General features: G+C 34.8%; 7 protein-coding genes and 1 long non-coding RNA gene across 10 annotated transcripts in view; 2 read left to right on the forward strand and 6 right to left on the reverse strand.

The window, feature by feature from the left end:
* Positions 1-9,934: 9,934 nt before the first annotated feature.
* Positions 9,935-11,143, reverse strand: LOC133206347 (uncharacterized). Its single transcript, XM_061342299.1, has 2 exons — positions 10,460-11,143; positions 9,935-9,959 (listed from the first exon to the last, which is right to left on the reverse strand). Exons 1-2 carry the CDS (start codon positions 11,015-11,017, stop codon positions 9,945-9,947), a joined length of 573 nt encoding a protein of 190 aa, XP_061198283.1. The 5' UTR covers positions 11,018-11,143; the 3' UTR covers positions 9,935-9,944.
* Positions 11,144-19,196: 8,053 nt separating this feature from the next.
* On the forward strand, positions 19,197-50,295 carry LOC133204570 (protein naked cuticle homolog 2-like). Of its 3 annotated transcripts, XM_061340321.1 has the most exons (8): positions 19,197-19,396; positions 19,958-19,984; positions 20,850-20,962; positions 41,177-41,225; positions 41,611-41,699; positions 44,556-44,657; positions 45,882-46,342; positions 48,914-50,295. In XM_061340321.1, exons 1-8 carry the CDS (start codon positions 19,372-19,374, stop codon positions 49,611-49,613), a joined length of 1,566 nt encoding a protein of 521 aa, XP_061196305.1. In that variant the 5' UTR covers positions 19,197-19,371; the 3' UTR covers positions 49,614-50,295. The 3 variants fall into 3 exon arrangements, with proteins under 3 accessions (XP_061196305.1, XP_061196306.1, XP_061196307.1); XM_061340322.1 differs by lacking the exon at positions 19,958-19,984 and having other exon boundaries at positions 19,198-19,396; XM_061340323.1 differs by lacking the exons at positions 19,197-19,396; positions 19,958-19,984; positions 20,850-20,962 and adding an exon at positions 39,925-39,963.
* A 20,807-nt stretch (positions 50,296-71,102) lies between these two features.
* Positions 71,103-77,446, reverse strand: LOC133204843 (complement C1q subcomponent subunit B-like). The gene is made up of 2 exons (XM_061340587.1): positions 77,401-77,446; positions 71,103-71,539 (listed from the first exon to the last, which is right to left on the reverse strand). Exons 1-2 carry the CDS (start codon positions 77,444-77,446, stop codon positions 71,103-71,105), a joined length of 483 nt encoding a protein of 160 aa, XP_061196571.1.
* A 2,691-nt stretch (positions 77,447-80,137) lies between these two features.
* Positions 80,138-83,355, reverse strand: LOC133206012 (uncharacterized). The gene is made up of 7 exons (XM_061341918.1): positions 83,314-83,355; positions 81,736-82,011; positions 81,328-81,633; positions 81,139-81,243; positions 80,804-81,034; positions 80,609-80,704; positions 80,138-80,391 (listed from the first exon to the last, which is right to left on the reverse strand). The coding sequence occupies exons 3-7, from the start codon at positions 81,436-81,438 to the stop codon at positions 80,230-80,232; spliced, it is 705 nt and encodes a 234-aa protein (XP_061197902.1). The 5' UTR covers positions 81,439-81,633; positions 81,736-82,011; positions 83,314-83,355; the 3' UTR covers positions 80,138-80,229.
* Positions 83,356-83,377: 22 nt separating this feature from the next.
* Positions 83,378-86,154, reverse strand: LOC133206014 (uncharacterized). The gene is made up of 4 exons (XR_009723689.1): positions 86,014-86,154; positions 85,695-85,793; positions 85,376-85,540; positions 83,378-83,580 (listed from the first exon to the last, which is right to left on the reverse strand). It is a non-coding gene; the product is annotated as an uncharacterized LOC133206014 (long non-coding RNA).
* An 8,879-nt stretch (positions 86,155-95,033) lies between these two features.
* On the forward strand, positions 95,034-109,913 carry LOC133204844 (uncharacterized). Its single transcript, XM_061340589.1, has 24 exons — positions 95,034-95,055; positions 99,671-99,747; positions 99,848-99,953; positions 100,181-100,247; positions 100,734-100,800; positions 101,284-101,350; positions 101,839-101,905; positions 102,407-102,473; positions 102,962-103,028; positions 103,519-103,585; positions 104,085-104,151; positions 104,625-104,691; positions 105,185-105,251; positions 105,741-105,807; positions 106,287-106,353; positions 106,838-106,904; positions 107,394-107,460; positions 107,940-108,006; positions 108,478-108,558; positions 109,041-109,121; positions 109,275-109,370; positions 109,477-109,596; positions 109,686-109,766; positions 109,897-109,913. The coding sequence occupies exons 1-24, from the start codon at positions 95,034-95,036 to the stop codon at positions 109,911-109,913; spliced, it is 1,686 nt and encodes a 561-aa protein (XP_061196573.1).
* Positions 109,914-125,906: 15,993 nt separating this feature from the next.
* Positions 125,907-130,735, reverse strand: LOC133204845 (uncharacterized). Its single transcript, XM_061340590.1, has 9 exons — positions 130,641-130,735; positions 130,102-130,162; positions 129,463-129,729; positions 127,663-127,923; positions 127,252-127,554; positions 127,064-127,168; positions 126,729-126,959; positions 126,531-126,626; positions 125,907-126,333 (listed from the first exon to the last, which is right to left on the reverse strand). Exons 1-9 carry the CDS (start codon positions 130,733-130,735, stop codon positions 126,172-126,174), a joined length of 1,581 nt encoding a protein of 526 aa, XP_061196574.1. The 3' UTR covers positions 125,907-126,171.
* Positions 130,736-139,814: 9,079 nt separating this feature from the next.
* LOC133205242 (peptidyl-prolyl cis-trans isomerase B-like) overlaps positions 139,815-144,179 on the reverse strand; it is an 8,640-nt gene continuing 4,275 nt past the window's right edge. Inside the window, exons 2-4 of the mRNA XM_061341008.1 lie at positions 143,100-143,364; positions 142,716-142,838; positions 139,815-141,978 (exon numbers count right to left, since the gene is read on the reverse strand). Coding sequence (XP_061196992.1) covers positions 141,740-141,978; positions 142,716-142,838; positions 143,100-143,364 — 627 coding nt within the window. The 3' untranslated portion in view covers positions 139,815-141,739. The remainder of the gene's footprint in view (positions 141,979-142,715; positions 142,839-143,099; positions 143,365-144,179) is intronic.

A 144,179-nucleotide genomic window follows, 5' to 3' on the forward strand; every position in this document is an offset into this window, starting at 1 on the left:
ATACATAGTTCCGAATTTAACAATCATATTTTTTTCTTCTTTAATTAAACATGGCTTTTAAGAACAGATAAATATGGAAATACGCACATCAATTACTGCTGTAAAAAGCTAATGAACCACAAGTCACATAAAACTCACTTGCAAGAGTAGGATTTCCATATAATCATATCACAAAGTGCAAAATTAGAAGAATAAAACCAATTGATTTAGAAAACACACATCTTTTTTGGACATTTAATGAAATACGATTTGTAACAATATCAGTTCATTTATCACAAATTATAGAGGCTCGACCTGTTGCATTTGTAATTAAAAGTCTTTCCACTGTAGATTATATATAGTAGACCTAATATGATTTTAATTTACAATTTATCAGAAAATAAACATAAACCACAATTTTAGTTATTTACATGAAGTAAATTTGAATCTCTTCAAAAGGATGTCGCACACATCTACCTAACTGTGCATCTACACTATAACACCTGCGTATCCTCACCAAACCCATTTCTTATATAAATGTACCATTGCTCCTTATCTAACAAATAATCAGAATCAAAGTTATAAAAATGAAAGGAAATTCAGAAAAGGGAAAAACATAAAGCAAGAATTGTTTCATTAAAAAAAGAAATGTAGGACTCACAGATACTCAACAGTAATAACGTACCTTCGAGAGTGTACAAACCAAGGACAGAGTCAATATATTACTGAAAAAGTAATAAATGGCAAAATCCTCTTATATTTGTACATTTTTATCAAACACACAAATCAAGAACAGAGTCAAGATATTGATGAAATTAAAAGTAAAAAATGGCAAAATTCTTTCACATTTTTATCAAAAACACAAATTCACTTTTTCATTAACTAGTTTTAACATAAAGTTTATTTCAAATCATAGCTCAAGAACCTGAAAAAGTCCATAGGTTTAATTCAACTCTTCCTGCAAGTGAACAAAGATCAAGTTTCCAATAAGTTCAAAGTGGAGAACGATAATGGTAATTACAGCCTAGCTAGCTCAGTGGTTAGAGCACCTGACAAGAAATGGGTATGATTCCAGGTTCAGCCAGAAATTTTTTCCCATTCTGTTAAATATATGTAATGGTCCACGTTTCTGGCTGATATCTCTGAAAGTACTTTTATTATTAGTCCCCTACCGGTGAAACCGGAGGGGATTATAGGTTTCCTCTGAGTCTGTCCGTCCGTCTGTCTAGCTGTCCGTCTGTCTGTCTGTCAGTCTGTCCCACTTGGTTTTCCGCACTTTTCTTCTAAACTCTTGCAGATATTGAGCTGATTTTTGGTATGTAAGTGTATCTTGATGAGTTACAGATCAAGTTTGCATTTCGTTCCGCTTCATTGATTTTTGACGGAATTACGGCCTTTTAAATTTCTAAGGGTTTTCCGCAATTTTCTTCTAAACGCTTTCAGATATTGAGCTGATTTTTGGTATGTGACTTTACCTTGATTAGTTATAGATCAAGTTTGCATTTCGTCCCGCTTCATTGATTTTTGACGGAATTATGGCATTTTCCAATTTTTAACGGGAACCAGATTACACTTGCCGGTAGGGGACTAGTATTGCTAATGCAATACTCTCAGAATGCTTGTTAACTTTTGCAATGATTTGACTTCATGTCATACTTTCTCGGGCTTATCGAATTTGCCATTTTGTACTACACAACTACTGCGTGGGAAAACGGTGAATTTGTCGTCTGAAAATATGCACGCATACGACCATCGCGATGTTAAAGCATTGATTCGCTTTCGTCGCTGAACTAGTCTTCATTGTCCAGTTGCTAAGGCAACCGTCTTGCACCATCTGACCGAGTCCATTCTGTCTTCTTAAAAGACGAGAAAATGTCCTCCTATTGACATTATAAAGTCAACTACACATTGCGACTCCTTGACTTCAAGAATTCTATAGCAAGCAATATCGCGCGAAACAACTTCAGATTACATCTAATCAAGGTTTAGCAAGCTAGCAAGTGAACGTTTTCAAATCTGCGATCACAACTTGGGCGTTTTCGCGCATACTGAACAAACATTTCTTTTTTACTACACTTGCTTCAAGCAATTTTTTTATTTGATATATTTCAAAAATTAAACCATGAGTTGCGTTTCTTTCTTCTTTTTTTCTTTTTTGAGTATTTTGTCAGTAGCCAGCCTCGGTTTTACAATTGTTCGGAACATCCCCTTGCGCGCCGAATTAACACCATATGCAGGTGATAGTGGAATGTAATATACTACATCTGTACACAAGAAAGGGAAGTTCATGATGGAAAAGCTGAAATCACCCAGTTTGGAATATAGTTTAGTTGTTAGTTTTCCAAATATGTACATATATGTATATATTTGTATTCAAATGCCGGAACGGTCCTTCGGATAAGATCGTAGAAACCGAGCTCACGTGTCGCAGTAGGTGTTGATACGAAAAAGTTCCCTCACTGCTGAGTGGCAATATGCACGGGCCTAAATTTGCAGCCTCACGCCTGCACTTGATGCTTTGTGATGGTGCGTATTGTCGTTTTGTACATATTGTCGTCGGTGACAATATGCATCTATCCTCACTGTATGTATTGTCGTCCATCGACACATATTGTCACCGACTGAAAAATTATACATGTACATATTGTCGCTGGCGACATTATGTGCCTACCCTCACTGCACATATTGTCGCCTCACAGTTAAGGTTGCTGGAGGATTCTCTTTGTAGTTTTGTGAATTTACTTGGTTAATTGTGAATGTACATATTTATCGCCCTGTACATATTGTGGCCGGCGACAAAGTGCACCTACCCTCACTGCAAATTTTGTCGTCCATCGATACATATTGTCGCAGGTTGAACATTTAAACATGTACGTACTGTCGCTGGCAACAATATGTCCCTACCCTCGTGCACATATTGTTGCCCCTCTGTTAGATTTGATGATAATGTTGACAAATGTGGTAATGATGATGATATCAAACATTTTACATTCAATTTTCATGAGATCGACTATTTGTCATTTTTCATCTCCAGTGGTCGCCTGCGTGGCGCAGTGGTTAGCTCGAGCGTCTGCTCTAGAGTTGCGGAGTAAGGAGTTGATCCTTATGTCGCGGTTTCGAATCCACTGCGGTACGTGGAGACCGGTCCTTTGGATGAGACCGTATAGACCGAGGTCACGTGTCGCGGTAGGTATTGGCAAGAAAAAGATCCCTCACTGCTCAATGGCCCTAAGTGCCGAGAATAGGTATAAATTTGCAGCCTTCCACCGGCAAGTGATGGCGTCTCGATATGAGTGAAAAATTCACGAGAGGGACGTTAAACAACAATCAAACAAAAAAATTATCTCCAGTGAATCAGATGCATATGGTGTGAATGTACATAAGTACAAGTATTCACTATGATTAGGAGAATAGTGCAAATACTAGTAACATGATTAATATGTATTTGTAAAAGACCAGGGAAAATCTCTCTCTCTCTCCGAAAACTCAATCAAACATCCGCAATCTGTTAAAAAAAAAGAACTCGATGATATCTATATTGCGCTAAAAGTTTTAATCAATTTCACAATATGACCGAAGAAGCACTTAAGTATATACATAAGTTCTATAGAAGCAAATTCAATGAGAAAATTTGAAAAATATTGACCCCCAACAATTAATATTTAATCTCCAAACATATAAATATCAAGAAAAAAAAGAATATGCTGATTTGTCAGATATATAAATTCTGAATAAATTCAGAATTCCGGTGGTATTTTTGGCATATCGTACTCGTGTTCACTCTGGACTCAATTTTCTGACCAAAAGTTTTCACTCTATAGTTTTTTTGTTTGTTTACAAATCTACCTACCATGGGCTCTGTCTCTCTGTCTTTCTCTTCTTTCCAAAGAATAAAATGTTTATTTAAAGGTTGGTTTCCCTTCTCCCCACTTTTTCTTGCAATGTTGTCAAATCAGGGCAATGTTGTGATGTATGATTAAAATGTGGTTGTAAAAGAAGTTTTTAGTATAATCTTTTTTGAAAAAAAAAAATGAAGCGAAGACCAATGCACTCATTTGGAAAAATTGTGTTTTATTATGAAGAATTGATCATTTTTGCGCTGTTGGTAGTCTATTTCATAGACGAATAATTTCAATCTTTGTGAGATTGTTGCGATTTGTGGAGATTTTACGTAAAATTTACGTTAATGTTTTAAATGAAATATGAAAAAAAAAAATGTTGTCATACCGGTAATTGAGATTTAATTTTTCACTCTGAATTGTCGCACAATAGGCATTTTGATCGCCTTGTTCGCCCATTTTCTTTTTTCCAAGCTGTCTCCCTCCTCCCGACTCCTTTCTCCTTTTTCAAATAAATAAATAAATAAATAAATAAAAAAAATAAAGCAAAACGAACAAAAAAAGAACACAGTACTACTTGTCTGTACACTTCACATACATGTAGCATTCCTTGGGTTTATTAGGACTTGGCTGATACGCTATGCAACATCATAACAAACGTGCAAAAACATGAAAAAGGATGTAACGTTTCCAAAATGGCATTTATTATATTTTAATGTCTTGAAACTATTTAAAATTAAGTGTGACAGAATATTAAGTGTCAGTGAGCAGTGCTTAAGGATTAAATCTAACCATGTGGACAAAATATTGGGTAGTTTTTTTGTTGTTTTTTATTTTACAATTGGTGATGATTTTGACACAAAACAAAACAAGCTAATTCAAAGAATCTACCAGTATATCGTAAGGAAAGAAATAATCCAGAATAAATGAAAGTCAGAAACTCAACGGTCAAAATTAAAAACTTTTATATTGTTATATTTTTCCCCTAATAACATCTCAAACATAAGGGATCTTGAGTCAACTCATTGCCGTTGAACCCCTGACTTTATTCGGTTTTATCTGGGCTTGCTTCTCTCATTGAGATACATCAATCAAATTGAAAGTAGACAGACAATGTAAACAGAAAGGAATCAGCTGACATGCACCTAAAATGCACGTGTTACGCATTGTTTATCAACGAAAGGCTTAATGTGATTGGTTGAGAAATAAGAAAAACAATCAAAATTTGTAATTTTCCAGAAAGATGTCGCTACAGTCAGCCCGCAAGATATAGAATGAACGTTGTGAGGATGCAAACTTCTGGCCCAATCTAATTAAAATCAGACTTCATAGATCCGCGTATTAAGAGTTATTATGTCGTGACAAAATTTAATTCTTCATTAAAAATCATTCTGACTTGCACACAAGTACTCTAAAGTTTATATTGATTGTTTGTTGTTTTACGTCCCGTTCGAGAATTTTTCACTCATATAGAGACGTCACCATATACCGGTGAAGGGCTTCAAATTTAGACCCTTATTCGGCACTCAGGGCCATTGAGCAGTGAGGGTTCTTTATCGTTCCAATGCCTACCGTGACACGAGGCCTCGGTTTTTAAGGTCTCATCCGAAGGATCCGCAACTTTCAGGCGAAGGAACAGTTGCTACCTGTTTTATCGACTTAGGACAATCGCGGCCGTGATTCGAACACACGACCTTCCGATCACGGAGCGGAAGTTTATATTAAAACTATACTGGAGTAAAATGTGAAAGAAAAGAAAGAAAACGAAAATAAACAAAAGGCACATAGACCATATCGCTCACCTGAAAAAAAAGTGCAAGAAAATAAACAAAACACAAAAATGATTTTTTTTTTCTAGTAAAGAATAAACATTAGGGCACGATGGACATGTGTGCTTATGTAATTAAAGTATTGCCCCGTTGAAAATAGTTTCGACAGACGAGATTGGTGTATATTAAAATACAGATTTTCTGAAAACTTTATTTCATTTGTTTTATGTTTTAAACGCGAATTAAGATAATAAGTTGAGAGTCTAGAGATAGATAAGACCTACAGTGGCGAGATTGTTTGTAAATGTAGGGAAAAAAAACAAACACAAAAATTAAGGTCAAGTTCATAATTTAGCATTCCCAGGCCCGTAGGAAGCAATTTCAGTTGGGGGGGGGGGAAGGCACAGCTGAACATTTTCAGTTGGGGGGGGGGCACTATCAACTACAAAAAATCCTTGACAAGCAAAAAAAAAAAAAAAAAATCAGACGTTTTTATTGAGGGGGCACAAGCATATAGTAGCTATGTTTTCTATAGTTATCTATATGTCGGCAAAACTATTGGGGGGGGGGGCACGCCCCCCCCCGTGCCCCCCCCCCCCCGATTCTTAAGGCCATGATTCCAGACTAAATAACCTGCAAAGAGATAGAGATAGGGCACCAGTCAAGCTACTAGCACTATTAGAAGCGTTACGTCAATACTTCCGTAGCGCTATTAAAGCGTAACGTAAAATGTCACCAACATCAAGTAACGTCTCAAGATTCAGAATCTTTATCTCAGTTCACAGCCTAGAAAGTAAAGAGGATATTAAAATAAAAGACATTGAACTCATAGCCTTGGCCTTAAGAACTCAATCAAGCTTAATGATGACGAGATGAGTAAATTTATCAAACGAACATCTATTCTGAACGTTTGGATTAGCACATTATGAACATATAATTAATTTTGTAATCGATAAAAAAAAAAATAGAATTTTATCCCTCGAAATATAGTCGGATCTTATCTTTGCACATCATTTTAGACCCTGGATATTTTTGTTGAATTTGTAATCCATCTATTCACTAAAATGAAATATGGAGATAACGAACAATATTCAAGCTCAAAGTCCATTAAAACAATACAAATCGGGAGCAGAACAAACACGGACCTCCTAAAACATCAGAGGTGGAATCAAGTGCCATGGAAGAGTGAGCATCCACTGCCGACCGGTCACACCCGCCGTGTGTTCCTTGTCATGATCGGGAAATAACGGAAATATCCGTCGACAATTGAGTGTGTAAACAATGGCCTAACAATTAGTATGAAAAAACGTCGGTCAGCATGACTTAATGATAGATTGTATTTGATGACAAGGTCATTGTATCGACCATAGAACTTAAGAAATGATGACTTTAAACGAGACTGTTGATATTCTTGTTTCACCAACTTGTTTGTCAATAGGTTATCTCGTTTTAGAAATTGTTCCACTTCTGATTAAAATCAGCTGTTCTGATACGCTACCGCTTACGATTTCTTACGTAGAGCATGCTCTTGCGTATCGAAGAGAGATATACACCACAAATGCAGGTGATAAAGGTATATTGCTGCATAAGTAAGGGAAGTTGACGATAGAAAAGTTGAAGTCATCAGGTTTATCATCAAGTTATGTTGTTAGATTACCATTAACGTCTTTTTCTAGTAAAATATCCTAATATGAAACAGATGTATCAGACTCTGTGGTATCTTTTATTTCAAACTCACTTGGATATATCGTGTCGACATATGAATAGAAATAATTTGCTAATTCATAACACGTCGTCGATATATCTAAATGTCGAGTTGAAAGCCACAGCAAGAGATTTCTTTTCCTCTGTATAAGATTTTGAATAAATTCTGCGTCATGTGAATACAAAAATAGGCCTGCTAACAACGGGGCACAATTGGTAATCATGGAAATTCGAACAGATTGTTGGAAGACCTGGTCTCCAAAAACCACATAGATATTGTCAATCAGAAACCCAAGCATCTTTTTAATATCAACTCCAGAAAAGTTGTGTGTACAATCTGAATGTTTTTTTTTAACAAAATAATTTTGTAAATGACCAATGACAAGGTAAGTAAATTAACGAGTTTAAAAAAAAAAAAAAAAAAAAGCAGCTGTCATAGAACATGTTCAAATCATGCAGACTGATATCAATCTTAATGAAATATTTCAAATCTATAAGAAAAGTACATTATTTTGATATTTGTTTTTACTTATAGTTTCTTGTAATTGAGTAAATTATAAATGTTTATATTCATATGCATGTTTTTAATTATTTGCGTTACAGATTCTTTTTTCCATAAAAACTATCGCTTTCTTTTTCTTGCCACCATTAAATGCAGAATTGTTAACGAATTCACAAACGACATGGATTGTTCTTGTTTTGTGAGAATCACTTTTGAATACAGTATACCAAAGAAAAATGTGCGATCCCTGCATAAGAACCTAACGCGTTACACGCTTAAAATATCTTTAATTTGCGCTGCATGTAAATTTCTATATTTTGCAAATAATCTATTTAAATGTTATTTTCTGACTGGAATCAAGAAGTTCTATTTGTAACTTATTGATTTATACCAAATTCACCCATATTACGAGTATTGTTTTTAAAATCACCCATGGGTTTTAAAGGTGTGGTATTTAAATTGTAAAATGGCACTAACATCGCGCCTTACGTTAGATTACATGTCTCTCTTGTTTTATGTATTTGTCTGAATGAATTCCATTTGATCAAATAACACTTCATTTGAGCGTTAACGTATGTAAGAATTTTTTTCAGAATAAAGATTCTCATTAGCTTAGATTAGTAATATATACATGCACTTACTGTGAAACCACTAATTTTCGTTGGGGTTTATTTTCGTTGTTTTCGAGGTATGAAAAGACCCATGAATTCATGCCCGCCAGTAAATGTAAAATTTCATATACACAACTACTCAGCAAACACTTAATCCACGAAATCTAATCCCCACGAACCCATTGTTTTTCCTCAAACCACAAAAATTTGACCCCATAAAATTTTGTGATTTTACAGTATTGGCAATCTTTTCTGGGAGATTTTACAGTATTGGTAATATTCTCTGGGAGATTTTACAGTGTTGGTAATCTTCTCTGGGAGATTTTATTTTTACAGTATTGGTAATCTTCTTTGGGAGATTTTTACAGTATTGGCAATCTTCTCTAGATTTTACCGTATTGATAATCTTTTCTTGGAGAATTTTACAGTATTAATAATCTTCTCTAGGAGATTTTACAGTATTGATAATTTTCTCTAGATTTTACAGTATTGGTAATATCTTCTCTAGATTTTACAGTATTTTTTTCCTTACAGACAGAACAGCAGATTTTGAGAAATTGTCGTGGACATCATTCATATATACATGTACTGCAGCAAAACAACTGATGGTTTCTCCACTCTAAAGTACTAGCTGATATTTATATCTCAACTCATTTAACCATATTTACTTATTTCAATTTATAGGGTTTTTAAGACCATGTGAATATGGAAATTTGCATATCAGGTATTGCTATAAAAAGCTATTAACCACAATTGCACATAAACTTCACTTGAAAGTTTGCAAGGGTGATTTCCTTGTAATCATATCACAGAGTGCAAAATTAGGAGGGAAAAAAAGATTTAGAAAACACATCTTTTAGGAGCATTTAATAAAACATAGTTTGTAACAATGAATATATGTATCAGTTCATTTATCACAAATTAGGTGTTCAATGGCATGTAAAAGTCTTCTCTCTGTAGTTTATATAAAGTACAGTAATGTACTCTGATTTTAATACAATGTTTAAGAAAATAAACATAAGACCACAATTTCAGTTATTTACATGAAGTAAAACGGAAATTCTTTAAAAGGATGTCCAGCATCTGTCTGAATCACTGCACCGAAAAAATTGCTGATGAATCTTTTACCATAGGTCCCTATATAACAAACCAACAAACAGAATCAAGATTATATTAAATGGATGTCCTGAAAGAGGGTAAAAAATGATAAACCTATTGCAAGAATGTGTTTTTATTTAAAAACAAAAAAAAGATTTTTTTTTAAATATTGGACCAAATCAGTCAATTGAAAGTAGCTTAAATTCAAGATTGCTCAAATCATGCCCTTTGGGACAAAGACAGAGTAAAAATAAATGTCCAAATGCTTTAAAAATAATAAATTGCAAAATTCTCTTACATTTCTACACATTTTTATCTGAAGCATCATTTCATTTTTTTTTCAAATTCAAGTATGTAGACTAGTCTTACCATGCATAGAGTAAAAATTCAAATTTGTTTCAAATCATTATAATAGCTAAAGGGCCTGTGAACGTCCATGGGTTTAATTCAACTCTTCCTGCAAAAGAATATTAAAGATCAAGCTTTTTCCAATATTAAATAAGTTCAAAGTAGATAACAATAATGGTCCATTTTTTACAAGTATCTTTGTAGCAACCAGGGGGTAAACCTGAGATTATGTTTTAGTGGGGTGTGGGTTGTGGGTTAGACATGAAAGGAAAACGGAGTAAAATATATCTCAAACAATTGAATTTTTAGAGCAATCTCCAGCATTTTTCTCCGGTAAATGGTTATTCCCACTGGCAGATTTAGGAGGTGCAGGCCTCCCTCCTTTTGTGACCAAATTAAGGTATACATAAGATTAATAAAAATGACTTTTTTGTTGTGGGACCCACAATAGGATATTGCATTAACCATATGTAAAATATAGTATAAATAAGTGAAAAAAAAACTGTTCCATGTAACCCCTATTACATGTACCTGAGACTCGGACAGATGATACAGATACAAGTATGTATATATTACTTCACAAATTAATTTTATTATATATTCACTCACTTTTATCTGATCAGGTGAGAACAGAGTAAAATTAACTTTGACCTCTACGACCTTTGTGCTTTTTTCTGGTTCTATTATTGTAGTGTCAGTTTGTTGCTTTGGTGCAATTTTCTTATACACTGTAGAGTGAAACTTCCTGGACTTTCTAACTCTCCTACAGTTTGAAGATTTTTCGATCACTTCTGGTTTCAGAACAGTAGGGCAAGGTTGTCCCGTCTGAACAGTTCCATAACTATTTGCAACAGACTGTAGGCTACGGAGAGTAGGACCTGACTCCTGTTGGGATCGGGATCTGAGATCGTTGATAAGGCTGAGTCTCTTTTTCTTAAGTGCATCAAGATAATGCTCGATATCGTAATCGACCTTGGCTAACTTGCTCAATCTTACAAAACAATAATCGCAAACATACTTTGATAAGCAGTCACTTGAGCTTGGAGTGTATCCTAAAACTTCGGTTAACTGACTGATTACGCCAAATGTGTTACCAAAGATGCTTCTTCGGCGTTTAGGGGATAGTAAATGGTTACATACTCGACATGGTGGACTGGCCGCCGCCATAACTATTTCTGGCAGGCGGTAAACCTAGTAGTGCTGAATCCCGACTCTCTCGGTTTTCTATTAATATTCCTCATAGAATCGCTTTATACTTGTCAGGCACGGTTTAAACATTGAAATATATTCACACATACATAAATATGTCAACAATGTTACGTAAAATGATAGATCCAAGAACTTATGATTTCCGACTCCCAATTGTTCCGGATTACACTTTTTTTTATAATATTACTAATTCTTCCTTTTACCAAAAAGAATCGCTTTCAACTTCTTGGGCAAATTTGCTACGTTAAAGTTTCACTTACATAAATATATGAAAAATGTTAGGTATGTTAATGTCATCTGTCCAAATTTGGTAAATTCTAATACTAAGAACCTAAAACGGATACCGATTCGTCTTCAACATGTATACTTAAAATAAAACAAAGCCCCCCCCCCCCCCCCCGTTTTCATAAAGATTAAGACTGACTGGCTTAGTGTTAAGGGTAAATAACACAAACTTTTTTTTTCAGAAATCAGAATAGGTTTAGTAGACTTGAGTTCAGATAGATAACTTGAATAATTTTTGCCAGAGTAAAATTAGAAATCATGTCAGATTTTCTAAAAATGTCAGAAAATGTGTGAAAATTTGTATCGAGTTATAAAGAAAATGACACACAGTCTCAATTTTGAAGACCAAAGAATTACTTAAATTTTCGCATAGTTTAGGAATTAATTATTTGTGTCAATTAATCAGATAAGCACTGGGCTCACAAAATTATATCCCCGCTCCCAACTATGATGATAAAGTCCATTTTTTGCTATGTCCGATCAAACCATAAAGTAGGAGATGCACAATGGGACTATGTAATAAAGATTCTGTGAAAGTATCATTAAATTCAGTGGTAAAGGAGGATTTGCGGATAAGAGATGGGTACTTCCAATATTATAGAAAGAATGGCAGTGTCCATGTTTTGCTATGGAAAACCTGAAACATGTGTCTAGTCAAAAAGTAAAATTAGGCTGTGCACGATGGTACTGTGTAATAAAGATTCTGTGAAAATATTTGTTGCGGATAGGAGATGTATGAGTAATGGATGGATAGACGGACGGACGGACGGACACCCCCATCAATATATACCCCCGCTTGAAAAGCGGGATGTATAATTATTAGGGATGGCAATCGAATACAGAATTGTCAAATTGAAAAAAACGTTCCGACCGATTAACCGGTTGATCGTTACAAAATATACATTTCTGGACATGTTTTTTTTTTTAATTAACACTATTCATACCCCTTCCCTCCGACATCGCAATAAATTGATATATAAATTTAAAAAAAAAAAAAGGCATTATGTTTATGCTTAATCTGTATACCTTACGTATTTTAATTCAATTTCGAAAGGAAAACCATAAAACATCTATGAGATACATGTATCAGGGACATTGGTCACTTTCTGACGACCCCGGGGCCCAGACATTACACACGGTCATTCTGCATTGTCACCATAATTAGAAACTAAGTTTACACTATTACTTAATTTACAATGTTTGCATGAAAATATAATTTGGCAAATAACTGCAAAAGATACACAATGTAATCAGTTGACAATACTCAACGGTAATTTAATTATTATCATTAAAGAAATATAGGGCAGGCTGGGTAACGATGTGGTGTTTAAACAGCAATTAACACTTCACAAATTGACCAATTATCCCAACACCTCAGTCCGAAGAGCCTTAATAAATTATATCTAAATACATGTATATGAGAAAACGTTATAACTTATCAACATTCATAGTTTTTTTTAATATTGCATATTAAATTTTAAGGAAATTTACACATTTTTTCATTTTTTCCCACTAACCGATTACAGATTTCCTAGCCCATTACCATCATTCCGACTGATTAACCGGTTAACCGGTTACAAATTGCCATCCCTGATAAATATATACCAATCCATGCCCAATTTTTTTTTTTTTTTTTTGAGTTATTTTTTCACAAGGTTGTATGTTCAACCAAAATCTCATTTAATGAATCTTTTAAAATATGGTCTCAGCATGGAAAGATTGATATTACCTCAGTCCTAATTATTTTATATGATTGATTGATTGATTGATTGATTGATTGATTGATTTATTTATTTATTTATTTATTTATTTATTTATTTATTTATTTATTTATTTATTTATTTATTCAAAGAAAATGTAAACAAAAAAAAATGTTTTATTTGCAAATAAGATGCTTCAGATTTTAAAGTTTCCTGTTATAATTAATAAATACCTAATATAAATATCTAATAAAACATGACAAGAAGAGTAAGGAGACCTTTGTATTTTTTAATGAAATATAATCTATGAATTGAAAAAATATAATTTATTAATATTTTTTAATCTATGGATGAAATCTCCGAGAAAATAGATAATTATGTAAAGAAAAGAAATGTCAGGCTATTGTATTTTTTTAAATAAATTGGAATATAATTGCGAAATTTAAGAAAAAATGTTAATTTTCAAATTTGGACAAATCCCGATCAAAATTCAACCTCGAACCAGAATTATAGAAAATTGAAATATATAACAATTTCACAAGAATACTAGTTTAATTGAAATGTGTTATGGTTCAAGGGTGGATCTAGAGGTTTGGGTTTGGGGAGGAGGTTGTGGACTTTTCAAAGTTATTATATTTCAATGTAAAAGTAACCAAAAAAAAAATGGCCTTGGACCCCTCGAAGAAACTTTAAAACGGTAAGGAGAGTCAGGTATTTCAAGACAATTGGCGTAGGAAAGTGTTTTCTCTTCCTCGACCCCTCTCCTTCCCCTTGTAAAAAATTCACGAGTCTGAACCCCCCCCCCCCCCCCGGAAAAACAAATAAAAAATCCTAAATCCGCCCCTGATGGTTTTCAAAAATAATTTAACTTAGCAATATAATGGACACCTCAGTAGAAACTGCATGAGATAGGCAGTGATTTCTAATTAGTTTATTCAGGATATAACTTTGGGCAATACAGCCCATCAGTTTACAAAAATAACATATAATAAGATATATTACAAAATTTAAGACTCTCAGTGAGCCTAAATAGGGGGGTGAAACCCCTGGTCAAGTGTTCCTCAGTCCCACAGTTCCACTCATTTATAGTATACAATAGTATATATTGAACAAATTAAGTACAATACAATAAGCAGCACAATACATAATTCAAAGTTATAATACAATGTATAGCAATGATGTTTTAATGTACAGACATCTGAAAATATAAACCTTACATAGATAGAAATTAGGTTAACCTGATTGATCTTCGTTGCGTAATATTAGAGCATAATGAATATATTTCCCTAAACCAACTAAAGTAGATATGCGGTTGGTACCCAACAATTGGATTAATTTAAAAGTACTTGGCGATTTGTAATAATATTCATTTATATATTTTTTTTCTTAAATTTAGATATCTAGGGCATTGAAGAATGAAATGGAATTCGTCTTCTATTTCACGTGTATTACAAACATCGCATAATCTATCCTCTCTACTTTTGCCTTGGTACCTTCCGCATTCTATGTTAAGATAGTGACACGATTTAGTAATTATGAATTTTGCATCGACTTTGATCGGGATATGTTTAATTTCAATCGGGGTTGGTTCAAATTTGAAAATAGCAATCTTTCTTAAGTTTCAAATTTTCATTTCAATTTCTTTTTAAAATTTGATTGGGCATTATATTTTTCCTATTTGTGACTTGTTTCTTAAAGATTATCATATATTGTTGCATCCCTGACATGAACACACGCATGCACCTTTTATGTCTTAAAGATCCATTAATTTTTTTTTGTGTAGCATTCTTCCTTGACTATAACTTTTCTTAGATGTCTTAAATATAATTTAAATGTTTTAAATGTTATTATTTTATTTACAAATTATATATTTTGTATTATCACATATTTACTCCTTTATAACATCAAAACGAACGACGTTTCTACACTTTATACAACTATTCCGCACTATAAATTTATGTCTCAGCTGCGTGATTCGATAGGCACGAGTATGCTCTACGTATGAACAATTTCTTAAACGAGGCAAGCTATTAACAAACAAGTTGATGAAACAAGAATATCAACAGTCTCGTTTGAAGTTATCATTTCGCAAGTTTGTCAGCACATACAACCTATCATTGAGTCAAATACTGACTGACGTTTTTCATACTAATTGTTAGGCCATTATTTTTATCCTGCATCTACCCCTTGGATTGACCTAGTAAAGGTATCCTAATAAACCAAAGCTTTATTCGGTCAATGCCCTAATAATTAAAGCCTCGTGCATGTATTCGGACGTTCTAAAAGCATTGTGACGTCATACACATTGCCGTGGAGTCTTAGTTTCAACTGAAAAGATGTACCTAAATCGATTAAAAATAGCTCGTTTTGGAGGTCTGATATAAAAAATATATTGCAGGATAAACAAAATACATGGATACTGTCTTGAAATATAAGCGATATTTGGGCTCGGGTCGAAAACGTGATAGAGGACTCGGCAAGCCTCGCCCTCTATCACGTTTTCTTACCCTCGCCCAAATATCGCTTATGTTTCAAGAAAGTAGCCCTGTATTTTATATATACACTGAACTTTCTACGGAATTTTCCGGGTTTTTCTTCCGATCATGACAAGGCACACGGCGGGTGTGACCAGCCGGCAGGGGATGCTCACTCTTCCATGGCACCTGATCCCACCTCTAAATTTTGAGGTCTGTGTTTGCTCTGCTTCAAATTTGTATCGTTTCATTGGAATTTCGAGATTGAATACTGTTCGTTATCTTCATACTTCATTAAAAACTAGGCTTTTTGGATATCACAGACAACTGCTTCTTCAATAAAATAGAACTCGGAAATTTTCGTATCTTGTGATTGGTCATCGACAAAATTACTTTGTTAAAAATGAAGTCTTCTGATTCTACACAAATTTACTTTGAAGTTGATATCAAAAGGATGCTGGAGTTCCTTTTTGACATTTTTGTAGTCTTCGGAGACCCGGTGGTCTTTTAACAAACTTTTGGAATTTCGATGGGCACTAATAGTGCTCTTTATTAGCTGACTTGTTTTTGTATTCTTATGAAGCCGAATTTATTTTAAGACTTCTACATGAGAAGAAGAAAACACTTACTGTGGTCTTCAACTCGATATTTAGATATATACCGACGACGTTTTATCAATTAACAATAATTTCTTCTATTTATATGTTGACTCGATCTATCCCAGTGAACTTAAAATTAAAAAAAAAACAGAAGAAGAGTCTGCCACATCTGCAGGTATTTAGACGTTTTACTGACTATAGACGATAAGGGCCAACTAAAAACAAAATTGTATGTCAAACGAGATGATTTCAGCTTTTCCATCGTCAACTTTCCTAAATTGTGTAGTAACATTCCGCTAACACCTGCATGTGGTGTTTACGTCTCCCAACTTATTCGATACTAAAGAACATGCTCCGAGTACAATTTTTAAACCGAGGCTGGCTTTCAACAACCTCGTTTAAAGTCAGCAATTCGTAATTTTCATTGTCGTTACAATGACCATGTCAACAAAATATACAGTGTAACCTTTGATTGGGTCGTATTTTGACTGACGTGTTTCATACAAATTGTTAGGCCTTTGTGTTTATACTAAATTTGACTACGGAATGTTCCGTTCACCTGATCAATACATGGAGGGTGTGACCGGTCAACAGGGGATGCTTACTCCTTCTAGGCACCTGATCCCACCTAATTTCCGGAAGTCCGCGTTTCATGGTCTAGCTGTTTATTTTGTATTGTTTATTTTTAATTTTTATTTATTTATTTTATTTATTTATTTTGAGATCGATCTCTGTTAGTTATCTTGAACTTTTTCATTATACAGTGGATATAGATCATATTGATTGTATATTGTCTCACTCGAGAATTTTTCATTCATAAGAGAACGTATACCGGTGAAGGACTTCAGATTCACACCTATATATGTTTAGGGCCATTGAGCAGTGAGGATTCTTTATCGTGCCAACTTTTTTTAACGAGATAAAAAAAAGTCATATCCAACCACAAACCATGGGAGATCCTATGTACATATGTTACATATGTACATAGGATCTCCCATGGTTTGTGGTTGGATATGACTTTTTTTATCAACGAGATAGGTGTTATTATTCCTGAACCTTGGCGAGGGGATAAATGGATAATAAAAACGCAAACCATGAGAGATTCTTTGTATCTTTTAGACGGTCTATTATCTGTGCTAATGTCATATTTATTAGAACAATTCAACTGTATCGCATGTGATACAGACATGATTTTTAATGCTACATTATTATACATATATGTATATAAAAATGATTTGGAGCTTTCATATTGGGGGGAGGGAGGTTAAGGACTGGAAGGTGTCCAGTCTTGTTTATCCACTCCCTCCCTACTCCTTTGCCCACCTCTTTTACCATATCCCTTTATACCCTGTTGACTCTCCCATTTACTCGTTATTTCATGGCATAGGTGCATGCAATATACGTGTGTAAATACGAATTATAAAAAACAAAATAGGTTATAATTTAGCACTCATAGATGAAGCTCCATCTCCTAGTAAAAGTTATCAATTGATCAATGAATGACAAATGCATAAAAATTTAATTTTGACTGTTTTGTTTTGTATATAGATATAATATAGTATAGTAAAGTATAGTATAATATAACATAGTAAAGTATAGAAAAAAGTTACTCATTTTTTTCCAAATCTCATGCGCTGATCTAGAGGGGGCAGGGGGAGGGGAGGTGAGTCCGGACCCCCTCTGGAATTTGCAGAGGTATTAAAAGTATATATACTGAAACATTGCTCATTGCTTAACAAAAATTTCAGATTATTAACAAAAAAAAACAAAAAACAAAAAAAAGAGACAAATTTACATGGTTAATGTCTAATGAAGACAAACTAATTATTAGAAAAGCTAACGTTAAGTGAATATCTTATCAAAGCTTTCAAAAAAGGCATATTGCCGTGTGTTTACAAAAATGATAATTTTGAATACTTATATATACAGACTGTATGGTATGTATTTTACTTAATTGTATGGACTGTTAACATAAAATGTTTGTATTGTGGTTTATATTGTTAATACAGGTTTATGACCACATGTCAATTGCAGTTTGATAACCCCAACTGCTGCACCTAAAGTTACTTTTATGGATTATAATATCATATATATGCATGTATATGTGTGTGTGCGTGTTTATCTGTGTGTATGTAACCTCTCATTCAGAACTTTCTATCTTTTCATTGTAAAAAGCTTGTATGCCTTCTGAGCCCAAAATTGGATAATAAAATTATCTTATCTTCTACTGGACAAATAAAAAAATGAATTTGGACACCCCCCCCCCCCCTTTAGAAAACTTGTGCCTACCATAACCACCACGAATAGGACTTTTTCATCTTTCGGAAATGGATTTTTTTTTATTTTTGCTTGTCAAGTAATTTTCTGGATAAGGAAGGGTATTTATTCTTTTGTTTTGTTTTTCGTTTTTTTTTTTTTTTTTTTTTTTTTGTCAAGAAATTATTGGGGTTGGAAATTTTTTTGACTGGGGTGGACCCCCCCCCCCCCGTGAAAAAATTCCTGGATCCGCGCCTGAATCTGCTTAATGTCACAATGTCTTTTAAAGGAAATTCCTTAATTTTTTTCTTTTCTTTTCAATCTGATGGAAAAGGTGTAAACGAGTAATATATCACAACAGTCTCTCTCTCTCTCTCTGCGGTCCAAAGCCTGTTAGATATAGATTTATTCTTTATATACTTGCCGTTAAATGTTATTCAAACTTTTATCAAAATTTCTTCTTTTCAATCTTTCAGATCAAAGACATCCAACAGCCGACCTAACACTCTGTATAATAACCATAAAGGAAAGTACGGTTATTTAAAGATCAAAGAAAACTTTTATCTCGACGATTCCATGTAGTTATTCTTTCATATGCCTCGGGATTTTTTGGAAAAATCAATATTTACCTCTCCATTTCATTTGTAAGAGGTAGTTTTCTTGTGATTTGTATCAAATATGTTAATTTAAGTTGCACTCACTGGCAACATGCACGGATAATTCATTAGACAAAAAACCGAATTAAACGAACACCAATTTCCACAACACCCTTCCCAGAAAATGAACTAAACCAACTGTCAGTCAAGCGGCATGAATTCGACCTAGCACCGCCCTCGTAACTCTGTCAAGTGTGCTTTTCGTAAATAGTTTGTGTGTTTTCTGTGTACTAGCACTAGAGTTAGTCCTTCGTCTACAGTTGGAATTTTGATCGTAAAAACTTTTGATTGTGAACTTGGGATTAAAGTGAACTACTCATATGTGTTGTTTGTGCATGGGAAATGGGGAAACAAGCGAGTAAACACGGTAAGTCTGTCTTCATGGGTCTTCGCGCCCCCGAAATGTCACGAGCGCGAGTTGTAGTGTGTAATGGACATTGTCCATATTTGGTCGGCGTGGCGACTTCGGGGGAACGATTTCCATTGTTAACTATTGGCCTAAATGATGTTGGTCCTTCTAAAACAGGACTACTACTTTCTCACTTTGAGTGTATCGATTTGTTGTAATCCGTTAATTGGAAATCATGGACGGTCTGTATGTGCCACTTAAACTACGGCTGTTTTAATTAAAATTAGTCGATCGTATCAGTTGTGTGATGGTAAATAACCTCAACTAATTGAGCATGTACCAATTTGATTAAAGAAATTGACATAAGCATGCAAAACTTGAAAGAGGTACAAAATGGTCCAACACGGGCACCTGTTTTTACGAAAAGGGTGCGACATTAATGTCTCGATCTTTGAGGAGTAGCAGTACTGTGCATGTCAAATTAGAGTAGAATATTAAAATATAAAATGCATGACAATTTAGATGTGAAAGTTGTCATAATGTATTAATATTTTCTTTTGCATGATATAAACAAACCAGCATACAGAGGAAAAGAGCCTCCTGATGGTGAGTTAGCTCTCCTCCCCCTCCCCTCCACCCCTCTAGCCGTATCTTGCTCATCTCTCCTATTTTATCAAGTGTCATGTAAGGCATGCAACCTATCTTAATTGCCAGATATGGAGCACAGATCCTAAAAGTAAATGTAGAAAATTTTCATTGCATACTAAATCATTGGAATGTCATTTCCTTAAAATTTATTTCAGAAAAGTCGATGAATGATCATAATTTTTTTTTATTAGATGATGGGGTGGGGGTGGGGTCATCATCTTATAACCCTGTGCCACTGCTGTGTTTGTAAAAGGAAGCACACACTCCACATGTATCTAAAAACTTCCTGATGTGGAGAGGTGAAGACCCAGACTGGTTCATAATTTCACAATATCTAAGCCATTCACAATACCAGCTTAGAAATCCCATATTTATCCCTTTGTTATTGTACAATAAGAGATAAGATGTTGCCCTGATAGATCCCAAATGGATCAACATTGTCTTGTATCCAAGCTACTTGTTTACAAATTGAAAGAATCCAACTTATGAGTTGTTTACAAGTTCCCAGAATATGAGGCATGTGTTGAATGGCATGTTTTGTCACCAAATGCAGACATTTAGAATTGTTTCTACACCGGGACAGTGAGATAAATGAAGAGCTGACAAAATTAAATTGATGCAGGCTTGTCAGCTTTTGGGCCTGGGGCCCATTATGATGCACTACTTACCACATATCATAATTTAACCTTTAGCTTAGCACATTGCTTCACCATTCTCATGTAATACACATAACATAATTACTTTGTTACTTCTGTGTGGTTTGTTTTATAGTAAACTTGGAAGCTTTATCTTTAAAATCTTCCTATTTTTTTCTCTTTTCCAGCAGAATGCTTTCTTATCAATGGTCAGTTAAACAAGGCTTTGGAGGAGCAGATTCTGAAGCAAACAAAGACTGGCTTTAACCTGGCCAACTACAATCTAGATACCTCTCTGTCGGTGAGTGTACTTCACGTATACCCCAGCCATTCATACCTGTATCTGGTAAATAGCCCTTCGTGTTTAATGAGCCAGTATCTCCTTCGCATTGTTATGGTGTATGCTCTTCATATACTTCTTTTTTTTTTACCCTGGATCCACATATACAAGTGGGTCTGAATCCTCAGAGGATAGACATGTATTTTATTTTTATGGTATGATTTTTAAAAGGAACAAACAATTTTTAAGAGATGTATCTAATAGGACCCGTTTTAACAAGGACCCGTTTTAACAAGGAGACAATAAAAAGTGCCCTTTGGGCAAGGCAGACTGTGTTACCGAGTGTACAGAGAGAAAGAGAAAAAAAAAGAAAGAAGCAACACCTGGCCGTGGTGTATGGCTGTGCCATTGCTCCAATTTTGTTCCAGAATCCAATCCTTTTTTCTCATTTGAAAGTAGAAAATAAAACTTCACTGGATTTCCTGTACATCTGACTTTATCCTCCGCTGAATGGTCCTTAAAATAAATACCATTTGTGTTTAGCCAGGAAAACATCCCCCCCCCCCCCTTGCCGAAAATTAATGACATTCTTGGGCAAAATGAATGTAAACAAGAACTGTTTGCAAGCAGAGAGCATCCATTTGTTGAAGAATGGTGTAAAATTAGGGTAAATGAATGAAAAATGTGGTCTGCTGTAATTTCCCCCCATCAGCTATTACACCAACAATTAGTTTATTACTTCATCAGAGAAGATCTCGGAGTGTGTGGAATTCGCTCTATATTGGTACTTACTGGTAAAGTCTGAATGCCTTAGTGTAGAGAGGTAATATAAAACAATAAATTCCTAAATTATGGCAATGACTTGTGGCAATATTCTCTTAGATATTCAATTTCCTGTTGTAAAAGGTGATTAGGGCAGCTAGACAAAGATAATTGGGGCTTTTCCTCCTCAATTATATATAAAGAAGATGGTAAATATATTCCCTGGGTATGCATTGATGCTTTGTAGTCGAATTGGATGTCCAGGCTTTTTGGATCATAGCCATTCATCTATAGGGGAAAAGAGTCTGTAAGAGCCCAAAATAGGATTTCGAAAAAAGACAAGATTTTCTGCCTCAGAGTTATGGAATTGATTAGACTTGGTGATTTTTATTTGAAAAAGCCAAGGATGAGCAAAATGACATCCATTGAAGATGAAAATTATGGTCCAGAAAGAAAAGGCCATACGCCAACATAAAAAAGCATAAAAGTTTTCTTTATAGGAGTTTGATTGTGGAGGGGTTTTTTATGATACTTTGTCATGCAAATTCAATTTTTGTGTAGTCTTACAAGACATGAAAAGAGGAAGTCACCTCTTGTAGAAGTTCATTTTGCCAAGTTTTACGAGCCTGAGAAATTTGGTGGAGACCATTTTTCATGTTAAAAAGTGGGTATGTTTTGCCAGCATACAGTGTTCTTGATCGCTGTTAAAAAGAAACCATATGGAGGGTACTGGAATTCTTGTGTTAGATCACGTCAGCGTTATCAAACGTTTTTATCTCACTTACACTTATGAATACATCATAGTTGCGTGCTTGTAGGTTATCAGGGTCCATTTATAACAAATGCATTTTTTTTTAAAATTGTTTACTAGTTATTGCTTTTATTAAAATTTTCTTCTGTGGATGACTTTTTTATTTGGTTTTTTAAATTTGAATGAGTTCTTTACGAGCATTTTAATGAAATTTATTGCATGAAAATTCATAAAAGTCATTGTGGCAAACTTGGTTTCTTAACGGTTATATAGATGGCCACAATACATCAGGGTGTAAAAAATTAGAATTTGGAGAAATACGATCTTCACACATACTTTGTATTTTTTTTGGGTGGCTTTTTTTTATTTATCTAAGAACAGGTATCAGGAATGTGACATAAGATGAGTGTCGGGTTCGCTAACGAGCCTTCACCTGTCCTTAACTTGATAAAAATGTTGAACACAGGAAGAAGCCTATAGGATGCATTGCAGTTGACATCAAATGCAGATATTACCATTAAACAATTACTGTGTGTATTGATATTAAATGATCTAAAGGGAGATAAGATCTAGAGGCAAAATTCGATACTCTTTATCTTAGAGATAGCTGTTTATATTGTTGTTGGATTTCAAAGTGGTTATTGAAGTAAAAAAAAAGTCCCAATTCCCATTACACCATACATAAGGGTTTTAAAACAAAACAAGGAATTCTTTTGATATGATTGAACTTCACAGTGGGAAGATAATGAAAAAAAAGTGCACATGGAAAAAAATGTGAAGCTGCTTTAAAAAAAAAAATCCTGAAGTATTTCTTGGTAGATCTTCAGACAGAATACTTAAAAGGTGGGATTCTTTTGTTCAAGTCGAGACGAGATGTGTAACTAGTTATTAGCGTTCAAAAAAGTATAATAAGGGGGTGTGGCGACACCAAAACATTGAAGGTCGACAAGTCCGTAACATCAAAGACAGAACAGGAGAGGGAATAATTAATGACACAAAACTTAATTGTCACCAAGTGTGCCTGTCAGTATTTGTCCAGATATTTGATACAGGCAAACTTCTGTCATTAGTAAATTCACATATTAATCAAGGAGTTATTTAACTCGTCCACCAAAGATCACATCTGATATTTTCAGAGATATCATTTCCCAATGAGGAGAGCAGAGCATGTAATAATGTCATAAATTTTCAAAGAGGGAAACTCGTTTAAGACTGTAATGGAACTGACAGTAAATTTTTTGAAGGCCATTGGTCCCTTTGAATTTTTCATCTTTCTGGATTGCATTGTTTCGTATACTGTACGGCTTTTTTGGGGATGACTTGGGGGAAAAAGAAAAAAAAAAAACTAGATGAAATTCATGAGTTAAATGAGTCGTGTGTGTCATTTATCAACTGTGTACATTTTAATGCTTTTCTTTAACTTCTGCATTGTTGTGGTTTTTAAAATCCTTAAGAAAAGGTCAATAGGGGGGTATTGTGAATGTTACAAAGATGGCCAGAAATCTCTGCCAGGCCATGCATTGTCCCTTCATTGATGGAAAAATGACCAATCCCTGGGTTCCATTGTTATTAAGGGAAGGGTCCTAGAATGGAATGTTGAATTTCAATACTCATTTTAATGTTGAGGATAGAATAACTTAACAAAATGATAGCTGTGCCTGTAAATAATGAATTTGGAAAAAACAATTTTTTTTTATACCCATTCAGATTTTGTTGAGGAGGAAGGACAAGACCGTTTAGTGGTTGAGAACATTTTTAGGTTATCCATTGAAATAGTATGGGGGTATACACCTCGTTATTTAAATTTAATAAAAATTCTCATGATCAAAATCATCATTTTCATGTCCCATGCTTTATCTGTTGTGTCTGATGGTTGACATGCCAGATTAAAATCCTTTTTGTAGGGAGGTGATAATTGAGCACAGTTGGACATTAGACAGGATTCTTAAGGATACAGCAAAATTTACATGGAAATCCTGTGGGGTAGAAATGTAATTTATATATTTTGTATATTTAGTATGTAATCATATTAGACCTCACAATTTGAAATACCGGTAACACATACGACACAATATCAAATCAAGACTGCTGCTGTTATCCTGGGTCACTTTTGTTCTGCAGGTGACCGATTTCTGTCCTTATCCCCCCAGAGCTTAATTGACCCTTTTTGGTACAGGGTCCTGTATCCATTCAGTTGGGAATTTTAAATCGAACAAGTGGCAAAATTTTGAAATATTTATGTGTAATAGGAATTTTTGCTGTGTAATAAAGAATTAGATTGAAGGTGTATACACACTTCAAATCTGTATGAGATTTTAAAATCTCAAAGTTCAACTTTTTTTAATATAAAAAGTACTGAAAAATTCAATTTGCTTGTCATTTGGGAATTTTTACCTACATTTTTGGAAAATATAGTAAATTTTCAATTGGGAGAGGGTCCTTTTACAGGACCTGGATGCAAGGGTTATTAAGCCCTGACCTCCCTTGTCATATGGCATGTGCATTGTAAAATATATGAACATTTAAGATTATTTTCTGAAACAGCTGAATTTTGGTAGTTGCATCGTTTGACAAAGCATAGGGAACAAATACTGTGAATACCATAATTATATAATATTTGATTTTTAGGAGCTAAGATAAATGCTATATCAATTTATTGGTTAAATATTATAAATGCTTTTTAGATATGGACTCTTTACATTATAGAATATATATTATGTAATTATCAGGAGCTGTTTTATTTTTACCAACATTTTAAAATGATCCTAATTGGCTTGGGATTGAAGCCCACAGTTGGGGCTTATTTGACCAAACACTGGAAATTTAGTCTATTTTTGGAATTTATAATAATTCATTGGCATCTGGCAGGCAAACTGTAAATTTATGCTGAGTGTCCTACTTAACCATTAGTCATGTTAGTAAGCATTTAGTTTATTTGTGTGTATGAATAAGCATTTTTTTGTTGTACCATCACACACTGTGACCAGGGTAGGACATTGATTTTATTAAATAAGGCTTCAACAAAAATCTATCTGGACATAGTTTTCCCCATTCATAAAGGAGTTGTGTATTGTCATTTAATTGGATCAATTCCCAGTCACCTTGTGACAAATAAAGTTGATCACTGAGGTCACTGAGTGGAAAAATATGTGAATCAAAAAAGTCCTCATTGATTGATATTTTACAAGTGCATGTAAACAATAAGGTCCTGTACTTATTATTGTTACGTTTTGTTAAAACGGACAAAGAAATTATTGTTGGAAAAACATCAAACATTTAGTATTAGTGCTCTTAAAGGATGTGTGTTGTATTTATCCAACTGTAATCATGGTCCTTTGCAGCAGTATGTGTCTTCAAAGAGATTTTGTCAACAGCGGAATTGCACCATTTTATGATCACTTGACCTGCATCTGTATTCATGGTCTTTTGATGTGTAGAGATGTATTTTTTCACATCAATTTTGGTATTCCAAATATCATAGCAACACCTCTGCTAATGTATGTAATTGTGACTGGTACTGTTTATGAAAAAAAGATGTCCAATAGAAAATCAACATTATGAAGCAAAGTTTGCAAAAATGAGCTAATTATGATATTAAACCAGCCTGAACCACTTTGCACTCTGTAGTTAAAACAGTTTAGCATACTATGGGGTTCTTTATATACATATAAATAAAACTTGAGAGAACAAATTCACAGTGAGTTGGGTTGCTAATGTAAACCCAGGTCATTCAATACACATCAGTGAGACCTTGGTTTATAGAGAAGGGTCAGAGATTATCAGGGTTCTAATCTAACAAGATGTCATACTCTTAGTGTGCAACTTCTTGTTTATGAGTAAGCTTACACTGGGAAACTTTGTGCACAATCAAAAGCACAAATGAAACTCATCATTTCTTTTATTGTAAGGTTTCTCTGGGTCTGCAGTAAACTTGTATCCCTTTATTTTCCAAAGCTTAACAGATGTTTTTAGTTTAATGGTTTGTAGCAATGAAATAAAAGTCTTGATTTTCTGTGTTCTCTGGTAGGTCTTAGACAAATATATTGGAGCAATTTATCTTCTATTTGAAGTCTTTTTTTCCAGTTTGAGCAAATTGAGAAGTGGTAAACCAGGACTTACAGAGTGTTGCCTAGCAATAGAAACTTAATACTGAGCCAACTGTAAGGCAGTTGGTCAATCATGTGGTAGGGCATATTATCCTAGCATGTTATCATAGAATTCTTTGAGAACTTTGCACACATACATAGAATAATTTATTTTTGTGACCCTTTTCACATACTGTGTCAAAATTATTTTATTTAAATAGGGTATAAAATTTCTATGATATACCACTGTACTTTGTCCCTCCTTTGGGATACAACCATTCTATAACTTCAGGGACCCTGTGTCAACTCATTGCTGCCCACAGTTACAAGTTGACATAGGACCCCTGACGTTGAGAGGATAGGATACAACCACAATGTCACATTGGAATGTTAGTGCAGTGCTAAAATAATTGTCATAACATTGTTGCATTAGGTACACTTAGTTGACAACTGCATCAAAGAGGAAAAAATGTCATAATTAATATAGAGAAAACACAGTTTGTATTTTTCATGACATAGAGGCCAATGGAGGTTGAGCGCTTATACGTAAGAGAATGAAGTTAGAGGCAATGTCTTTGGAGATAACGTATGTGTATATCGAAGACAAATCTTTTTGTGTTCTCCCTGGATCTTTCCGTCAGAAGAAAGTCCTTTGAAGACAGAGCCCATTCTTGGATAATATCTCTTTGAAATGGAATATTTTGAAATCTTACATGGCATTGGAGATAAAATTGGCCCCTTGCTTGTGCAAACAATTTCATTACAGGAGAGTTAGCCAATCAGATAAAGAAAGAGAAGGAGACACTTTCTCAATGTCAGTGTGTTTGATGTCGATTTCAGGTGTGTAACTGATCTAGAGATCTATCGAGTGATCAGTTTCATTCATATTTAGTTACACTGTTGCCCCACCATTTAAAAAATTATAAAGTATGGCTATAATTTGTGGGATATCTGATTTATCTCAGTCTTTTCCCTTTCTTGGCACTTTGTACGTCATGGCAGGATTTTTCTGCGAGAATGACTGAGCAATTCCAATTCAAGATCTTGAAGGTGTGTGCGATTAAATGTCATATTTCGTGTTAAGGCAGTATTTAATTTTCCCCTTGTGCATAGCATAAGAGAAGTAATTTTTTTAATTTACGCAACCTTCATTTCAATATTGTACTGTCATCTTCATCAATTTTGCTTAAATCACTGGATATGACAAAAGTTATAATCTAGAAATTGTCCTTCCATGCAATTGTTCCATAGATTTAGATGCATTAGTTAATTGATTTTTATTCAACATCTGCCATCTGACTATTTTGTAAAATATTTCATGTTGGAATTTTTTATCTCGTCTGTTTACTTTTTTCTCAATCCTTATCAAATTTCTGTGAAATGGGGATACTTTTTAATCATTTATATTGTTTGCGAAGAACAGGTGAAATTCAAGGCTGTTGAATTTGCAAAATGTTGTTTTCCGAGGGTTAATAAAAAATGAATAGTGATATGATGGTTTAATGAGTAGATTTCTCACGTGAGATAATTCGATCTCACAGTGTCAGGTTATCATTCTGACATTTCAGATTAATCTCAAAGAGCAATTGGCTTCTGAATTTTTCATTTTTTTTTTCTTCAGTGAAACAATTTAAATTAAAAAAAAAGGGAAGATATCCCTTGTTTTCTACAAAGCATTACAGATCATGATTGTTTTTACTGCATCAATCACTGAGAGGTGTGTGTTGATTACCCAGAAAATGAGGTCATACATCAACAAAGTTCAAAGAAGAGGGTGATCAGTTTATTTGGATTTTTTTTTTGCTAGCAGGACCAGTTTATCTTGTTTTCTGGAGTGGTGTATAGTCTGTAACAGATGAGATATGTTTTAGGGTTTGTTTGTTTTGTTGTTTGTATAAAGGTTGCATGGACTTGTTTGACGTCTTGGGAAAGTAATTTGTGATCTTTTGTTAAATTTCTTTGACAGAGAGAGAGAGAGAAAGAGAGATCTGGAAATCCAGAGAATAACTGATTATAGATCTGCAACAAATTTTACTATTTTAAAATTATATTTTTATTTAAATACAATCAGTTTTTCTATGCCCTAATGGAACAGCACCCCCCTCCCTCTGTTTCTTTTCTCTCAAGAATTTGGTGGATATCCAATGTAGCAAAGTTTGACAGGAGTGTATGTAATTATAGCATAAAAACCTGCCTGCTTTTCAGTACTATTGCCGCCAACTGTCACTTTGTGTTAGGGCTATTTTTCATCAACACTAGAAATTTCTGACACTATGTAGGGTCACTTAGGTACTATGCAGAAATACACAAATTTCAGGTTAGAGTCATAGAAGATGGGATGTTTTTTAAGTACATAAGCATGTAGGTAAATTAATAGTTTATAGTAAGCAGTAAACAACACAGACTATTTTCTCTATTCTATAGAAAGGGTCATCATTAACAAGTAGCATATTAACTTGTACTTTGTAAAGGGTTCTCTGAATATTATGAACATCATTTGAGAAAGAGATGGAAAGAGAGAGAGAGAGATTTCCTAAGAAATGGGCACTTTGATGATATATATAACTCAATTAAGACCCATATTGACAAAGAGTGCATCTTCCTCAAGAGAAGGGAAGACTTCGGACATTATGGAGAGACATATTGCCCAATTAGACTGAGAATTGACAGAATCGGAGGGAGATTTATGAAGAGATGGATTACACTTTGGCTTCCTAATGTTGTACCATTAGTGGTCCTTCTCAATCTTCTTGGGGAAAAAAGCACTGAAAATTGCCTAATATTGATGATCAAATACATGTCTGCAATGCATAAATCTTTTATCAACAGAATGACATTTAATGCGGTAATGCTTTAAATGTGCATCTCAGATGACAAGTATGAAGTATTGCCTCTTTTTTCTCTTGGTCTGTAATTATGTACATGTAAGGCTCAGATTAGTGGGGGTTTCTCATTTGTTTTGGAAAACTTGGGGTGAGCTAATTCTTCCCTGTTACTAATTGCTGTGACAATCACAGTTATCTTTTGTTCTATTGAACAGCTGCTCTGGTAATAATCCCTCCTCAGATTGATAAAAAAAAAATGTCGCTTCTGCTGAATTACAGAGTTGGGGTATTACAGAGAGGGAGATTTAATAGTCATAGATGTTTTATTAGTAAAGTAGGGAAAAAACCCACAGAGTAGATCAAAAGATGCTTGTCATATTATTGTCATCCCGTAAGTGAGGTGATTTCCAATCACAAAGTTTCAAAGGGAAGATTAAAAGGAACTATTTTCCACTGAACAACTCATCAGATAAGAAGAAAGCATTGCATCAGTATTAATCAAAATTGATGAGAGCAAGGCCATTGTTTACAGTTGACTGCAAGTTCTTTTTATATGAATTCCTTCACACAAGAAATGAGAAATTAAAAAAAAAAGGAAGAATTGCTCTAATGAAACATCAAATGGGTCTGGGTATTTTTTCCCGTTGATGTTGTTTGGTGATAGTTACAGTTATATGATTGCTTGTCAAGATTTTATGGCAATTGCACACTTTGAAATATATCTATGCATCTTGTAAAAGGGGAAGAAAATATTTGCATTATGTTTGCATTATATATGACAAATTGGTCGTTATTTGTACATCTATGTGACTGAGTCTTTATTTAGCAGGATGACAAAATCGGATTTCCCATCTGTTTCCTTTAGATGCTTGGAGGTCCTCAGCCAAAGGCAGAACTCCTTTTATTCACCATGAGGATATGCAATTTAACACCTTTGTAGTACCATGTGCTACCATTAGTTAATGAATTAACACTCCTCTATCATGCTTATTAGTTACCTTTAATTAAAAATTGTAAACATAATGTTCAAAATTTTTTGGGCAGCAGCCATGACATCAGAAAATATTTCCATATAGAATTTCAAGACTTCTAAATATTATGGCATAGTTATTCTTTACATTTTTACAAGATATATGTAAAGAAGTACATTGTTAACATGATTAAGAAAATTCAATGTTGATCTTGAGAAGAGAGCTCTGTTGTAATTCCTTGATGCATTTTTAATTTCTAGCTGTAATATAATTTGTATTCTGCTACTCATGTCAATAGCCATTAGAATGAAGAGAGCAAGAAAAACATACCAGTTTCTCTGCATTGCAGAATTTAGAAATTCAAATATCTACAAGTGACTTCATCAGATTGATGGGTTTCCCTGCGAAAAAAAAAGTAAGAGAAAGAACAAGAAGCATTGCATTCTGCATTTTTGGCCTTCTGACATTTATCAAAGATTGTAGGTAGAATGTGGATATTAGTCACAGATTTCATGTCTTACATCTCATGAGGAGCCAAGACCTCACAGAGGGAACTTGTAAGAGCTATGTCCCTTTATCAGAGTTACGGGTCTTGTCCAATTGGTAATTTATGAGAGGGGGTGTTGTTGCCGCAAAAGATCTGAGGAAATCTGTTGGCATTTATCACATGAATTCCATTTGTACTCTTATTTTATTACATTTGTAACAGATGAATGCAAACAAGAAAAAAGTAATCTTTCATTTTTGAAAAAAAAGGACTGAAGATTTTTTTTATAATTATGTTGCCAAAAGAAATGAGAATTTGAATAGAAACTGGGAGGGCCTTGAAAGTGACCGTTTTTTAACCTTTTAAATGTTCCATATATATAGATGTATATTGGACAGTTCAAAGCAATATGTAGATATTAATCTCCAATTTGTCCTTTTCAGCATTGCAAGGGTCCTCTCTTTTCGGGAAAAGATCAATGGAAACTCTATCTGGGAATATTATGATAGGACAGGCTGTGTTATTACCATGTAATAGTTAAATCTCTTTGTAATCTGAGTGTTCAAAGTAAAAACAGGCTTTATGGAATATTAATTGAGGAATATTGGGGACAATTATCTAATCCATCAGAAATTCATTACGCTATTGTCCTGTGATATAGTCAGCCCTATGGCTGTAGCCACTACTTTTGAGGCTGACTATGCAAGATATAAAAGGTCGACAGGCAGAAATCAAAATGGTGAAATCAATCGCAGATGACTGATCAAAGGAGACCAGCCTATTTATCTGACCAGTAATGGGTCAGGACTAATCCACAGCAAAGATCTGCGTAGAATTGGGATTGGGCCCTTATGAGATATGTCGCCATTGTGGAGTCCAACAATTGAGCAGGCCAGAAATGTAGACAGGATTTATATTTCTGACCCTCAGTAAAGGAACAAATATAAAATACAAGTTATTTGTAAGCTATTGCTAATGTAACAGGCTCTATAAGTTGTTTTAAATCTGCTTTAAAAAGATACTGGTCCACACAAATGTATTCATTGACAAGGTGGTACAGCTAGCTCTATCATAGAGGTATGATAATGCAGCATATGTTTTGCAGTCAGCAGATACATTTATCAAGAAAAAAAAAATAGTTTATTTCTAGGTTTGTCGTTTAAAAACACTGAGTGCAGTTCATTTACTTCTGAATGCACTGTATTTGGCAATTGTTGAAAGACTTTGATGTCATGGTGATAGTAAAGGTTTATTTCTGGTACATTAATTGACATGAAATAAAAGTTTTGTAGGCTTGTGTGACAACTTGTGTGTTAAAGATAAGGATCAAAACTCAAGCACACTTTAGATGATATCAAAATTACCAGTTATCTTAAAACTAATGTAACATTTTGAATTTTAATCACCTGTATGCTTCAATTTTGTGATAAATAAAATTACCAGTGTATCTAAATTGTATCTCTGTTCTTAAATAAGGTAAAGTAAGAATTTGCATTAAAGTTAAAGGCATAATTGCTTTATTTCTAAATGTATTGCAACAGACTAGTTTTAGTGAATTTACCAATAAATCTTGTGATGCGGTAAAAATATACTTTTCATTTTATCCCGTAACCTTATTTTATTTGTATATTAGTATATAATTGTTGATTACCAGCAGTTAGCTGCAATAATGTAGCCCTCTCCGATTTTTTTTAATCTGATATCTTCAGGAGAGGGCTACAATTCCACTGCATCTCCGTAATGGTGCAAATATATTTTTTAGATACGGGCGACTGCAGGCAAAATAAATTGTTTTTGCATTCAACTTACTTCCAATAAGACGGAATATTTATTCACTATCAACATCATAGCCCTTTATACGCGAAAACCAAGTAAAATAAATCTGCGTGTTTTCCAGTCGTTCACCTCAGCAGCCATGACAGTTCTCGCGTGATGTACTGAGACTTGCGCTTGAAATTTAGAATCACTTGATAATGTAAATGTCGGTGTTGATAAATGTTTGTGTTGTATGATATAACTAAACATCGATAAATAAAAACATTCCACGTGATATTTTTATCATAAACAGTGATATTTATGCTTATTAATAAGGGAAATCCATACAGATCCGCTCCCCTAGATCCCAAATTCTCATTGGTTGTCCCAAAATAAAATCGATCAAGGTCAGTAAACATGGCGGATAAATTCAAGTTGTAATGTTGACATACACGAAAAATAACCGATATACGGATTGTTCTGTATATTTTTGGATCAATTCATGTCCTGCATAACTACATTTTATGAGGTCAGGTAAGATATGTTAATAAAATACCCAGTTACTGATAATTTGAGCCGAAATATGTGCGGTAGTGAATCACTCCCGCACTTGCACCATTACGGAGATCCTAAGGAGTTGTAGCCCTCTCCCCAAAAAAAAAAAAAAAAAAAAAAAAAAAAAAAAAAAAAAAAAATTGGAGAGGGCTACATTATTGCAGCTAACCAGCAGTATGAAATTAAATGAGAAAAAATATTGTTATTAAATGAGAAAAAATATCAAATAGTGGAACGGAGTTAATTAAAGATGGAAAAACATAAAGTGCTGTAAGCATGATATATGGTCTTTAAAGATAAACCTGCTATTGTCAATAACACGTTCATTTATACCCAAAGTTGTCAGAATTTTTATCTATATCTAGAATGTGAGTTATTCCATATGATGTTTTTTGCGATATTGATCTCTTTAAATGGGGGCAGAAATGATTTGATGACCGGCCAGTGTTTGAAGCCATTTCTTTGATCATTTGTTTATTGTCTGGTCTCAGAGTGAAAATCTGCATACGCCTGATGTTGCCATCTACTGAAATACTGCTCAACCCAGGCTTTTTTAGAGAGATATGGGGAAGAATGTATCTGATAAATGTTTTTTATGAAATAAATAATATTTAGAGCCAGGCAGACAGCACGAGGTTGACTCCTTTGATCTTCTGCTAGGGGATTAGTGCACTGGCTACAACCCTTCTGGATTTCGGAAGTCGAAAAATTCGCAGAGGCATCTGCAGGCGATGAAGCTGTCAATAGTTTTATTTTTAAACTTGTTTTTAAGAATTTCTCACAATAGATTTGTCAGCATCTGTATGGTAGTTTTTGTCCCATTCTCCATGGATTCATTAGAGATTTCTTTGTATTTTTCATTGAATAAGGATATCAAGCTTTATTTTGAAAGAGTTGGGAATGTCTGACCTAGCTGTTATGGTATAAACTGCATAAACAGTTGAGTTAATGGTTGGAAATAAATTCTTTGTGTTTGAACAATGAGAGAGTCATTATATACATATACCCTCTGTGAATTCAATGTACTAAATATTTAGCTCTTTAGTCTTACGGGGGACATCATTGGAGATAATTTAGGAGCATGGGAAATAAGCTAAGTTAACAAGTCACTGTTATGTAATGGCCTACAATGATGTGGGATTGCGGTGACTTCTGTGTTTTGCCATGTATGTTCATTTTTATTGCACGGTTGCTATATTGCACTGATGACCAACATGATATCTGAATTCAGTCTGCAATATAATAATGATAATTGTTTTTTTATTTCTATCATGGTAGGGCTTGGCTCTTCTCAGTGTTTTTGCTTGCCATAGTCTAAGTTACGTATTAAGGGGCCCTGCATTTGTACCCTTGAAGATTGTTTGCACTTTACAGTTTTGTTGTGATACCTATTTACCCTTTTTCAGCACCTGTGCAGCTATCCTCACAGGTGTTAGGGAAACTGGCCAAATCTTTTGTAATTGTCTTTAAAGAAGATTGATTTAAAGCAAGGGGAAAATTTTGTTTGAAATACTTAAGTGTTGCCTTTGAATACGTAGATACAAAGTTTAGAAACTTGAAGGCCAATTAGTGGCTGTCTTCACTATATATTGCCATAGAAGCTTTTTGAAGCTCTAAATACTTAAAAGATTCAGAAGTTTATAGGAGGATTTTTGACAAGGCATATTTTATCCAGGACTATCTATTGATAAAAAAAAACAAATCCTTCCTTGCTAGTGCTTCAACAAGGCTTAGTATTTAAATACAAAAACAGTTTTATTATTCTTGAACGAGTAATTCCATTTTATCCATCAAAAAGACTAGTTAAGTTCAGAACCTAATGGCTGGGATTTTCTTTAATTGCATGTAGCTTTGTTCCTGTATTAATTTAAATTTTTCCTGCAACAATACAGCAAGATTTACTGCATTTAAATTCTTTGATGCTTTACTATTTGAAAGATATGTTTAAGAGTATCAGTTTGATTTGCCAGGTGTGTGCATCTTGAAATTATGCCACTTTATAATTTTTTATCATGAAGTTACATTTCATGATATTATTATGATCATCATGAAAAAAATGCTAATTCCTGATAACATTTTTTTTAAAAGAAAGAAAACCATTTTAAGACTGCAACAGATTGTGCCAGAAATCAAAGAAAAATAATTTTTCATGGTGTTTTCTCTCTGAATAGTAACATTTTCTCCTTGTATTTCAGTTATAAAACTATTGTCAGATTAATTTTAAAATACCTACACAGACAATAAATAATTTATGACATGCTCTGTGGTTTATTTGTATGAGAACATAATTGCCTTTCCACGTATGTTTTTGAGCTCTTAGAAGTGTATTTTGTCAATTCTTCCATAGCTTTTGCATCCCTGTATTTGCAGTATTACCATGCTTTCAGATGGAATAATTTATTAATTAGAATTAGAGAATCTATGCTTTATCAGATGTGCATTGAATATTGAATACAAACCACTGAATGTGTCAAGCTTTTGGAGGAAGATCAGACAGAATTGAACGGAATTGTTCTTTCTCTTTTAACATTTTTCATTGTCCTAGGAGATTGTCTGCTTATTGTTTTACACCATTGAGAGTTTGATTTGAATGATCTTAAAAGTGAATGAAAAGCTTTGATTCAAACTATCACTCTAATATGAACTTAAAGCAAGTAAATTCAGTAAAATTATCTATTTTATCATTACTGGAAATACAGAGGTCTCATAGGTGTAGAAATTTTTTTTCACTTTTGTTGTAAATGTATATTATTCTGTTTAAAGCAATTCATTTGTCAAAGTATTTAAACTTTGACTAATGATTTGTTTGTAAATCATGAAATTATTTTTGTTTCTGTTTTTTTATCTTTCAAAAATTGATGACACACAAGGTTTGAGTATTCCTGAAGTTTCTTGTATGTTTATGTCAACACATTCAGGAATCCATTAAACTTTATTGCAGGAAGTTTCCATGTATTAAAGCATATACCAAGACAGTCTCTTTTTCTTTAAAAAAAAATAACATGAGTTTTAGAATCAAAAAATTTCAAATCCCCTCAAAATAATTATCATTTACAGTTAGATTTTGAGTTTTCATCATCAACAAAACTGAGAATTAATGTGTGTAGGAAATTTGGAATCCATCCTCTGCACCACATTTGAAGTGCTAGCTATTCACTTTATGCACAAAATGACCCTGTCAATATACCGGGGTACCAATTTAAATCATTTATCAATTTCAGTTTTAGAAATTTTTGAGTATGTTAGGAAACAATTATGTGTTGTACTTGATCCAGTCAATTAAATGGAGACCAAGAGGTTTAAATGCTGGTATCAAATGGCTCTGAATATTTCCTAATATTAACTCAGATGTTTACTGTGATCTGATTTGAGAAATATCATTCTTTCAAATAAGATGTCAGTGAATGGATTTAGGTCAAGGTCAGAGTTGTGGTGGACTGACAATTAGGTTATGTCTGAACTATATCTAATCTGACATTCAAACTCATCAATAAATGGTATTCCAATCTTCACATTCCATTAAATTATAAAAGCTAGGTGCTAACTTTATTTGCGTTTTAATGAAGAAGAGAATAAAATTATGATTCTTGCAAGATGTCAATGCCGACGATAGCAATCTAAGACTTTTTTGTCAGACTTTTTAATTTGACAGTACTGGATACATTTTCCTTAATTGATTCTTTGGAAGTGGAGTGATTCTATAGATATGGATGATGGCTATATAAATGTAATGCATATATAGTTGTACTTTTGTCTTTGATAGACAGGGCTTGAAATAGTTCTTACTGACATCAAAAGGCATTTTTTTGATGTGCAACTTGATTTTTCAATTGATGTGTATCCATTTTTTTGTTGAGGAAGTGTTTTACATTAAAATATTTCCAGAGATAAGATCTGATGTGAAATAATGTAAAAGATATATTATTGCTTTTATTGCTTGATGTTTATCTAGATTTTTGTGAGTCATATGTCTTGTATACATTTAGGAACATGATTGACATTAAGATGCTTTTTAGATCACATATCCTCAGATCTCTGAAATCCACTGGTTATACTTTGATCATAATACATGTACTAATAATGTTTGTATATATTTATTTAATATATTTTTCTCCTGTTTGATAGAACAATACATTTACTTATTATGTTTGATTTGCACTTAATTCATCTATGTGTATCTGTTTTCAAGGGCTTGTGTCCATTTATATTTATTTGAAAACTTCGTTAACACACTGGGTAACTTTGATGGAAGAGTTGTGTGAATTTAAATTGTTATATTTGGGCATCTGAGACATGGAATTTGGTAAATTTGCAGAAAATATTGATGCTAGATGTGAACTTTTGGGTACATTTCTCTTGATTCTGCTGACAAAAATATCTGACAACCTTCAGAATGGTGAGCTACAAAACAGCTCCAAACCATGTCTCCTTCTGTGTTTCTTAACTCTTCTCTTGCCATTTGATCTGCTTTGATTTCTTGGGAATTGTTTACAATTTAAGAAATATTTACATGACTCCAGTGTCACAATGTTGATAATTCTCTTTGAATTTTGGCAAAGTCTTGTGGAAGCAAAGAGAGAAAAGGTTTTGTGTTCTCTTGGATGATGTATATATTAGAAGGTATAGAACAGACTGGGAATTATGATTAAAATGTTCCAAGTTCTTCATCAAAGATTGAAGTCAATTGCCTTTTATTGGGCAAACAGTGGCAGGGCTAGGTGATGACAAGGCTTTCTTTGATCCTGACAATGTGGCGGACCCTCAAATAAGAGTCACGGTGCTCATCAATAATGCATATACCAATCTGTTTGATCAGAGTAGAGGGGCACTTACGGGAAAATATGATTAGAATGATTTTGTGCCTGTAGGGAAAACATTAAATGTCAACTGGAAAAGGGGGATTTTTAACTTTGAGAATGTATGTCTGCTTATGTTTTTTGGCCATTGAGCAAGATCTGGTGATAGTTGTGGGTCTATGAGTCAATTCATGGTCAAGTTAATGGTCTTTGTGAGTAAGAGACACCGACTCTGCTATGCATGAGTCAATAAATAGTGATTTCTTTTTTTTTGTTTTAATATGTACTCAAGATATGATGTATGATTGGATGAATAGACAAGACTCGTCAGAAGCACTCAACAAATGAGTCTAGGGACCCAGGGGCAGAGATTTTCATAGGAATAATGGTACAATTAAATGATGATCAGTGCAGATTAGTGGAAGAATGAATTTTGAATGGTGACAAATGGGGTTTTGGAGATGGTTATGTGGAAGTTTTTATCTGCTTGGATTGAAATTGCCATACATCAAATTTCCCTGAAGAAATAGCTATGTCCATAGAAATGCAAATGAAGAAGAACTACCTTTTTGTTCAGATATGTTGAAGATGTAAAAAAACACATGAATTTGATATAATGAAACTTATGTTTGATGAAGGGAAAAACCAATTATTTTTGATACAATATAGCTCAAAACTGAGCTAATTTAATGAATTGAATGTAGAAATCAAAGGAAATCAAAAGGGAGGAAAACAATACACACAGCAAAAAATTGTAAATAATATGGAAAAAAAAAAGCAAAGGCAAATCAACTGAACTTGCTTAGGCATTTCCTTCAGATGTAGGGAAGAATATAAATAGAAATGTTACCATGTTATTCATTTTATCTTGCTTTCAAGCTTTTAGAATAAATTATTAATAGGCTATTAATATTTTTTTTTTGAGCTTTTAAAATAATTTATGAATTCAGGCAAAATTTTATGAAAACACTGAATTACTAAGACTTTGTGTATATAGTGTCAAAATGCCAAACTGACAGCAGAATGCAGAAGCGTATCATTATATAACCAGTTAGAATTAATCAGTATAAATTCCCTGAATTTTGACAGGCATGTTATTCACAATCAAAGAACGTGATATGTGCCATGTCACAACATCTATGAAGGTGTCCTCAGGGCTCTGTTCTGCATATTTTAACAATGAAAACAAACATGGGGAAAAAAAATTATAATGCACTGGAAGAAGTGAAGAACAGAAGGGTCTATAAATTGTTCACTATCTTGCATGTTTTATGGACATTGTACATGCATGTTGACACTTTAATTGACTAGCTTTTACAGACTGGGTTGTAAAAAAGTACACTGAAGGCCATCACTTAAAGCCCCTGACAACAGGTGTGAAAATATTGGGACTGTCCTGTAGAAAATAAGAGAAATCATTATGAGTTGGCAGAGGTTTTGTTTGTTTAGATTATCAACATCAAGCACACTTCTGTGTAATCAATTAACACCATTTTCATTCAGTATAATTATTATTTGAAAAGATTAAAACAGATGTTCACATTTCTGTGTAAATATACCCTACTCAGCTAGACTCTCTCTTGCTTCAGTGAGTAATTAGTTAGGGCTATTTTGTATTTATTGAAAACATTTTGATAACAATCAATGTACACAAACAACACAACAGCCTTTTTTACAGCAAAATGCTTTTTGCCTAGTGTGTGTGACCTTAAAGTATCAAGACTATATACATCTAGACATCAAGTCAAAGGTGATGTTTTGCGGCTAATTAACGACTTCCATCTTCCTCTGTAGGGCCCGGCCCTCTTCACGAGGAAGTAACCACCTTTGATACCTTCCCCTCAGTGTTTGACTGTCTTTGATCTTGAGACATAGGGAGGAGAGATAGTTATTGATTCCTGTTACACTGTTTATGATTGGTAGATTGTCTGTTTCTCTCTGATACTAACAAAAGCCACCATAAGGAACTCCATAGTTAAATACTTCCACTCTGGGCATTTCTTTATAAGGAATGGTTTTCTTAAATTCTTTGAAGGTAAGATTTGGAATACATTTGTTTATGTGTGTATAGTTTGTAAAGTTTTTCAGTTGTGTTGTCTTTGGATGAATTTTCTTCATAGGTTTTTGTCTTGATAGTTTTAAAGATAAGAGAGAGAGAAAATTGAAAAATATAAGGCATGACACAAATTAAGCATGCAGATTTTAAAAGTGTAAATTAACCTACCTTAATTAAGAGGTTTAATGGGAGTTTGGTTTGTTGAGGGAAAAAGACGCTAATAAGAGATTTCATCTTCTCATTAAAGAAAAAAAAACCTACCAAGCAGAATGTGTTTTTGCTTCTATAAAGACATGTGGTTATATACAGATCTTAATTACAGTTTTGGATGTGTGTGTGCTTTTGAGGTTTTTATTATCTCTGCTTGTTAAACATCTGAGCACTAAGGTGTTAACATCCCCATGCAAGCATCAAAGGCTAGGTGTCCAAAAGGTAATAATACTCCAATCAGATTATGTCATAACAGATGTCAGGTTACATAACATCTTCACTCCAGAGGAGCTTTGATCGGGGCCAGCCAGGTAGATTATCTACCCAGGTAAACATGGTGTCTCTATCTATAGGTAAACATAAGCTCGAACACTGCTGTCTAACAGATTCTTCATCAAATTGTGGAGGAATGAGGGCAAGTCCTAAACGATTATCCTGGAGGGGAGCAATTCCGAAGATTTTGGGATTCCGCAAAGTTTTGGGAGTAAGGAGAATGATTAAACACTTGCCTCCGTGGAGGCTGATTTATTTTCTCTTTGATTCTAACTAGCGCCTGGGTTTGGTATGATCGTTCCTCTATAATGTCTGAACATTTTGCCAAGCATCTCTTTTGTAAGTTCAGAGGGAGTCGAAACCAGAAGAACAAGTTTGATCAAATGACAGTTTTTCGATAATAATGTTGGCAAACTGAATGTTTTCAGGCTTTTTGAGAACTAGCAGCTGCCATTTTTGTAGGATATGGGGGCTGTGATAATCAAACTTCGGGAATGCCGAAGGATTGGCAGTGAAAATTGTTAAAATAAAAAAAAGAAAAAAAATAACAAGATAGATGGAATCTTTTTCTGACTCCAACATTTTAGATGCAGGTTTCTGAAAGTTGTCAGTTGAGATTTGTTTTAGCTGTTCTTAAGATATTACTATTGATACAGCCCTATGTTGTTGTGAACCATATGAGTCATTCTGATTTTTCCCTAATTTACAGGAACTGTCAGTCAGTCTGGATAATAAAGGAGGCAGCATTCCACTCAGAGGTATGTTAATTAAACAATAAGCTTTAATTAATCTATGAGTGTTATCGGAACTAAAATTCTATCTCTTGATTGTCTGATATACCAAAAATTTTGCATGATAGAAACACAGATAATTAATGAAGAGGAGGCAAAAGGCATCGTTATTCAATGTTATGCTTCTACTCATTAATAACATTAAGATAATGAAGTAATTTTTAATAAAAAAAAGCCAAAAATGAAAGTGGCTTTTTGCAGACACTGCTTTTCATCAGAAACATCCCATGAATTTTCGTTTTATCAGGACTATCAGACTTGATGTGAGGTGAAGGAGCTAGGTTTTTGGTGATAAATGAATCTGTCACGGTACATGAAGTGTGTATTAATCATCCAGTGATTTTTATTCCAGTGGAACTCCCTCCCCAGAAGATGGATACAGAGAATCCCAAAGTTCTGGAGCTGGAACAGGACTTGGAGAAACCTCCTCTTAATATAGAAGTAAGTGAGACAAATATTTTTCTTTTTTAAAAAATGAATTTTTTGTTGATTAATAATACATGTATATTTTGTATTATATAAGACAGCAATCCCATTCTTATCTTGCTGAAAAATATTATAGTGCTTTTTTTGTGATCGGAATAATATCTATTTGTCAAAACGCATTTACCAGATCTCGTTGGATCTGATTAAATTGTGTATTTTACTTTAATTTTAATAATATTAATACTAAATTTGATTCAGAAGCTGGTTTTGATTTATTTTTAATTTTCCAGACAAAAGTGAAGTTGTTGGAACTATATTAAAATGAATTTTTAATTTGAGAAAAAAAAAGTTGTCCTTTGAATTGAAAGTAGGTGAGGTGTGGAGATACCCTGAATGTGTAAATGAAGTGTTTTTCAATATTCATTTGTCAATTTCCATTATCAGATTCTCTTGTAAAAGTACAGAGAGTTTGGGTTTAGCGATAGTGCAAAGTAATTCTATCTTATCAAAAGGATTCTTTTTTTGGTCGTACATCGGTTAATGAAAACTTTACTTGAAATAGTGTGAAACTAAATGAGCCATACCTTAAGAGATATATCTGTCTTTGTGCACCAACCAAGCAAGTTTGTATGTAAAGAATTCATGTAGGTATATTTTATTATTGTGGCTTTGTAATATAAGACCCCTTTGAAGTTATTTGAGGGTGTTAGAGTGATAAATATCAATATTGAAAAAAAAAATTATTTGAATAAAATGTACCATTTCAAACATAATTCAGAAGAAATGAGGTATGAAAAATGACAAGTAAACAGAATTAATAATTTAAATGTTAGTGTCAAAAGGGAAATTGGGAGGGATTTCTTAGTTTTAACATATGGGTACTTTCTTACAAGAAATTGCAGAAAACTGGTAATTTTTAAGGATGAATGGTAAGAAAAGAGGTTATTCTATGAATCAAGAGGATCCTGTTGTCACAAATAAAATGGCAGGTGTCTGATCTATTCCCTCCAGTACCATTGTGTGCCAAGCTAGGAACACATTTGGTCAGTCCAACAAAGCAAAATCGTAAAAATCACTTCTAAGGAAATATGAAACAGGATGAAGCATTCTTGTATGGCATTTATGTGCTAAATTTTCAACCTAAATACAACTTCCAAAATAACAAGTAAGTATTGAGTTCCTTTGAAACATACATAAATAAGTCATAAAGACACAGCAAGAGCTGAGGAAATAAAACTGCCATCCCGAGTGGTGTCACGGTGACCAGGGAACATTGGCTTGGTCATTAGATGAAGTGAATTGTCGGCTTTTGATGTCCTTAGTACTCCAGTATTGATGACTTGCGAGAATTAATTGTTTACAATCTGCCCTGTATTTTAAAAGAGGGGTCTACCTGAGATGGCTGGATATCATAAAAGGGACAAAAATATTTAGGTCACAGCTAGTGTTTTATATGTTAATACTGCTTGAAATTTGAAAGGTTGTGAATGAAATGTTTTTTCTCTGTCATGCTTACCAAGTGAATTCGGTGTGTTATGTTGCACAGTTTCAAAGAGTACAGGTAACATTTGCTGAAACATGTATAGCCAATATGTTCAATATTCATCATTTTCCTTTAAATATTTAATGGGTTCTAGAGATGAAATTTTGAAGCCTCTTTACAAATTAATATAATGATTTTGAAATAATTAAGATATGGATAATTATTAATGGGGAAAAGAAAATTTTTCTTATAAAAAACTAATATGGTATGTACCCACATTTAATATGGTAATGAAATTAACTGCGCCCTGTAATTAATGTATTTCCTTATCTCTTCATGTTAAAATTGGTGGTCAATTACCATTTGAATCAAATGAAATATTCCTTTAAACAGCTTGCAAACCTGGAGCTTCAGACACCTAACAGCGAAATAAAGTCACTGAACCGTCTGCAGCCGTTAAACAAACTACACAGCTATTTTCGAGTTCTGTATTAATATTTTATTGCTGCAACCATTTCTTTTTTTGTTATTGAACAAATAACACCATTTAGGAAACAGTTATTGCTGTTCGACCCACTGATTTGAGTGGGGATTATAAGTGCGAGATCTTTTTCACTGATCTCATCCCCAATTTTTCTGTGCCTTAAATTTCCTTTTAGTTAATCATATTTATTATGTTGTAAATAGAACTGAAGTGTAAGTGGTATAAAAAATTAATATTGTATTCTAAAATACTAAATTCAAAATTTAACCCACGATAGATAGCTGGGTTATGCTTTTCTTTTTTGGAACTAGCATTCTAAGTGCAGAAAGGTTAATGCCATATGCATGTATAAACATACTTATTTGTGCAAATTTGATTCCACTGTCCTAAAACTGAACAAAATCCCCAAGGAAGTAATTATGTTATGGCATGGCCAAAAGCCAGATATAGTCCAATTCTTCATTAGCTGCCATAAATTGATTATCTCCATATGTCTCTTACTTGTGTGCATGCTTGTTCCAATAAGACACTAATTTGCCACTGAAGGGCTGCAGCAGAAGACGCAGACTCACACACAACACTTTTATTCATGGGTGATTAATTTACCAATTAAATATGTCCAAACATATATATCAGAATTCACATTGGCACACAACTGCAAATTGTTCAGATGTGTCCAATTTTCCATCATGATTCCTAGTAAAAAAGTAGAATGTAGCTTAATTTACTTCTATGGTCATGAAAGTACCATTATTGCACATGTTGTCACAGAATGTGAAGAATAAAAATTCAGTTTTGGAGACGCAACTTTTATTCCTTCTTTCAAGTTCATTGTCAACATTGTCAAAATGTTTGAAGTATGTTTACTGTATGTAAAACTTTTAACATATGTAACTTTTTCCAGGAGTTTGAGTGTGGTGTCCATTTTGAGGGGCTGGAGAAGAATAAGCAGGAGTGGTCTTTTACACTGTATGATTTTGATGGACACGGAAAAATCACCAGAGAGGTATAAAGTTACTTTGCCACGTATGGTTTAATACTTCTACTATTTAAAAACCTCAAAGGAAAGTCAGATAATATAGAAGAGATAAATAAGAAGATGTGTTAACACATAAAATCAAAGACCTTTAATTAGAAAATTTTTATAAAATTAAATTATGAAAAAATAAAAGATATCTATCTTAATTTGCACCAAGGTAAGATGTGCTATAAAAGAAGATTTTGAAAGGAAATATTTTAGAGAGCAATAAATACGGAAGCATTAAAAAAAAAAGGAAAATTCATGTATAAATATATTTTGCGAAAAAATAATGTGATCCCTGTTCATAATGATAAAGAAGGATACACAGAGTCAACAGGTGGAAGTCTTATCAATTTTATAGCTGTGTATAGAAAAAAAGAAACGGCAGCTGCTGGCAAGATAGGGGGACAGGTTTATATTTTTCCAATGAAGATGGCAATGTTCAGGATGATCAAAGAGCAGCCCTGAATTATATTGTTCATGTTAGATTTAGTCCTGTTGTCATTTATTCATCCAAGGTTTACTGCAAATTGAATATTATGTACACAGCTGATTAAGCCCAAAAGGATGGCAAGTCATTTTAATTGCACGTACTGTAAGATATTGGACAAGGTTTGTGATAAGCTCTGGGGGGAAAAAAACAAATATATGTGTTTGAAGTAGCAAGTGTATTGAAGGCCCTGCATTCCCGCTCAGTGCGATGGTTTCTGAGTAATCGGCATTAAGAAGATACTCTTTAACTCGAGCACTGGTGGGATTTATTCCCCATCTCTGTATTAAAGTTAGCCCTTGTCTTAGGTATGCATCAAAAGAGTACTTTGTATGCCTCAGTGCAAGCTCTGGGCAAATATCCATCTGTCATAATAGTGCATCTTGTCTGAGGGAGAAAGGTGATAGGGGGAGAATGAGAAAACAGTTGTTGTGCTGCTCTGTGTTGTGAGCAATAGATCACAGGCTGCTTTCACCTGCTGCAGTACTATCACACAGCTAGCTAAAGACAGTTGATGATTAAATAAATGTGAGGGTGAAAAAGAACTGAAGAGAAATATGTATGAAATCACAGGTGTAGGTGTCAGGAACTGTTTGATGTATGAATAAAAGATGTTTCAATGATGTCCCAGAAATTGAAAAAGTAACACCCCCCACCCCACCCCCACCCCCAAGATATTAATGTCTTAGAGTATTCACATTTATTTGCTTTAATTGCAGGATTTGTCAAGTTTATTAAAAGCCTTATATGATGCTGTGGGTTCTTCCATCAAAATCCCCTCCAATGGAACAAAAACTCTGAAACTAAGGCTCACTGTAGGGCAGGACAACACACAGCTGTCAGAAAACAAGACCCCTACCAAGGGCAAAAAGGACAAAGTCAAGGACAGTGATAAGGTGAAGGACACTCCCAAATCAAAAGAATTTGCTAAACTTAACAATAATCTTACTGCCACTCATGTTCAGCTGCCTGCAAAGCAGTGCAATAGTGACTTACAGGAAAGGGTGAAAGGACAATGTCAAAACTCCTGTCAGGTCAAAGGTCATAACCCCTGCACAGCTCATGGTCAGGATAATGTGTGTTCTGGATCCAAGAGGATTCAACTGACATCACAAGAAAGGCAACAGCTTGTGGAATTGGTTCAGGAGAACATGGAAAGAAACCATGTGAAACAGTTAAGGTAATATTACTGTAGTTCAAATTACTTGAGTTAGTAACACATCTTCTTTATTAACATTATTGTTGTTTCGGGATATACAGTGCATATGTAAAAAACCTGTTGTGTATTACTGAGAATCATTCAAACAAACAGCAGAGATGAGAATACACACAGAGAGATCTACTGAATTTTTTTTTTAAGAATGTGAGCCCAGTGGAGTGATAATTCAATGAAAATAATCATCAATTAACATGAAAATTATTAAAGTTGTTCAATACTTTATATGGGATAATTGTGTGTGATATTTTTGTAAAAATATTTCTCTTTGAAAAAAAAAAGGTTAATCTAGACCATTAGAATCCAGCCTTGATTGTCGACAATTCAAGAAAGGTTGTTACTAGAGGGAGGAGGAAAATCTGGACTTTTAATATGTTGGGCTCATTTGAGCAAACATGCCAAGTGTGTGTAAAAATCCCTTTATTCTTGTGATATTTCTACATCATTTTTTGAGATCACACAGAATAAATGAATAAAATTGCCATCTGAAAATGTTTCTGGGAGTAATTAAGCAGCAATGGAAGAAAGTTTTATTTGTGAGCCTCCGTTTGAAGTTCAAACATGTAATGCAATCAGACTGGCTACTGAGGCAGAAAAACTCTTTGAACTGATGAGGCTGGGCTAGCTGGGATGAAGCAATATTGTCTTTTTTTCCCACTGATAAAGAAACCATATTAGATCTAATGAAAGTGAGAAAATGGGATAATTTTCATTAATTCAGCATATTTTATGAAAAGGGACAAGGAAGGTAACTCTTGTTGAATTTCAAATTTTAATTAAATTTTCTTTGAAAGTTGTCTTACTTCTGAAATTGTTAAAAGATAATTAAACAGATTTTTTTACTACTTTTAATTACAAGTGGAAAAGATGTAATTGTGTAAAGTACAATCAATTTTCAGTAAAAGATGAAAAATAGAGATACATGTATTTGTAGATTTATAAAGGAAAGGAAACGCATTTAAAGAACAAACAGAATTAAACATTTTGATTGAAAACATTAAGTTAATGGGAAGAGAAAATGTGGGATATAAATTGTGCATCCTACAAAGAAAAAAAAAAGATGAATTTGTGATTGTAAAGTTACATCAAACTTATTAGGAGATTGAATAGGAAAAAAATAGATAGGGAAGCTAAAAGCAAACTCATGAATCAACAGAGAGCCATCATCAAAGTAGATCTATGGACAGAATTCTGCCGGGCTGGTCTGTGAAGTATCTCAGTACTCTTATGTTCAAAGACATCTAAATAACACTGATGACACTCTCTCTTACAAGTTATGCCTCAAGGGGGCACCAAAAACACTCTCAACTTCCCCCCTCTCTCTCTCTTGGGGGAGGAATTCTGATGTCCAGAAAAGAAAATTTCTTTTTAATCATTCTTTTTAATGTCTGAACATGAATATGAATGGAAATTCAGCTTTGTTGCTGTCAGTCGGTAGTGTTGTTATATGTGTGTCTTGACAAAAGAGGAATTTGACCCTGTCTTTCATGGTAGTGTTAATGGGTGTAATGGAGATGAAATACTTAGTTAAATTAAAAAGTTTCAAGTAAAAGTAATCAAGGGATAGGTATTTTCCTGGTATGTTTGTGATTCTTGAGATCAAAACTCGGTCTCTAAGTCCACTGTAGAACTCCCTTCAAAGGAAAGATCGGGGAGAAGAAATGAAAGAGAATAATTTTGGAGCTTCAAAGGTCTGCAAGCCTGACATGTGCTTTTATACTGCCGTTTTCATTAAGAGAAGAAAAAAAACACAAAAGTATGAAAAGTCATTTTTCACAATGACATCCTTTTAAAGGAAAGAAATTAGGAATCTTGTGTGGCTATTAATCGGCTTCAAAGATAATGTTTGGCTTTGTGTAAATTGATTATGATCCAGTGGAGATTTGTCTTATGACTTATTCAAAGACAAAAAATTGGGAGCTCAAAGAGGGATAAATTAGGAATTTCAAAGATCTTTCATAGCAGAAAAAAAAAATCCACCACAGAAAGCATCTTTGGTACTAGATCCAGCTTTATTTCAGTATATCATACTGTTTTTCTCTTTGCCTTCAAAGGATGTCTTCTGATGAAGGAATTGTCATCTATTAGAGACAACAATTTTCATATAAAAGAACTCTTTCAAGATACTGATTTCAAAGAGTAAATGATATTAAAGAGGCTGGACTCTTTTTCATTTTATGTCTGATCTTCAGAAATGTTTTTCTTTGTTCTGTCTGTCTTTATGACAATATCAGATTAATTGTATGCTTTTAAATGACTGATTATTTCCTATCTTTTATATGACTTCACTTTGACAAACATTCTTTTATTTCTAACTACTGGAGTAGTTCAATTTTCATTTTCAAAAAAGAGTCGTTTTACAAGCTTTTTTTTTTCATAATAAATACTTTAGTAGCCAGGGTAGATGAGCATTACTGCTAATATTTGATTGATCTCTAGGCAGTTTCATTTCTTTTTGATTTCTTTAAATCAGTTATGTTGAAGTCTGCTAATTCAATATTTGATTATTTCTCAAAATGAATATTTTTATTGCAGGAGACATCACAGTGATTGTCGAGGCATCACAACTCATGACCACTCTCACCACAAGCGGCGCCACAGAGGACACTGCCCCAATCAGACAACCTGTAATAATCAAACCAGCAACAACACCACTACCAATAATATACAAGAGGAACGTGCAAAGGAAAGCCAAGATAGGCGAAACTACTACCTCGACTTAGCTGGGATTGAGCATAATGCGCAAACCCAGTCCACGCAAAACCTCAACAACAGCACGGGACAATCAGCTAGGATTGGAGACAGTTTAGTTTCCCCTCGATCAAAAAGTCAGGATACAAAGAAATGTGATAACATCCAGCGAGAATCACAGAGAATCAAACAACAGCATTTAGACAGTGCTAAGACAGAACATTCAAGGTCAAGGTCATTTGATCCACAGGAAACGGAGACAAGGTCACCCAAGGGGCATCACAAAGGGTCACCGCACAAGCATGGGCGATTTCGGCCAGTAAGCTTGCCTATGCATGTTCCCGATTCAATGTCCCATTACCACAGGCGTCATCGCCATAGAGACAAAGACCATGACCTTGCCATGCAACAAGTGGCAGAGTGGATTGAACGTGAACATGCGTGTGATGTGGATGGGGACAAAATAGTGGTACAAAAGCATGAACATCATCACATACACGAACATCACCATCATCATCACTATCATCATTATTATGAAGCATGAAAGGTCAAATGTCATTGGAATCCATTAATTTGTTGAATCTTTTCTAGAGTTTAATTTAAAATTGTCAGATTTGTTGTTAATTTTTTTTTTTTTCACTATAAGGATACACATTTTTCTGTTGATTGTATAGCCCTTTCTTAATGCTCAGAGTCGGGAATACACCTGGCCTTTGAATTGTAACTATTCATTTATTTTTTTTTGTGATAAACAAATTTTCCTTGTCTTTTTTCAGTGTAAATAAATGTGTAAAAAATACTCAGTCTCTCATGTATGTTACTTAACTGTATACATTTTCCTTGTCGTGAGGAATTCATGTCTGCTTCATCATTGTATTGTATGCTCATTTTTTTCAGGTTTATTAATTATCAAACATTCATACAGTAGTATCAAAAAGCATTTGCAAATCACTCTCATTTCAGTAAATTATTTGAATGCATGTATATATTATACATGTTTGAGTTCATTAAGTATTCAATTAAAAAATGGCTAAAGGGTTTGAACTATTTGAAACCCTGTTATTTTGATTTTTTTTTTTTTTTTTTTGGAACAATCAGATCTGTTTGCCAGATAGATAGCAGTGTGTGTATCTGTGAAATGTATTGAATGTCTGGAAATAAGTGAATGATATAGAATGAGAAATAAAACTGATTTCTGATATGTATTCTCCCATAAAGTTGCTAAAATTAATCCTTTAACTATGTTCTGAGTCTGGTTGTAGATAAAAGATTCGCTGTTTAAAAAGCTGTACCTTTAATATTTTTCTGATTTTTTTTTCATTGAATATGAGGCCTGTAATGTATTTTCTGGATAGCCACTTTGAACTGTTTTCTCCCTAAAATAAAGATTTTAGTGGAAGAAATGTCATTAGGTACAATGCAAAAAATATTCAGTTTTGAATTTAGAAAAAAAAAAAAAAAACTTGGATGAAAACTTTGGTATTGATTTTTAACTTCTCAAAAAATCACAGAATTACAAAAGGCAGAAAAAAGAGTTTTGATTTATGTTGTTTTGAATGTGTATTGTTGAATGATTGCTTAAGAGCAGACAATGAGATTGAATTGTCCAAATTCTACCTCAGTTAAGGAATCGTCATATGCTTCAAATGTTTTGAATAAGAAACCCTGCATGTTTTATTTTGTTCAACTTTGTAAAGTTTTTGAATCTCGATTTTTTTTCCAACCCCATTTATTACAGGTTTGATTTTGTTTCAAAGCAATAATATGAATAGATTAATTTAAGAAACTGAATGAAAAAATGCTCTTAATTCAGATTTAATATTTTACAAAATGTACCTTTCTGTGTGAAGAAGCATGTTCTTTTATGAAAGGTTTGAAGGTTTTATTTTGTTAAGACTACAATGGTATTGTTATATATGTCCCATTTTGTGGAAATGTTGAAGTAAAAATATGAAATAAAAGTTCACAACATTTTTCACTCTTGTCATACTTCATAGAAGCTGGTATAAATGAATCGGAGAACAACATTTGTCCTGTGTTGCAAGCTAGACAATTATTCCAAGTCATGTGAGTTTTGAGAAAATCTCTGTCCAAATAGAGTGCATCTCCATATGTTTGTGAAGACCCAATAAATTCTATCACCTGATTGGTCAGAGACCAGAAGAGCTTATGCGGTAGTAAGGTGTCCATCGTCCGTCCATCTGTAAACAATTTTTCAAAACGCTACTCCTCCTACAGGTTTGGTCTACTTTCATAACTTGGCCCAAAGTAGACTACACTAAGATACATAATTCTGTGTATCGGTTTTTAGGTCACCTGAGTCACTCAGGTGACCTATTGCTATCCGTTCTCATCCGTCGGCGTGCGTCGTGTGTTAACATCTGAACATTTTTAGCTTCTTCTCTGAAACCGCTCAACCAATTTCAACCAAATTTGGCATATAGCATCTATGAGTGAAGGGGAACAAAAATTTTGAATTTCATGGTCCCTGCCCCCCTTGGGCCTGAGGGGTGGGGCTAAAACCACCAAAAATAATGCAATCTTTAAAAATCTTCTTTACTCTTGGACATCAAGCAGTCAAACTGTTGGCATCATTGTAATAAGCATTGAGCCCTCTACCAAAATTGTGAAATTCATGGCCCCAGGGTCAGGGGTTCTGGTGCTAAGGTGGGGCTATATAGATCATATAGTGAAAGTGCATTATTTCTTTGAAAATCTTCTTCTCTGCTCCTGGGTATTAAATAAAGTAACTAAGTACATAGTTATGAAGAGCAAGAGTGCCTCTTCCAAAATTGTGAAATTCATGGCCCCAGGGTCAGGGGTTCTGGTGTTAGGGCGGGGCTCTATTGATTATATATTGAAAATGCATTAATTCTTTGAAAATCTTCTTCTCTGCTCCTGGGTATTAAATAAAGTAACTAAGTACATAGTTATGATGAGCAAAAGTGCCTTTTCAAAAATTGTGAATTTCATGGCCCCAGGGTCAGGGGTTCTCGTGTTAGGGTGGGGCTCTATTGATTATATGGTGAAAATGCATTAATTTTTTGAAAATCTTCTCTGCTCCTGGATATTTAATAAAGTAACTAAGTACATACCGGTAGTTATAATGAGCAAGAGTACCTCTTCCAAAATTGTGAATTTCATGGCCCCAGGGTCAGGGGTTCTGGTGTTAGGGCGGGGCTCTATCGACTTTATAGTGAAAATGCATTATTTCTTTGAAAATCTTCTCCTCTGCTCCTGGGCATTAAGGTGATAAACTAAGTACATAGTTATGATGAGGAGGTGGGCCTCTTCCAGAATTGTGAAAGCCATGGCCCTTGGGTCAGGGGTTCTGGTGTTAGGGTGGGGCTCTATTGTTTATATATTTAAAATGCATTAATTCTTTGAAAATCTTCTTCTCTGCTCCTGGGTATTATTTAAACAAACTAAGTGCATGATTATGATGCATAAGGATGCCTTTTCGAAAATTGTGAATTTCATGGCCTCAGGGTCAGGGGTTCTGGTGTAAGGGTGGGACTCTATTGATTATATAGTGAAAATGCATTGATTCTTTGATAATCTTCTTCTCTGCTCCTGGAGATTATTTAAACAAACTAAATGCATGGTTATGATGCATAAGGATGCCTTTTCAAAAATTGTGAATTTCATGGCCCCAGGATCAGGGGTTCTGGTGTAAGGGTGGGGCTCTATTGATTATATAGTGAAAATGCATTGATTCTTTGAAAATCTTCTCTTCTACTGCAGATTATTTAAACAAACTAAGTGCATGATTATGATAGACAAGGATGCCTCTTCCAAAATTTTTAAATATATGGCCTCAGTTTTTGGGGTTCTTGGGGGGGGGGGGCTCTATGATTATATAGTGAAAAAGCATTAATTCTATTAATTAATCCTGTCTGCTCCTTAGTGTTGAGCTGATAAATAAATTGCTTAGCTATGATGAAAATTGGAGCTTCGAACAGAATTTTTAAATCTTGTGGTCCTAGGGTCAGGGGTTCTGGCATAATGAGGGGGGGGGGGGGGCTTTTGATAATATAGTGGAAAAGTGTTAATTCTTTGAAGTCCATAGTTATGATGATGAGGGTAACTCTTCCAAATTTGTAAATTTCTTGACCCTTGGTCTTCGGTTCTGGTGTTGGGGTAAGGCTTTGTTGAATCTGTAGTGAAAATGCATTGTACCTGTGAAATTCTTCTCTGCTTCTGGGCATATCAGAAGCAAACTGAGTAAAAGTTTAAATGATATAAGTAAGCATATTTCTACCAGATTTTTGAACATCTGGACCATTTGTCTAAGCATTCTGGTCCTGGGCAGGGCTCTATTAATTTGTATTCTACTGATAGAAGTTATTCCCCTTTTCCATTCACCTTTGATAATTAATCACTGTAAGTAATGTATTTGAAAGGTTAATAGAATAAGATAATTATGCAAGAATGTTTATTGTATAATTCAAAAAGTACTTTCTTAGTTTTAATAATCAGGTAGACCTGTAAGTAATAGATAAATAAAAATGAGACAAAAATAACTTATCTTATTAAAAGTTCTTCAAAGACCATAAGAGAGGTCAATGCTAGAGCTCTTAATATGGGTTTAAAAATAGTACGGAAGCACTAATAGTTTGTTAATAGTCTGCATGGTGATAGTGTTAAGTGGGGTACAGATTAGAACTTAATTTATGAGTTGATACTGAATACTAGACTAATTTTGTTGATCCTGATCTTCCTACTTCTCTTGCTTTAGGGCAACAAAGCTTCATCTATCAGTGTATTAACTTATAATTGTTGTATTATACTCAGGTGACCATTAAGGCCCTTGGGCCTCTTGTTGATTTCAATGAACAGTGTTGCCATGGTTACTAAAAATAGAAATTTCTTTGAAAAACTTTCAAAATGCTACTTCTCCTACATCTTTCATCTGATTTCAATATAACTTGGCACACAAGTAGACTACACTAAAATAAATAGTTCTACATATTGGTTTTTGATTTTGATGAATGGTATTGCCATGGTTACTAAAAATAGAAATTTCATTGAAATACTATCAAAATGCTACTCCTCCTACAGTTTTGGTCTGATTTCAGTATAACTTAGCACACATGTAGATTACCCTAAGATACATAATTCTCTTGATTTTGATGAATGGTGTTGCCATGGTTACTAAAAATAGAAATTTTCTTGAAATACTTTCAGAACGCTACTCCTTCTACAGTTTTGGTCTGATTTCAATATAACTTGGCACACAAGTAGACAACACTGAGACACATAATTGTCTTTATTAGGTCACCTGAGTCACTCAGGTGACCTATTGCTATCTGTTTTTGTCCATCGTCAGCCGTCGTGCGTTAACTTTTGAACATTTTCAACTTCTTCTCTAGAACCGCTCAACCAATTTCAACCAATTTTGGCATATAGCATCTTTGGGTGAAGGGGAACAAAAATTGTGAATTTCTTGGTCCCTGGGGCCCCAGGGCTGGGGCTAAAACCACCAAAATTGATGCAATCTTTAAAAATCTTCTTCTTTACTCCTGGACATTAAGCATTCAAACTGTTGACATGATTGTAATAAGCATTGGGCCCTCTACCAAAATTGTGAAATTCATGGCCCCAGGGTCAGGGGTTCTGGTGCTAGGGCAGGGCTATATAGATCATATAGTGAAAGTGCATTATTTCTTTGAAAATCTTCTTCTCTTCTCCTGTGTATTATTTAAACAAACTAAGTGCATGGTTATGACAAGCAATGATGCCTTTTACAAAATTATGAAATTCATGGCCCCTGGGTCAGGGGTTCTGGTGTTAGGGTGGGGCTCTATTGATTATATAGTGAAAATGCATTATTTCTTTGAAAATCTTCTTCTCTACTCCTGGGTATTATTGAAACAAATTGAATACATAGTTATGATAAGCAAGGGTGACTCTACCAAAATTATGAAATTCATGGCCCCAAGGTCAGGGGTTCTGATGCTGGGTGTTGGGGGGGGGGGGGGGCTCTATTGATAATATAGTGAATCTGTAGTAAAAATGCATTATTTCTTTGAAAATCTTCTCTGCACCTGGGCATATCAGAGGCAAAAAGAGTAAAAGTTTTAATAAAGATTTTTGAACATCTGGACCATTTGGTCAAGTGTTCTGGTCCTGGCCAGGGCTCTATTAATTTGTATTCAACTGAGAGGAGTTATTCCCCTTTGCCATTTACTTTTGATAATTAATCACTGTAAGTAATGTACTTGAAAGGTGAATAGAATAGGAGAATTATGCAAGATTTTTTTATTGTTTAATAAAAAAAGTACTTTTATAGTTAAAATGATCAGGTAGACTTGTAAGTAATAGATAAATAAAAATGAGACAAAAATAACTTGTCTTATTCAATGTTCATCAAAGACCAAGAGAGTCTAATGTAAGAGATTTCATCAAGGAATTAAAATAGTAAAGAATCACTGATAATTTGTTAATATACTGTATGGTGATAGTGATAAATGGGGAACAGATTAGAGCCTAATTTATGAACTGTTAATGAACACTAGACTAATTATTTTGTTGATCCTGATCATCCTATTTTTCTTGCTTTTGGGCAACAAAGCTTCACCTATCAGTTCATTTTATACTTTATGGATCCTCTAAATTATTGTATTATACTCAGGTGACCATTAAGGCCCTTGGGCCTCTTGTTGTTTTTTGATTTTGTTGAATGTTGTTGCCATGGTTACTAGAATTGAAATTTCTGTAAAATTCTTTTAAAAGGCTACTCCTCCTACAGTTTTCATCTGATTGCAATAAAATCTTGCCACAAAAGGAGACTAAATCATGGATCATTATTCTATTTATTGCTGTTGCAAAGTTTCAAATCCAAGTGCTACTTTTTCTTTCCTTTGTTATAAGTACAAACCAGCAGAGCACAGTCTTGGCAGAGACTTCTGGTTTTCTCGAGTAATCACGTTCTTAGGATATCCATGTCACTTGGGGGTCCTGAGGTCCCAGGGTTGAGCTTATTTGTTCACATATTGAAAATTCAGTATGGGTTTGAAAATATTTTATTCATGTAGCAAGTAAACTGTTTGTGTGAAGTTCAGTGATAAGCCTTCACCAAATTGTGAAATACATGTATGGGTCCTCAGGATGGGACCAAGATGAAAATGCATTACATATTTAAAAGTCATCTTTACCCTGAGCATCTACATGTAGGGTACAATTTCATGGAATGTGATAACAAATCGAGAGTCCTCTACCAAATTGTTAGTCATTTCACATGGTTCCAGTCAAAGGTGCAGTTAGATCTATGTAAGCATATCTATGTTTAATTAGATGGGTTCTAGGTGGGGCTATGTTAATCATAACTATCAAAAAGCTCTTCATACTCTGGTGACTTTCTAGGTCCATTGGGCTCTCAGTGAGTCTACAAGCCATTATAGACAAGAAGAGCTCAGTTGTCCATTTTCTGTCTGTAACAATTTTTAGCTCACCTGAGCCAAAAGCTCAGATGAGTTTTTCTTATTAAAAATTGTCCATTGTTTGTTGTCATTGTCATCACTTTTTACAATTTCATCTTCTCCTCCAGAACCACCAGACCAATTTCAACCAAACTTGGCACAGAGTATCCTTGGGTAAAGGGGATTCAGTTTTGTTCAAATGAAGGGTCACACCCTCTTCCAAGGGGAGATAATTAAGAAAAAGTAAAAAAAAAAATGGATCATTTAAGAATCTTCTTCTCAAATACCACTGGGCCAGAAAAGATGAAATTTTTGTGAAAGCTTTCTAACATAGTGTAAATTCAAGTTTGTGGTTGGGTGGGGCCACTATGGACGGTCAAAGTTTTACATGAGTATATATACAGGTAGTAAAAATCTTTTTAAATCTTCTTCTCAAGAATAGCAAAGCCATGATCAGTCATAATTATATGGAAACATCCATAGGTAGAGTAGATGCAGATTTGTTCAAATCATGATCCCTGGGGGTTAGGTGGGGCCACTATGGCCGATCAAAGTTTTACATGGGTATAAATAGGAAGAATCTTTCTAAAATCTTCTTCTCAAAAATAGCAAAGCCATAAACAGTCTCATTGATATGAAAGTATCCCAAGATAGTGTAGATTAAAATTTGATCAAATCACCACCCCCAGGGGTAGGGTGGGACAAATATGGGCAAGCAAAATTTTACTTGGATATAAATAGGAAGAATCTTTAAAAACATTCATCTAAAAAATAGGATAGCCATGATTAATCATATTAATTTTGAAGTATCCTCAGATATTTTAGATACAAATTTGTTCAAATAACAACTCCCTGGGGTTAGGATTGGACTACAATGAGGTCAAAGTTTCCCATAGGAATTCAAAGGAGAATTAAAAAAAAAATCTTTTGATGAAGAACAGCAAAGCTATGATTAGTCTATTTAGGTCTAAGAATCCACAGGCAGTTTAGATTCAAGTTTGTTCAAATCACGACCAATGGGGTAGGGTGGACCCACAATGGCCATGGGCAATCAAAGTTTTACAGAGAAATACATAGGAAAAAATCTTTAAAAAATCTTCTTCTCAAGAACACCAAAGCCAAGATCAGACATATTTATATGGAAGCATCCACTAGTAGTGTTTAATCAAGTTTGTTTAAATCATGACCTTAGGGCTAGGGTGGCACTGCAATGGGAGATCAAAGTTTCAAAAGACCAAAGTTTTGTATAGGAATACATAGAAAAAATCTTTAAAAATATTTTTCCTACAAACAGTACAAACATGATCAATCATATTTATTATGAAGCATCCTCAGATGGTGTAGATTCAAGTTTCAAATCATGACTCCGGGGGATAGGGGGGCTAAAAGGGTGATCAATTTTTACACGGGAATATATAGGAAAAAGAATCTGTTAATGAAGAAAAGGAAGGGCCATGGTTACTCAGGACAGTAGCATGATTTTCTGACCTTGACCTTCCCTGTGACCTTGACCTCAATATTCCCTATTTTGTGTTTAGCTAAGTTTCAAAGAAACTATTCAAGACATTTTGGCAAAATTCATACACTGATACATATTGATGGGAGCTATTCAACAGGGGTATTTCTGGCCTTGACCTTCCCTATGTCCTTGAAGTCACTATTACTTGTTTGCATTTAGCACAGTTTAGAAGAAACTGTTTGTAATAATTTCATGGACTCATACACTGATACATATTGGTGGGGACTATAAAACTATTTCTTAATTCTCTTACCTTGACCCCAATATTTGTCATTTTGTTTAAAATGTTCAAGATATTTTCATCAAACCTCAAACAAAGATTTAAATTGACAAGAGCTTTTCAACTGTGTCATAATTTTCTGATCTTGACCTTTCCTATGACCTTAACCTTACTTTTCCTTATTTTACACTTATCTTAGTTTTAAAGAAACTTCAATATATTTTCATCAAACTTCATACAAAGATACAAATTGATTAGGGCTATTCAACTTTTAAAATTTGTTTTTGACCTTGACCTAACTTTTTTTTTGCATTTAGCACAGTTTAAAAGAAACTGTTCACAATATTTTCTTCAAACTTCATCTATTCATACAAATTGGTGAGAGGTATTAAACTTTGTCATAATTTTCTGTCCTTGACATATCCTATGATTTTTGACATTCCCATCACCTTGAACATTATTTCTGAAGATTTTTTTAAAAAATCAAACTTATATATCAAGATACATATTGGTCAAAGCAGTTAAACTGTTCAACTTTTTTTCATTTTACAGTTATTTTACGTTTCAAAAATAGTTTCAGATATTTTTGTCAAACTTTGTATACCGATACAAATTGATGAGATCAATTAAAGTTTGTAAAAAAAAATATTGACCCTGACCTTTCGTTCTGACTTTGAATTTCACGTTTTTCCTCTTATCTTTAGTTTCCATAAAAAATTACTTCAGAAATCTCGATACATCCACAAATCTCTATAAGAGCAGTTTCATCTTACGTACTATGTAAGAGATTATATATAAATTTACGAAATAAATTTACTAAATATGAGATAATGAACTTGATTATGAAACAACGAGGCTTTATTCAGCTATTTAGATAATACATGGAATAAATCAATGTCAGACCAAAGAAAAAAGGTACATTTTTAAGGGGACGATCATTTTATTGGGGGAGGGGGGTGGGGGCAAAATTTTTCAAGTCAAGATTATTTATTTTCATGCCAGAAAAGGATAGATTATTTATTTTCCAGATGATCCAGGACAGAGTATTTAGTTTCTTCTTCAATAAAAAAAAATGCTTGATAAGCAGAATTAAAAAAAAAACCCGATCAAACTCCAACACTCTATTTCCTGGGGGGGGGGGGGGGGGGGGGGGTTAGCACCAGTCAAGGACAAATTATTTATTTTCTTGCCAGTCAATGAAAGATTATTCCTTTTCAACATCTGGGAGTGCGATTATTTATTTCCAAAATCTACCACCCCTCCCCTCAGATTCAAATGGTCGTCCCCTCACTGTTGCAATACAAATATGTACATATTTCTTTTTTTTTTCAGTTTCAATTTTGTTATATGGTTAATGGGAATAGGATAATCTGATAAATTATTTCAAAACTCTTGAGTCTGATTGATTGAAACCTTGCTATCAATACATGTACATGTGTATTATGTAAAATTTGATCCACTCTAAACCTGTAGTGTCCATATTTTGAACAAACTTGAATCCGCACGACTGTGCATTTATATGGTCATTGAAAAATTGTTTTCTTTTTTTAATTGTATTGTTTGCCTTTTTCGCCACACATTAGACTGGGACTGCATATCGATACTATTTAGTTTCGCTAAATACTAAAAAAATTATAAAAGGTTAGTTTTAGGTTATATTTTGGATTTTTCAATTGTAATACTTTGTAAATGTGTCATAGAAAAATAATTTATAAAAGAAAGCTTAAGAACCCCCTGGGATAGGGAACACGGGAGTGGTGTGGGTTGGGTTCCGTCCCCAAGCACCTGTGGGCGGTAATAGCTAACACCAATCACGAATTATTTTTTTTTGCCGTGGAACCACCACCCCCACCATCCGGAAAAAATTGCTGGATCCGCGCATGAAATCTGAGCTTATACCTGCATGAATCCCTATCAGTGGCATGGTCACAATCCTCGGTTTCTGTGTTCATTCTATTTGTTGAAATAAAATATAGACACAAAATCCCTGGCTTGCAAAGACGTAGCAGTGGTGGTCTTACTTTCTAGGTAGACTAAGACGGTCACACCTTTAGTATTTGTTCCATCCAGGTAAAGGGTTCTTTTAATTTTGATGTAGACGAAAAGAAGTTTTTACGTGTTGTTTTAAATTTTGAATTTACGAATCTTCCTGCACTGTGTCAGGGAGCTTGCAATGTTAATTCCCTAGGTAAAACAAACCAAAGCTTGAGGGCCCGTGATTTGAACATAAGAAGAGCTACCCTTTCCCATTAGTTGATAAAATTCAAAGCTACATTTAATATGCTCTTTATAGAGGTCTTATCAGTATTTCATGAATTCTAAGTACATAGAGAACAATCAGGCCTGTATAGGAAGCAGTTTTTTCAGGTTTCTCTTCCTGGGGGGAGAGGCACCACCTAACAAAACATCTTGACAAGCAAAAAAAAGGGGGAGGGGGTCCATTACATTTAATGGGACACAACAAAAAAAGGCCCAGTTCGTAAGGGCTTGACAATATTTAAGTTGTTTTCTTCAGTATTAAATTGGAAGGCAAATTTTGTTCTTCATTTAAATTTAAATTCATTGTGTTTTTTGCAATAACAATATAATAAAAATATTCATCAAACACCATGTGTTCTAAATATGATAGACATTATTGACTTTTGATTACAGCAGAATGATTTAATCAAAATACATATGGTGGCCTTGACAAATAAAGGATGGAAACAATGTATAAGGACCACTCTAAGAATTAAGTACTGCATATCATAGCAATTCTAGAAAGGTTTATTATACACAATTAAAGTGTTCAATACTTTGGAGGAGAATGGCTTCCTTCTGTACCTCTGTTGGTATCTTGGATGGCCGAACAGAGAAACTAAATCTTCATGGAGACCGATACAGTGCTTCCATTCTAAAAGAGTTGTCCTTCTTTTGTTAATAAAATTTGTTGAAAAATCAAAGGTGACCCTACAACTAAAATAACAGGCTAGAAAAATAACGGACATGGTTGCTACTGTATATCAGTATATTATGATTTTTCAAAATTACATTGGAGATGTGTGGAACCTTCAGAGCAAAGAGAACCGTTTATAGATTTATCTACCTAATTTGAAATGCCTCGCCTACCTGTTAGGAAGTGAAATAATCTATTACTACTAGTTAAGTTACCTTTGGAGGAAATCAAGATCTTAGGGGTATATTTGCGGGGGTGAGGGTGGTGGTCTTGTCCCGATTTCGACCGAAAAGATATTTTGCCTGCCCTCTGATTGTTAATACCTCCATAATTCTAGCATTAATTTAATAGCAACAAATTCAAAAAATTAATCTGACACGAGAAGCATGCGAAAATATCTGACCCCGGCTATTAACACCCACCCCGCAGTTAAAATCAATCGTACCTAAAAGAAACCTGTAATGGTCATTTGGACAAACAGAGTGGATGGAATCGGATGGGAAATTATAAACATGCAGAGATTACATGTCATAATCGTTTCTTGCAGAAATAAGAGCCATATTTGCTCAATCGACGTAAGCAGTCTTTTCCGGCAATTGGCGATGTTCAAATTCGAGTGAAACATTCTCGAAGGGACAAAAAAGGCTAAAAAATTTAAAAAAAATTAAATTCAATGTTTCTTTTCCTTAATTATTATTTTGTTTTCAACATTTAAACCATTCTAACCCCCCCTTTAGCCGATATACACCCCCGGGCTTGTTGGAAGCCCCCCCCCCCCCCAATTATATTTCTTAGACTTTTTAATCATGTATACCATACACATACACAGTTTTTTTTTTTTTTTTTTTTTTTTTTTTTTTTTTTTTTTTTTTTTGCTTTCATTCCAGATTTTTACACTTTTACAATGGTAAATATAATTCATAAAATACCATCAAAACTGGGTGTTGTCGATTTGGGGAAGAGGGCAGGACGACCCACAAGTACATGTACATGTGCCACATGAAGATATTTCGATTTTTCTTAATGAAAGTGTCATGCACTGACTACATGTATTCCAGAATTAAAGGTATATGTAGAGTTTTTTATCTATTTGCCGAATTTATTTTATTATGCGACATGTAATCTGTTGTAAACTGCATTTCTCTGTATAAACTTGTGATGCTCCTGAGGATAAAACTTTTTACAGTCGGTTAAAAAGCTCTACAAGGCTTATATGTTAAATTGTTAAACTGTATTGCATGTATTTATAATGCCGATACTAGTATTAGATTTAAAAAAAAATTATTTACAGAAATTACAATGGTATTGCATTACTAGCAGAGATGGCAAAATGTGCCGGATTACCGACATTTGCCGGTAGATTTCATACATGTCCGGCAAAAGTTGAAACCATGCCGGACATCGTATCCGGTAAATTTTGAAACACCAGTACCTAGAGAAATTAAAGTTATTCCCGTGTTTTAGGAAAAATATCACTGGAGAAAAATCCCACTGGAACTTTTACGGCATTGTATTGCTTTTATCGTTCAGACAAGGATTGAAAATATTGATGAAATTGCATAATTTCAAATCAGAATGCATCAGTTTACATTTTCTAGAATCAAGACAAATGAAAAATCTGTTTAAAAAGATATTTTCTTATAATTTTCAGTAATAAATTGGTTAAATAATTGATAGAGGCCAAAATGGCGCGAAACTCAGAATGATGACGGAACGTCATAGTCATGCCGTTTTACTTGTGACGTAATGAGTTAACGGTAGGCCCAAAATAGGCCCTTGGCACTCAACGTAGTTTTTGAAGAAAGGCCCAAAATAGGCCCACGGCACAAAGAATGTTAAAGAAGCACTAGATCTACATGAAAATATGCCTGCGTGAAAATTCTCATGCCAAAATCTCGGTAACCTTTAAAAAATGAAAAACACTATTATATTGTTCACATTATGAATGACCATGTATTAACGTTTTAGAATTAACATAAATAACACAAACTTTTTTTAAATATCGGCGATATACACTGTATCTGATAGATTTATGTTTATATAGGTAACTTAAATAATGTTTGCCAGAGTAATTGAGGACTTCGTAAAATTTTGTAATAATGTTATAAAATGTGTGCAAATTTTTGTATAGCTTCATATACAAAATGACACAAAGTTGCATATTTCAGCACCAAAGAAACCTTTTTTTTTAAGTTAGGATTTACTATTGTGATGAATCAGGGTTTGTACAAATGAATGTCAATCGGGAAGTTAGGGGTTTTTGACATGGAATAACCTGTTTCCCCTACCACGAAATATATATAACATTTTTGAATAAGTTTTTCTATTACATGTATATCACAAATGTAATGTTTCACTATAAACCTTGAAGAATGCTGAATCACACCGGAAACAGTTATGTCACACGCCGGAAACAGTTATATAACCCGACGGAAACAGTTATAACACCCTCTCGATCACTTTCACGTGTCTTTATGTTACGCCTTTGTAGCTCGGGTTCGAGATCTAATGACGTCGGTTGCTAAGCAAATAAACAACGGAGCGCAATTCTTAACGGCATGAAAGCATTTTTGGATTATTTGCCTAAAATTAAACAATTCTAGACGAATTTTTAATTTAAAAATGTTATATAACATATACCACATGACTTCTCGGGTGACTATACCAGAATGTTTGCCCCTCGGTGACAGGAAAGTTCTGGAGTGTTATGTCACACTCTGCCTTCGGCATGGGGTGACATATCACTCCAGGACTTTCCTGTCACCTTGGGGCAAACATTCTGGTAAAGTGTTTGAACAATACCATTAAATATATTGATAAGGCTTGTGTCCAAGTAGACAAGATACGGTTTATTTGTTAAAGTCATCTGCACTGCAGGAATTCCGAGTGTAACCGGGTACGTGTCCCACAGGCACTTGTTTCATATACGGGGTACCCCCTACTTATTCACCACTTGCTATAACTTGAATACCCCCAAATACAATATTACTTTGCACAATATTTCTACATATATATTCAATTTGATCAAATAGCTTCATTGACAGCATAGAAATTCATCTATTATTAAACAGTTTGTTACTAAAATGTTATTTTTATATTTCTTGAAAAGTTCATCAGTATTCAATTTGTAAATAATCTCGTCATTGGAAAATCTACCATCACCAATCCCTGACCAGGAATGTATTGTTTGCCCATTCACATTCACGGAAGCAATTCCAGTTGATGCCGTTATTGAAACAGTCTACCCTTCTCGCGATAGTATTCTTGAAATTTCTTTAACCAGATAACTCTTTCCGGTGCCGTTTTGTTCTAATATTAACAATGAATGGCCCTCTTTGGCCTTATCCAGAATCTCCTGTAAGTCATGACTTTCACTTTTGTGTTTCTTAACTTAGCAACCAATGAAATCACTTTATAACATTTAGACCTAATAACCGGAAGTAGATGTATCCCATCCGTAGTCTTAAAACGTGTCGAAGTAATTATCGATGAATAAATGAGCAGTTTACAACAAAGGGTCTTTATTAGAGACATCTGCAATGTTTTATGAGAAAAGAAAAAGATAATGTAGGTGTATGAATGATATGAAAAAAAGAGTTTGAAGCGGGGTTGCCTGAAATTGAGTTAGGTACCTTGTGGTAAAAATAAGTAGGGGGTACCCCGAATATGAAACAAGTGCCTGTGACGTGTCCACTTAAAAAATACAGACCACTCGGCTGGACACAGAAACGTTACAGAAATGTTGGTGGCAGCGATGGGAATTTTGCAGTGTGAGAAAATATTTTTGTGTATGTGTTTGTTTATCTTTGGTACAATAATAAAATTGTAGGAATAGTGTTTTGTTGTATATGGTGTCAACTGATCAGTTACATCGGGAATTGACGGTTCCCAACAAGAAATAAGAGAACTAAAGTCAAGTATTCGGCAGCATGAGAGTGTTATACACTAAACGCCAAGGCCTTAAGGATATGAGACCCGTGGTAGATTGCCAGTGGTCCACCGCCAGTTACTCCCAGGAGTCCTTTGGCTGACCACTTTCCTGATGTTTATCTAAATAGGCGGCCGTATACTAGGTGTCGTCCAAGGGTCGTTTCATGAGGAAATTGAGGCTAGAAATGATGAAACCGACAGAGAGGACATTGCAACTGGAGTAGATAGTGGTAATATTACAGACCGCGTTATCGAAGACCAGTTGTCCAAGGTAATGCAACTAGGAAAATGAGTAGAAGGGAAGTCAAAGCTGCAACCTACGACGGCAGTGAATTCGAATCGTGGCTGGATTATAAGACTCATTTTAACAAAGTCAGCAAACTTAATGAATGGACAGAAGAAAAGAAGGGCTTATTTCTCGTGACATCTCTTCGGGGTCAGGCTCAAGCAAGCCGTAGAAACTTGCCATGTGGACAATACTGATTATCATTACCTTGTACCCGTAGAATAACGCTTTGCGCCACATAAACAAACCAAGTTGTATAGAGTTCAGCTAAGGGAGACGCATAAAAGAGACCATACCTAAATTAGGACAGGCTGTCAAAGATTGGCAAATTTAGCCTATCCGAAAGCCGCATCTGAGGTAAGGGGAACCTTGGCCATGGAAGAATTTTAGATGGCTTGCCTGACTCGGACATGTGAATAAGGATTAAGCAGGCGAGTCCTAAGAATCTAAATGAAGCCATTAAACATGCAGTAGAATTAGAGGCATATATAAGGACAGAAGACAAGAGGGAGTACAGGAGTTATCAACACCAGTTGAGGGAGGAAGTAACTACTAATGACGAGACTTTTAAAATGAAAAAAAAAACTCGATGTCATCAATGGAAAATAATATGGCAGCCGTAAAAAATGAAACTGAAAAGCTCTGACAAGGCAGAGGCCAGTTGGACAGAAAGTCTTACAAAGAGTCTCCTCTATCAAGTAAAAGTATGGATATGATAGAATGTTATGGTTGTCATAAAAAGGGACATTATACATTTCCAGAAAAAAATCAAGAGAGACACTTCTGATAGCAAGACGACCTAGGGGGAAGCGATACCGGAAGGAAATAGTGATGGCAAACTAACTGGCAAGTTTGGCTCTTCCTCAAACAAAGCTGGAATGATCATTTATATAACGATAAACAGTGTTTAAGTGAAAATGTTTGAAGACACAGAGCCTACGGTTACGATGCTGTCAACAACTTTATTGGACCAAGTAAAAGACTAATGGGCATTTTAAATCCAAGAACATGGCAAGAAAGTTTATAATGCAGATGGTGATGAATTAAAGTTGGAAGAAAAAGTCAATATAGAGATGGAAATTAGAAGAATTCTATAAAGACATGGGCTTTGGTAGCTGATCTTCAGGCAGAGGGTATTGTGGGATTAGACATGATCAGACGTTTTGATATGATCATAGATGCGAATCGGCATGTTTTGTTATTTGAGGACGAAAGTATTCCTGTGATGGTTAAAGGTAAATTTGGATGCTTTAGAGTTGTAGCAGAAGAAACGGTCAGCATACCTCCCCGGAGTTAACTTATTATACCAGGGAAATTTTGTACTTTTGACTAAGAACAGCTACAAACACAGGGCATTGTAGAACCTAAAGAGAAAGAAGATGCCAATAGGCCATTGACTGCTAGAACTTTTATTCAAGAATAATATTGTGCCAGTTAGGTTGTTAAACGTAGAGTCTGAACCAAAGGTGGTGCACAAGAACACAGAGATTGGACAATTTCAGGAAACGAAACAGGTGACCTCAGATTATGCCAGTGAACCAGCAGAGCGGCCTGACATAAAAAAAAAAACTTGTATCGTAACTCTGCAAAGTATCTTACAAAGAAACAAGGTAAGGAAGTGAAATATTTTCTTAGAAGTACAAATCGTTGTTTGTCAAGAGTAATAATGATCTTGGGAAAACCAATTTAGTCTAACACACGATTGACACTGGAGATGCGAGACCTATAAAGCAACCTGTTTGCCGTTCTCCTGCACACTTCTCAGAAGAAATTGAAAGAAAAATTGATAAGACGCTAAATGCAATACTATAGAACCTTCGATAAGTCCACGGGCATCCCAATTTGTAATGGGGAAAAAGAAGGCTAATACTAACCGATTTGTGGTAGACAATAGACGTCTTAATGCTTGCACAGTTAAAGACGCCTATCCTTTGCCCAGGATTGATGAATCCTTAGAACCATTGTCTGGATACAGCTGGTTCTCCACCTTAGATATGTTTTCCGGGTATTGATCCAAATGACAAACATGAAACGACTTTCGCCACATGTAGGGTGTTGTTCACATGTAGGGGGTTGTTTGTTTGCTTTGTTGTGCACCAGCCACGTTCGAAAGATCAATGGAAATGGTATTGGCAGGATTACAATGAAATGTTTAGTTTACCTTGTTGATATTATCATCATTGGTAAAACATTGAAATGATGGCTAATTTATAGAGAGATTGTTTAACAGACTTAAATCAGCTGTGTTGCGATTAAAGGCCAACATATGCCATTTGTTCCAGAGATCTGTGAAGTTCTTCGGCCACATAATTTCTGAAGATGGAATAATGAAAGATCCTAATAAGATTAGAAGGCCAGTACCTACTAATGCAACCGGGATTAGATCTTTCCTTGGACTGAGTGGGTACTTTAGGAAGTTTATAAAGGACTTTGCTATGATTGCTAAGTGCCTACATAGGTTGACTGAAAAAGGGAAACCATTTGTCTGGAATCATGATTGCCAGTTTGCTTTTGACCTGTTGAAAAAAAGCTTATAACTAACCCAGTATTAGGACACCCCGACTTCACTAAAGATTTTACACTGGATACGGATGCGAGCAGAGAAACTAAGGGGATATGTTTTCTTAGGAATATGAAGGTCATGAGAAAGTTATTGCCTATGCCAGTTGTACCTTGTCCAAGAGTGAAAGACGTTATTGCATTAACAGGAAAGAGCTCCTTGCAGTTTTTCATTTTGTAAAAGTTTTCAGACATTTCCTTCAGGGACAAAGATTTCGTATTAGAACGGACAATAGTTCCCTAAAGTGGTTACTGAGATTCAAAAGATCAGAGGGCCAACTAGCAAGATGGCGAGAAGATATATTGATTGAAACCGCCCAGGAGCGCAACATCAAAATGCTGATAGCATAGGTAAAATGCCCTAAGAAGACGAATCAAGGTCTCTAAAGGATGTAAGAGCATACCCTGCGGGATGTGAGAAAAGTTTAATGAGAAAAAAATTCGACTGTTACAAAGAAAGCTCTTGTGGAATCTGGAATCTCCATGGAGGAATTGTCTACCAATATTCTAGGAGAGTTGTCTAATACTAAGAGAGGTATATTTGTACTTGCTGACTACTTTACCAAGTGGACCGAGAGCTTTGCCATGTCCGACAAACGGTTGCTCGGATATTGGTGGAGGAAGTCTTTGAGAAATTAAATCAAATACTTCATTCGGACCAGGGCAGGCAATATGAAAGTCTTTTGTTTCAAGAGCTCTGTGCTTTTACTATCTATTGAAAAGACTAGAACACCCCCTGTCACCCTTAAAGTGATGGAATGGTTGAATGGTATAATAAAACCATTGCAACCATGCTTAGTGCATACGTGAACGAGCATCAGACTAACTGGGAAGAATCTCTCCCATCTGATATGCAAGTCTATCGTTCTGCAGTACATGAGACAACAGCTACGCTATACACTCAACTTTTTCATGTTAGGTAGAGAGACATCTACACCCCTAGATCTCATGTACGAATTTCAAGGAGAGGTAAAAGTTACTCCTAGAAACCAGTGGGTTTGGGAATTACAGGTATGCTTAGAAGAAGCTCACAGGATAGCACGGGAAAATACTAAGCAAGCTATGTGTCGACCAAAGACATATCATGACCGGAAGCTTAGTCATGAAAATTTGCCCCTGGTGATAGTGTTCTTGTGTACTTTCCGGTTCGAAAATAGGTAGGTCAGAGAAATTGACCTCATATTGGCATGGTCCTTACAGAATCTTAGGCAAATGCTCTGATCTGACCTACAAGGTTAACTGTGGGCAAAGAGTAAGAGAACAAACTGTCCACGTAGATAGGATCAAAATACGACATCCCAAGTTACGGAGGGGGGAATCAAATTCTAGTGGAGTTGATGAATTAGGTGATCAAAGACATCTAGAAGATGAGAATAAAGTCTCTGATAAAAAGGATAACTTGGGGATACAAGTGTTCAGGTGGATAATATATGGTCAGAAAACAATGAATGAGACAATCAAAATGATATGTGATCGCATGAGCCCACGAAAAGGGAAAGACGTCCACCAAAATGGATTCAGAGTATATCGGAGATTAAACTGATGTTTTAGAAATATGCATATTTAGCTTCGAGTTATGTTATCTTTAAACAGATGAATATATTTTTTTTTAATTTGTCTTTCGTAGATTGCAATGCCAAAGATAAAGATAACTGTCAACACCGACAGGAAGTGTCCTTTCTGTCCTTACCGACTTATGAAAGATGAAGAATTGTCAAAGCAATCGGTGAATGCAGCAAGGAACTGTTGTTCTGCAATTTGTGATTTCAATTCCACCACGTCCAAAAATTTGAGAAGGCACCAAATAATAATAAATAATAAACCAATAAATAATAATAACCAAATGGGTCTAAGAGGGAAGATTGAGAAGAAAAAATTGCTGTAATTCAAGAAGAATTTCATTCAAAAGGATAGTCTTTTCAAATAAAAAGAAAAAAAAAATAGTAGCCTTGAATCGTTGTTGTTTTCATTCGGAACATATGACTTCACGGGGTGGATGATGTGATAAATCAAGGTTTGTACCAATGATTGCTAAAAGGGAAGTTAGGGTTTTTGACATGGAATTAACTATTTCCCCTATCATGAAATGGACGTATCTTATGCTATATAACTAGCGGTTGTTAGCAGAATCAGTCTGTTGTTGTTTCGCTGCAGCTGCGTAAAGTAGTGGCCGGGTAAGGGTGATAGAGTAGTAAGGACGCTGAATAAGCAGAATCGCAATGAACATAGAAGGCTACTATAGAGCTGGATAAGCCGTATTGTATGTGTAGTGTCAAATGGTCGACCACCGTAGCTTTGGCATTGGAAATAAAGGCTGAATAAGGCTGTACTCTTGTGTCAAAGTGTGCTGGAGACACCGGTTGATTAGAGACTTCTAGTCAAAACCCTTGGTCAGGCCAGTTGTCCGGGAGACATTGATTAAAGATTAGGGTAGGAAGTCCAGGGTATTTTTGTCTTTTAATTTTCTCCTAATTAGTTGTGCGAATCATAGTTAAATTTATTTATGTGTATTGATTTTGTTTTTACTTATTTTTTGATTATCATCATCATCATTTATTGTCTATGTAAGTGTACAGTAAAACTTGTATATAAGAATATAAGAAAATCTTGGTTATATGGAATTTATATCTTTTCCCAACCCTCATATCATAACCCATTCTTGTATGGATGTAAAGAATTTCATTGATTAATACCCCAGTACTACCTTATTAGCAAGTTTTTACTGCATATACATGTACGTACTTCATATGGTAATTCAAAAATGTATGCGAATGACCTCGTGCTACAATTTTACTAAACCCTCCTAAATCAAAACCAATTAAAACACAAGACAATTGTTTAAAATGTGGGTAGTTATAAAAAGAACATCTGATGAAATACATAGTTTCATGTTCAGGCTGAATTTATCTTGCATTAATTTATGTCTGTAAGTATCCACTTTCATCTATCTCTAATACATTAAATATCTTCTTTTTTTCAAAAATCAAAATAGACACATGTAAAATAGGTATTACTCTTTTTCTTATTTTCTAATATATACTCATTCACTACTCCACCGCATGGTATGTATGTTATATGGAACCTTTTAATACTGTTATTTATTCCCTGGTTTAATTTTCTGATATGAATTCAACATAGTGATTTATTTTTCGTGTATTTTGTTTTAGTATATCTTCCATCCATTGAATGACGATCTCCAAATGGAAAGACTGTAGAGATTTCCAAGGTGGCTTTCAGTAGGATGAGTACGGACAAACACCACATCACCTTGATTGACCTCTACCACCACGACTCCTGTTGTAGTTCTAACAGCTGTTGCGCCCTCGCCCGATGTGAACATGGCCCCAACAGCATTAGAGTTGACAAGGATCTGGGAATAAATATAGCCTCCCACATAACAGTAAAGGTTCCATGTAAACACATACACGCCATGCTGTGGAGCTGTGAATATTCCGGAATGTGGATTATAATGATTGTCAACATTTGTCACTATTCTGTCGAATTTAATTGTGTGGTCTTTTGATATATCTGTTTCTTGTGTAGACACATATGCAGAGAATGCTACACCGTCTGCAAATGGAGGCTTTGTTGTGTGGACACCTGAAAGATGATTTTAAATCTATAGTTATCTATCAACTATATTTTATCATGACGTACACAATGTAGGTCAAATGCAGCATTTAAAACTCTTGCGAGAATTTTCTATCATATGAGACACAATCAAATGTACTGGTGAAGAGTTTCATATTTTTATATTCTCCCTCACTATGTTCGTCCGAATATAAAACAATTATATTCTAAGTATGATAGTAATGAAAAGAACTCATATGTTAGGAATGGTACTCGCTATAACCTTTTATTTTGCATTGCCTTATATAATTATAATATTGATTCAGTCTATTATAAATAAATTTTTCATTTATCAATACATTCAGAACCGTAAAATACATAAAATATCAAATACATAATGTTTATCTCATTTTTAAATATACGTGTATATAGCGAGACTCGATAATCGAACATGAATGAGTGAGGATATATATAGTATGTGATCACGTGATAAGTATGGAATGCAACGAATTTAATTTTATAGACATTAAAGCTGAACACGACTCGTAAATAGGCATACGCCATTTACGATATTACTATCTAAGATATCAGCACCAAGGTATACTCTTCGCATTCGTTACACCTGATTGCTTTTTTGTCACGGGTATCGGCGTGGAATGGCGACCCGTGTTCGTGCTGGTTATCTTGCATTACTTTTGTTTACATTTTATTGCAGTTACGTATATTTGTGTTTGTTTGTAGACTGCACTGACCTGTGCAACTGTTGTAAATCTCTTTGATATCTTATTCTCCTGCATTAGAAGAAGCACAAAGTCATTTTCGGCGCTACTAAGTGCTGAATAGCATACGTCCGTCTACACCGGTGACAATTGATTACACGAAACAGTGACCAAGTGAGCGGCTCTATATATAGGGGCTCTCAGATATAGCGAAAGTCCTATCGAATATGGCGGACAGATTGTTTTTACGAAGCGTGTTCAGCTTTAACTTGCCACTCAGGGCCATTGAGCATTGAGGGTTATCATCGTGCCTACGCCTACCAAAGCACGTGGCCTACTTTTATAAGGTCATATTCGAAAGACCCTTGATTTTTTTCTTCTAATGTCAGTCGCTTTGCGAAGGAATACTCACTACCAATGTAAAACGTCTAATTAAGGTTTGAAGCTGCGCCGAGAAAGATAACCTTCGACCCCCGACCCCACTCCCCACCCCCGATCACGAAGCGAACACCCTACTACTAGGCTTTCGCTATTGGTGCATTTATATAGAGGCATGTATACTAATTTGTTTTGGAGAACCTGAAACGAATTTTTGTGTGTTATGAAACCTGAAACAGTTCTAAATAATTTTATTGTGGGGCGTATAATAATTGTAAAAAGCAGGGATGTCAATAAATAAAGAGTATGGATAGATCAACTAATCGGAAACGTTTACCTATACTATCAAACTAATATTTAAAAGCTCTAGTATACAATTCTCACCTGTCAAAAGACGTTTTTCTATAGATAGATCTTGTTTCTTGTTTATGGATGGATTTGTTTTTTGAAAACTAGGTTGGATGTTAATCTCTGTCCTTGAAAAATTCCGTTGTGCTTTCACAAATACTTCGCCCCTTGTCCTTGAACTTTCGAAAGGAACTTGAACCTTGTTATCTTTCGACAAGGTTGGTTTCGTCGACGTCTTTATATTTTTTTCAAAAATTGTGTTTATATGGTTTTTCTTTTCAGATACGTCACAATTATTAAATTCCATAGCTGTGATTTTTGCAATTAGTTCCCGATTTGTAGACTCTACTTCCGAGACTCTGGCCTTCATTTTATCCATTTGTATGTCAGAGTCATGTAGCATTTTCTCAAGATGTGCAATTCTTCGTTCCATTTTTTGCTTTTCTTTTCCGAGCTGCATTTCAAAAAAAATTTCTATTCCGCTTCCTACTTTGTCCTCTGCATCTTTCTTGTCTCCCATCCTCAACTTGAGGCTGTCCAGAAGATTTTCTATGTGATCAAGTCTTTCCTCGCATGTTTTCGCCGACGATGTTTTAACCAGAAAAATTAGGAATAGCACTCTAAATACCATTCCGAATCTATCTAAATCTGTTATCACAAGAAAGTGCTATATTTGTGAAATAATGATAGATAAAGGTATAATTCTGAATAGTGCATTTGTAATACAGTATAAGTCCTCTTTGTGTTAAAAAGTATTCAATAGAGACCCATAGTCATTTCTCAATCATTATAAATGACTATACGGATTTTCCTTTTCTACATGACAATATACACATGAAATTCATTTACTTCTACTGAATTGTCATTCACTGTCTATTGAGTATTAGATTGTAATGAAATTTTATGGATCTTTCTTAGTATAATGCTAGATTTATAGACAGTGACACCTCACACCAGATTTACTTACAAAGAAACTTCGAAAGATCTGGACGACAGAGAAGTTGCCATCATGCTAAGAGACTGATTGTAAAGTTGCCAAGGAAGGCAGATTTAATGGATTGCAGCAACTGGAGGAGCATTACATGTACATGTATGTTGTTATCTGTCATCAGCAAAGTTCTAGGTTCTGAACAAAAGTTCTAGTAAGTTCAATCATAGTAAATCACCTATAAAGGAAGGAGCCAGCAGGATTTAAGAGAGACAGATCCTGTTTTGATCGAATGTATTTACCTAAGAGAAATAGTGGAGCAGAGCAACGAATGGAACTTCGTTTTGAATGTCAACTTGACCTCACAAAGGCCTCATCGCCGTCATAAGGACGCTATATGTTGATTTCTCTGACCAGCTATAGAGATTTCCAATATGGGTGTTAGTAGGATGAGTGCGAACAAACAACACATCACCTTGATTGACCTCTACCACCACGACTCCTGTTGTACTTCTAATATTTGTTACGCCCTGGCCTATTGTGAGCATGGCAGCAACAACATTAGAATTAACGATAATCTGTGAATAAATGTAGCCACCCGAATGACAATAAAGGTTCCATGTAAACACATACACACCATGATGTGGAGCAGTGAATATTCCGGAATGTGGATTATAATGATTGCCAACATTTGTCACTATTCTGTCGAACTTAATTGTGTGGTCTTTTGATATATCTGTCTCTAATGTAGACACGTAGGCAGAAATGCCGAATCCGAATGGAGGGTTTGTTGTCTTGACCGATTTTTTTACATCTAATTTCGTCGGCCGACCAATTTTGTTTCCGTCGGGCCAAGTTATATTTTTTTCTGAGTCGATGGCCGATTCTTCCAATTAAAGCAGTCATTGAATAGCCCATCGCCCAACCTTCGATCATCATCCGACTATCGACAGACAGTTTGCTAAGTCGGTCGGTCAACATTTAGAAATTGGGTTTCCGTAAAAGTCGGCCGACGGTGAAAATCAAACTGCGGCTCAGCGAACGATAATCGAGGGACGTTTTGACAATTTATAAATATTTCAACTTTTAAAGGCATCGTTGTTCCTAGGAATTAATGTGACTACTCTGTGTCACTCGATACTAGTGTCGGTGTCGGCCAATCCTGTTTTTTTCAGCCGACGATACGAGAAAAATTTGGTCGCCCGACCTTCGGCTTAAATGTGACCTAGGCAGTAAAGGAATTACAAGACTTTATCTACCTGGGAAGCAACATCAGCGCTGAGATAGACGTTCTGCCCGCATATCAAAAGCCGGGGGGGGGGGGGGGGATTCGCATCTCGAGAAAGATGTGGAAACCATTAAAAGATAGCATCAACACCAAGTTAATGGTGTTCTAGAAGTCCTTCTGTATTATGCAGAATCATTGAAGCTGATTGAAGTAATCAATAGCATAGATGTCTTCCAGATTATAATGTCTTTGAAGGAATTGCGTATCTTTTAGCCAAGAACCATCACTAATGAAGAACTACTTGATAGGAGAACAAACATAAAACAAGAAGAGAGGAGATGGAGGTACATAGGCCATAGGCCATGAATTTCTTTGACTCTTCTCCAAATAGTTGAATTCCATTCTGATATAAATTTTAAACAATTTAAAAAAAATCTTTCACGTGTTTGAGAATTATGGCATTATCATCATCTTTGCCAACCATTATGATGCAGTGAAGACACTTAAACTCTGAAAGTCTTGAAGGCTTTTTTGGCTCAGGAACCATTTAAAACTTTTTTTCCCTTATCAGAGTAAATACATTCTTTATGTACAATTTAAGTAGTGAAATCAATTTTGAAAGCCAATAAACATTTCAACGAAAACACTGAAACCCCTTCTTACTAAATACATACATGTATTTACTAGTTAATAAATGACAGTGTGCTTGTTTAGCTAGTGATAGATACAATTTTCTGACACTGCAAAAAGTATTTAAGTGACATAAATTTAAAAAAAATACCATTATAATGACTTGTAGGACTGGCATTGATCGTTACACTGCAAATAAGGTTGAGTCATTCAACTAATTTTTTGGGGAAAGAAAATGGTTCGCTAGGAGTGTAGAAAGGGGATTGACAAAGTATATACTTGTATTTGTTGAAAAAGATACCTAAAGGGTCTTTCTGGGTCTGTTTATCAATTTAGGGTTCGTCACATCTTCATTCACATTTGGACGTTTTACTGACTCGAGTTAATAAATAGATTATACAAAACTATACAAAACAGCTTTTCCACCATCAACTCCCCCAATTTATTTAGCAATATTTAAAATCATCTGCAAATGGTGATAATGTCCCTCAACTCGTTCGGTACGCGATAGTATGTTTTGTTACCATTAATTATGCTACTGACAAATACTAGTAAGATGATGTCCAAAGTCAACAAATTTGCAAATGTATGATCATTAAAATTGTTTGCAAATATCACCTTTATTTCATTTTGCATTGAATTTTGCTTGACGTATGACATTGTTTAATACTTATTTTGACTATGGATTATTTTATTAATCTGTTCGATATAGTACGGACAAACACCACGTCACCTTGACTGACCTCTACCACCACGACTCCTGTTGTACTTCTAACGTTTGAAGCACCCTTGCCTTCTGAGAGCATGGTCCCAACAGCATTCGAGTTGACAATAATCTGAGAACATATATAGCCACCCCATTTACAATAAAGGTTCCATGTAAACACATACACAGCATGATGTGGAGCAGTGAATATTCCGGAATGTGGATTATAGTGATTGCCAACATTTGTCACTATTCTGTCGAACTTAATTGTGTGGTCTTTTGTTATATCGGTCTCGAATGTAGACACATAGGCAGAGAATGCTACACTGTGTGCGAATAGAGGCGTTGCTGTCTGGACATCTGAAAGGTGATGAAAAATGAAGTTTTCTGGAAACCTGGTGCTAAATGCAGCATTCAAAGCACACATCTATATGAATGCTATGAATGAACCTAAAAGGCTTAAAAGGGATCTTTACGCTCAGCGAAGATATATCACTCAAGTTGTGCTATGTAAAACTGAACCAGTTCTGATTGATTATTGTTGTTTTACGCTGAGTCAGCAATATACCAGTCATATTTCGGTGGTTCAAAATGCTGAAACAGTCACTCTATCACGAATTAGGTTGATAAGTCAGATGCAGTTCCTGAAGTTTGCGTCAAATGAAACATCCAAAAAATGTTCAAATTGTTTAAGTATAGTTTCGATGCGAAAAGTCAGGAACTCGCCGAAGTCTATGGACGGAGAAGGATGGATGGATAGACGGACAAATAGATTCCAGTATTTCTTGCAACAATTTAGTTGCAGAGAATATACTACATCGTGAAGGAAAAGTCAGAATGCCAATGCACAAAATATTATACTAAAGACAATCAAAGCCTGTGGATAGATCGCATGATTGTAAACGTTATTTGAAATCAAGATAAAACTAGAAGATCTGGTAGTACAGTTCTCACCTGTCAAAAGACGTTTCTCATTAGATGAATTATGTGTCTTCTTCATGAATTGATTTGTTTTATGAGAGGACTTGAGATTGATTTGTTGGTTTTTTCTTCTCATTCATTGTAAAATTCTGTTGTGTCTTCAAGAATTTTTCGTCCTTTGTGATAGAACTTGGTGAAGAGATTTGAACCGGATTTTCTTTTAACAAAACTGTTGGACCTGTAGAGGTCTTGATATTTTTGCCAAACTTTGCGTTTATATCTCTTTTCTTCTCAGATATTATTTCAGAATAATATAGCACTTCCTCAAGTTGTACAACTTTTCTTTCCAAGCCTTACCTTTCTTTTTCGAGCTGCGTTTCAAAAATTTTCTGTATTCGACTTTTTATTTTGTTCTCTGTATGGTTTTTGTCTTATATTCTCAACTTGAGCATCTCAAGATGATTTTTTGAACAAGTCTTTCCTAGCATGTTTCTGCAAAAAAAAAAAAAAAATTGAACCTGAAACCCCCAAACCTAAAAATTAATTACGAATCTGTCTAAATTTTTCATCAGAAGAAAGGCAGCAATAGATTTCTCTTGCAGTGACATGCAAGCAAATCAAAGGTCTTTTCCTAATAATGGATTGGTAATAACAGTATGAGTACGAAGTCCTAAATATATGCAACCTTAACTCTTAACCTATATTAATATAAAGATCAGTATTCTAGGAAATAAAGGGAGCGCATTACTTTCTTCAAACATTACAGAGTGACTATGAATTATTTATATGACAATCTACATGAAATTCGTTTGATCCCACTGAATGTTCTTTTCTCCATAAATGAAATTGCCATAAAATTATGTAGATAATGATCTTTCTCAGTAAAGAGCTAGATTGCAAGACAGAGTCATTTTCCCCCTCAAACCCCAAGTATGACCTAAAAGTGTAGCAGTAATGTTCTGGTCAAGTTTTAATTAAAAATGTGAGCAATTTGAATAAAAATATTTGTTAGAGTAATGAAAATTTGAAAATAGAGAGAGAGTAAACACTTCAATCCTTTATCAGCTCTCATGGACGATCTTCAAAAAACAAACAAACAAGCTATTTATTTATTTTTGTTGTTGTTGTTGTTGTTCGAAAGTTTAAGCTGTGATTTTCAGTATGAAGATGAAGATGAAGTTTATTTAATAACAATTCTAAATTAATCAGACTTTCTCCCAGACATTCTTTTTGGTAATAATAATGAATTTTAAATTAGGCATTATTGTAATCATCTATTTAAGACTTCACTCCGAATCTGAATGATAACCACTTCGGTCAGATGTACCTGGAGCCATCATATCTCTACCATTCTTTTGATTCACTACTACCTTATATAAAAAAAAAACCAGGAAGGTCTTCATCACATTCGCACCAAACTTCACACTGTCCTTTTGAAAGTTTTAAATAGTCTATTTGAAAAAAGTTATGGGAAGTCCATATTTGGATTCTTCGACACCAGAATACCATCTCGGATCTGTGATTATGGATATTGCAAATCATAGGCTTTTTAGACCGCCACGTTCTTACGGAACACAATACTGCTAAAACAACCCGTTTGTTCTTTAAATTTCAATTTGCCAACAAAGGATTTGACGCAGTTAATTTAAGTAATATTCTTAATCACAATCTTTTATCCCACCATATTTCAAGTTGAAGTCCACACCTTATATTTCTTACAAATATACATCGACTATTGCTTTTAAAACTTTTTAATTACAAAAACTCAACAGTTCCTTGCAGAACTTTTCTTTCGTCAACTTTCCTTAATTACATGTAGCAATATACGATTATCACCTGCAGGAGTTTATGTCTGCCAGTTGATTTGATACGCAAGAGCATGCTCTACGTACGAACGATTTCTAAGATTAGTCAAGCTATTGGCAGATAAGTTGAAGAAACAAGCATATCAACGGTCTCGTGTAGGCCATCTTTCGAAAAATGTTTGTATTACCCTCTCTCGCCTGACAGGCTAAAAATGGCCGGACTATTAACTCTTTTTAACCTCCAGGAAAGTTAACGATTTTTTTTTATTCCGAAATTTTCTCATCCCGTCAACAAGTATTTTAATTTTATTAATACCTTTGATTTTAATATACTTTGAACATTAAGCATTGATGCTGAAATTTTCTGGGAAAGAATTTTTTTTTCTCACCTGCCTACCTACCCAATTTTTTTAACCCTGAGTCGGGTGAGGGCAAACAAACATTATTGTAAAGATGACCATAAATCCAACATTTTGCAAGCTATATGGTCCATACAATGAAATTAGAGGTCTGTGTTTGCTCTACTCAAAATTTTTATTGTTTTAACAGACTTTTGAGCTTGGCAATTGTTCGTTATCTTCATATTTCATTTAGTTTTAGACTAGCTTCAATGTGATTTATATCTCGACTTTTGTCAGACGGAAATACTGAATCCACCAAGTTTTGCTGAAAATCTATCTTCCAATATAAAACACAACAAAATAAAGGATGCAATTTTATTAGGAAAAGTAAATAACAACAAAAAGTGATTTTCAAACATGCAGGTAGTTGTAACGAAAAAAAATATGATACTATTGAAGTAACCCTAAATTTTTAAATCATTTGACACATGATTATGAAAAAAATGCTCCAAAACATAAAATTTTTGTTTCCATATCAAGTCAGTTTTCAAGTCATACCAGTGTCAGCTCAAAAATGTAAAACTGGTCAAAAGAAAAGACCTTTCAAAATAAATATCACAGAAGCTTTAATGAAAGACTGCGGTTTGAGTTCACTAAGAGAATGTTCCATCACTAAATGTCCACACTCTCCACATTCAGAAGTCTCCATTGTCCAGTTAGAAGAAAGGCACAGACGCCACAAAGCAGTGAGAGTCAGAAGTGACAAGAATCTCTGGTCCATAGAAATTGTCTGCTTCCAACAGTGTAAAACTGTTAGGTAACAAGTCATCTAGTAACAGGCCTGTGTTAACCACTGGTCTGTAGTCCTCTGTGAGTGTCTGTCAAACATATTTCATAATTAATTTACTTTGTAAATCTCAGATGAAATTTGTAACATGAAAGTTAATTATCAAATGATTACATAAAAGCCCAAAATGCATTTTTTGACAGTTTTGCATATATATGCAAATTTGCAGTTAAGCACATGTAGTGCCAGGCCAAATCATTTCACATATAATTTTAACTCAACAAAATGTTTGAGCAAATTTAAAATACCTTTCTGATAGATGTTGGCTCTTTTCTGGACCCAGATTTCAATTGGCTACTTTTCGCAATGACCTTCTGGACAACACTACCAGACAAGGATTTATGCTGAAATTATTTTACACATTTTACTTAATTACTTTCATTCACAATATTTGATGTTTTATTTATACACACTGTCAAATTACATTGTTTTCTGTATGTTACCTTTTGTTCCAATGCAGACTGCTTTGATGGCACTGAAGATATTGATACAACACTTGGTGGTTCCTTATGTTTAAGGCTTGAATCCACGGTTTTTGTTGCTTTTTTGTCAGGAGTGGTAGCTTGTTTAGGAGTAGAATCAGATCTGTCCTTATCATTTCTACCAGCAGTGGTCATTTGTTTGGGTGTGGAATCAACACTTTCCTTTTTATCATCAGTAGATTCCCCATGACCCTGAAACCATCCATCACACAAATTTATACATATTTTAAAACTCATTTATTCTTCTTGACTTCTATTAAATATGTAGATTGATATCAGAAATTTATTACACCTACCTGTTTTTGTCTGTTCAGGATCCTCATAATTCTGGCAACATATGGAGGATATTCTACTGGGTCTGTTTGAATTTTGGGTGGAACAACAATGCGTTTGACTTCTTTCTAGAAAAATAAAGCACAAATCACAAATCCACACAATTAAACTTGTAAGAATCAGGATTTATTTTTAATGTTCTTTTAAATTACCTTGCCACCTTTCTGAGTGACAGAGGATTGGGCAGAATTCTGACTGTGGGTCTGGTGCAAAGTTGCTTCCATTTGATTCCCAGTGGTCTGCTGCATGGGTCTCACATCCATATTAGCCAAATTTCTACTCCCTTTTGCCACTGATCTGTTGGAAGTCAAATGTTTGCCCGTATTTATATCTGCATATTGTCCTTGAGAAACATTTTTAGGAGTCCTTTTCCTTGACTTTTTTGGTTTAGCTTTTGTTTGTGCCTCCACTGGTGCCACAAAAGTGGGTACACTCTGTGGGCTCAGACTCCATGTTTCCTGATACAAAAAAAAATTAGTTTGTTTTTGGTTGAAAATGTTACTGACTTTCAGCTTAAAAAACACACTGAAAATTATTTATAAAAAATATAATAAACTTACAAACTGAGCAGCAGAACACCTCTGGGGATAATCAGGTGATAGTCCAGTTGTTGCCACATTAGGTGTGGGTGTCACCAGAGGTGAGTATGCACTCTGGTAGTAATTACCATCCCCATAGATTGTTTGGGTTGGTAGATGAATGATCTGGTCATACACTCCTACAACTGATGGAACACTGATGATGTTGGTAGGAACTTGTAGCTCTGTTCCCTTAACCCATTCATCTGGCACAGTGATTGGAGTATAACCTTGGACCTCAAAATTTCTGGGTAAAATCTGTTTATAAAAACACAACAAAGTTATCCAAAGTTATCTAGAGTATTTTTTTTTTTACAAAATTATACATTTTACTAATTGAGTTCATTCTGTACATTTATTTCACTGTAGTTTTAAAGGGGCCTGGGCCACAGGCACTTGTTTCTGTAATAAATTTTTGACCCATAGTATAATAATATTATTATACTGTGGGTCAAAAATTTATTACAGAAACAAGTGCCTGTGGTGCCTGGGCACAGATTTTTAAATGTTGCTATAGCATTTCACATGGAAATATAATTTAAAAAAAAAACTTTATCTGGAAATTATTGAAACTACAAATTTTGGGATGTATTTGATTGACACATGCTTGCACTTTCACAAAGAAAATGTTATCCTTAATACTTAGGAAAGGTAGAAATTTTGTTGTGTATTAATGAAAAATATTAAAGCTATAATCCAGAAAACTCAGAGAAGAAAGCCAACTTGACCGGTATTGTCAGTCCGTGCTCAGTGATGTGTGCAGAGTTTAACAAATTGAACACACCCAGTGAAAAAAGAAAAAAAAAAGAAAAAAGTCATATAAATCTTAGATTTCATTGCAAAAAGTTCAGCATGAGTAATCTGGAAACTGCTTTAGGCAATATATAAATTTCCTTGGCCTTTGACCATTTGATCTAAAAAATAATAAAGACCTTCTTTGGGTCATTAGAAGTAATGGCATTTTGTTGCAAAATGCAATGTGTGCATTTCTGACCATGACCTTTCGACCTCAAAATCAAGAGTGATCTTTTTAAGCCATAGATAATTATGATATAATATTTCATTACAAAAGCTTAAGCTATCGCTATTTTCTGACCCTGACCTTTGACATTTTGACTACGAAATAAGGGTCATTCTCCAGTTATAAGGAGTTATGAATATGGTGTACACTTGCAATTCAAAAGTCCAATTAGCTCTAAGAAAACAAAATATATGATCTGGAAACCATTTCATGCAATATATGAATTTCTATCATGACCTTGACCTTTTGACCTCTAAATTAATATATTATTCAATTAATAGAGAGTTATAATATAAAAGTTTATAGCAATAGTTCAAGGATGAGATATCAAAAACTTAAGTGTTACACACAAACAGATGAACAGATAGACTGAAATTAATATCCCCCACATTTAGTGAAAGTGGGGTCAAAAAGTATGTGTTAATGAGAAAGAAATTCATTGTATGTTACTATCCAATAAAACTTCTCATATTTGAAAATGAAATAAACAGAACATTGTGTGATTGCATGTTTCTTGAACATAAGATACATGTACTTACAAGTTCATTTGCAGAAATTGGCTGTTGTAGCTCTGCCTGTGCCAAAGTCGAGTCTGTAACTTGGACAGCAAAACCATTCTGAGCTGAGGGATGAATGTTTCCCTGGCTGTTTAAGACCAGCTGTTGTACAGTAGACTGATCGTTGTATTCTGTTTGCTTTTGCAGTACAGTCTCCTGAGACTGCTGTTGGATGGACGTACATGGTAGGGTCTGTCCTGATCTCAGCACATTTAATGTCAGTTGTGGATGCACATTTGTGCAATCAGTCTACAAAAGAGGACAATTCAAAAATATCATAGATGAAATAGGTGAAGATAACGAACAGTGATCAATCTAAAAAAAAAATTACAAACAACACAAATCTGTAAACAGGGCATAAAACACAGACCACTGGAAATTTTGGAAATGGGACCAGGTGCTTGAGGGGAGTAAGCTTCCCCTGTTGAATGGTCACACCCACAGAAAGCCCTACGTATATATCATGTAGATGGGATATTCCTTAGTCTAATTTAGTATAAAAAACAAAGGCCTAACAATTGGTATGAAATACCGGTATGTCAGCTAAAATCCTACCCAATGATAGGTTGTATTTGCTATCAAGGTCATTATTACGACCACAGAATTTACAAAATGCTGACTTTAAATGAGGTTGTTGAAATCCCTCTAATATCAACTTTTGTCAGTAGCCTGTCTTGGTTTAAAAATTGATCATACTCAGAGCAAGCTTTTGAGTTGGGAGACATAAACACCATATGCAGGTGATAGTGGAATATGACTTCATAAATAAGGAAAGCTGACAATGAAAAAGTGGAAGTCATTTCGTTTGTCATACAGTTTAGTTGTTAGCTGGCCCTTATCGTCTATTATCAGTAAAACTAGATAGAGGTACTGTGGGCATACTCACAAAATCATACTTTCTGCTTCAATGCTCAAGTGCATTGTTTCTAAAAATAACCTTGAACTTGTCAAAATGACTTACTTCAAGAAAATAAGACACCCTTTGATCATGAGTAATCTTTGTTTAAAGCATGAACTATTAGAAAGATATGGACCAGACACAAATTTTATATTTACTTTTCTACCAGTGAGCCATCTTTCCATAAAGTATCAACTTCTATTTTTTCTCCAGTAGTAAGTTGTGGACACTTATTCTGGTAGTGACTTTGAACTTGCCCAAACGATTGGGTCATGGTCAGGAAATATGCTTTGGTCATAAGCAATCTTTGTATGAAATGAGCTTCCATTTCTCCATTACAAAATATGGCTAGGACAGGTTAATTCAATTTTCTAAAACGTGACCTTGAACTTGACCAAATGACCTTTGGTCAAGGTCATGACACACTCTTAGGTCATAAGCAATCTTTGCATAAGGCATGAACTTACAGTGTTTTTTCATTTGGAAATTATGGACTGGACATGAATTTTACTTTCTGCTAGTGACCTTGAAATGCCTAATTGATCTTCATTAAAGGTCATGACAGATCCTTAGATCTATACAATCTTTGTGTGAATTATGACCCAATTTTTCTACATTAAAAAGTAATGGCCCAGAAAGGATTGCATAGACAGACTGATATACCAATGAACATAGGACAATCATGATACTCCCCCCTCCCAAACTCCAGTTGCAGAGGTTTGGAGTATAACAACAGTTGCAGAGGTTTGGAGTATAATAACTAAATAAAAGCACATAAACTATAAGATGATAATATGCACATTAACCCAAATATGAATGTACCTATTGTTGTATCCCTTTCCCTGGTTGAGAAGGATACACAGTGCAATTGGTGATATAACTGATTGACCCTGAATAAAGGTCATGACATATCCTCATGTTATATGCAAGCTTTATGTCAAGTTTGAACTTCCATTGTTTCTTTGTTACAAAGTTATGGCCCAGACATGATTGCAAAGACAGATGGACAGATAGATAGATGGACAATAATGATTTCTGTACACCCCAACCCAACTTCAATTTTGTGGGGTATAATAAAATGAACTGAAAAATCAGATAAAAAGACTCTAAAATATTTATACCTTAACCTAAACTTTGTCTACATACCTGCTGTTGTATCCTTGTCCCTGGTTGAGAAGGATACACAGTGTATGAGAAATTGGTGACATTAGGGTCAACTGCTTCAGTGCTGGTGACTGAGCGACCATTAGGAAGAACTGTTGAGGTTATGAATTGTTGTATTTGTTCATTGCTCAACAAAGATTTTGCCACCTGAAAAGAGAATGCAAATAATAGTGTACATGTATTTCTTAAATTCAACTCTTATTAATGAACATTTGTATCTATATATATATTTAGGCTATGTAGGTCCCTAAAGATGAGAAGTTTTTAAAATTAACATTTACATATATTCCACGTAACTTACCCCATTTGGCACCACTCTGCCAGCTGTACAAGTGGGTCCTGTGTTTTGAAATACAGCTTGATTGACAGCTTGAATATAATGCTTTCTTGGTGGCTCAACCTGTGATAAAATGAATAATTATACAAACGGATGAGGGTTCATATTTTGCAAATCAGCCAAAATTTCAGAAAAAAATACAATAAAAAGTGAAGGGAAAAAAAATTCTGAAAATATATAGCAAAAAGTAAAAGAAATAGACCAAAAGTTGAGAGAAGATAGAAGAATATTGCAATAGAAATAGATTAGAGAAGATTAAGATTAATATTTTAAATCAACTTACTTCTTTTTTACATCAATATATATGACATATAAAACAAAACTGAGACCTCCTCAATTCCCCTGGAAGTGGTGGGTGTGGTCAAGATGTCCACTCCCAGCCTCTTGTAAGTACTTGAGGCAACTTCCGGGTTGGCATACTGAACATCCACTCTCTTCTGAAATGACATAAAATAAAATGTTTTAGCAATTCTGTTCCATCAAGTGTAAAATTTAAATACTACTTAAGGAAATGATTGTAAGCCCTGAAATCACCTGATTAATGTTATATTATGAGAAGATACGAGGGAACTTTCAACAAAATACTTAAAATGATCTATTATTTCCGGATCAAATTACACATTCAAATAGTATCAGGAGCCCCCCTCTTTTTTTTTGGGGGGGGGGGGGTGTCCAAGAATATTAATCTTTTGCTGTTTACTTTAGGAATTTTCATCTAAATTCTGATCCTCCTTTTGTTTTTTTTTTTTTGCCCTCTCCCAATAACTTAAAGTTTTCAAAGTTGGTTTTTTTTATGCTTTTCATTTTTTTTTCAGGCATATTATCCCCCCCCCCCCCAAAAAAAAAATTTCCTCAGTTCAAAAATGATGTTAGTGTCCTCACTGTTAGTTACAGACAATGGATTTTTTGCTTTGAAAAACTATTTTAAAAATGGAAAATATGTACTTGAATATATCATATAGAATAAGAAGTAAAGATCCAGAGATGCAAAAGTAAACAATAGGCCAATGGACCACAATGCTCAACTGAGTAACTTTGGCCATGCTCTTCTTCACCTGATTTCCCTCCTTGTAATACCTATTGTGGCCTCCCCCAAGGGGTCATGATTTGAATAATTTTGAATCTACACAACCCCAGGATGCTTCCACTCAAGTTTCAGTTTCTTGGCCCAGTGGTTCTTGAGAAGAAGATTTTTAAAGATTTTGCCTATATATTTCAATGTAAAACTTTGATTCCCTAATGTGGCCCCGTCCTACACCCAGGGGTCATGAATCGAGCAAATTAAAATTTACACTACCCCAGGATGCTTCCACATAAGTTTCAGCTTTTCTAGCCCCGAGATTCTTGAGAAGAAGATTTTAAAAGATTTTTTCCTTTACATCTCAATGTAAAAATTGTATTCTCTATTGTAGTCCCACCCTACCCCCAGGGACCATGATTTGAACAATTTTGAATCTACACACCCCAGGATGCTTCCACATAAGTTTCAGCTTTTCTGGCCCAGTGGTTCTTGAGAAAAAGATTTTTAAAGATATTTTCTACATATTTCAATGTAAAACTTGGTTCCCTACTGTGGCCCAGCCCTGCCCCCGGGGAGCATGATCTGAACAATTTTGAATCTATGCACCCCAGGATGCTTCCACATAAGTTTCAACTTTTCTGGCCCAGTGGTTCTTGAGAAGATTTTTTAATGATATTTTCTACATATTTCAATGTAAAACTTGGTTCCCTACTGTGGCCCAGCCCTGCCCCCGAGAGTCATGATTTGAACAATTTAGAATCTTCACTACCCCAGGATGCTTGAATGCTTCCACATTAGTTTCAGCTTTTCTGGCTCAGTGGTTCTTGACAAGAAGATTTTTTAATGACCCAACCCTATCTTAATTTTGTCTTTTTCTTGATTATCAAGCCCCCTTTGAAGGGGGCTTGGCCCTTTATTTTAACAATTTAAACTCCCCTTTACCTAAGGATGCTTTGTATATGTGTACTATTTTAAACAGCAAATTGCCAAAAAATCGTTGATTTTTTTGTTTTTATTTTTTTATATTTAGACATACATAATAAAACACAAAAACAACCTGGAAAAAAGCGCCTGTGATTTCAGCTAGGCCCTTAAGGTCTTTTGCTTCAAGTTCGAGATTTTAGATTCCTCCTTAGCAACAGACACCCTAAACTTTTCCTCACAAAAGCAAATAAATATGTCTATTACCCTCTTATAGCTCTGTCCGTTCATTTCTGTAACTGTATTGACTGTATGTTATCAAATATTTCAGAAAATCTTCGCTCTGCGAAAATCACGTCTTATCTCAACAACTGATGCTGAAACAATGAGCTGTATCCAAAACACATCACACAGCCTAGCAATCATGACGTCATCACCAAAACGACAACCAATGAAAAAAGGACTAAAATATGATCCTAATTTTAGCATTCGGAATTTCCTCGGAAGTAATTCCCTTCAGGAAGGAAAAAGTGAAATGAAACCCTGTAAAAAAAATTCTAAAAACATACATCTTTGATAATCTAACCGGGCTACATGAAGGAAGCATAACTGGACATCTGTGAATAAAATGTTCCCTTGTAAAGTCCGCCTATTGTCAATCTAAAAAATAAACATAAACAGATAAAACATACGATTGGCCACGGCTTTCCGTCGTATTCTGCCAGTCGGGTGTCTCTCCAAGGGACATTACTGCTAATTCATCGATTGAGTTATCCTTCTTGATTATGTAACTGGTGTATGTTCAAGGGAAGCTACTTTGACAGCCTTGTGTTCATTTGTTTTTCTCAGGTCGAATCCATAGTCCTCTAGCATTTTGAATTTTTAAGATAGTACACGTTTGTCGAATCCATTGTCCTCTGGCATTTTGAATTTAAGATCAATAAATAAAAGATAAATAACTCAGGAAAATCGTCTCATCGATGAATCTTAATATACATTTACTATTTGTATCATTTTATGCATCCTAAAAGTTGACAGCTAACTCTTTTCATTAGTACATTTGTTGGTTGTTATATTTATAACTATGATTTCGGACATTGTTCATATTTATGCTCCATTGCGGGCCCAAAATGGTTGAATAAATATTTTATTCTATTCAATTCTCATTACCCCCCCCCCTCCTCAAAAGGAACGAAACCGGGAAAAGAGAGATTAAAACAATCATAATGAAAGTGTGAAAATAAATTTTAAAGATTGTATAAAATGGGTTAACTCGCATTTACAAACAGAAAATTTAATACACTATGGAAGGAATAAATACCATATTAAGGTAGTCTAGTTCCTTTCAACATTATGTTCATAAGGCATTAGGGTAAAGTTATGATAGTGAGTCGGGCACCCTTTCTTTTCTTTTAGTATAAGGGCCACATCCGATTGCGTAACCTCTGGTATTTGGTGTTGTCCAAAAGAGCTCTAAGTTGTCTATTTATTTTTTTTTTTTATCACATCGGTATTTTACTTCATAAAGCTTTAAAAGACTTCATATTCATAAATAAATTCCAAGCATCGAAATCTAGCAGAGGGGATATCCCCACCCACCCAACAGGGCACGTAACCCCTTTTTTGGAAACGCATCTTTGAATAATAACTACCCTGGCTGCCTACCAAAAGTAGCACCCACAGCGATCTTTCCGGTAATCCTATCATTCAGAGATGATTTGGACACAGTTTATTTTTCTGAAGCTTTCCAAAGACAACGTTAAATCACACATCTGCAACAGCTGCACTTATTGCTGCGTGCCGCCTCCGTCTGTATACATGTGAGATTTCGGAATATCTGTTAAGAAATTTATTCTGTAAGAAATAAAAATAAAACCCCTCAGATATAGTTAAAAGTTCTAATTAATTTGGTAAAATAGAATTTTAGTGTACAATTGTAGAATTTTAATAAAATCGAACGTAGTTTTAACATTGAAGATCTATTAATATATTTTTGTGTCATCTATGGGATGATTGATTACGACTGGTTATAGAAAATTCTTCATTAAATTTGGTACATGTATTTCTAATATGTGGAGGATAGCACTGGCTTTGTGTCTGAAGTAATCCTACAGCCATAAATTATAAATGTGAATGATATAAAACGCTAAATTCCCATATTCTTGGTTCCAGTTTGAGTAATCCGCTTTTTATTGGTGCAGACCTCCTTATTTTTGTAATACATGTGTTTTAAAATAACTACAACCATTTTAATCAGTTTTTTTCTTCATCGAAAGGTCTATACAATATCAAAGATTAGTCAGTGTTTAAACTAAAATGAGGGCCTATGAGATTTTAGTCTTAAAAAAAATGCAGATGCCAAAGAAGAATAACTCTAACACTAAGGGTATGCCAGTTACATGTTTCCCTCCCTTGGATGAGACATTCCCTCCGGCTGTTTTTTTTTTTTTTTCCAGAAATTCATAAGTATGTTTATGTGTGTAAGCTAGATTTACTACAACTGAAAATTATTATGAGGCATACAAAGCAGGTCCTGAAACTTCACAAGTTTCATTTCTCGATATAGACTGTCATTGCAAACCGAGCCGACTTACGGGCATGTTTCAGTTCGAATTTCCTCGTATTTCAAATTTCTGGTGCAGGCTACTTGAAATCTGTAATACACAATGTAGCTTAACATTTACAAATATTGCATGCACCCGCCATTCATGGAAACATAAAGGATATTCATGCAAATCTAGATAATTCTACATTGTCCACTGGCATATTTCCCTCAAGATTTTAATTTGAAATTATTTATAACTCCCAAAGGCATAGTCACAAAGTTCGAGGGGTGGGGGTGGGGGGCTCAACTAAGTAAATATTTGACAAGGCAAAAAAAAAAGTCAACCATGACTAAGTAGCATTAGGAGCTTTATCCTACATTCTCGAGATTTATTTACTATTCATTTTTGACCAGAAACATAGGGTGGGAAACAATGAAAGATATATATACAGTACCGACCAGACACAACCTAACACCAGAGCGAACCCAAAGCGGACCCCGGGTTCGCTTTCTGGGTTCGCTCGGGGTCCGCTGCGGGTCCGCTTTCAGAAATTTTGGGTTCGCTCTGGGTTCGCCTTGGGTGCGCTTCGGGTTCGCTCGGGGTCAGCTCTGGGTCCGCTAGAGCGAACCCGGCGTTCGCTTTCTGGGTTCGCTTTACGCACTCATGCGTGAAGCGGACCCCGCTTTAATCTTGCCGCCAGTAAGCCCCGCCCCTTGTATAATTATTCCAAATACAGTAGTGAAATCGATCATTGTTGTTTCTGAGGCGATCGATACATGTGCATGTACAATGGCTGCAACGTTATTGTTGACAACATATAGGAACGATCACGTTACACGAACGATTTCGCAAGATTAATCCTTCAATCACACGATTATTCATGTTACACGATCATTCACGACTGTTAACGCAAACGCACGATTTTTGTACGCAAAATAGTTAAAGATATTTAGGAGTGGATATTTTTAAGACGAAATAAGGCTTAATTTATTTAATAGATATTTTAGATTAGAAATATTTACTGGTGAAATTCATCGACTTTATAAAACTGAAAGAAAAATAAAATATTTAGAAATGAATATTTTTGAAACTACATGTAAATAAGACTTAATAGTCATTTTAGATTACAAATGATTATTTGTGTAAATCTCAGACTTAGGAAAATTGTTGTTTTTTTTTATGTTTTTGACATGTAAACATGTAACTTATGATCAAATGCTGCATTTTCTATAACATGATATACATGTACATGTAGGTTGGTCATGAATTTTGATTCAATTGGATTTTATGATATGCAGTAAGGGGGTAGATTTTTAAAAATGGCCTAAAAATGAATTATACTATAATCATCTTTCCATTTATGAATTTCAAAAATCAGCAATCTGTTTTAAAAAAAATCATTCATTTGCAGAAATGATATATATATATATATAAAAATAATAACAAGTATCAGGGATGAAAAGTAACCCCGACAATCATGTCGTGTACATTTGCCGACTAAATATATGTAAGTATCGGGATTTGTTTTTTTTTTCTTTCTTTCTTTTTTTTTTAATATACATTTTTGATGTATTGATATAAAAATACCATGACTACAATTAGCAGTTAACATGATTAACATCAGAGAAAAATCGTTAAACATCTTAAATACGCTTTATCAGTAAAAGTTACGATATTTTAAGAGAATACAATATTATACGACTTACTATTTTGCCTAGTTAATCCGATAATTAGTTCGTTCAATTATGTAAATCGCGCTTCATTTTTTTCTTTTTATTTCAGTTTAAAAAAAAAAAGCTAAATCAAGCTTTACATTAATTTTTGTAAATGATTAATCAAATTAGTACCATAATGTAGTAGTTTGCGATTGGACATATTTGTACATGCACATTTATGCTGTACATTCATTTTTTTTAATTTTATTTTTAATTAAGAAGATCAATTATTTTGATGTTGATCTGGATTTAAACGAAAATGTACATTAGAATTATAAAAATAAAATAATTGAATAAAAGCACGTACATATAGTATTACATAATCTTGTACAGTATCTTGAGATGATGAAATGCTATAATTTATCAGAAACCATTTTTTTTGTTTTATGTAACAATTGTAATAACCATTGCTTTCTTTTTTATTTCTTTTATACATTAGGGTATGTTTTGTCTGATAAATTTACGCAATGTATATTAATGGATTTTGAAAATGAAAAATAAATAAATAAATGTGTAAATATAATATGCTACCTGGATAATTAAAATATATTAATTTAGTTTTTTTTTTTTTTTTGATAATGTTAAAATAGTTCACACTGTACATTAACACGCTTTGCTTGTACAATATTTTATTTACATCGAATGACAAACTGGCATGCTGATTGGTCGACCCGCTGATTGGTTAACACGTTTTATCGCTAATCCTGATTGACAGCTCTGTTACGCAACACCGAACGCGCGTTCGCTCTCTGGGTTCGCTACTGAATTTGGGGTTCGCTTTCGGCGTTCGCTCTGGGTCCGCTGCGGGTTCGCTCTGGGTCCGCTGCGGGTTCGCTCTGGGTTCGCTATAGCGAACCCCAAGCGAACCCAAAGCGAACCCGGGGTGCACTCTGGGTTCGCTTTCTGTTAGGTTGTGTCTGGTCGGTACTGTACTCTTGCCCCTAAAGGGGGCACTATAAGTGCCCCGCATGCCACTACGCCTATGACACTATGAAATGCTGATGATGGAGAGAGAGAAAAATATAAAATTCGACCTACTGTAATTTCGAACCGAATCTGGTTTTAACCAAATCGATTTTTTTTCATTCTGAGGTAGGCCTAAGTCTCGTTCACACTTATTTTAAAATATTAAAGTGGCAATATAATTCATTAAAATGTTTTACCCCTTATTTAAACATTGAAAATCTTATAAAATAATAGAAATAAGAAACTTTGGCTGCTATGGGAATATACAGGAAAACTTTAGCAAATTCAGAATTTCAGCTACTTTGCACTTTTAAATATTTGTAGAGCCCTAAAAAGACTGAGAAAACCAAATTGATCGATCACTTACACAAAACTTTACAACTCATTGCCCCTTATGCTCTCCTCTACAGAAATTATTTGAGATGTATCTCAAAATATGTGGTAACCATGGACACATTTGGCATACAATTTATTTGCTGGAAAATCCTCAATATTTCAAGAGTAGATAAACAAATTTGAACTAAAATATTTGAGATCAAATAAATGCTATAGAAATACACATGTATTTTTATATAATAAATAGGCTTGATTGACTTTTATTTACACTCTCCAAAGAGGAGTGTCATTGTACCGGTATTTGATAGTTGGGCTTGCCCCTTACCTTGTAAAGTAAAAAAGGTATGCGCATTAATTAACTGTTTCTGTGCCATGTCTTTAAAGTTTGCATACCAGCATCGTCGGATACCCACGGATGAACTCGTCTTTTTTTTCATCACCGGGTGATGAGTGAAAGACGAGATCACCCGTGGGTATCCGACGATGGCAAATCAGTAACATTAAATAATTTTAATTCTTATAAACAATGCATAAGGAAGTATAAATATGCAGGCCCGTAGTAAACAATTTCAGTTGGGGGGGGGGCACAACCAAATATTTTCAGTTGGGGAGGAGGGCACTACCAAAAGAGGTTATTAGCATATAGTAACCCCCCCCCCCCCCCCCCGGTTACTACGGCCATGATATGTATACACGAAATGTCATCTTATGTGTAAGCATCAGCAGTTGTGATACTTCAAGAAAAATATACTACATTTGTAGTAGAGGGGAAATCAAAAAGGCCGAGGCGAACAGCTTGAAGAGCACGGGAAATGCGTGCGACAGTGTATACATATCAAGCTATCAATTTTGTGATCAACAGCGTGCTCGCGTGAATTATCTGGTTGTCGTGGGTTGTTATGACCGCTGCAACAGGTTTGTTTGTTTGTTTGCTTATTGTTGTTTAACGTCCCTCTCGAGAATTTTTCACTCATATGGAGACGCCACCACTTGCCGGTGGAGAGCTGCAAATTTTGGCCTATACTCGGCACTTAGGGCCATTTAGCAGTGAGGGGTCTTTTTCGTGCCAGCACCTTCTGCGACAGGGGACCTCGGTTTATACGGTCTCATCCAAAGGACCGGTCTCCACGTCCCACAGTGGGATTCGAACCCGCGATGTAAGGTTCAACTCCTTACTCAGTGACTCTAGAGCAAACGCTCTAACCACTGCGCCACTCGGGCGACCGCTGTAACAGGAAGGGACATTGGAGTTTGTTTCGAAGATCTAATCATGCAATCATTTAATTATTCAGTAATACACTGAAACGCGATAGTAAAGGTAAAAAAAAAAAAAATAAACATACAAATCAGTGATTGAAGTCCAAGAGTAACCCTGTAAGCATGAAATTTAGGTAAGTGGTGTTCTGATGTGCTTACTGGATTTTGTACAATACAGTGTCTGTTGAAACGAAAGAAAAATGTTTCTCGGGAAGTCGTTTTTTTTTAATTGTCTTGAGAGTTATTGTAATTATGAGCATCCAAAGTAAACAAAAGTTATTATTAATGTTTATTTAAATTCAAAGGTGGGATTTCAGCCTAATTATATACGAACTCTCTCTCTCTCTCTCTCTCTCTCAATCCGAGTCATTACTATTTTAAAAAATTATAACATTGAAGAAAAGATCAAAATTACAATATGTTGAGATAAGATTGACTTGTCAGATTAAAAGTACTGCAGATTTTTATTTTTATTATCAGAGTATAAAAGAGTGCATTTTTACGCACTTCCGGTATACCGTGAACACTATTCAAGAGTGCAATGGCGGGCAGTCCTTTTCCAGGTATTTCCACTGAATCTGAAGATTGCAAGATATGAATTATTCATAAAGAGGAGAAACTATATTTAGTTTTTTTGTGAGTATTTATGTATGTGATGTGAAATATATTACTGTTGCTTAGTTTTGCCCATGGGTTTAACTTTACGGTAAAGTTAAAGGAACATTGGCCAGTGGAAATTCATTAAAAGAATTCATTATATTATTGTTAACCAGGGTATCAAACAAAAAAAAAAATCAAACAGTAATTGCATTTTACACACTTTGGTATGCTGAACGGTATTGTCGATAAAATGGCGGCCCGTCTTTTTCCAGGCATTTCTCTGATTTTGAAGATTTCAAGATAAGAATTACTCAAAAAAGGAATAAATATATTTTAGTGAGTTTTTATAATATAACCTTGTTTTTGCATGTGCAAGTATCGTAAGAGATTAACGGATTTGCCAGTGGGCTTAACAGTAAAGTAAAACGAACAATCCTATACCAGTGACCATTTTGTTTAAAAAGACTTTTTAAATGCTAAAGTGTAGATAAAGCAAGAACTGAGCTTGTTCACTGCATTAAATAAAAACTTTAATTAAAAAATAATAAACAGGTTCAGTACAATCATTACATTTAGATATGTGACTTGAATTACCTACATAGTTTTATCAAGGTACGTGAAGTACATGTAGCCTGATTAAGCTACATGTATTAATGCAAATTTTAACAAGTCTGGTTTTTATTCAAAATTGAGAAAAATTTGCAAGTATTTCACTACAAGTATTTGTACTATGGACAGTATAGGAACCCAATGTAAAGATAGTTTAAATGTTGCTTCTTTAGTTAAACATTGCTTTTTTGAACACTTTTAAGCAAAAACTGTATTACCATTGTTTGAATAACTGTACACATCCATGTGTGGTGAGGCATGGCTAAGTACAATTTCTTCACATACATGATCAATTGTTATCAATCATCTTGTTAACCAGCATTGGCCTTCTGTGTTATTTCAATCAAAATTAAAGAAGTAATAACTGTTACATGTGTGTATATATATAGGCCTAAAACTTATAGAACTCTGCATGATATTCACCTGCTTTCTCGAAAGTGAGCAGACATTAAATCTCATTCATCTGTTAGTCTGTCCATTTGTCTGTCACAAAAACTTTAATTTTGGACATAACTTTTGAATAAGAAGAAAAAGGCTTCCATATTTCACAGGTAAATTACCTGTGACAAGTCCTTTCTAAATATACATGTACTATGATTTCTGTCCCAGTGACCTTGACATTGATGTTTGACTTACTTTTCAAAAATTTTAATAGTGGTTATAACTTTTGAAGGAGAGGAGATATGACATTCATATTTGACATGTGCATTACCTTTTAGAATATATTTTTGAACATGCTATAATTTTGACCCAGTGACCTTGAAGTTTGACCTAATTTTCAAAAAGTTTTAACATTTATGATAACTTTAAAGTGAGAAAGATGGGGTGTTCATGTTTGACAAGTGCATTACCTGTGACAAGAAGTTTCCAAATGTGCTATGATATTTGACCCAGTGACCTTGTCCTTTTAATTTGACCTAATATTCAAAAATTTTATCATTGCTGCTAACTTTTGAAAGAGAGAAGATAGGACATTCATATATGTAATACCTGTTTCACAATTTATTATGACTTTTAATCCCATGATTTTGACCTTAGAAGTTTGACCTTATTTTCAAAAAGTTTATCATTGCTGATTAACTTTTGAATGAGAGAAGATAGAGTATTTGTCTTAACATGGGTATTACCTGTTTCAAAAGCTTTCTGAATGTACTCTGGTTTTTGACATTGTGACCTTGACTTTAAAGTTTAATCTACAGTCTTATTCATTTTTTTTTCATTGGTAATAACTTGTGAAATCAGAATGAAAGAAGATAGGGCTGTTATATATTTCATGTACATTACCTATGACAATACCTTTCAGAAAGATGTTTCATTTTGACTCATGACCTTGACCTAGAAATTTGATCTACTTATGAAAAAAATCTTAACTTTGTCCATTACTTTTGCTCCAGAAGAGACAGAGCTTTTAAATATTTTTTTCACATGTGCATTACTTGTGAAAATGCCTTTTGGATTGTATCATGATATTTGACCTCAGGACCTTGATCTTAAAGTTTAATGCAGTTTTGAAAAACTTTAGTCTTTGTCATAACCTTTATTAATTCAATATTTTTTTTTTTCGTATGATGGACAGACAAAACAAGACACACAAACAAGACAGTGACAATGTGCCATAAAAATTGCATGCCACCCACTAAGATATCAAAAGCGGGGGACCACAATTCTTTGAATTTGTTTGTTGCATTTTGCTTTGACAGAGACACATCTTGGAAAGCAATTTTTTCATGCATTGTTTTCAGAAAAGTTCAAAGTTGAAAACTTTCAATGCATTAAAGTGTGATTTTATTTTACATGCTGAAAAAAAAGCTCATTTAAGAAATAAGTTTGATTTAGGACCTAAATAAAGCTATGTAGGTAATAAAACTTTTGTACATGTAGCTGTAAGGATTGTATGGGACCTGATAATGTAATGTGGTTTTATGTTGTTTATGGTGAAGCCACACTTCTGTTGGCTTTCGGTCGGTAAAGCAACTGGGATTTTAAATCAGAATCTCACAGGTTCAAGCCAAATTATGGTAAAAATTCTGTGATTTCACAAGAGTTGTTAGATTATTTTAAATAAGGTTTTTAGTTCATCCTAGAATCAAAATTATGAAATGTTAATGATATATATTAATAAATGTGCATAACCCTGTCATGGTTTTTGACGATGTCCAAAGGGTTAGAAACTCCCTAAAATTACAAATCGCAAATAATTGCGAGTACCAAGAAAGTGAACTCACAATTTTATAAGACTACTCGCAATTTTCATATCAAGTTAAATTTATATAAATTAAAAACATGTAACTTAGGCCAAACAAAAAAATATGTGTGGTTCCGGTTACACCTCCAAAAAAATTAGAGTAGGTAGGTAGGGATTTTTTTTTTTTTTTTTTTTTTTTTTTAAAACAAAATGATTTTCTTAATTTTTCTAGATAATACTTATCACTACTTTGCAAATGACATTTAGATGTGGTGTGATAATATACTAGTCAATATTGGTAGGGGACACCTACATGCTAGCTTGCTTTGGATTTAACACTAATAAACACTTGCACTATGTTGTGCAAGGGGACCGTCGTTGCTGAAACTAAAACTTAAACCGGAGCCATTGATGGAAATTGGGGAAAATTCTGGAAAAAATATGAAAATTGCCAAAAAAAAGTTTAGGGTCGGGGGTATAAAATAGGGACGGTCAGGTAACCGGAACCACACATATTTTTTTATTTGGCCTTACGGAAAAAGTAACTACTGTACAATACACAAAATACAACTACCAGTACAGTGTGACTTTTATTTAAATTACTGATTTAAATCAAAAGCATTGTGTTCTGTCATATAATTTTGCTACAGTTTCAATGCAAAAAAAAATCAACTCGCACGTTTTTGCGAGTTACCTAATCTTTAACTCACAATTTGGGAATTCTAACTCGCGTTTTGCGAGTTGTATATAGTGAATTTCGAACCCTGGATGTATTATTATCATGGATATTTTTTGTTAAGAATCAAAATTATTGCTATTCATTTTTCTGAAAGGAAATAGAATGTTTGGTGTATTTTATATTTGCTTGTTTGTTTAACATTCCTTCGAGAATTTTTCACTCATATTGAGACACCATCACTTGCCAGTGCATGGAAGGCTGCGTGCAAATTTAGACGGCCATTGAGCAGTGAGGGATCTTTTTCGTGCATGCACTTACTGCGACACGGGACCCCGGTCTATACAGTCTCATCCAAAGGACCGATCTCCGCATCACACAGTGGAATTGAATCCGCGACCAACTCTTTACTACTTACTCTAGACCAAATGCTCCAAACACTGCACCACATGGGTGACTAATGTATTTTAGATTAAACGCTACATTAAAAGACTCGGTAATTAAAAAAAAATGGAGGAACATACATATACAAAAAATCTCTCACCCCTCACTGCCCCCCCCCCCCCCCCCCCCCCCCCAAAGAAAAAACTTGCAATTGAATCTAGGTCAAAAGGTCACTCATGTAGTGTTGCTTTTTACAAGTAAATCAGTTGATTTCAGGGTATTTTGTAGTCTCCAGTATATAAAAAAATAAACATTCATAATATTCCTACATACATGTCTCCACATGTTAATCGATTATTATGGGCAAGTTATCGCATCACCTCCAAAATATATTTGTTACAGAAGGTATAAAAAAAAGTTTTATTTTGTCACAAGTTACACTGGACTTATCAGTTAAAGAAATTCACATATGCAAAACAGAACACATACAAACATTTCTAGTATCGTATTTAAAATTTTCATCAGTTCTCCACGGAAATGAAAACAATATCCTTTCATCTATATCCACTGTATGAAGGAGTAAACATGTGATGATAGGTAATAAGTATATTTTGTTAATTATGAATAAGCAAATATACATACCATTGACCAGTGGTAATTTCCACAAAGAATGACCATCTCTGTGTTCATGTTCAATTCATGTCTTCATTTTGCTTGTTGGCAGGAGATCTTAGGCTGACCCAGATCCCAGACAGAGAAAGAGTGTCTAGAATTCAACTGCAGCTGTTACCGGAAGATGCGGTAAGATTCAGACTCTACTTCTTGCACTCTTTGATGACCTTTCCATTGCCAATTGATATTGATCTTTTTTGGCCTTGACCTCTTTACTTTTAATTGACAGGATGCAGGGAACCAGGACCCATCATCAGTAGAAAGAAGAGGAGCCTATTCCGCTACCAGGAAGCCTAATAGAGAAGCTATTTTGCATTTCTTCCTTTCTGTCTCTTGTATCTCCTATCCCCTCCCTACTCTATAACATAACTAACCTTCCCCCTCCCCCCCCCCTCCCCCCCCCTTTTCCCCTTTGATGCCCTTTCCTGACCTAACTGTCTTCAGCAGCTAACTTATTTTTCAACTACTTTTCTTTTTGAATCTTTATATTTACATGAATTTTCTGTGATTTGTTGCATTGTTTAGAATGTTTACTAATCTTCTGTCAGTTGTATATTTTCAGGGACGCGGACCAGGGAAGACGCAGGAGATCCAAGACCGAGCAACAGCCGCCAACATTGGCCAAAGCGGTAAGTAAGGAGCTGCTTTTGTTGCGCTTTTGAAACCCAAGATTGAGGGTAAGCTATGAAATGTGTACATCTTGCTCTACTTCTTGCACTCTTTGATGACCTTTCCATTGCCAATTGATTTTGACCTTGTCAGACCTTGACCCCTTTACTTTTAATTGACAGGATGCAGGGAAGCAGGGCGTATCATCAGTAGGAAGAAGAGGAGCCTATTCTGATACCAGGAAGCCTAATGGAGAAGCTATTTTGCATTTCTTCCTTTCAGTCTCTTGTGCCTCCTATCCCCTCCCTGCTCAATAACATAACTAACCTTCCCCCTCCTCCCCCCCCCCTTTCCCCTCTTATGCCTTTTCCTGACCTAACTGTCTTCATCAGCTAACTTATTTTCAACTACTTTTCTTTTTGAATCTTTATATTTACATGAATTTTCTGTGATTTGTTGCATTGTTTAGAATGTTTACTAATCTTCTGTCAGTTGTATATTTTCAGGGACGCGGACCAGGGAAGACGCAGGAGATCCAAGACCGAGCAACAGCCGCCAACATTGGCCAAAGCGGTAAGTAAGGAGCTGCTTTTGTTGCGCTTTTGAAACCCAAGATTGAGGGTAAGCTATGAAATGTGTACATCTTGCTCTACTTCTTGCACTCTTTGATGACCTTTCCATTGCCAATTGATTTTGACCTTGTCAGACTTTGACCCCTTTACTTTTAATTGACAGGATGCAGGGAAGCAGGGCCCATCATCAGTAGGAAGAAGAGGAGCCTATTCCGCTACCAGGAAGCCTAATAGAGAAGCTATTTTGCATTTCTTTTTTTCAGTCTCTTGTGTCTCCTATCCCCTCCCTGCTCAATAACATAACTAACCTTCCCCCTCCTCCCCCCCTTTCCCCTCTTATGCCTTTTCCTGACCTAACTGTCTTCAGCAGCTAACTTATTTTCAACTACTTTTCTTTTTGAATCTTTATATTTACATGAATTTTTTGTGATTTGTTGCATTGTTTAGAATGTTTACTAATCTTCTGTCAGTTGTATATTTTCAGGGACGCGGACCAGGGAAGACGCAGGAGATCCAAGATCGAGCAACAGCCGCCAACATTGGCCAAAGCGGTAAGTAAGGAGCTGCTTTTGTTGCGCTTTTGAAACCCAAGACTGAGGGTAAGCTATGAAATGTGTACATCTTGCTCTACTTCTTGCTCTCTTTGATGACCTTTCCATTGCCAATTGATTTTGACCTTGTCAGACCTTGACCTCTTTACTTTTAATTGACAGGATGCAGGGAAGCAGGGCCCATTATCAGTAGAAAGAAGAGGAGCCTATTCCGCTACCAGGAAGCCTAATAGAGAAGCTATTTTGCATTTCTTCCTTTCAGTTTCTTGTGTCTCCTATCCCCTCCCTGCTCAATAACATAACTAACCTTCCCCCTCCCCCCCCCCCCCTTTTCCCCTTTGATGCCCTTTCCTGACCTAACTGTCTTCAGCAGCTAACTTATTTTTCAACAACTTTTCTTTTTTAATCTTTATATTTACATGAATTTTCTGTGATTTGTTACATTGTTTAGAATTTTTACTAATCTTCTGTCAGTTGTACATTTTCAGGGACGCGGACCAGGGAAGACGCAGGAGATCCAAGACCGAGCAACAGCCGCCAACATTGGCCAAAGCGGTAAGTAAGGAGCTGCTTTTGTTGCGCTTTTGAAACCCAAGATTGAGGGTAAGCTATGAAATGTGTACATCTTGCTCTACTTCTTGCACTCTTTGATGACCTTTCCATTGCCAATTGATTTTGACCTTGTCAGACCTTGACCCCTTTACTTTTAATTGACAGGATGCATGGAAGCAGGGCCCATCATCAGTAGAAAGAAGAGGAGCCTATTCTGCTACCAGGAAGCCTAATAGAGAAGCTATTTTGCATTTCTTCCTTTCTGTCTCTTGTGTCTCCTATCCCTCCCTACTCTATAACATAACTAACCTTCCCCCTTCCCTCCCCTCCCCCCCCCCCCCCCCCTTTTCCCCTTTGATGCCCTTTCCTGACCTAACTGTCTTCAGCAGCTAACTTATTTTTCAACAACTTTTCTTTTTGAATCTTTATATTTACATGAATTTTCTGTGATTTGTTGCATTGTTTAGAATTTTTACTAATCTTCTGTCAGTTGTATATTTTCAGGGACGCGGACCAGGGAAGACGCAGGAGATCCAAGACCGAGCAACAGCCGCCAACATTGGCCAAAGCGGTAAGTAAGGAGCTGCTTTTGTTGCGCTTTTGAAACCCAAGATTGAGGGTAAGCTATGAAATGTGTACATCTTGCTCTACTTCTTGCACTCTTTGATGACCTTTCCATTGCCAATTGATTTTGACCTTGTCAGACCTTGACCTCTTTACTTTTAATTGACAGGATGCAGGGAACCAGGACCCATCATCAGTAGAAAGAAGAGGAGCCTATTCTGCTACCAGGAAGCCTAATAGAGAAGCTATTTTGCATTTCTTCCTTTCTGTCTATTTTATCTCCTATCCCTCCCTACTCTATAACATAACTAACCTTCCCCCTCCCCTCCCCCCCCCTTTTCCCCTTTGATGCCCTTTCCTGACCTAACTGTCTTCAGCAGCTAACTTATTTTTGAACTACTTTTCTTTTTGAATCTTTATATTTACATGAATTTTCTGTGATTTGTTGCATTGTTTAGAATTTTTACTAATCTTCTGTCAGTTGTATATTTTCAGGGACGCGGACCAGGGAAGACGCAGGAGATCCAAGACCGAGCAACAGCCGCCAACATTGGCCAAAGCGGTAAGTAAGGAGCTGCTTTTGTTGCGCTTTTGAAACCCAAGATTGAGGGTAAGCTATGAAATGTGTACATCTTGCTCTACTTCTTGCACTCTTTGATGACCTTTCCATTGCCAATTGATTTTGACCTTGTCAGACCTTGACCTCTTTACTTTTAATTGACAGGATGCATGGAAGCAGGGCCCATCATCAGTAGAAAGAAGAGGAGCCTATTCTGCTACCAGGAAGCCTAATAGAGAAGCTATTTTGCATTTCTTCCTTTCTGTTGCTTGTGTCTCCTATCCCCTCCCTGCTCAATAACATAACTAACCTTCCCCCTCCCCCCCCCCCCCCCTTTTCCCCTTTGATGCCCTTTCCTGACCTAACTGTCTTCAGCAGCTAACTTATTTTTCAACAACTTTTCTTTTTGAATCTTTATATTTACATGAATTTTCTGTGATTTGTTGCATTGTTTAGAATTTTTACTAATCTTCTGTCAGTTGTACATTTTCAGGGACGCGGACCAGGGAAGACGCAGGAGATCCAAGACCGAGCAACAGCCGCCAACATTGGCCAAAGCGGTAAGTAAGGAGCTGCTTTTGTTGCGCTTTTGAAACCCAAGATTGAGGGTAAGCTATGAAATGTGTACATCTTGCTCTACTTCTTGCACTCTTTGATGACCTTTCCATTGCCAATTGATTTTGACCTTGTCAGACCTTGACCCCTTTACTTTTAATTGACAGGATGCATGGAAGCAGGGCCCATCATCAGTAGAAAGAAGAGGAGCCTATTCTGCTACCAGGAAGCCTAATAGAGAAGCTATTTTGCATTTCTTCCTTTCTGTCTCTTGTGTCTCCTATCCCTCCCTACTCTATAACATAACTAACCTTCCCCCTTCCCTCCCCTCCCCCCCCCCCCCCCTTTTCCCCTTTGATGCCCTTTCCTGACCTAACTGTCTTCAGCAGCTAACTTATTTTTCAACAACTTTTCTTTTTGAATCTTTATATTTACATGAATTTTCTGTGATTTGTTGCATTGTTTAGAGTTTTTACTAATCTTCTGTCAGTTGTATATTTTCAGGGACGCGGACCAGGGAAGACGCAGGAGATCCAAGACCGAGCAACAGCCGCCAACATTGGCCAAAGCGGTAAGTAAGGAGCTGCTTTTGTTGCGCTTTTGAAACCCAAGATTGAGGGTAAGCTATGAAATGTGTACATCTTGCTCTACTTCTTGCACTCTTTGATGACCTTTCCATTGCCAATTGATTTTGACCTTGTCAGACCTTGACCTCTACTTTTAATTGACAGGATGCAGGGATCCAGGACCCATCATCAGTAGAAAGAAGAGGAGCCTATTCCGCTACCAGGAAGCCTAATAGAGAAGCTATTTTGCACTTCTTCCTTTCTCTCTCTTGTGTCTCCTATCCCCTCCCTACTCTATAACATAACTAACCTTCCCCCCTTTTCCCCTTTGATGCCCTTTCCTGAACTAACTGTCTTCAGCAGCTAACTTATTTTTCAACTATTTTTCTTTTTGAATCTTTATATTTACATGAATTTTCTGTGATTTGTTGCATTGTTTAGAATTTTTACTAATCTTCTGTCAGTTGTATATTTTCAGGGACGCGGACCAGGGAAGACGCAGGAGATCCAAGACCGAGCAACAGCCGCCAACATTGGCCAAAGCGGTAAGTAAGGAGCTGCTTTTGTTGCGCTTTTGAAACCCAAGATTGAGGGTAAGCTATGAAATGTGTACATCTTGCTCTACTTCTTGCACTCTTTGATGACCTTTCCATTGCCAATTGATTTTGACCTTGTCAGACCTTGACCTCTACTTTTAATTGACAGGATGCAGGGATCCAGGGCCCATCATCAGTAGAAAGAAGAGGAGCCTATTCCGCTACCAGGAAGCCTAATAGAGAAGCTATTTTGCACTTCTTCCTTTCTCTCTCTTGTGTCTCCTATCCCCTCCCTACTCTATAACATAACTAACCTTCCCCCTTCCCTCCCCTCCCCCCCCCCTTTTCCCCTTTGATGCCCTTTCCTGACCTAACTGTCTTCAGCAGCTTACTTATTTTTCAACAACTTTTCTTTTTGAATCTTTATATTTACATGAATTTTCTGTGATTTGTTGCATTGTTTAGAGTTTTTACTAATCTTCTGTCAGTTGTATATTTTCAGGGACGCGGACCAGGGAAGACGCAGGAGATCCAAGACCGAGCAACAGCCGCCAACATTGGCCAAAGCGGTAAGTAAGGAGCTGCTTTTGTTGCGCTTTTGAAACCCAAGATTGAGGGTAAGCTATGAAATGTGTACATCTTGCTCTACTTCTTGCACTCTTTGATGACCTTTCCATTGCCAATTGATTTTGACCTTGTCAGACCTTGACCTCTTTACTTTTAATTGACAGGATGCAGGGATCCAGGACCCATCATCAGTAGAAAGAAGAGGAGCCTATTCCGCTACCAGGAAGCCTAATAGAGAAGCTATTTTGCATTTCTTCCTTTCTGTCTCTTGTGTCTCCTATCCCCTCCCTACTCTATGACATAACTAACCTTCCCCCTCCCCTCCCCCCCCCTTTTCCCCTTTGATGCCCTTTCCTGACCTAACTGTCTTCAGCAGCTTACTTATTTTTCAACAACTTTTCTTTTTGAATCTTTATATTTACATGAATTTTCTGTGATTTGTTGCATTGTTTAGAATTTTTACTAATCTTCTGTCAGTTGTGTATTTTCAGGGACGCAGACAAGGGAAGACGCAGGAGATCCAAGACCGAGCAACGGCCGCCAACATTGGCCAAAGCGGTAAGTAAGGAGCTGCTTTTGTTGCGCTTTTGAAACCCAAGATTGAGGGTAAGCTATGAAATGTGTACATCTTGCTCTACTTCTTGCACTCTTTGATGACCTTTCCATTGCCAATTGATTTTGACCTTGTCAGACCTTGACCTCTACTTTTAATTGACAGGATGCAGGGATCCAGGGCCCATCATCAGTAGAAAGAAGAGGAGCCTATTCCGCTACCAGGAAGCCTAATAGAGAAGCTATTTTGCATTTCTTCCTTTCTGTCTCTTTTATCTCCTATCCCCTCCCTGCTCTATAACATAACTAACCTTCCCCCCTTTTCCCCTTTGATGCCCTTTCCTGACCTAACTGTCTTCAGCAGCTAACTTATTTTTCAACTACTTTTCTTTTTGAATCTTTATACCGGTATTTACATGAATTTTCTGTGATTTGTTGCATTGTTTAGAATTTTTACTAATCTTCTGTCAGTTGTGTATTTTCAGGGACGCAGACCAGGGAAGACGCAGGAGATCCAAGACCGAGCAACAGCCGCCAACATTGGCCAAAGCGGTAAGTAAGGAGCTGCTTTTGTTGCGCTTTTGAAACCCAAGATTGAGGGTAAGCTATGAAATGTGTACATCTTGCTCTACTTCTTGCACTCTTTGATGACCTTTCCATTGCCAATTGATTTTGACCTTGTCAGACCTTGACCTCTACTTTTAATTGACAGGATGCAGGGATCCAGGGCCCATCATCAGTAAAAAGAAGAGGAGCCTATTCCGCTACCAGGAAGCCTAATAGAGAAGCTATTCTGCATTTCTTCCTTTCTGTCTCTTGTGCCTCCTATCCCCTCCCTACTTTTTATCATAACTAACCTTCCCCCTCCCCTCCCCCCCCTTTCCCCTTTGATGCCCTTTCCTGACCTAACTGTCTTCAGCAGCGAACTTATTTTTCAACAACTTTTCTTTTTGAATCTTTATATTTACATGAATTTTCTGTGATTTGTTGCATTGTTTAGAATTTTTACTAATCTTCTGTCAGTTGTATATTTCAGGGACGCGGACCAGGGAAGACGCAGGAGATCCAAGACCGAGCAACAGCCGCCAACATTGGCCAAAGCGGTAAGTAAGGAGCTGCTTTTGTTGCGCTTTTGAAACCCAAGATTGAGGGTAAGCTATGAAATGTGTACATCTTGCTCTACTTCTTGCACTCTTTGATGACCTTTCCATTGCCAATTGATTTTGACCTTGTCAGACCTTGACCTCTTTACTTTTAATTGACAGGATGCAGGGAACCAGGACCCATCATCTGTAGAAAGAAGAGGAGCCTATTCCGCTACCAGGAAGCCTAATAGAGAAGCTATTTTGCATTTCTTCCTTTCTGTCTCTTGTGTCTCCTATCCCCTCCCTACTCTATGACATAACTAACCTTCCCCCTCCCCTCCCCCCCCCTTTTCCCCTTTGATGCCCTTTCCTGACCTAACTGTCTTCAGCAGCTAACTTATTTTTCAACAACTTTTCTTTTTGAATCTTTATATTTACATGAATTTTCTGTGATTTGTTGCATTGTTTAGAATTTTTACTAATCTTCTGTCAGTTGTGTATTTTCAGGGACGCAGACAAGGGAAGACGCAGGAGATCCAAGACCGAGCAACGGCCGCCAACATTGGCCAAAGCGGTAAGTAAGGAGCTGCTTTTGTTGCGCTTTTGAAACCCAAGATTGAGGGTAAGCTATGAAATGTGTACATCTTGCTCTACTTCTTGCACTCTTTGATGACCTTTCCATTGCCAATTGATTTTGACCTTGTCAGACCTTGACCTCTACTTTTAATTGACAGGATGCAGGGATCCAGGGCCCATCATCAGTAGAAAGAAGAGGAGCCTATTCCGCTACCAGGAAGCCTAATAGAGAAGCTATTTTGCATTTCTTCCTTTCTGTCTCTTTTATCTCCTATCCCCTCCCTGCTCTATAACATAACTAACCTTCCCCCCTTTTCCCCTTTGATGCCCTTTCCTGACCTAACTGTCTTCAGCAGCTAACTTATTTTTCAACTACTTTTCTTTTTGAATCTTTATACCGGTATTTACATGAATTTTCTGTGATTTGTTGCATTGTTTAGAATTTTTACTAATCTTCTGTCAGTTGTGTATTTTCAGGGACGCAGACCAGGGAAGACGCAGGAGATCCAAGACCGAGCAACAGCCGCCAACATTGGCCAAAGCGGTAAGTAAGGAGCTGCTTTTGTTGCGCTTTTGAAACCCAAGATTGAGGGTAAGCTATGAAATGTGTACATCTTGCTCTACTTCTTGCACTCTTTGATGACCTTTCCATTGCCAATTGATTTTGACCTTGTCAGACCTTGACCTCTACTTTTAATTGACAGGATGCAGGGATCCAGGGCCCATCATCAGTAAAAAGAAGAGGAGCCTATTCCGCTACCAGGAAGCCTAATAGAGAAGCTATTCTGCATTTCTTCCTTTCTGTCTCTTGTGCCTCCTATCCCCTCCCTACTTTTTATCATAACTAACCTTCCCCCTCCCCTCCCCCCCCTTTCCCCTTTGATGCCCTTTCCTGACCTAACTGTCTTCAGCAGCGAACTTATTTTTCAACAACTTTTCTTTTTGAATCTTTATATTTACATGAATTTTCTGTGATTTGTTGCATTGTTTAGAATTTTTACTAATCTTCTGTCAGTTGTATATTTTGAGGGACGCAGACCAGGGAAGACGCAGGAGATCCAAGACCGAGCAACAGCCGCCAACATAGGCCAAAGCGGTAAGTAAGGAGCTGCTTTTGTTGCGCTTTTGAAACCCAAGATTGAGGGTAAGCTATGAAATGTGTACATCTTGCTCTACTTCTTGCACTCTTTGATGACCTTACCATTGCCAATTGATTTTGACCTTGTCAGACCTTGACCTCTTTACTTTTAATTGACAGGATGCAGGGAAGCAGGGCCCATCATCAGTAGAAAGAAGAGGAGCCTATTCCCCTACCAGGAAGCCTAATAGAAAAGCTATTTTGCATTTCTTCCTTTCTGTCCCTTGTGTCTCCTATCCCCTCCCTACTCTATAACATAACTAACCTTCCCCCTCCCCTCCCCCCCCCCCCCCCCTTTCCCCTTTTGATGCCCTTTCCTGACCTAACTGTCTTCAGCAGCTAACTTATTTTTCAACTACTTTTCTTTTTGAATCTTTATATTTACATGAATTTTCTGTGATTTGTTGCATTGTTTAGAATTTTTACTAATCTTCTGTCAGTTGTATATTTTCAGGGACGCGGACCAGGGAAGACGCAGGAGATCCAAGACCGAGCAACAGCAGCCAACATTGGCCAAAGCGGTAAGTAAGGAGCTGCTTTTGTTGCGCTTTTGAAACCCAAGATTGAGGGTAAGCTATGAAATGTGTACATCTTGCTCTCGTCTGTTGACTGTGGTTACTCTGTCTTGAGGAAGCCTTACTTTTGCTTTGACCTGTAGACATCTTTGTTAACAGGTACAGGGTTAGGCTGGTGTGGTTCTGCAGAAGGAGCAGTCGGTAACCTGCCAGCTGGAGTTCAGCGATGGACTGTGGCCAATCCAAGACGCCAGGGTAAGACGCATTGTGCACCTCCTGCAATCTCCTCTGCACTTTTTCTGTGTCTGGGTTCAAGAAATCTTTTGCAAGTTACTGAGCATTTGACTGTTTCTGACAACAGGTGGAAGCTTAGGCTGTGCTGGATCTAGAGGTGAAGAGGAAAGCATCAGACAGAAGAAGCGTCCACTGCAGCCAACCCCCGAAGTGAGAGTAAGATTGAAACTTGACTTTCTCTTTGCACGTGCACTTTGTTTGCACTTGTATGACTCCTTTTCACTTAGTATGAAGTGTATGTGTTACCTTGATGTCTTGGTTTTGCTTTGTTGACAGAGGAGGAGATTAAGGCTGAGCAGAATCCCACAGTAAGAGAGAGTGTCTTCAATGCAACTGCAGACTTCACCAGAAGATGCGGTAAGATTCAGACTCTACTTCTTGACCGTTTCATAACCATTTTCCAATTGATGTTGACCTTGTCAGGCCTTAACCTGTTTACTTCCAATTCAGATGATGCAAGTAATCATCGCCAATTTCACTTTTTTAGGATTGCAACCTGTATGATCACTTGTCTTTCTGTCCTTTAAAAAGCAATTAAAGCAGCTAGGGATCACTTTGGGATATGCCTTTGCACACCACTTGTAAATGAGGCATTGTTTAAATTGGGTTGGGGGTCAGTCTGAACATGTTTTAATCTTATGCCAGTATCACATGTATTAGTGTGGGCCCCTAATTTTATTCATTTTGACTAATTGGAACATAAATGAATTCCACCATAACCAATTGGTATCAAAATTTTATTTTCCTCCATAGCATATGGTTGAATGCGACTTCAGTTACTTGGAATACATGTACTCTGTGAAGAACACCTGTATACTGCTTGTATAATCGTTGTGGCTTGATTATGTGAATTTCACTCGAGTAGATGATCGAAAGGGTTAGTTATGTACATGTACATGACACCGGTGACTTCAGTATCTTGACTTCTAACAATTTATTACATATATCAGTAATTTACTCAATTTTCTTGACATTGCCAACTTAATTTGGGGTGCAAATACATGGTTGTTGAAACTAACCAAACAATATGATAATGATATTTTTATACCCCCCGCAAACGAAGTTTAGGGGGATATATTGGAATCACCATGTCCGTCTGTCTGTCCGTCTGTCTGTCCGTCTGTCTGTAGACAAGATTTTGTCCAGGCCGTTTCTTGGAAACTATTGCAAGGATTTGTCTGAAAATTTGTACACTTATTATTCACCATATGAAGGTGTGCACCTGGTTTTTTCATCATGATTGGATAATTTTTCTGCATTTTACAGGTCTTTTTTTCATTTTTATTGTGTGGTTTTGTCCGGACCTGTTCTCAGAGGCTATTGCATAGATTTGTATGAAAATTTGTGCACTCATTATTTACCATATGAAGATGTACACCTGGTATTTTCAACATTATTTGATAATTTTTCTGCATTTTACAGATGTTTTTTTTTTCATTTTTATTGAAAAAGTCATTATGGGTTTATAAATGTCTTAGGTTTGAGACATAGAATCTAGAACATCTGAAGTGTACAAAAATGTGAACTACAGCTTAAAGCTACTCATTAAAACTGAAAAAAACATCACCAGGTATTAAAAACAGTTTTTACATTACACAGCAGATAGTGTAAATCCATTTGTCCCTTGGGAGTAATGAGTGGACATGCATCCAGTTAAAGATTAATTAATGAGTTCAGTGTGGGAAGCTGTTAAGGCATCTCTGATCAAGCAGGTCTTATCTATATCTCCTGGGAATTGGGCAGAAAGAAATAAAGATCTCTGTTGTCTAAGTCTCTTAATTGTAATTTATGTCTGTCAAAATACATAGTTACTGGAACCAGCCTTTTATTTTTAAAATGAGTTTGATATAAAGGTATTAAGATCAATTTGATTTTGTATAATTAATTATCATGATATTTTTTTTTCAACAATCAATTTGCAGAGTGTCATGTCTCACAAAGATGACAGATAGTTGCAAACTATTTCTTCAATGTAATAAAAAAACACTGTAATTATTAGTATTGATGTCTTATTAGGCTGCACCTTAATTTCATTCATGAAAAAAAATATAATGAGTAATTAAATTTTCACTCTAAATGTTAAAGCAAATTGTGAACACCTCTCACATCTAGAGAACATTAGTGATTTGGTACCTTCTCTGAAAAACCCAGCGGGGGGTATTTGTCCCTTTCGGACAGTTCTAGTTTAAACAAACTTGATATGTGAGTTGTGAAAGGGGAATGTTTTTGGTAGGTTTAGGTATTTACAAATGCTGACTAAATTTGTAAATATTTCTTTTAATTTTTTTTTTTCTAACCTACTTCAATTTAAGAATTGAATAGAAACTGAGTGGGATTAAATGTGACATGATGCAATAAAAATCTTTTTATATGCAAAGTGTGTATATTAACTATCATTTGATTTCTTTTCTAAATCATTTTATTGACATGTCCTGAAGATTTTAAGAATGTGCTATAGATTTTAATATTATTTGACATTTTGCAAAACATACTTTTCAGTTGATTAAATTATGCTCTTTTGCCGACTCTAGAAAGAGTTGAAAATTGACTAAATGCTATTCTGTTCATCAAATAGTTGTCAGGAGTATTTAATTTTTAGCTCTACTGGTCAGGGACCAGAAGAGCTTATGCGATAGTAAGATGTCCGTCGTCCGTCCATCTGTCTAGCTGTCTGTCTGTCTGTCTGTCCGTCTGTCTGTAAACAATTTTTCAAAACACTACTCCTCCTACAGTTTTGGTATGATTTCAATATAACTTGGTACACAAGTAGACTATACTAAGATACATTATTCTGTGTATTGGTTTTTGTTTTCAATGAACGGTGTTGCCATGGTTACTAAAAATAGAAATTTCTGTGAAAAACATTCAAAATGCTACTCCTCCTACAGTTTTGATCTGATTTCAGTATAACTTGGTACACAAGTAGACTATACTAAGATACATAATTCTGTTTATCGGTTTTGGATTTCAATGAACGGTGTTGCCAGGTTACTAGAAATAGAAATTTCTGTGAAAAACATTCAAAACGCTACTCCTCCTACAGTTTTGATCTGATTTCAATATAACTTGGCACACAAGTAGACTATAATAAGATACATAATTCTGTGTATCCGTTTTTCAATGAACGATGTTGCCATGGTTACTAAAAATAGAAATTTCTGTGAAAAACATTCAAAACGCTACTCCTCCTACAGTTTTGATCTGATTTCAATATAACTTGGCACACAAGTAGACTATAATAAGATACATAATTCTTTTTATCAGTTTTTGATTTCAGTGAATGGTGTTGCCATGGTTACTAAAAATGAGATTTCTGGGAAATACTTTCAAAACGCTATTCCTCCAACAGTTTGGTTCGATTTCAGTATAACCTGGCACACAAGTAGACTTCACTAAGATACATAATTCTGTGTATCAGTTTTTGATTTCAATGAACATTGTTGCCATGGTTACTATAAATAGAGATTTCTTGGAAATACTTTCAAAATGCTACTCCTCCTACAGTTTTGATCTGAGACTAAGATACATAATTCTTATATTGGTGTTTGATTTTGATGAACGATGTTGCCATGGTTACTGAAAATAGAAATTTTTGTGAAATACTTCCAAAATGCTACTCCTCCTACAGTTTTGGTCTGATTTTAGTTTAACTTGGCACAAATGTAGACAAAAATAAGATGCATAATTCTCTTTATCAGTTTTGGATTTCAATGAACAGTGTTGCCATGGTTACTAAAAATAGAAATTTCTTGAAATACTTTCAAAATGCTACTCCTCCTTCACTTTTGATTTCAGTATAACTTGGCATACATGTACAGTACAGGCAACGCGGATCCCGTATTAGACCGCGTCCCCTCGGCGGTGTGTTAATCTTTTCCGCGTTACACCGTCGCGGGTTTTGATCGCGGTACTACCTGCGACCGTGTTTACACCGCGGCGGGGCCAGCTACCGTTTTTCTTCAACTTAGAGTTGTTACCTGTAAAGTGTTTTCGATTATTAATGGCCTACATTATAGCATGAATACTATTAAATGAATTTTTGATTTAATTTTAAGTAATAATAAATTGTATAATAATTATTTATTTCCTATGTTTTTTATTAATAGTCACTCAAAATTAGTTATTTCTCCAATTTAAAAAAAAAAGCATATATAGCTAGTGCGTGCAATAAAATTGTATGAAATATTGTCAGCTCATTTACCGTATATATTTTATTTAAAATCAATCATTCCTACATAAATTATTTTGAAATTGCTAAATAATCCACGTTATAACGGTAGCATTAAATTTTTTTTTTATGTCATCGTTTCCTAATTAATGCATTAAAATGCGGGGTCCACGATTAGCCCGTGCAGTTGCGTTCTCAGTTACATGTAGCTAATGCGTTTATTTTTCTGTGAGATTTGAGCCTTTGGTTTCTTTAAAAAAATGCCTTTGTATATATATATATATATATATATATATATATATATATATATATATATATATATATATATATATATATATATATATATCGGATATTATTAGAATGAAAAACGATGATAGAGATGTTAACAGTATTAAACACGTGTACATTTAGGAATATATGTTGCACCATTAACTGCTAATAATATGCGCTAAACATGTAAGACTGTAAATTAAAGTTGTATCAACATTTAATTTTTTTTTTATTATTGTTGTTTATAAAATCATAACATCCTATCTATTCAGGATAATTTCCTAGCTAGTTTTTCCATTTTCTTTCTTTTTGAAATTAATATGATCATGCTCATCAGTATTTTCATTTACAAGCATCGTCAAATCGGAAAGAGCCTCTTTTATCAGCTGACTTGGGGCCCTAAAATAATTTGAACATACAACACACAAGAAAAAAATTATTATTTTCAGAGACAAAATGTATCATAGCGATAGGTTACGAGTTTTCAGGTGTCTGTGTAACTGGCCAAAACCCCAACGAGATACCTGTAATACCTTCAGATTGCGTAATCTTATATCGTGAAGCAATATTGGCGATCTAATAAATGTCTTGGAAGCAGTTAGTTTAGTAAAATAGTGTCTGTGGCTGTCACTATTTCGGTGTTTTTCAGAAACTCGATCGCAGAATTAGTCAAAGTCCACAACTGGACAATAAACTGATAAATCGGCTACAGTATATTATCTGTTCACAAAAACGATATATTGAAACTGAAAAAAAAAAAAATCCAGAAGCAATTCATTTCATTGAAATTCTATCATGAATATTTTGTTTTAATCGATGGACTCGATAAATCAATTTAACTGACTGAAGGAAAAACGATGCACGTGCCGTAACATTCTGTACGGTTTTTTTTTAAATTTACATTCCACTTGCATAATACATGCACATGTACTTATATACATGTATTAAACAGAAACATAAATACCAAGCCCGTCGGCATTTAAAAAAATAGTAATAAAACATAATTTGATTTGATTTATTTTTTATTTCATTTAAACTCTATTAATTTGTTTTAAAAGTTTGATTGATCTTTTTCCTTTTAATATACACTCAGGGTAAAAAAAAAAAAAGCAAGTATATATTGACTCGCGTAACTTTTATGGTTGTAATTTCATTTGAAAATGAAGAAATAATGAAACATTGAAGGGACTCGTGTGTTGTATGGCTAGATAACGCCTTGCACATGCAGAGAAATTTACCCCAGGTACTCTAGGACAGGTGTGAAACCCCTACGGCATGCTGTTTCCTGCTCTTGCTCTGCTAATCCCTATACGCAGGAAATGATCGCGACTAATACTCAATACACAAAGAAACAGAATATGTTCAAGTAAACTTGGCATTTGATTTTTTTTCTTGAGTATTATTGAGAATAATAAGTTTCAGTGATATAACCCCCCCCCCCCCCCCTCCGTTTTAATTGTTTTGTGAAGTTCATCACCATGCACATACCATCTTCTGTAATTGGAGAAATGATTAAATTAAAAACAAACCACTGTTTACAAAAGAAGTAAATATCGAGGGGAAAAAATTGTTATATTTTATTGATATCTTTTATAATGTTCACACGCCCACTCACTGCAAACTCTCACCATCGAATAGTACAGCTTTCCGGTCATTCGACAATTTCAGGGAAATACTTGCACATTAATACAGTAAAGTGAAATTATTTAAATAAATTATAGTGTTCTAAATTTGGTAAAAATACAAAAAACATAAACAGTATATAGATGTATTTTTTTTCTCATAGGAATGCTGAAAACTGCTAATCGGAACTCGCACTGACTATTGTTTAGCACGTGTAATGTAACATTGCAGTTCGCATATAATTTGAAAGGAGAAGTTATCAAAACTTATATTTCCGACATTAAAATTTGTCACGTTAAACTCTCAAATGACACAGCTTATAGTTTTCTTGATACTATTTAAAACAAAAGATGTCGCTTTAGTATTGATATATAACTTAACAAAAATAAATAATAATAAATAAAATAAAAAAAAAAAACGATTAAATATAATCTGCTTTACAATTTTTTTTGTTCATTATTTTTACCTAACTGTTGCAAAATAAAGAAAATACTTTCATAAATATACATACACTGCGGGGTTTTAATTTTTTTTTTTTTTTTTAAAAGAGGGAATTTCGCAAAATTCCTGTTCGGGGAGATAACTCCCGTTTGTTTACGATACTAGTTGATCGATGATTTAACCGCGGCGGGGACAGGTAGGTGATGAATTTCCCGCGGAGGGAACGCGGTTTACCTGTCTCACCTGGCAAAATCCTGCGTTGTGTTTATACCGCGACGGGGCGCGGGAAATACGGGATCCGCGTTGCCTGTACTGTAGACTACACTGAGATACATAATTGTCATTATTGTTTTTTGATTTTGTTGAATGATGTTGCCATAGTTACTTAAATCGAAATTTCTGTAAAATTATTTTAAAAGGTTACTCCTCCTACAGTTTTAGTCTGATTGCAATAAATCTTTCCACAAAAAGAGACTATACCAATTAAGGATCATTATTCTATTTATTGCTGTTGCAAAGTTTCAAGTCCAAGTGCTATTTTTATCTTCCTTTATAAGTACAACCAGTAGAGCTACAGTCTCGTTGGAGACTTCTGGTTTTTCTTCGATGACAATTTTATTACTGTGTAGAATGTCATTGAAAGGGAAAATTGAAGACTTCCATTTTGCACTTTAACTTTGAAAACCAGATATTGACTTTTCTGAAATAGCAATAAAAACTCTAAGATACTGAGCAATTGAAATTCTCCACAAAATTGAAAAAAATTGATTATCTCTGGGGGACTTTGCCCCCCTTGACCCTCCTCCTCAGGTTGTTGCCCCTGGGCCCCAATGGGGGCCTAATGCTGCTTCCATACCTTGGTGTATGACCTATGGATTTTAATGACGATGGGCCATATGGCCATCAACATTAAAATCTAGAGTGATCCCTGAAAGGGCAGTACTCCATTCCCTGGCCTAAATGAGAGATCAAAGTGCATGTCTTACACTCTTTCCACTTCCATAATTTTTTCTCATTTTATAAGCCTGAGCACTTCTTTGACATTCTTTTATAACAGGTCAGGATTAGTTTGATTTGGATTCCAATGAAGAGCAGATTATCACACACTACAAACTGTGAAAAGAGTTTGGACATTAACTGTGGTGAAGCCAAGACTTGATGGTAAGATCTGTACATGTACATCTTGCGCTTCATCAAATTTTATTGCTCTCTCTCTCTCTCAAAGAAGTTCTACCCTTTCTTTGACCTCTAGAATTCTTTATTAAGCACAGGTTCAGGCTGGTCTCAATGTCCAGAAGATCATACCATCACCTGCAATTGAAAGTTCACAGATGAATTTCACCAATGTAAGTCATGATGGTATGACAAAGTACTGTATAGGGGGAAAATAACTCACGGTGTTAATATTCGCTATATTCATGGTGTTAATAAATCCGTGAATTCAAGAAAGAGTGAATAAGTTTTCAATAACCTCCATGCTATATTTGGATATTTAAGAATAGACTACGATACGTGTAGTACATGGTCATTTCAGTAATTACGAGTCGCACTTGTCATTCAATAATTTTAATTATCACGCTTTACTTTAATTTAGATCATCAGATAATAACCTGTATTTGTTAAAAAGCTGTTTTAATAGCTAATGTTACATGTTTCATCAATCAAAACACCTGGGTCATGGGTTTTGATTACCCGTTCGTAACTATGTTACCACGTGTATTTGTTACCTACACTATCATACGAGGGGTTATCAAAAAGTTCATGGACTAGCATCATAAAATTAAAACCGCTTGAGATATATCAATGAATTTTTAAATATTAAATAAGTATCTTTTTTTCTATCTGTAACATGAAATACAAATTATAAGTTTTATTTTTTAGTGAATCGTTAATGTTTTTATAAGCAATGGTATGTCCATGTGGCGCAAACTCGAACGTTACGTATTTTCTACCTGCGTATAACTGAGAAAAACTCTTCTAATATGAGCATTTGTCATCCGAAAATCCTATTAATTCACTCATGCAATATGACACAATTTTTCCGTAAAAGTTGAAATTTTTACCTCATTCTGTATATTCTATGACATTTTATCTTAATTTTTATATCGAATGTCCAAATAATAAACGGGTTAAAAATAACGTCGAAAGGAGGTAGGGTGTCATTTGAAAACATTCTATAAAGTTTCAGCCCCTGGGTACCTGGAATAGACCTAGAAAATGTTTAAGCAGGCTACAGAGAAATAAAATACACCCAGAGTACTTGTTTTTAAATACCAAAACTAATTCAGCAAGAAAAGAGACACAGGGTTAATGTCGATTTGTAGTCAGGGTCTCCAATGTCAGTCACGTTGAAAAGTGACGTTGATCATTGGTTCACATTGAACTCCGACAAGAAAATTATGCTGGCAAAATCAAGCGAGGATCTCTATCTATGTATAGATTTAATATTTACAATATTAATGCATTGAAATCAGGTGTTCATGACATTGTAAAGTCATCTAAACAAGACGGTTTTAAATCTTTACTTTACTCCTGAGAATCTCATCAAGATAAGTGTATTGAGGCAGAGAGAGCGGGCATTGAGAAATAATGACGTTGTCGGATGTCATGAACCTAAACGGCGACAATGCCGGGTGATCATATAATGCCCCTCTTATTTAATGATAATTTGGCAAATTATCAACATATCAAGCTGAAATTTTCAACACTTCTTAATCTTTTGTTGTTTTACGTTCCTTATAAATTTTGTAATCAACGACTACATAGTATTAATTTTATCGCATCAGTCCACAAACTTTTTGATAACCCCTCGTACGTATTAGTTTTTATCGACATTTTAGTTTTAAAAAATCATTCAAATAATATCAAACTTGCTGAAGATGTTGAAGGATATTATTTCGTCGACCTACATTAACAATTTCTTACCCTCCAGCAGCTGTCCAGTGGTTTTTCACCACGATGTATTATCCCTTCAGAAAGAAGATCTTGGGGTGTCGTAATAGCATATAGGAAAGTCACTCGACGTTTATAGTCAAGGACTTTTAATAACTAATTAATTATTAAATCTAACTATTTTATATAAACGTACCTTGTGAAGTGAATACATAACGCTGATTATGTCGTTCTAGCTATGCTATGGATTAAACGGATATAGACAAGGGAGGTAACTTTATTATATACATGTACCGATTCCGCGAATTCAACAAACCGCGATCGTGTCAGAGGAGAGAAAAACGTGAAAATTACAACCCGTGAAATTAATCCCCTATACAGTAAGCACATCTTGCACTCTGTTGAATCATATTACTGTTTGTGCTGAGGAAGCCTTAGCAATTTATTGACTGCTTGACTTTCTTTGTCAACAGGTGGAGGATTAGTCTCTTATCAATATTGAGGGAAAGATGGGATTGTCATGCAGAAGAAGAGTCCACCATGGAGAGATCCACTCCAACCACCTCATAGAGTAACAGTAAGATATACAACCTGTACACATACATCTTGCACCCTATCCACTTTTGTGACTCTCACTATGTCCAGGAAGTCCATATTTTCCTATGATCTCTAAAGATTCTTTGTTTACAGGTACAAGGTAAAGAAAAAGCAAACCATGACCTGTTAGGAATTCTGAGATAGGCTGTGGCTAATCCAAGACCTGATAATAGCACACAATGAGCACATCTTGCTCTCTGTCAACTTTTGATTAGAATGGAGGATTGAACTGTAGGCAATTTCTGAAGTGACTGTATGATACAATCTTTATTTGCTCTTTGCTCTCTGTGAAGTTTTATTACTCTGCCTTACTTGAATATCTTTGACTCTTGATTTTCTTCATTAGACGGAGGAGGGTTAGGCAGACCTGGATCCCATGGAGAAGAGGATTTTGCCTCTTGCAGCCATTTTTGGAAGATGCGGTAATAAGATTTGATTATTCCTTCCTATATAATTTCCTTAAACTTCTTGTCAATTGAAGTTCTTTGGATCAGAGTTTGACTTGTTGACTTTCAATTGAAAGGACACTGAGCAGCAGGACCCATGAAGAGGAGGACCAAATTAGACCAACAGGTGAAGACGAGTCCATTGCCCAGCTATGTCCAGCAGCTAACATTGGCCAAAGTGGTAAGTATTGTACTGCATTTTTTGCACTTCATCAAAGCAGTTAGGTACTTGTTGACCTCCTGATTTTCTGTATCAACAGGATTAGCTTTGATCCCTCTGTGGGGTATGACTAATATGACTCCATTTTTTGTCAACAGGAGTACAGAGAGCAGGGATGGGCTACAGCCAACCATTGCAGAAATGGTAAGATTCATAACTTTTTTTACTTCTATGACTCATTTTTAAGAAAGATTGCAACTTTTTAAAAATGTCTTTCTTTCTTATAAAAGCAGGATAAGGAATTCCTGTATTTCAGGGTGAATGGGAGACCATCACCTTCAAGGAAGTGAATCGAGAGAGGTTCAACTGCATCCAGTTTGTGAACTAATGGTAAGCTGGACTCTCTCAAAATCTGCAATCATCTGAAATTTATTATTCTTTATATTTTAATAAAATAAAAGCATTCTTTGCATTATTGACAGACATTAAAACTGGCTTCAATTCCAAAGTGAAGATGAGACCATCGTCAGCAAGTAAGAGAAGGAGAGTATTTACCAGCCAAGCCAATAATTGATGGTAAAAAAACATGTTCTCAATCTTGCACTCTGCCACCCCACTTCCACCCCTATCTCTTTGTTGATTGATGCCTTTACCTTATATTTTGGGGTGGGGGAGGGGTCTTGTTGTCATTTCTAAATGTATGCAATATTTCTTTTTTTTCAAATTTTATAGACGGAATATAACTTTTTGAACATGTGCATATGATTCAATCTGTGTTTCTAGTGACTGATTGGTGGTTGGTTCTTGACTCTTAACCACTGATAATTTTGGAAAGGTCAAGTCATAGGATTTGGAAATATCTAAGTCTTGGGTTGGGCATAACTAAGAAGCAAAGAAAAATTGAAAGAAAGCTTGCTCAGAACCAGAGAATTTTTCACAAATCTGTTATGGCCATTTGGTTTCTTTAACAAAGAAAACCAGAAATAAAACTTGCATGGAAACTTCCTTATATAGTTACATGGTGAAGATTCAAGGCCCTTAGGACTGGGAGTGGTCAAATAGGGAACAAAAATCTTGCAAAATCTCCACAGCTTCAAGACTACACTTAGTATCTTGTGTATAATATATAGATTCAAGTTTGTTTATACCTTGGTTCCTGGTATGAAGATGAGGCTGGATAGGCCCTCTAAAGTTGTACATAAAATGTATAAGAAAAAATCTAAAGAAAAAAAATCTTCCCAAGTACACCAAGAGAAAGAATTGTAAAATGTATATGCAAGCCTATTTATATAGCTTAGAATCTTTAGAGTGATAAATAGGAAATACATTCTTTTTATACTCTTCTTTTCAAGAGGTAAAATGTTACATACAAATTGTCCATTATTTGCAATTTATTCATGCGGTAGAAGATCAAGTTTATTTACGTCATGGCCACCACAACAGGAATGGGGTCCATTATTTTCTCCCAAGATCATGAGGGGAAAAAAACTTCTCTAACAAGATATTGTCAAATTCAAATGCAGTCAGTACTGTCTACTTCATAATCAATTCAGAGAGAGGGAGGTTGTGAAAATCTGTATATTTTCTTATAAAGGATTTCTTTTGAAATCTTCTCAAAAAAGTATATGACTTCAAATTGTACAAATAATTACAGAAATTTCCTTATGTAATGTAAATTCGACATTGTATAAATCATTGCCATTTGGAGCAAAAAAAAAAAAGATATTGGTTAGAAATATACAGATTTGTTAAAAAGTACATTAAAAAGAACACATATGGTGGCTCAGAAACTGGTGACTTTGAAGGCCTATGGGCTTCTTGTTTCAATGTCAAAATCTAATTGTTGGTTGTTTCTATTTCGTTTAAACTCTGTGTAGCTTACCTTATTTCATAGTTATATCAGATCCTATTCAATACTGGTAGTCAACTGACAATTTTGCTCTTTTTTATAGAACACAAAATGAATTATCTGAGCTGTCTTGGTAGGAGGCTATGCAACACATCAAAATCAATTCGTTTTATGGATCAATAGAATTTTGTAGGAAGAGGCGTTGAGACATTTATTGCTGGAGGATATGTACAACTCTTCTGACCTTGTGTGAAGGATCTGTGACCTTCTGTGTGAAGGATCTGTGACCTTTTGTGTGAAGGATCTGAGACCCTGTGTGAAGGATCTGTGACCTTTTGTGAAGGATCTGTGACCTTATGTAAAGGATCTGTGACCTTATGTGAAGGATCTGTGACCTTTTGTGTGAAGGATCTGTGACCCTGTGTTAAGGATCGTGAAACTCGTAAGGATCTGGGACCTTTTGTGTGAAGGATCTGGGATCTTGTGTGAAGGAATTATGACCTTGAATTAAGGATTTGTGAACTTGTATAAAGGATCCGTGACCTTGTGTGAAGGATCTGTAACCTTGTTGTGTTAAGGATCTTTGACCTTGTTTTAAGGACATACGCAACATAGTTTGAACTTTATTGTCTTTTCCCTGGAGTTGAAGAGTTCTAATTCTTGAAGGAATTGTGTGCTACATTTTTATGTCTATATATGCTTTTGTCTATAAATACTTCATCTAAAACAAGTTTTGATTAAAAAAAACATGTACAATATATGTTTATTTAATTTTGGTGTATTTTTCTTTGAATTATACAAGAATTTTCATCAAATGATATCTTTTCAAAACCCCTGGTAATGCATGCTGATTTTTTGTCAACGAACTTCTGATGGCACAAAAATCTTGAATTAAGAATATCTTGAAAAATTATCAGTAGGTAAGGTACGTTGCATATGTCCTTAAGGATCAAACACAATTATAATGTTACCTTAAATGTATATTGTGTTGTCTATTTGTTTCAATAACAATTATCTTTCATACATGTACTTGCAATAAATTATGTTTGCTTCTTATAGTTTTTCTGAGATATGTATAGTTGATTTCAAATATTCTTTTCAGTTTTCAGTATGATATCCAGTAAAAATAATAACGTGTAAATCTTCACAATTTGACATACACAAAAAGAATGTAAATCTGTATACTTTTTATTGCAGTCATCTTTAAGAGTATTGCAAAGAAATGACAGGGGAGCTTTATATAATGCTTCACAATGTGAATCCTGTAAACAATACCATATTGAGTAAATCAGCACGATGTGATATGAAATAAACAAACATAAATTTGAGTACTTGTTTTATTGCATCCATCTTTGAGAATATTAGGGTGAAATGATAATGGAAGCTTATACTTATCAAATCTGATATATATTTCATAATTCTGTGTAATTCTGTGAATCAAGTTAACATTAATGGAACTGAGTCAGTTCTCTCTGGATTGCTGAGTCATTTGAAAGTGTACTAAAAATACAATGACCTTGAACTTTATACTTATCGAATCTGACACCTATATTATCGTAAATCTTCACTGTGTGTTGTCAAATAAACAATAACGTATAAATCTGCATGAGTTTTGTTTTTTATTATTTTCCCCCCAGCCATAATAGTGCAATGACATTGGAACTTGACTTAATCTGGTCTGGTTACAATTAAACAGAGAAAAGACTTTAGTCAAAATTCGAAATAAGAATTAACTTATCAAAAAATTTTAAAAATATCAAAATACTTAATGTCATTGTGTTTGTACTTAAGGACATACGCAACGTAGTTTGAACTTTGTCTTTTTCCCTGGATTTGAAGAGTTCCGATACTTGAAGGACCCGTGTGCTACTCTTAATGTCTATATATGCTGTTGTACACTTCTAAAACAAGTTTGGATAAACAAAACATCTAGAAAATATGCTTAGCAATTTTTGTATACTTTTCTTTGAATTATACAAGAATTTTCATCAATTAATATCTTTTCAAAACCCCTGGTAATGCATGCTGATTTTTTGTCTACAAACATCTGATGGCATTATAATCTTAAATTACAATAAGATAATCTTGAAAATTATCAGTAGGTAAGGTACGTTGCGTATGTCCTTAAACTAATATAAACTTAAACATTTTAAAACCTATTTATTACATAAAGAACAGGTCAATTAGAATTAAAAGTGTTGACTCGCACTGGTTCTCATTTTGTGGTCTTTTGGCTCGGTGTTATCCATTACTCTGTTTATTATGCAGCTTTGTGTCTGTTACACCCTGCAGTTTTGGTTTTTCCACTATTTTGCCCCCCCCCCTCCCCTCCCCAAGGTTGTCAGCTCAATATCTTGAGAACCCATTTCTCGACAGACATAATTGGTACACTTATGCCCCCTGAAGAGTAGATGACCTCCTATTGATTTTGAGGTCACAATGTCAAGGGTCAAAATACGCTTGATATCGGAAGATACTGTCTTTTCAATATCTGACAGACATCAAACCTTGATATTGGTTCCGCTGGTAAATTCTTAAATACTCAATAAATTCATTATTGTAGGACCTGTTTCATACCCACTCGCTGATATCCACCATATTTCTTTCCGAAAACTATTCTTTCAGTTTCACAGCACTTTGATACTCTTGGTCCGTGCTGCATGATCAGCTTGCTCCAGCTATTTTCAGTCAGGGAAGATTATCAAAATTGAAAACAGCATTGGTATTTGTTCTACATGAACTGGACAAAGTGTATCAAGCAACTAAAAAAATAATTCGAAACAACTGATTACTATACATGACATATCTCTAGATCTATGTATTCTGCAGTCTGTTTGTTGTATAACCTACATGAAATATATGGAGATAACGAACAGTATTCAAGCTCAAAAGTCCATTAAACAATACAAAATAGGAGCAGAGCAAACACGGACCTCCAAACATCAGAGATGGGATCAGGTGCCATGGAGGAGTGAGCATACATGTAACTCAATTATATATAATTTTTAATTGGAATTTTTTGTAATTTTAAACTAAATTGAGTACAGTCAAACCTGTTTTAAGAGGCCACCTTAGGAAAGTTTGGAAAGTGGCCATTTAAGACAGTTTTTCCTTGAAAAACCCAGTCAATCAATAAAACGAACAACGTTTAACATTATAGTTAAATTAATAATCAGAGAATAAAATGGATCAAATTCCTTGCTTTTAATGTTTATACATACTAATTAATGTACACACTTAATAGAAAAATTTAAGTCGTTATAATGAGATACATGTACTAAGGATATTTTAATGTAACAACGATATACAGTAATGAGCCGTATTTACAACATACACTAAGTCGTATAAGTCGTACGTATGACATAAGAAGTTGTTATAATGACCCCCCCCCCCCCCCCCGCAACACACACATACACACAATAGATTTTTTAAAAAAAATTTTAATTTTTCCTTTAATCTGTAATATCTAAAATATTATACATATATCTACCCTTATTTTCCTGGTTATAGAATTTCTGAGCTTGATTTTTTGATTGGATATTGACACCACCACCAACCCACCCAAAAAAATTCCCTTGAGTTTATTTTTAATACGAGTTCTTTTCAAACTGTTCTTTGTTATTGCATAGGATGTATGAAGTATAGAAATTCTTTGATTAGTCCTCGTTGCTATAAATGTGTCATTTTTCAGCATAAGAGAAATCTGTTTTACATTATAAAGTGTTACTAGTACTCATGAGAAATTGTACCAAAACTTAATTCTGTGTTTTAATGTAATAACATTTTTTAAAAACCTGGGATAAAGAATGTGTACAAATGTCATTCTTACAGTTCAGTCATGCTATCTCTTGTTTCAGATTCGGGCTTCATTGTTATATACAGATGGAAATATTGAATCAGCCAAGGTTTGATGAAAGTCTACTATCCAATAAAAAAACCATATTAAAAAGATGCAATTTTATTTGCAAAAATAACAATTACCAACACAATTGATTTTTAAACATGCAGAAATTTTTAAATTCAAGAAATAAAAAAAAAAACATTTGGCACATGATCATAAAAAAGGAATTTAAAAGCACTGAATTACAATACACATACTATAATGGCCTATGTGCTCTTAAATAAAATGTTGATCCCATATAGAGGTCATATGCCTGAAATCAATTGGGATCAAAAAATATAAAATAAATTGAAAGTCCTTTCAAAATAATTATCACAGAAGTTTTTAATGAAAGACTGCGGTTGTAATTTCACTAAGAAAATGTTTCATCACTAAATGTCCACACTCTCCACATTCAGAAGTCTCTATTGTCCAGTTAGAAGAAAGGCACAGACGCCACAAAGCAGTGAGAGTCAGAAGTGACAAGAATCTCTGGTCCATAGAAATTGTCTGCTTCCAACAGAGTAAAACTGTCAGGTAACAAGTCATCTAACAACAGGGTTGTGTTAACCACTGGTCTGTAGTTCTCTGGGAGTGTCTGTTAAACATATTGTATGTATAATTATTCAGTTTTCTTATCCCAGATGAAAATTGTAATAATTAATAAAAACAACAAAAGCAAAATGTATGCAATACATTTTGGGACAGTTTTGCACATAATGAATTTAAGCAGTATCAGGCCAATTCTGTCATAAACAATCTTATCTCAACAAAATGTGAGCAAAATTAAAGTACCTTTCTAATAGACAATGGCTCTTGTTTGGACCCAGATTTCAACTGGCTACATTTCTCAATGACCTTCTGGACAGTACTACCAGACAAGGACTTATGCTGAAATTATTTAACATATTTTACTTTTTTTTCAAGATCTTGGAAATATTGTATGTTCTTTCACACATTAAATTATATTTTTTCTACGTTTTTTTTTTTTACCTTTTGTTCCTGGGCAGACTGCTTTGATGGCACAGGAGTTCTTGATACAACACTTTGTTGTCCCTTTTGTTTAAGACTTGAGTTCACAGTGTCAATTACTTTTTTGTCAGCAGTAGTAGCTTGATTAGGAGTAAAATCAGTTCTGTCCTCATCATTTCTACCAGCAGTGGTCATTTGTTTTGGAGTGGAATCAACACTTTCCTTTTTATCATCAGTAGATTCCCCATGACCCTGAAACCATCCATCACAAAAATTTAAACAGGTTTCAAAACTCATTTATTCTTCTTGACTTCTATTAAATATATAGATTGATATCAGATATTTATTACACCTACCTGTTTTTGTCTGTTCAGGATCCTCATAATTCTGGCAACATATGGAGGATATTCCACTGGATCTGTTTGAACTTTGGGTGGAACAACAATGCGTTTGACTCCCTTCTATAAAATAAAGCGCAACTCACAAATCCACGCAATTAATCTTGTAAGAATCAGGATTTATTTTTAATGTTCTTTTGAATTACCTTGCCACCTTTCTGAGTTACAGAATTTGGGGCAGAATTCTGACTCTGAGTCTGATGCAGTGTTGCTTCCATTTGTCCCCCAGTGGTCTGCTGCATGGGTCTCACTTCCATTTTAGCCAGATTTCTACTACCTTTTGCCATTGAACTGTTGGAAGTTTGTTTTCCCATTTCTGCATTTGCATGTTGTCTTTGAGAGACATTTGTAGGAGTCTTTTTCTTTGACTTTTTTGGCCTAGTTTTTGTTTGTGCCTCCATTGGTGCCACAAATGTGGGTACACTCTGTGGGCTCACACTCCATGATTCCTGATATAAAAAATATTTCATATTTCTTTTGTTGACAATGTTATTGACTTTCAGCTCAACAAATACATTAATTAAGACATTAACAAAATAGAAAATAGAAAAACTTACAAGCTGTACAGCAGAACATCTCTGGAGATAGTCAGCTGATAGTCCGGTTGTTGCTACATTACAAGTGGGTGTCATTACAGGTGAGTAATTACCATCCCCATAGATTGTTTGGGTTGGTAGATGAATAGTCTTGTCATACACTCCAGCAACTGATGGAATACTGATGCTGTTGGTAGGAACTTGTAGCCCTGTTCCCATAACCCATTCATTTGACACAAATGTTGGGATAAAGCCTTGAACCTCAACATTCGTAGGTAATATCTGTTTTTAAAAAAGCAACAAAGTTAAGGGTTATTAAATAATTTTACCATTAGTGTGATAATTTTCAAATATGATGGTGTTTCTTTTAATGTTGAAGAAAATATTGTCAGTATTTGTGTAAAAATATATCAAGCTGATTCATAAAATTAATGTTCTCTGCAAGAGGACTGAAGACCTAAAATACTGTAAAAGTGGTTATTTAGGCGTGGGGGAAATTTACACTACTTACGCGGTAAGCTTAGAACCGCGTAAAATACCCCCCTGCGAATGGTCACAAAATTTCAAAGTTTTGGAATCATTCTGGAAATATTACTAATACTGTTAGACCTGTCGAACCAGTCGTACATGTATATTAATAGTGGTATTGAACGCACATGAGTAGATAATTACATCACAAACAGTGATGAAATCGTAATTTTTTTATCTAAATTGTACATGTGCAATGAAAAGGGCATCATCGTGTTAAATATTTTAAAGCAAAGTCACGCAACAAAGAGCTTCAAAACATCGATACTCATTTTCATTTCCTTTGTATGTATGTGTACGTCCCTCTTAATTTCAAATAATTAGTCCTAAAATGTTACACAAACTCAGAGTCACTACAAACATTCCTATTGAATTATATGTCAACACTCGCTACTAAGATACAGGTAAGAATAGATCCCACTTTGAAGTTTGAGCTTGCATAAATAATTACAATACAGCGTACACCAGTTGTTCACACTTCACCGCTTTTGACTGCAGATCGCCCATTATATTTAGCAATCCAACAGTATAAATTCTTTTTGTTTAGTTTGTTTCTTATTATTTCTAATTCATTTTTTCTTATTCATGCGTATAAATTTTTTGACCTTTTCAAAGGGGAACAACTCGATGTTAGTTACGATGGCTGCGTAAATTTTTCTTGGCAACTCGTGCAACAGCGTATATTACACCCACGCATAATGTTTGACAGTCACAAACGCGTACTTAACATCCAGTGTAAATAACTACTTTTACAGCATCAGATCAAGAAGGAAAAGAAGAATTGACCTTGACCTTTCATTTTTTTGTCCTCAAATCAATAGGGGTCCTTAGAAAATGATAGAAAATCATCACCTTAGGTTTCATTGCAAAAGCTTAAACAAATCTAAAGCTATCATCTTGAAACTACTTTATACTTTGTGACTTGATCTTTGACCTCAAAACAAATATGGGTCCTCTTTAAGTCAAAACATGAATTTCTGACCTTGACCTTTGGCCATTTGACCCCAAAATCAATAGAGAACTTGTTTAAGTTGTAGAAAGTTTTGATATAAATTTTCGTCTCCACAGATTTGAAGTTAATATTTTCTCGAATTTTCTGTATATTATATGACTTATATAAGTCATGATGTTATACAGAAAATTTGAGAAAATACAAACTTCTGTGTCTAGGCCCCTTTAACTTATCATTTGAATATCATTTATGCAGTGTATGACTTTTGACCTCAAAATTAATAGGGTCTTCCTTGAATCTTGTAAATATGTGTTTTTTAAAAATTAAATATGTTTACTTACAAGTTCATTTGCAGAGATAGGCTGTTGTAGCTTTGCCTGTGTCAAAGTCGGGTTTAGAACTTGGACAGCAAAAGCATTCTGAGCTGAGGGATGAATATTTCCTTGGCTGTTTAAGATCAGCTGTTGTACAGTAGACTGATCATTGTATTCTGTTTGCATTTGCAGTATGGTATCCTGACCCTGCTGCCGGATGGATGCCCATGGTAGGGTCTGTCCTGACCTTAGTTCATTTAAGGTCACTTGAGGCTGTACATGTGTGGGATCAGTCTATAGAAAAACAAAATCACATTTGTATTAGAAAACTAGAGGAACTGTGGGCAACCTCACAAATTTACACCTCCTGGTACATTTATTTTAAAGTGCCTGAGCACATATTTCTAAAAGTGACCTTGAACTTGCCAAATGACCTAGTTCAAGAAATCCTCCGGCCATGAGTAATCTTTTCTTGAAGTATGAACTCTTGTAAAGTTTCAGCATTAGAAAGTTATGGGTGAGATACAAATTTTAATTTTTTTCTGACCGTGTCCTTGAATTTACCTAAATGACCTAAAGTCAAGATCATAAGCAATCTTTCTGTAAATATCAAATTTTCATTTGTCTCCATTAAGAGAGTTAAGGACGTTTTTTTCTGCTAGTGACCTTGAACTTGGCAAAACAAGCTTGGGTCTTGGTCATTACAAATGCTTGGGACATAGGCAATCTTTGAGTTAAAACAGCTTTCAATTTCAAGATATCAGAATGGCAGGAATTATATAATTTTTCTAAAAGACCTTGAACTTGACCAAATGACCTTGGGTCAAACACATGACACAACCCTAGGTTATAAGCTAACTACTGGTATATGTGAGGCATGAAATTCCAATATCTCTTCACTAGAAAGTTATGGAAAGAATTTTACACTTTTTTCTGCCAGTGACCTTAAACTTTAATGATTGACCTTGAATAAGTCAAGGCATATTGGCAGATTATATGCAATCTTTGTTTTATGTATGAACTTCCAATTTTTCTTTGTTACAAAGTTATGGTCCAGACATGATTGCAAAGACAAATGGACAGATGGACAATGGTGATTCCTATATACCCCCTCCAACTTCATTTATTTGGGATATAATAAACTGATAAACCACATGGAGAGACTTAAAGATAATTATGCATTAGTCTAAGCTTTTTCTACATACCTGTTGTTGTATCCTTGTCCTTGGTTGAGAAGGATACACAGTACACCTGGTGACATTAGGGTTGACTTCCTCAGTGCTGGAGACTGGGCGACCATTAGGAAGAACTGTTGAGGTTATGAATTTTTGAATTTGTTCATTGCTCAACAGAGGTTTTGTCACCTGAAAACAATGCAGATATAAGTGTATACATGAATATATTTAACATTTGTCTAAATTACTGGATTCTAATATTGATAAGGGCTAAGACTGATTTATATGTGTAATTTTTGGTAGCAAACAGGGCTTACTACATCCCTTTGTAGTGACCTTTTTTTAAAAAAAAAAAAAAAAAGCATTCAAAAGGTCATTTAGTATTTGTAAATTTTATATAGAAATTAAGTACACTATTTGATGTAACTTACCCCATTTGGCACCACTCTGCCAGCTGTACGAGTGGGTCCTGTGTTTTGAAATACTGCTTGATTGGCAGCTTGAATATAACACTTTCTTGGTGGCTCAACCTGTTACATAAAAAAATATTATATACATAACAAATGTATGAGGGTCCATTTCTTGCGAATTCAGTCAAAATCAAATGCAAACTTTCAACAAAAGGTGGACATACAATATTAAGTTTAAATTTATAAGATACTGGAAAAGAAATGGATCGGATTGAAAGACAATCAGAAGAAAGATAGAGAAATATTCCAGAGAAGAAAGAGATGAAAGGAAAGTTATATTTTTTAATTAACTTACTTCTCTACACCAATTATATATAACATATATAACAAAACTGAGACCTCCTCAATTCCCCCGAAAGCGGTGGGTGTGGTCAAGATGTCCACTCCCAGCCTCTTGTAAATACTTGAGGCAACTTCCGGGTTGGGATACTGAACATCCATTCTCTTCTGAAATGAAGAAGAAATAAAAATTGAAAAATTCTGCTACCTCATGTCTAAAATTTAGATGCATAACATGTATATGTGGACCAAAAATGTTTTATTCTTATCATTGATTTACTATTTTACAGCAATTTACAATAATTCTAAAGAAAAAAATATTTCTGTATCATCAAAGGATGACATATATAAATAATAAATAATATAAAATTAAATTTTTTTGATATTCAAAGATGTAAATTAAACCAGGGCTATTGATGGTCTATACTATTAGGGCCACTGAAGGGCCCAATTTCCAAGTTTTAAAAAAAGGTACATTTTCTCCATATACAGTGTAGTCATCACCTCCCAATATTATTTGGATATTGAATATATAATAACTTGACCTTGACCTATGTCTCTGCAAACACCAGAATTCAAAAGAAAAAAAGTATGAGGAGTTTTAAAATACAATAATTTTTTCAAAATGCCCAAAAAGGCAGGGATAGACATTAACTTTCAGATTCACTTGCCCTTCGGGCAAGTGATCTGAAACTTTGACTTGTCCAAATGCAAAACTTGGTTGCCCAAAATTAGGAAAGAATTTAAGAAGAAAATTATTAATTACTGTAGTAAAGTTATGATAAGGAAAAAAGTGACCAAATACACTACTGTCAATTTGGAAAGTTGAGCTACTTGAAAAAATTTTGATGCTGCATTTGTACATAAATGTATACCACTGTACTTGTAAATTTGACCTGTTGATACACACTGCCATGCAGCAATAACCCTCCGTTTCCATTTAATAAAATTCATATTTTTAAAAATCATTTTCGGTGGGATCCTTCTATGAATCGTGATTTTCATAAATAACTGTGAAGCAACGCTAAAAGAAGACATTTGATACGAAACATACATCTTCTTGATCAGGATACATCGTATTCCACTGTACTTATATTCTGTGCGTGAATAAATAATATAATTTCCTAAAAGAAGTTAACAAAATTTTGTTAGACGTAGAACATATTTACTATGAAAGAAAATAACGGACCCGATTATTAAATGAAATGTATAATCCAGAAACGCTAGCAAGGTATTCCGAATGCAAAAACATTTTCAGTCAGGTAAGTGGCGGAAATCAAGTGTTCAATTTATTGTTTTATTTATAAATTAATGTAAACTAAATAAATATATACATTTGTATGAGTAAAAATCACTTGCCCGATCGGACAAGTACGTCGACAATTTCAATTGCCCGAACTGAGAATTTACTTGTCCCGGGCAATCGGACAACCGTTAATGTCGATCCCTGAAAGGTCGCTAATTTTCCTAATTTTTACTGCCCTTACCCCAGAACCAAAAAGTGAATTGTGAAAGCCGGCCTGTTTACACAAGTTTTGAACCCTATTGAGCACTGTACTGTATGGTTAAAGGGAAACAACTCGAATTACTCACTGTTCAAAACCCCCTTTCCTGTGTTGAATGTTGATCATATCATTAAATCACGAAAATCATTCTTTCAGGTGGATTTGTTGTATGTTATCTTTTTTTAAAGTAGACATATTTAACTTTATTTTGTTAAATCTACTTTAGATTAAGAATTACAAATATTTTGGCCTGAAAACGTTGATTGTCCTGGTATTCCTCGGATTCTTGTTTTTGAATGTTAACTTCGCAAAATTAAAATAAAAGTATTAGCTCCATAGACAGACCCTACATAGCTATATAAAATTAAAAAGCTCTCTGTCGAACGTTCGAGGTTTTAAATATCTCTCCCTAGCAACATATTTAACTAATCTTTTCCCCACAAAAGAAGAAATATATGACCATTACCCTTTTATAGCTCTGACTGTTCATTTCTGTGACTGTATCGATTGTATGCTATGAAATATTTCAGAAAATCTTCGCTCAGCGAAAATCTCGTCTTATCTCAACAACTGATGCTGAAACAATGAGCTGAATCCAAAACACATCAAACAGCCTAGCAATCATGACGTCATCACCATGACGACAACCAATGAAAATATGAGTCTAATTTTAGCAATCGGAATTTCCTGGGAAGTAATTCCTTTCCAAAAGGATCAAAAAAAGTTGATTCTTAGATATATGTAGTAAATACCTGTTGGCCTACTTGCACATCTACAAGCCTGTTATAGATCTAAAGCTGTATCCATTTCACATCATATCGTGGATAAAGGCTTAATCTTTGTCAACAAGAAGAAAGGAACCCATATGATGTTCACTCCACTTTCAATTTGGTCCTGGCTTTATGTAACATTCCGCTTGTCGTCTGCATTTTTGCTCTCTACTAGCGAAAATTACTGCTAACTACATTGTATTTTGAAATTGTCTAAAAATAATATATACATGCATTTATAAATAAATAAAAATATTTATAGTGTTTCATATGTACTTGAGACAGATCGAGTACCAATCTTTATATGCAACTGTAATTTAATTGTAATATATTTAGTATAACACACCTAAACAACATAAATTACTTATCTGTCTGACACTTTTTGAACTTCAGATTCTTTTGTATTGGAATTTGTGTTTTCATTCAAATTGAACTGCAGTTTATCAAATATTGTACAAGAGTAAAGTAGATCAGGCCATCTTTAAGGACATACGCAACGTAGTTTGAACTTTATTGTCTTTTTCCCTGGAGTTGAAGAGTTCCAATACTTAAAGGCACTGTGTGCTACATTTTAGTGTTTATATATGCTGTTGTACACTTCTTCTAAAAAAAAGTTTGGATAAACAAAACATCTAGAATATATGTTTAGTAATTTTTGTATATTTTTCTTTGAATTATACAAAAATTTTCATCAATTGATATTTTTTTTCAAAACCCCTGGTAATGCATGCTGATTTGTTGTCTATGAATATCTGATGGCTCTATGATCTTAAAATAAGAATATCTTCATGGCCGTAGGAACCGGGGGGGGGGGGCACGGGGGGGCCGTGCCCCCCCCAATAATTTTGCCGATATATAGATTACTATAGTAAACATAGATACTATAAGCATGTGCCCCCTCAATAAAACCGCCTGATGACCTTTTTTTTTTTTTTTTTTTTTTTTGCTTGTCAAGGAATATTTGGTAGTTGACGAACTTTTTTTTTTTTTTTGCTTGTCAGAAAATTTTTGGTAGTGCCCCCTCAACTGTCAACTGAAAAATGTTTGGCTGTGCCCCCCCAAACTGAAATTGCTTCCTACGGGCCTGATCTTGAAAAATTATCAGTAGGTAAGGTACATTGCGTATGTCCTTAAAAAATTGTTTGGTTGCCCTCTCCCGACCGACTGGCTAAAAATGACCAGACTCACAACTTTTTTTTAACCTCCAGGAAGCAATTTTTTTATGCATTCTGGAAAATAGATTTTGAAAATTCAGCACTTAAATCTAAATTTTCTGAGAACAAAATTTCTCACGTACTACCGACCCAATTTTTTCATCCTGAGTCGGAAGAGGGCAAACAAACATTATTTTAAAGTTGGTCTCAACAAAACGTTAATTAACAATGTAATACATGTTTGTTTGGTATTTCTTTTACCGTATCATATTTACATCCATTGAATGTTTTCTCCTTTCTTTCTTATAAAAGCAATAATTGTTGTCATCTGAGTTAATTATCTGCCAACTAAAACTACGTCAACCTTAAGACGGATGATATTAAACTTTAATACGATGGAGCCATTAAACACTAACATGAATACTATAACCATCGGAAATGGTGAAACAGTCTCTCTTAAATTATAAAAAAAAAATCTTTGGTGGTTTTATAATATGACAGATGCATTATTAATATTATTACTGGAGATAGGGATTAACATGTCAAATGTCTAGTCACTAGCATTATACGCGTGCAGAAAATACAACAATTATAGCACGAAAGCAATTAATAAAACTGTAGCTTAGATAAATGTATGGAATATGAAATATTCTAGACAAATATATAACTCTTTTCAAAGTTTTATTTCTGCGCATTTAGTGAAATTATACATAATTTTTTCCCCATCGGACGACAGAGTATTTGCCTGCCTTTTGCTCTTTCCCTGTATTGCAATACTGTGTCAATTTTCTGTATGACTCCCCTCATGTGTAGGGAAGATTTCCAAGAAAGTACGTAAAACATAAATAACGAGATATTGTTATACCTTTGAAAATTGTTTCCTTTATAAATCTATACTTAAAATCCTAACATTTCCAATGTCTCAGTGGTCTTAAAAAAATCGATGTTAGACAGCTGAGTGAGATTGGATCCTTTGATAAGATATTGGACTGCTATGACGTTTTTTTTTACGTCACACTGGATCTTATTTGCATTCGTTGGTGTTCGACACGAGTAAAATCCGCAGTGCGGGTAAACGAACCATGTGCGAATGAGGTATGGAATTTAATGGATAAATCTACATGTAACTTTAGTTAAAAATGTGTATTCCATCGAATATGCCAATCAGGCGCGTAGCCAGCATGGAAATGAAGTGTACGCAGAGAACGGCAGGGGATCGGGGGGAGGTGTTCGGTTCCAACTTTCCAAAAAGTTAGATTCGGAGGGTAGGGGGGGGGGGGCACGTCACCCACCTGATACTACGTGCCATCTGGTGACGAGGGCCCAGAACCTCCTGAGTTTTACTAAATATTTCATTCATTTCGTTGCAAAATAAAAATTAAGTCATTTAGCTCTTGTTCAGAAAAACAGTTATATTTATTGTTTTAACTCAAAGTTAATACTTCCATGGAAACTGATTAGTAGATTAGGCTCAACCGATATATTGGTATAATATATTTCTATATAACCCGAATACTAAATGTTAATCATTAACAAAAAATATCGTATTTTAAATCCTATACTATAGTATCAAGCATCCAACGACGTGTTTGAAATTCAATTTCTAAACGATCTTTAAAAAATCAATTTGTTAAAGACCAATTACAAATTAATAAATTATTTATTTTGATTTGGCAATGATTTATTTAAGGATTTAAAATCTTATTATTTAGTCGTGATAATATAATATAAAATTCAAATAGAAACAGTATGTCACAAATTAATTTGAAATACGAATATTTGTTGGATGATACTGAGATCTTTTCTTCAAATCCTCTCTCTCTCCTATTTTTTTTTTTTTTTTGAAAATGCTGTGTACGCACTTGCGTATTTGCGTATAGGCAGCTACGCCCCTGCCAATAACTATACAGAAGTGGGTGCTACAGTTGGTTCGTGTAAAACATTGACACAAACGACTTTATTATTTAAAGGTGACCATTAGATCACGTCTACGAGACTATTGGTTTGTGTAACTAAATGTAAAAAAAAAAAAATCGAAATTCTTAATGCTTGGTTGGTAAATCAAATCCCAAGCAGTTCACATCCCCACAATTGCCACCTGGATTGTTTTTAAATCCATACTCATGCAGATGATATTGGTTTACACCTAGATGCAATATTTGTTCTACAACTGGTATCATAATGCCAGGTGACTGGATTTTTTTTATTGCCCTGCTTTCTGTTTCTAGAACTTGTTTGCTAGGAACAATACAGTTAATTTTTAAATCCTTTGTTTCATACTGGCCTATAGCTATGCACCATCTCCGAACACTAAAACTTCATGCTTCAATCCAGACATAAATCTTTAAGAGTATATCTTTGAACAGTTGCTTTTTTGTTCTCCAGAAGCGGTTCACATAGGAATCCTATCTCATTCCACAGGAATTATATTTGCAAATCATGTTGCATCGTTCATGAACAGTCTTTAGGAAATATTGTTGAGAGGAAGGAGTCTGTTTGCCATAATTCTGAGAAGATTTGTCCTTACCTCTACTTTTTCATTTTCAACAAATCAATGCATTCTGCCGCTTCTGGTAGATAACTAGACACAACTTCAATAAAATGTTCGCTTTGTCCGTTAACTGCCCACTCTATGATAACGTTTCATTTTTTAGCTCACCTGAGCCAAAGTCTCAAGTGAGCTTTTCTGATCAAAATTTGTCCTTTGTCTGTCGTCGTTGTTGTTGTAAACTTTTCACATTTTCATCTTCTTCTCAAGAACCACTGGGCCAATTTCAACCAAACTTGCCACAAAGTATCCTTGGGTAAAGGGGATTCAAATTTGTTCAAATGAAGGGCCACGTCTTCTTCCAAGGGGAGATAATTAAGAATTTGTGAAAAATTAATGGCATCATTAAAAAATCTTCTTCTCAAGAACCACTGTGCTTGAAAATATGAAACTTATGTGGAAGCATCCTCAGGTAGTGTAGATTCAAGTTTGTTCAAATCGTGACCCCCATGGGTCGGGTGGGGCCACAATGGGCGATCAAAGTTTTACATATGAATATATAGGAAAAATCTTTAAAAATCTTCTTCTCAAGAACAGCAAAGCCATGATTGGTCATATTTACATGGAAGCATTCTCAGATAGTGTAGATTCAAGTTTGTTCAAATCATGACCCCCGGGGGTCGGGTGGGGCCACAATGGGCGATCAAAGTTTTACATAGGAATATATAGGAAAAAAAATCTTTAAAAATCTTCTTCTCAAGAACAGCAAAGCCATGATTGGTCATATTTATATGGTAGCATCCTCTGGTAGTGTAGATTCAAGTTTGTTCAAATCATGACCCCCAGGGGTAGGGTGGGGCCACAATGGGCAATCAAATTTTTACATAGGAATATATAGGAAAAATCTTTAAAAATCTTCTTCTCAAGAACAGCAAAGCCATGACTGGTCATATTTAAATGGAAGCATCCTCAGATAATGTAGATTCAAATTTGTTCAATTCATGAACCCCCACCCCCACTCCCCCACTTTTATATTTAAACTTTTCAACATTTCAAGACTGAAATGATTTCTGCTTTATTCTAGCCATAGTGCTCAGGTGAGCGATGTGGCCCCTGGGCCTCTTGTTCTATTTTCTGGTATTTATTTGATCTGATGTTTTCGTTTGTTTCAATCTCTTCTTCAATCTCTTTTTTTTTCTTTAAGCATCATTAAACAGGTTACCAATGCAGCTACTGGTATGCTCTCCATATCTGAGATATGTAGAACATATAAGTAACTGCATTAGTAACACTTATTCTAACACACAACTCTGCTGTATAAAAACATCACAATCATTAATCAAGTATACTGCCATACCGGGTAATTTCATTGACCTATACACATGTATGCTACCTCATTGATGCATGTGAACCAATAGTAGCGAGTGCCTCAAACCAATATTTACTCGATTCGCACCTTACCAGGGGTGGGTTCAAGACCGTAGGGGCTACTTATAGCATCTACATACAGCTACGATCTTGTATAAATAATATGCTAGCCTAGCTGCAACGCTGGGTTAGCTATCGGAAACATTTTATGCTAGGTATCCAATCCAAGATGGCCTCCTATGGTAAAAAAAAAGGGGGAGGAATCACCTTAACGAATTAAATGTAAATTTAAATCTATACTGCAAATTTTCGTTTGAGTTGGAACAAACATGACAAAGTAACCTGAAAACTCAAACAAAATTTACAGTGTAGATTATTTTTAAAGTTAGTGTATCGAATCATGTTATTAAGGGACGTACACAGAGAGAATGACACTAAACTGATATTCTTACGTATCGAGATATCAAAAGTGACAAAATTTGAAGCAAATGTAATGAAATATTATGAGCGTAAACTATTTAAATGACTAGGTCGAACTTGAAAAGGTATGCTGAAATACCTGCATCGGACAATGTATATAAAAATAATGAACGTTTCCTTAACTATCAATCATCAGAAGACATTTGCTTGATATTTTATACCTTTGTGGTTATATGTTAATCATTTTGTGACTTATCTGTTTGGAGAATTAATTTAGATAATACAGTTTGGTAGATTGAATAAATTATCGAGAACTTTCAATTATTTCTTTTTGAAAATGATATTTAATGTCAAACTCGATACTTAATAAATACCTGTACACCTAGTCGTGTTTTTTTTTATATTGTCAATCTGCCTTTTACTCCACCCGTTATAAGTTTGCAAACAAGACTTGCTGCATTTCTTGATGGGATTAATTTAAATTCTGCAGAAATCTTCGAGTTTAAAACCATATCGTGGATTATTTTTAAATTCTGTGTAGAACTATATTAAGTTTCTATATTTGGGATAAAGTATCAAACCAGTTAGTGGAGTGCGTGTTTGTGCAAGGAGGGGGTGGGGGTAAAAATCAAAATAAATTTTTGGTGAAAAGTGACTGAATTCTTGAGTATTGTGGAACTCTTCATGTAATTGCTTATTCATTAATTCCACCTCATTCTTCTGTGTATGAGAAACAAATGACAATTTATTTCAATATAAAGATTATTTTTAATAGGGATGAAATTCATACTAAAAATGAAGTAATCTTACATGATCAAAAATCAACTACAAATAAACACGAATTTAATTAGAAGAAAAAGTAAATAAAATAATGGTCTAATTTGATTTCACTTATAATCTATATTTGTACTGTAAGTCAACTGAGTGCAATTCATCTCAAGTTCCCTTTCAGGTCTTAAAAATGATAAATGAATTCAATTATTTTTTCTTCTTAAATCTCTTTTTAAAGAATGGTAATTAAATGCAATGAATTGAAAAATGCTTTCAGTGTCAATTAATCCAACTTTCTCTCATAAATCTTAAGTCTCCATAATCAGTCTTGATGCTGAACTGGTATTTACAGACCATACAAATAAAGCTCAGGTAATGTTCCTTAAGGTTCAAAATGCAAACCCTTGTGTTTGGCACATTTTTGCAGTTGAAAGCTGTATTTTTAATTACAGCACTCTGTATAAAAAAGTTGCATATATTTACAAATCAAAAGCAAGTCCATGTAATAACATTATTCTGTAATTTCTTGATATGGTATGCTCTTGTGTTAATACAACTATACTATAATTATGCAAGATATCTTCTTCTTGGGTGAAATAAATTTTAGAGTGTAAAATCTGAAAAAAATAGCAAAATCATGTTTTATATTTAGTTAGTTATATTAAGAAATCAAAAATTATCATTACATTATTATTTAAAAAACAAAACATTCAACTTCACATAATATAAACCTCAAACCAAGATCAATTTGGTATAAAAGTCTAGTTGATTAAAGCCTTTAGACAAAAAAAAAAATCCTTAAAGAATAACACATTTTATAATGTTCAACACACCTTACATAAAATACTCTGCAGTCAACTAAAATATTAAGTTATCTCTAGCTAGCCATTTCAGAATCTCATAAGTTTCAGTAAAAAAAAGAATTGTGCTACTCATTTCAACCTTAATTTTTTTTCTTAGTATGTAACGATGAAGGAAACAAATTATCTTCACATGTGTAAAATATCCTGCCAAAACTGCTTTGGTTATGTCATGCAAGATTTTGTGACATTATTTGCATGAAGATGACACACATAGACAGTAAATTAATTTCAGAGAAGATATGACTTTGACAGAATGTATTTGTCTAGTATATGTTTTTATGTTTTTCTTATTTACATAAAGGTTTGTATAAAAATTTGAATATCAGAACCTCTCTCATTTACACCATAGGAAAACCACTTTTGTAATAAAAAGACAATTAAATTATCCACAAAATAATTGAGAATCTTGCTTATCTCTCATAATCATCTTTTAATATGTAAACTTTATTTTATATTAATAGTACATTCTAGAAAAAAATATCCCACATGATAATTTGTAAATCTACAGTTTAAATATTAAGGTCACAGTATATATTTGCAAATGTTCCAGCATTGCTTTTCACAAAGTCACTATTCTTAATTAAGTCAACAATATTTAAGTAAGCATACCAATTAAATTAATTCTGTACAAAATAAACCACACAAAACTTCATACATTAAATAAGTCACAAAAGTGACAAAAATTTGAGTGTACATGATTTGTCTTCAATTTGGGAATATTCTATCCCCAGGGGACAGTAAATCCCATTATTTCTAAATGATTAAACAAAACGTCACTCTTCTTATAGTATAAATGATAGATATTTATATTTCCTTTTTAGTAATAAATGGGAAAAACATTTGGAGACACACATACCTGGAAAACAGAGTACTTGTGAATATGATTATCTCGGTCAATTCAAATGTCCCAAGTTTAAGATCAAGCTACTGTGTCTCTCACCAGATCAAAATGAGCAAACATTTATCTACAGTGTACATGTATATAACAAGTTCACCAACAGATATTTTGAGATGTCCTGATGGACTCCCAGTAAAAATAGTTTATCTACTGGGTATCATTTCTGTAAAGACCTCATATTCTTGATGCAAGATTCCACTTTTGACAATGGTAACATCTTGGTAAGGTCTGGAATTCTGGTCCACAGGTAGCTCATTGATTTTTCGCACAGTATCCATTCCATCCAACACTTTTCCAAACACTACATGTAGACCATCTAAATGTGTAGCATTTGCATGGTTGGCCATCTGGATGAAGAATTGGGATTTATTGGTGTTTGGACCTGAAAAATATGGAAGAAATATATAAGTATCATTATACAATGTGATTTTACACAATTACTCTTTAATGTAAAACAAATAAAATTCAAAAAAGAAATATCTTTTGTAACATTAATAAGAATAGTTTCCTTTGTCAAGCCAATTTCATTTACTTTAATGTAGATTTATAATCCCTCTGTTCAACCAATTAAAGTGGTGCTTTAATGCTTATGATTTTCCAAAAGAAATGTATTTAATAACTAAAATGCAAACAATTATAGCATAGCTTGCAGGGCAAAATTGGTCAAAAAAGGCTTAACTTGACAGTTTTATAAATGAATACCGGTAATAAACATTTATCCCATTAAGAGTTATCTCTCTTATCAAAGTATCAATGAACCTTAATTAAGAAAACCTCAAAAAATGAAAAGACTTCTGTCAGATATTGATTTAATTAATGTTTAGAGCATTATTCAAAGAGGCTCTAGAGAGTGTGCATTATAAATCTAAAACAAAAGATTCACAGAATTAAGCTAACATTCAATTTAGTTCTTTATTTTTCCTTGTGCCATAAGGCACATTGCTTATATACCAACAAGACTAATGAGATTTCGCTAAATGACAAATTTTCTTCACAATGTACAATATTGAATTACAATTAACGTATTTCCTGTGCTGTCAAGTGGTTGACAGTATTAGTCATGATGATCCATTTGACAAGTAGGAGAAATCATGTATAACATAAGAATGCATGTTTTACCTGCATTAGCCATGCTAACAAAGCCAGGACCATAGTGTTTTATATCGAAGTTCTCATCCAAAAAGCTGTCTCCAACATAAATACTTTTTCCTCCTGTTCCGTCACCATTTTCAAAGTCTCCTCCTACAATTTTCATCAAATAATGTTATTTATATTTCATTGTAATAAATAAATCTTTATTCTACTATGGGATTATATTTCAAATCATTCTTGATAAGAAACAATTGAGATAACTGGTATTAATTTCAACTACTATCTGGAACTTAATTCTTGTGTGGGACTACTTAAACTTCCTTGTAAAAATTTTCCTGTAGTTTTTTTTTTTATTTGTTAACATTTTGAAAAAAGTATACTTGTACATGCAGGTATTTATAGTGTTTATACCTTGAATGATAAAGTCTTTGACAATCCTGTGGAATTTGCTGCCTTCATAACCAAATCCATATTCTCCAGTTGCTAATGCAGCAAAATTTCTGGTAGTTATTGGAACCGTGTCTCCAAATAGACCAATAACAATACGGCTTGTATTCTGAACAGGTGGAGTTCTAACCTGAGGTTGCTGAGGGTTCCATTGCTGATTGTTCATTGGACTGATGGAAATGTCAAAGTATACCATCTGAGTTATTGTATCGAAGCATCGAATCTTCCCCTGAAATAATTGTATAACAGTTGAGAGACTATTTTAGGGTAAATTTAATAAGTATGTCTTAAGTCTCCTGACATTTTACATAAAATTATCTGCTTTTGTCAAACTTTGAATGCCAAATGTGGCCATATTCAAAAAAATTGCTTTTTAAAATATCATTCTATTGAAATTTGAAAAAAAGAGGCCCATGTGCCACATCGCTCATCTGAGCACATTGCTTATGAAAAAAGTACAAATCAGTTCAGTATTATGAGGTTTACATAAGAGGTGGGGGGGGGGGGGGGGAGTTGGCAAACTTGAATTTTACACTACCTGAGGATGCTTTCATATCAATAGAACTAATGGTTTTGCTGCTCTTGAACAGAAGATCTTTATTAAAGATTTTTTTTTTTTAATTTAAAGATTTTTTCTTATATAATTCTCTGTAAAAATTTGATACCCCATTGTGGGACCTCCTATCCTTCAGGGGTCAAGATTTAAACAAACTTGAATTTATACTACATGAGGATGCTTCCATATCAATATGACTAAACATGGTTTTTCTGTTCTTGAGAAGAAGATTTTAAAAGTTTTTTTTTTTTTTTTAAACTAATATATTCCTATGTAAAACTTTTTCCTATATGGTGGCCCCACCTTATGCCCAGGGGTTATGATTTGAACAAACTTGAATCTACACTACCTGAGAATGCTTTCATATCAATATGACTAATCATGGCTTTGCTGTTCTTGAACAGAAGATTTTTAAAGTTTTTTTTCCTATTTATACTTTTTGTAAAACTTTAATCCCCATTGTGGCCCCAGCCTACCCCTGGGGTCAT

This window comes from Saccostrea echinata, unplaced genomic scaffold (genome assembly GCF_033153115.1).
Source record: "Saccostrea echinata isolate AGI-Se365-2 ecotype Australia unplaced genomic scaffold, CSIRO_AGI_Sech_v1 ptg000054l, whole genome shotgun sequence".
In the NCBI taxonomy this organism is placed as follows: domain Eukaryota; kingdom Metazoa; phylum Mollusca; class Bivalvia; order Ostreida; family Ostreidae; genus Saccostrea; species Saccostrea echinata.

Excerpts from the sequence above, each read along its gene's own strand:
- LOC133206347 (XM_061342299.1), bottom strand. The coding sequence starts at position 11,017 with ATGGCGGCGGCCAGTCCACCATGTCGAGTATGTAACCATTTACTATCC.
- LOC133204570 (XM_061340321.1), top strand. The coding sequence starts at position 19,372 with ATGGGGAAACAAGCGAGTAAACACG. Across the intron at positions 41,700-44,555 it reads AACCTCCTCTTAATATAGAA|GAGTTTGAGTGTGGTGTCCA; the intron begins GTAAGTGAGACA and ends AACTTTTTCCAG. Across the intron at positions 44,658-45,881 it reads ACGGAAAAATCACCAGAGAG|GATTTGTCAAGTTTATTAAA; the intron begins GTATAAAGTTAC and ends CTTTAATTGCAG.
- LOC133204843 (XM_061340587.1), bottom strand. The coding sequence starts at position 77,446 with ATGAAGAAGACACATAATTCATCTAATGAGAAACGTCTTTTGACAG. Across the intron at positions 71,540-77,400 it reads TGAGAAACGTCTTTTGACAG|GTGTCCACACAACAAAGCCT; the intron begins GTGAGAACTGTA and ends ATCATCTTTCAG.
- LOC133206012 (XM_061341918.1), bottom strand. The coding sequence starts at position 81,438 with ATGGATGTGAGACCCATGCAGCAGACCACTGGGAATCAAATGGAAGCA. Across the intron at positions 81,035-81,138 it reads TCCTGAACAGACAAAAACAG|GGTCATGGGGAATCTACTGA; the intron begins GTAGGTGTAATA and ends GGATGGTTTCAG. Across the intron at positions 80,705-80,803 it reads AGTCTGCATTGGAACAAAAG|CATAAATCCTTGTCTGGTAG; the intron begins GTAACATACAGA and ends AAATAATTTCAG.
- LOC133204844 (XM_061340589.1), top strand. The coding sequence starts at position 95,034 with ATGGCGGGCAGTCCTTTTCCAG. Across the intron at positions 105,252-105,740 it reads CGCCAACATTGGCCAAAGCG|GGACGCAGACAAGGGAAGAC; the intron begins GTAAGTAAGGAG and ends GTGTATTTTCAG. Across the intron at positions 107,461-107,939 it reads CGCCAACATTGGCCAAAGCG|GGACGCAGACCAGGGAAGAC; the intron begins GTAAGTAAGGAG and ends GTGTATTTTCAG.
- LOC133204845 (XM_061340590.1), bottom strand. The coding sequence starts at position 130,735 with ATGGTCGCCCAGTCTCCAGCACTGAGGAAGTCAACCCTAATGTCACCA. Across the intron at positions 127,555-127,662 it reads GATGTTCTGCTGTACAGCTT|GAATCATGGAGTGTGAGCCC; the intron begins GTAAGTTTTTCT and ends TTTTTATATCAG. Across the intron at positions 126,334-126,530 it reads AGCCATTGTCTATTAGAAAG|ACACTCCCAGAGAACTACAG; the intron begins GTACTTTAATTT and ends TATGTTTAACAG.